Source organism: Aquarana catesbeiana, linkage group LG03 (assembly GCF_042186555.1).
Source record: "Aquarana catesbeiana isolate 2022-GZ linkage group LG03, ASM4218655v1, whole genome shotgun sequence".
In the NCBI taxonomy this organism is placed as follows: domain Eukaryota; kingdom Metazoa; phylum Chordata; class Amphibia; order Anura; family Ranidae; genus Aquarana; species Aquarana catesbeiana.
This window is the reverse complement of record NC_133326.1, coordinates 138969724-139113902: the sequence shown is the minus strand read 5'-3', so window position 1 is coordinate 139113902 and position 144179 is coordinate 138969724. Positions and strand designations below refer to the sequence as shown.

The window sequence follows — 144179 nt, the reverse complement described above, 5'->3', positions numbered from 1 at the left end:
CGTCAATTAACTACAGATCGCAACATTCCTACTTAGAATACCAGACTTCAGCTACCTGCCCCAGTCTGCCCTGGGGGGCTCTGGTTCATTAGTCTGTGCCGAGTACAGACGGACACCCGAGCTATCGGTGACCTAGCCAGTCACCTCCTGGCTCACCTCGGTTGTCACGCATTCTTTTGAGTTTTCTAAAGTCACACTCAACAGCGCTCACATGCAAACTAGCTGTCACTAGGGCCGTCATTCCTTGTCCTGTTCTTCTCGTTTTTCTTCTGCCTTTCCATCTTATCTACCCAAATGCATCTATCCCCTCCTACCTTTGCAACTTGCCTTAAACATATGCATTGCCCCTCCTTGCTTTTTGCTGATGCCACGTCGCAGGCTGACAGCGATGACTTCGCCTCCGCCCGGCCGTCACCCTTTGCGGGCGCAGCAAGCGGCGGCTCACAGTCTCACAGAGCTTGGACCATTTATTAAAAAAAAAGCCACTGGCAGCCCTACCAGGCACCGAGGCATCACTGCAGTCTATTTTCTTACTCAGCTGCACTCCTTGGTGACCACACTGTCAACGGGTGCTCGTTCTATGACTGTCACCGCTCATTTCAGCTAAAACAGCAGCCAGACTCGAGGTGATCCTTATCTCATGCCTCCTAGTGTTTCTCTCCCAGGTACAAGACCCTGACTAAATCCTTAAATTAGACGTGCCAGAAATAGCGGATCTGCCCATGTGGAATGAATTTCTCATCAACTGGAATGGTATGTCAATGTTCATTCCATTTAGCAACTCCCCCTTCATCTCAGGTAGTCACGGACGCCGCAGCCTCCACAGGTCCTCGCGTCAATTTTTGGCCATCTTTGATTTGCAGGGCCATGGCCGTCACAATCCTTTTGATTCCCGGCTTCAGTTAGTCCCTCTCTTTGTTCGAACTCTACCCCATTATTGCAGCAGCTCAAGTCTGGCGCAGTAGCTGGGCAGGACAAACACTGTCGTTTGCCACAGACAACCAAGCCACAGCTAGTATTATAAATAAAAGCAGGTTCAACTCGCTGGCCATCATGGCCTTCCCGAGCAGGCTGGTGCAACTATCCCCACAGCACCAAATAATGTTCGCTGCATCTACATCCCAGGCAAATGCAATACTCTGGCGGACGCACTACCCATTTTAACTTTGCGTCATTCTTTTCGCAGGGATCTGGAACCGACCCGACCATGTTTCTTATCCCACATTGGTCGTAGCTAACTTCGGATTAAAACAACACCTTCACAATGCTACCTGCCTTATTAATCTATCATTTTCTCACAACACCCTGAAGGCCTACCGTACTGCCTGGAAAATCTATGACAGGTTCCTAGCCTCAAACCCTGGGGCAGTATCAGGAGATCTCCATCACATCCTGGCCTTCATATCATCCTGCCACACACAGTTGGCATTTTCACACAATACCATTAGACTCTACTTAGCTGGCATCCAGCATTTCATCTCCTTACAAAATCCTACCAAACCATCTTTGGTTGCCGCCCATGCGGTGAAGACCATCCTGCGCGGTAGTCACAGGCAACTCCAAATCAATAGTAAATGCCTACCTGCGACCAGCGCCATATTCCGAGACATGTCTACCATCCTGTCACATTCCCCTTTGGGTTAATTTCAGCCCGGTCATTCACGCAGCCATCTACCTGGCTTTCTGCGGCTTCTTACGCCCCAGTGAATTCAGTCACCGGCCCCAGTAATATGTTACATAGATGCCACCTGACACGCCACCAAAGTGACTTCATCCGGCACCTCATGGTGTCCGAAACACAACAGTCTGATCCCAGTGTAGATATCATACTTCCCAGACTCACAACGCCTGGTGCCCCATGGCCATTCTAGACCAGTTATTAGCTCATCTGCCCGACCTTTCGGAGGGCATCCATTACTACCGTTCCCTACTAGCCCTCTAAGTAGCAACCAGTTCACTAGACACGTTAGAAATCTTTTGCCCAACTTAGGCCTTGACCCCTGCCAATTTTCTGGAAATTCTTTCGCATTGGAGTAGCATCAGCAGCCTCACGAAACGGGGTCCCGGACCACGTCCTCAAGAAGATGGGCAGGTGGAAATTCACTTGCTTCACTCGATACATTCCCAATCCACAAGCAGGAATGTCGCGAGCCTTTGGCAAGCTTGCCCTGTAGTATGCCAGTAAACTTAAATAAATCATTACCTCCCTAACCAAGTCTTTTGTGCCCTTCTCTGGCATACCACCCAGCAGATCTGGGTTTACCATACAGCAGGCCAGGGCACACTTCAGGTCTATTTTATGTTGTTAGTCTTGTGACGTGTTTATGTGCTTCATATCTCTCAGGACGGAGGGTTCCGACCATAAATATATATATATATATATATATATATATATATATATATATATATATATATATATATACGGTCTATTGTATATATATATATATATATATATATACTTTGCATTTAGTGTAGTGTATTTACAGTGCATTCATCGGTATAGAGTATATAATACACTTCAGGCAGTGTATCAATATATACAGTGGGGACGGAAAGTATTCAGACCCCCTTACATTTTTCACTCTTTGTTATATTGCAGCCATTTGCTAAAATCATTTAAGTTCATTTTTTTCCCTCATTAATGTACACACAGCACCCATATTGACAGAAAACACAGAATTGTTGACATTTTTGAAGATTTATTAAAAAAGAAAAACTGAAATATCACATGGTCTTAAGTATTCAGACCCTTTGCTGTGACACCTTCATTTGAGTCCAGCTGTGTTTGATTATACTGATTGGACTTGATTAGGAAAGCCACACACCTGTCTATATAAGACCTTACAGCTCAGAGCCCATTCACACAGGGGCAACACGACTTCCAGCATGACTTTGGGAGGCAACTTGGACACGACTTGAGTATGAATCACAGCACAACTTGGGGCAACTTACAACACAACTTGAAGTCGCCTCCAGGTCAGGGAACTTTACAAGTGGCCAATCAGAGCTTATCAGCTGTGTGTGAGAAGGAGGGGGCTGGCTGTTTAGTGGAGGAAATTACTTTCTGTTTCTTTTCTGCTTCCTGTAAAGTTGCCTCAGTATGAACAGTGATCAGACTTGGAGGCAACTTCCATTGAAATCAATGGGTACAAGTTGCCTTCAAGTCGGATTGAAGTAGTACAGGAACCTTTTCTGAAGTCGGAGCGACTGCAGTAGTGTGCATTAAGACAGATCCATTCACTTACATTGATTTTTTCGTGTAGCGCGACTTGAGGCGACTAGGGGCGACTTGGGGCGACTTGAAGTCGGATCCAAAGTTGCCCCTGTGTGAATGGGCTCTCACAGTTCATGTCAGAGCAAATGAGAATCATGAGGTCAAAGGAATTGCCTGAAGAGCTCAGAGACAGAATTGTGGTAAGGCACAGATCTGGCCAAGGTCACAAAAAAATTTCTGCTGCACTTAGGGTTCCTAAGAGCACAGTGGCCTCCATAATCTTTAAATGGAAGACGTTTGGGATGACCAGAACCCTTCCTAGAGCTGGCTGTCTGGCCAAACTGAGCTATCGGGGGAAAAGAGCCTTGGTGAGAGAGGTAAAGAAGAACCCAAAGATCACTGTGGCTGAGCTCCAGAGATGCAGTCGGGAGATGGAAGAAAGTTGTAGAAGGTCAACCATCACTGCAGCCCTCCACCAGTTGGGGCTTTATGGCAGAGTGGCCAAACGGAAGCCTCTCTTCAGTGCAAGACACATGAAAGCCTGCATGGCATTTGCTAAAAAACACCTGAAGGACTCCAAGATGGTGAGAAATAAGATTCTCTGGTCTGATGAGACCAAGATAGAACTTTTTGGCCTCAATTCTAAGCGGTATGTGTGGCGAAAACCAGGCACTGCTCATCACCTGTCCAATACAGTCCCAACAGTGAAGCATGGTGGTGGCAGCATCATGCTGTGGGGGTGTTTTTCAGCTGCAGGGACAGGACGACTGGTTGCAATGGAGGGAAAGATGAATGTGGCCAAGTACAGGGATATCCTAGACGAAAACCTTCTCCAGAGTGCTCACAACCTCAGACTGGGCCAAAGATTTACCTTCCAACAAGACAATGGCCCTAAGCACACAGCTAAAATAATGAAGGAGTGGATTCACAACAACTCCGTGACTGTTCTTGAATGGCCCAGCCAGAGCCCTGACTTAAACCCAATTGAGAATCTCTGGAGAGACCTAAAAATGGCTGTCCACCAATGTTTACCATCCAACCTGACAGAACTGGAGAGGATGTGCAAGGAGGAATGGCAGAGGATCCCCAAGTCCAGGTGTGAAAAACTTGTTTCATCTTTCCTAAAAAGACTCATGGCTGTATTAGATCAAAAGGGTGCTTTTACTAAATACTGAGCAAAGGGTCTGAATACTTAGGACCATGTGATAGTTCAGTTTTTCTTTTTTAATAAATCTGCAAAAATGTCAATAATTCTGTGTTTTTCTGTCAATATGGGGTGCTGTGTGTACATTAATGAGGGAAAAAATGAACTTAAATGATTTTAGCAAATGGCTGCAATTTAACAAAGAGTGAAAAATTTAATGGATCTGAATACTTTCCGTCCCCACTGTATATTTATACAGATATATATATATATATATATATATATATATATATATATATATATATATATATATATATATATATATATATATATATATGTGTATATATATACTCTGCAATCAGTGTAGCGTATATATACAGTGCATTCAGCGGTGTACAGCATATAATACACTTCAGGCAGTGTATCAATATTTCCTGGACCTCCCCATGTCAGCCTACTATGGGTCAGCCCTGCCCCCTCTGACCCCTCCAGGACCACCTCTTTCATAGCCCATAAAGGGCGGCTGTCTGCCCACACAAGTGTTCTTTTTTCGTCCTCGCTCCGGACGCCTTTTAAAGTTTATTTTTAATTTATTTTTTTCTCCATCCACCATCCATCCTGTTCGGGTTCAGCCTCTCCCAGTTCAGAAGACCCCCCCATGTAGGCTGTAAATCTCCTGAGGAGGTGGGTTCCTGTGGTGCTGGGATTGTATGGTACAGTATAAATGACTGTGTATTACTGGCAAAGGTCACTGGCAGTATAAATGACTGTATATACCTTCGTAAGGCAGGTGCTGGCACTCTCTCCTTCCATATTTTTGTGTGTTCAGGCAGTGGTTTGGCTCGCTGGGACTTGTAGTTCACCGCCTCCACATGTATTCCTTTCAGGAAGCTCAGAGTTGGGCAGGTGAGGTCAGAGGCAGCTTCCTCTTTGGGTTGCCTAGCAAACACCAGAATGCTCACTGCTGATTTGCAGCAGGCTCTGTCCTCTAGGCTGATCTCAGCCTCCAGCTGATCAATCTGCTGCTCTGCTCTGCTCTGGTAAGCCTCCTTCCAAGACTCTCATTACTTACTGCTGTGTTACTTGTCTGTCAGAGTGTTTTTATTATCCTGTGCCTTATAAGTCTGGGAAATGTTGTCTACCTGCCTAGCTGCCTTAGCACTGAAGATTCGGATGGAGAAGTTTATTTTAATTGTATTTATTTATTTATTTTTTTTTAAAAAGAGAGCACATCCTCTGTGTTTTACAAAGAGAAGGGCCCAGTGCGGGATAAACGCCCACAAAGAGGTTCCAAATCGGCATTCCAGCCTCAAAGGAGTAAAAAAGGGACTAGACATGACAAATCGCAGAGTTGCATGCAGCTGGATAGACGCCTGCTGTCACAGCATTCCAGATCTCCCTCGCCCTTACCTCACTTTAGTCGCTCGGACCCGAGCCAAGAGAGATCAAGACATCAGAAAGCCTCTAGAAAGAGCAAATCCGGGCGCAGACACAGAAGGAGATCCTCTCCTTCGGATAGGTCTTCATCGCCAGCCCAGGCAGAAGAAAGAGCCTATTGGACCTGCTCAACTGAGGACCTTAGAGGAAAGCGGGTATGTGCATCTTGCTTCAAGGAGGCGGCTCAGGACAATGCTGCGAGAGCACACCAGGTTAAATCCAACATAAAGCACACAGTCAAGGAAGGGTTAAAGAGTGTTTCAAGTAATCCTGCTCATCTTACTGTATCTTCAGCATCTGCAGATTCAGATCATGTGTTTTCAGTGCATTTTAACTCTGAAGTCGATAGCGATTTGGATCCATCTGAGGCTCAGATGGTCTCGGAATCGCATACGTTTGATTTTTGCACTGGTTCCCCCCTTGGTGGAGGCTGTTAAGGATGCGATGAAGTGGCAGGAAGAATCGTCGCCTTCAAAGAAACAGCAAAGATACTACCCGTATTTAAAGAAATCGTTACCTTCCTTCCCATTCATTTCTGAAATGAAAGAAGTAATTGATGATGAGTGGGCGGGGCTTGAGAAGAAGCTCAATGTGCATAATAGCGTATCAAAGCTGTACCCCTTGTGACACTACGCCTAAGGTGGATGCTTCATTACGTAGATTCGCCCACCACATTACGCTTCCGCTGGAGGATTCGGTCTCTTTTAGGGATCCTATGGATCGCAGAATAAACGCAGACCTAAAAAGGTTGTGTAGTTTGGCCAGAGCAGCCTGCAGACCGGTGGTAGCACTCACTTCTGTGGCAGCAGCACTTGGGCTGGATTCGCACCTGTGCGTTTTTGGTGCTTTTTGCAGATTTGCACTACTGTCCATTTACCATGGTCTCCTATGGAACACGTTCTGTGGTGCAGGTCTGCGGAATGCAGGGAGCACTGGGAGTGCATGGGTGTGAATCCAGCCTTAGAGTGTGGGTAGCGGAGCTGGTGGATGGATGTTCAGATGAAAGTCTGGAAAGTGGCAGTTCTTCTCCTTTGCAGTTTTCAAGACTGCTGTAGAGTTTGTGGCTGTCGACCAGGTCAAGATGATAGCAAAGGTCATGGCTCATTCCGTCACAGTCCGCAGAGGCTTATGGTTGCAGCATTGGTCGGCCGATAAGGCTTCTAAGCACAGTTTGTGTTCGGTTCCATTCGACTGGAAGCTACTCTTCGTGAAGACTCAGAATCAGCAATTCAGCGGGTTTCCGGTGGCAGATCTGGCCTAATCCCGCAGAAAAGAAAAAGACAACAGCAGCCCTTTCGGTTTAACAAGAGATCCAAAGAAGGATTCAGAGAGGCCAATGCTTACAGACAGTTTTTTAGACAGTGGAAGGGAGCCGGTTCGACCTTCCAGAAACCTTCCAAGCCCAGGGCCAACAAAGCTCCTAGGGCTTCAAATAAGTCCTTCTGAAGGTGTCTCCGCTTAACCCTCTCAAGTAGGAGCAAGACTAGTCCAATTCGGGGGGGTTTGGGCAAACAAATTACAGGATGCCTGGATTGTAGCTGTCATTCAATTACGTTATCATTTTAAGTTCAGAACAAGGCCCCTTTAGACCTTGTTCGTAGAAACTGGACTTCCTACGGATTTGGAAAGGAGGCAATGTTTGCAAGGATATATAGGGGAGCTGTTGGCAGCAAGGGCCATCCTTCCAGTTCCAAGGCACGAATTGGGTCAAAGAGTTTGTTCCCCTCTGTTTTTGGTCCCAGAGGCTTCAGGAGGTTTCAGACCAGTTTTTGACCTCAAAGTCCTGAATTCTTACATAAAGGTTCCACCATGAAGTTAATGACTTGGAAGTGAGAGGGGCCCTTTAACTGGGTTAGGTCTCTTGGGCGGTGTAGTGGAGACATTAATACAGGCTCGTAAGAGGTCCGTGAATGTAACCTATCACTGGATCTGGAATACTACAGAAAGGGGTTGGGACCTTGGATCTCCTTCAGTATCTAACATTTTGGAGTTTCTGCAGAGTGGTCTCTAAGGTTTAGCTTATAATTCTCTGAAGGGTCAAATCCCCGCCTTGTCGGTTATGTTGTGTACAAGAAATGCTCTACATCGGTTGGTGATCTGATTTTTAAGGGCAGCCATAGAAATCAGACCTCCACTGAAATTGTTTTTCCAAAAGAGGACTTAACACTAGTCTTGGGAACATTGCTGGTTCCTCCATTTGATCAAGCTTTCTGTTGTTCATTATTTCCTTTAACAGTTTTTATGCTTCTGTTTTTTATTAGCCGTTGCCTCGGCCAGAAGAGTCTCCGAGTTGTGCGCCTTCTCATCTAAAGAACCATATTGTTTGGTGCTCCCAGACAAGATAGTCCTTAGGCCGATACCGAGCTTTCTACCTATGGTGGCCACATAATTTTGAATGAACTGGGAGGTCATTCTCCCAGCCTTTCCGGCGGATACAGCTGATGATGAGTGGAGTAGGTTAGACCTGGTCTCTGTGGTTTCAACCTACCTGAAATGGACTAAAAGCTTTTGAAAACAAGATCAGCTGTAGGTTTTCCCAATAGGGCCTAAAAAGGGTATGCCAGCAACATCCAGAGTTGTGTCTTCCTGGTTTGTCAAGACCATACATATTGCATACAAAACGCTGGGCCTTCCTCCTCCTTCAAAGATCAAAGCACATTCGACAAGGGGTATGGCAGCATCCTGGGCAGCATACACGACGGTCGCCCCTGAGGTAGTTTGCAGAGCAGCAAGCTGGAGTGCGTCCAACACCTTTTATTAGGCATTACAGGCTTAATTTGACTTGTCTGCCTGAGGAAACATTTGGCTCTACGATTATTACGGCGGCTGTTTCCCATTAAAAATTTGAGTAGCATTGCACTGAGGATTTGGCTTATATTTTATTTATTTATCTTCCCCCCCTTCTTAATATTGCTTGGTACATCCCATAGTAGGCTGACATGGGGAGGTCCAGGAATAAGGAAAATTGTTATCCACACTTACCGTAATTTTCCTTTCCTGGATCCTCCCCATGTCAGCCGGGGATTCCCACCCAGTTTATCCATCGCGAGGCGGGTTTTTTGTTTGAACACTGGTGTGGGCAGACAGCCGCCCTTTATGGGCTAAGAAAGAGGTGGTCCTGGAGGGGTCAGAGGGGGCAGAGCTGACATGGGGAGGATCCAGGAAAGGAAAATTACGGTAAGTATGAATAACAATTTTCCTTAATATATGTACTCTGCAATCAGTGTAGCGTATATATACAGTGCATTGAGTGGTGTACAGTACATAATACACTTCAGGCGGTGTGTATGTATATATATATATATATATATATATATATATATATATATATATATATATATATATATATATATATATATATATACAGTCTAGTACATATATATCTACTCTGCATTCAGTGTAGCCTATATACTGTATACAGTGCATTCAGGTGGTGTACACAGCATACAATACAGGGTGTGCAGTTTCTAATACACTTCTGGTGGTGTACACAGTGTATATAATACAGTGCAGCCATTGTACACTTTCTAATACAGTGCAGGCGGTGTACACAGTATCTAATACAGTGTGTACAGTTTCTAATACCCTTCAGGCGGTGTATTAAAATATATATATATATATATATATATATATATATATATATATATATATATATCTATAGGTATATACTCTGCATTCAGTGTAGCCTATATATACAGTGCATTCGGTGGTGTACTGTTTCTAATACACTTCAGGCGTGTACACAGTATATAATACAGTGTAGTGCGGTGTTACAAAAAAAACATCATGTCTGGAAGGCCACCAAGGAGAGGCAGACGCTCACAGGCCACACTAAAAGAGGGCAAGCAGCCTCTGCGTCTACAGTCAACAGTGGTGGTCGTGGACATGGTGCATCCTCTGCAGGTGGCCACGGGGCACGTTTGTCCTTTTTTTCTGCTGCTGGCCGTGTTATTGAGCCACAACATGCAGAAGAGTTGGTAGAGTGGATAACGAAGCTCTCCTCATCCTCTGTCACCCAGGCTCAGAGTAGTTTGCCTTCCAGCGCAGCTGCTAAAGTGGCCTATTCCACCGGCTCCTTGTCCACAGTCACTCCTTCCGTAGCCCCACCATCATGCACGGAGGTGTCCCCAGAATTATTTGACCACAGTGTCGGTTACATGCTGCTAGAGGATGCACAGCAATTTGAAGGCTCCGATGTTGGTTTCCAGGTTGAGGAAGGGAGTAACGTGAGCCTAGAGAGAGGGGGTGCCACAGAAGGACAAGAAACTGGCAGTCATGTTCCCCCAGCTGCAGCATACTGCCAAGTTTACTCCAGTGACGAGGAGGGAGGGGATGATAAGGTCACTGACTCTACTTGGGTGCCTGAGAGAAGAGAGGAGGAAAGTGAGGAGGAAGCACAACTCACTGCAGAGCTCCGCAGGTGCAGGGTGCTGCTGACTCCCCGCTGACTTTTAAAAGTTCCTTGGTGTGGGCATTTTTCGATACGTGTGCAGCAGATTGCACCGTTGCTGTTTGCAACCTATGTCTGAAGCGGATCAAGCGTGGCCAGAACAGAAGCCGCTTGGGCATCACATGCTTGACTAGATATATGATGACCTGCCATGCAGTTGGTTGGCAACAGCACTTGAAAGACCCACATCATAGAAAAAGGCAGACTTCTCCTTGCTCCTCATCTGGGATCTCCAACGCTACTATACCTCCAGTCCTCTCAAAAACCTGCACTGAGAGGAATGAAGGTATAGCAATAGGTGTCACAAGTACTTGCAGCCAATATGCTAGCAGTACACCACCAAGTGATTTCAGCAGGCAAATTTCCCTACCCCAGTTGCTATATCGTAAAAAGAAATTTGCTCCCAGCCATCCACATGCTCAACGTCTAAATGCTAGTTTGGCCAAATTGCTAGCACTGCAACTGCTGCCTTTTCAGCTGGTAGACGCTGCCCCCTTTCGTGAATTTGTGGAATGTGCTGTACCACAGTGGCAGGTTCCAAAATGGCATTTCTTTTCACGTAAGGCCATTCCGACTCTCTACCGGCATGTGGAAGGCAATGTTTTGGCCTTGTTAGAGAGGGTGGTCAGCAGTAAGGTTCATATTACCGCTGACTCATGGTCCAGCAGGCATGGGCAGGGACGTTACCTTTCCTTCACGGTGCACTGGGTAACTCTGCTGGCAGCTGGGAGGATGCAGGACAGGGTTCAGTGTTGGAGCTTGATCCACCACCACGCCTTCAAAAAGCTGGTGGTGATTCTGCCACAACATCTGTATGCTCCCCTCCCTCTTCTTCTTCCTCTATGCCTGTTCTGCAGAATTGTCCACTGAACCAGCAGTGCTCCCCGGGCTAAAAGATGGAATGTGGTGCTTGAGTTGGTCTGCCTAGGGGACAGGAGCCACACTGGGGCAGAGATTCTGTCAGCTCCAGCCAGGAATGGTTGTATGCGACAGTGGCACCAACCTTCTCTCTGCCCTCCAACAGGGACACTTGACCCATGTTCCATGTTTAGCAGATGTCCTGAATTTGGTGGTGCAGCTCTTGACCAGGTACCCAGGCTTACAAGATCTCCTGAGGCAGGCCAGAAAAGTCTGTGATCATTTCCGCTGGTCATACAATACCAGTGCTACGCTGACTGACATTCAAAGGGAATGCAACCTGCCCACCAACCGCCTCATTTGTGACATGCCCACCAGGTGGAACTCAACGTTGGCAATGCTGCAGTGGCTGCACACACAGCAGAGGGCCATCAATGAGTACCTGTGAGAGTATGGCACCAGGACAGGGTCAGGGGAACTTGGCTTCTTTTCGTCACGCCACTGGCTACTGATCAAGGATGCATGCACTGTCCTGTCACCATTTGAGGAGGCCACAAGGATGGTGAGCAGCGACAATGCATGCATCAGTGACACTGTCCCTCTAGTCTTCTTGCCGGAGCACAAGCTTCGTGTAATCATGGACAAGGCACTTGAGGCAGAACACCGGGAGGAAGAGGAGGACTTCCATTCCTCTCAAAGCCCCCTTTATCCAGATAGCATTCCTGCGGGGCTGCCAAACACACAGCAAGAAGAGGAGGAGGATTGTGTCAGCATGGATGTAGAGGATAACTCACAGCAGTCTTCAAGGGATGGTTTTCACTCCCCAGAAACCCAAGGAGTTGTACGTGGCTGGGAGGAGGTAGTGTGATCCTTAGTGACCCAGAGGACTCAGAATCGAATGCCTCTGCAAACTTACACTGCATGGCCTCCCTGATTCTGCAAAGCCTGCAAAAGGACCCTAGGATTCGTGGTATCAAGGAGAGAGATTATTATTGGCTGGAAACCCTTCTTGATCCACGTTACAAGGGTAAAGTTGTAGAACTCATCCTGCCTTCACAGAGGGAGCAGAGGATGAAACATCTTCAGGAGGAATGGAAGAAAAGTTTGTGTAATGCATTTCCAGACCCTGGGAGGTTACCATTTCCTGGTGCTGGACAACATGTTTCTGAGGATTTGTTCGGTCAGAGGAAGAGCAGTGGAGAAGGTAGCCAGCTGACCGATGCCTTTAAACAATTTTTCAGTCCTCAGCGCCAAGGTTCAAGCAACCATCGCCAGTGTATGCATTATATGGTACAGGGATATCTAGGGGCAAGAGCAGACTTGGAGACCTTTTCAACAGAGCATCCACTGGGTTACTGGGTCTTGAGTAGGGATGAGCTTCGAGTTCGAGTCGAACTCATGTTCGACTCGAACATTGGCTGTTCGCAAGTTCGCCGAACAGCGAACAATTTGGGGTGTTCGCGGCAAATTCGAATGCTGCGGAACACCCTTTAAAAGTCTATGGGAGAAATCAAAAGTGCTAATTTTAAAGGCTAATATGCAAGTTATTGTCATAAAAAGTGTTTGGGGACATGGGTCCTGCCCCAGGGGACATGGATCAATGTAAAAAAAAGTTTTAAAAATGGCCGTTTTTTCAGGAGCAGTGATTTTAATAATGCTTAAAGTCAAACAATAAAAGTGTAATATGCCTTTAAATTTCGTAGATGGGGGGTGTCTATAGTATGCCTGTAAAGGGGCGCATGTTTCCTGTGTTTAGAACAGTCTGACAGCAAAATGACATTTTGAAGGAAAAAACTCATTTAAAACTACCCGCGGCTATTGCATTGCCGACAATACACATAGAAGTTCATTGATAAAAACGGCATGGGAATTCCCCAAAGGGGAACCCCGAACCAAAATTAAAAAAAAAAAATGACGTGGGAGTCCCCCTAAATTCCATACCAGGCCCTTCAAGTCTGATATGGATATTAAGGGGAACCCCGGCCAAAATTAAAAAAAAAAAATGACGTGGGGTTCCCCCTAAATTCCATACCAGACCCTTCAGGTCCGGTATGGATTTTAAGGGGAACCCCGCGCCAAAAAAAAAAAAAAACGCCGTGGGGTTCCCCCAAAAATCCATACCAGACCCTTATCCGAGCACGCAACCTGGCAGGCCGCAGGAAAAGAGGGGGGGACGAGAGTGCGGCCCCCCCCCTCCTGAACCGTACCAGGCCACATGCCCTCAACATTGGGAGGGTGCTTTGGGGTAGCCCCCCAAAACACCTTGTCCCCATGTTGATGAGGACAAGGGCCTCATCCCCACAACCCTGGCCGGTGGTTGTGGGGGTCTGCGGGCGGGGGGCTTATCGGAATCTGGAAGCCCCCTTTAACAAGGGGACCCCCAGATCCCGCCCCCCCTGTGTGAAATGGTAAGGGGGTACAAAAGTACCCCTACCATTTCACTAAAAAACTGTCAAAAATGTTAAAAATGACAAGAGACAGTTTTTGACAATTCCTTTATTTAAATACTTCTTCTATCTTCCTTCATCTTCTGGTTCTTCTGGTTCTTCTGGATCTTCTGGTTCTTCCTCTGGCGTTCTCGTCCAGCATCTCCTCCGCGGCGTCTTCTATCTTCTTCTCCTCGGGCCGCTCCGCACCCATGGCATGGGGGGAGGCTCCCGCTCTTCTCTTCTTCTTCATCTTCTTCTCTTCTTCTTTTCTTCTCTTCTTCATTTTCTTCTCCGGGCCGCTCCGCACCCATGCTGGCATGGAGGGAGGCTCCCGCTGTGTGACGGCGCTCCTCGTCTGACAGTTCTTAAATAACGGGGGGCGGGGCCACCCGGTGACCCCGCCCCCCTCTGACGCACGGTGACTTGACGGGACTTCCCTGTGACATCACGGGGAATGCCACAGGGAAGTCCCGTCATGTCCCGTGCGTCAGAGGGGGGCGGGGTCACCGGGTGGCCCCGCCCCCCGTTGTTTAAGAACTGTCAGACGAGGAGCGCCGTCACACAGCGGGAGCCTCCCTCCATGCCAGCATGGGTGCGGAGAGGCCCGGAGAAGAAGAGAAGAAGAGAAGAAGATGAAGAGAAGAGCGGGAGCCTCCCCCCATGCCATGGGTGCGGAGTGGCCCGAGGAGAAGAAGATAGAAGACGCCGCGGAGGAGATGCTGGACGAGAACGCCGGAGGAAGAACCAGAAGAGCCAGAAGAACCAGAAGAACCAGAAGATGAAGGAAGATAGAAGAAAGAAGAAGTATTTAAATAAAGGAATTGTCAAAAACTGTGTCTTGTCATTTTTAACATTTTTGACAGTTTTTTAGTGAAATGGTAGGGGTACTTTTGTACCCCCTTACCATTTCACACAGGGGGGGGCCGGGATCTGGGGGTCCCCTTGTTAAAGGGGGCTTCCAGATTCCAATAAGCCCCCCGCCCGCAGACCCCCACAACCACCGGCCAGGGTTGTGGGGATGAGGCCCTTGTCCTCATCAACATGGGGACAAGGTGTTTTGGGGGGCTACCCCAAAGCACCCTCCCAATGTTGAGGGCATGTGGCCTGGTACGGTTCAGGAGGGGGGGGGGCCGCACTCTCGTCCCCCCCTCTTTTCCTGCGGCCTGCCAGGTTGCGTGCTCGGATAAGGGTCTGGTATGGATTTTTGGGGGGACCCCACGCCGTTTTTTTTTTTTTTTTTTTTTGGCGCGGGGTTCCCCTTAAAATCCATACCAGACCTGAAGGGTCTGGTATGGAATTTAGGGGGAACCCCACGTCATTTTTTTTTTTAAATTTTGGCCGGGGTTCCCCTTAATATCCATACCAGACCTGAAGGGCCTGGTATGGAATTTAGGGGGACTCCCACGTCATTTTTTTTTTTTTTAATTTTGGTTCGGGGTTCCCCTTTGGGGAATTCCCATGCCGTTTTTATCAATGAACTTCTAAGTGTATTGTCGGCAATGCAATAGCCGCGGGTAGTTTTAAATGAGTTTTTTCCTTCAAAATGTCATTTTGCTGTCAGACTGTTCTAAACACAGGAAACATGCGCCCCTTTACAGGCATACTATAGACACCCCCCAGGTACGAAATTTAAAGGGATATTACACTTTTATTGTTTGACTTTAAGCATTATTAAAATCACTGCTCCTGAAAAAACGGCCGTTTTTAAAACTTTTTTTTGCATTGATCCATGTCCCCTGGGGCAGGACCCAGGTCCCCAAACACTTTTTATGACAATAACTTGCATATTAGCCTTTAAAATTAGCACTTTTGATTATTCATGTTCGTGTCCCATAGACTTTAACGGTGTTCGCATGTTCGAACGAACTTTTTTCCTGTTCGCATGTTCTGGTGCGAACCGAACAGGGGTGTGTTCGGCTCATCCCTAGTCTTGAGGATGGACCACTGGCCAGAACTTGCTCAATATGCAATCGAGCTACTGGCCTGTCCTGCATCCAGCGTGCTTTCTGAATGCACATTCAGTGCTGCTGGAGGGTTTGTAACGGATCAAAGAGTACGCCTCTCCAGAGACTCTGTTGATAGGCTCACATTTATAAAAATGAATCAGTCTTGGATCAGCAGCTATCAAGCACCTGATGCTGATGTAACTGATTGAATTTGCTATGGATCTGGGATCCCTTGAAGACTACCTATGCTGCCTATCCTATTCCTCCTCAATCATGATAATGCTATCTTCCAACAATATTTTTGGTTTAGGGAACCACCACCACCAAACAAGGCCCAAATTTTCGGCCCCTGTTTAACAGGGTCATGTAATTACAATTTTTGAAATAATATTTAACAGCAGGGCCCGTTCCTGCGCCCAACAAGAGTAACTTTGAGGGGTTACGGTGTTGTGGCACCACCACCACCACCCAAGGCAAAATTTTTCTGCCCCTGTTTAACAGGGGCATGTAATTACAATTTTTGATATAATATTTACCAGCAGGGCCCATTCCTGCGCCCAACAAGAGTAACTGTGAGGGTTTACAGTGTTCTGGCATCACCAACACCTAAGGCTCAATTTTTCTGCAGAGTATATAGTTCAGTCCATAAAGTATATATACTGCAGTTCAGAGTATATAGTGCCTTGGGGCCTGGGGGACCCCCACGCCATTTTTTAAAAACAATTGTCACGGGGTTCCCCTTAATATCCATATCAGACCTGAAGAACCTGGTATGGATTTTGGGGGGGACCCCCACACCATTAAAAAAAATAAATATTATGTATATTGCCGGGATCCAGCAATACATTACAGCAGCGAGCAATTTTATATGACATTTTTTCCTTTAGAAATGTCATTTTGCTGCGGGACTGTTATGAACATGGGAAAGATGGAGCTACTTTACAGGCAGACTAAGGGGACCCCACAGGCACGATATTTAAAGGAATATTTTATTTTTATTGTTTCACTTTAAGCATTATTAAAATCACTGCTCCTGAAAAAACTGACATTTTTCATAACTTTTTTTGCATTGACACATGTCCCCTGGGGCAGTACCCTGTCCCCATACACTTTTTATGGCAATAACTTGCATATAAGCCTTTAAAATTAGCACTTTTGATTTTTCATGTGTGTTCGGCTCATCCCCAGTGCCAGTCCCGTTTTCTTTTGAGTATTTTGGTGCATAAGTAACCAAAAGCTGTCACCTGAGTTTCAGAGGAGATCACAGCGGGTCCTGGCAGAGCAGTGACAGGTTTGCAGATAAACAGATGTCTTTCCACCTTCTGTTCTCAGCAAGTCATCTGCTGCCCATGCTGTATATGGCCTAGTAACAGTAAGTAATTTGAGCTTCATTTGAGACAGTATGGCCTTATAAATGTGGAGTAATTGATACTTCCAGTCATCATAAGCAATATTTAATGCATTGTTAGTCAACTGTACACTTTCCAGTATAGTAAAACGTACAGAGTTTCCATCCTTTGTGCATAGCATGTACCTGTTAAATTAGAAAAAAAAATCAAGGAGTCATGGAGGTATGTGAGTTATTTAAAGTGAAGTCCCCACCCAAAAATGGAGCTTTCGCTTATTCGGTTCCTCCCCCCCTCTGGTGTCACATTTGGCACCTTTCAGGGGGGAGGGGGGAGCAGATACCTGTCTAATACAGGTATTTGCTCCCACTTTCGGCGATAGATCGCCACAGAATCTGCGGCGATCTATGCCATGTCCAGCCCCTCCTCCGTCCCCCCCCCGCTGTCTTCTGGGAGACACACAGGTCCCAAAAGACAGCAGGGACCAGTCAGGATGCGCAGCGTGACTCGCGCATGCGCAGTCGGCAACCAGGCTGTGAAGCCAAAAGACTTCACTTCCTGATTCCCTTACTGAAGATGTTGACGCCTCCACCCACGAACCGAGGGATGAGTTGGCTTCGGGTGCGGACATCGCAGGCACCCTGGTAAGTTGCCTTATTTTAAAAGTCAGCAGCTGCAGTATTTGTAGTTGCTGACTTTTAATTTTTTTTTTCCACGGAACTCCGCTTTAAGGATAGGTAGAAGTTTCACTGCCCACTTTTTTTCGTAATACATAGTGATATGATGATTGGACCATGGCATTCACGGGATAGAGCCTTTTAAACGGTTTACACCAAGCTAACACATATACTATATTACCAAAAAGTATTGGGACGCCTGCCTTTACATGCACATGCACTTTAATAGCATCCCAGGCTTAGTCCATAGAGGTCAATATTGAGTTGGCCCACCCTTTGTAGCTTCAACTCTTCTGGGAAGGCTTTCCACGAGGTTTAGGAGTGTGTCTATGGGAATGTTTGACCATTCTTCCAAAAGTGCATTTATGAGGTCAGGCTTTGATGCGGACAAGAAAGCCTGGCTCACAGTCTCCGCTCTAATTCATTCCAAAGGTGTTCTATTGAGTTGAGGTCAGGACTCTGTGCAGGCCAGTCAAGTTCCTCCACCCCAAACTTGCTCAGCCATCTCCTTTATGGACCTTGCTTTATGCACTGGTCCAAGTCAAGGGGGGATTATGGTGTGGGGTTGTTTTCCAGGGGTTTGGCTTGGCCCAATAGATCCAGTGAAGGGAACTCTTAAGGCGTCAGAATACCAAGACATTTTTGACAATTTCATGCTCCCAACTTAGTAGGAACAGTTTGGGGATGGCCCCTTCCTGTTCCATCATGACTGCTCACCAGTGCACAAAGCAAGGTCCATAAAGACATAGATGAGCGAGTTTGGGGTGGAGGAATTTGACTGGCCTGCACCTCAACCCAATAGAACACCTTTGGGATGAATTAGAATGGAGACTGCAAGCTGGGCCTTCTCGTCCACATCAGTGCCTGACCTCACAAATGCGCATCTGGAAGAATGGTCAAACATTGCCAGACATGCTCCTAAACCTTGTGGACAGCCTTCCCAGAAGAGTTAAAGCTGCTTTAGCTGCAAAGGGTGGTCCAACGCAATATTGAACCCTATGGACTAAGGCTAGGATGCCATTGAAGTTCATCTGCGTGTAAAGGCAGGCGTCCCAATACTTTTGGTAATATAGTGCATATGCGACATCACAGAAGTGGACCTTCTTCTGAAGTGCCACATATATGCGCCCAGCGTTTGTGCTGGAAGTGAGCCTCCTAGCATCCTCCCAGCTTGGAGAGCAAGCTGTCAATGACAGCTCTAGGTCTCCTATTAAAAATTGGGAACAAGGCAGACTGGATCTCGGTCACAATTGCTGTGATACCCTGTCATTAGTACAGTGAGAACTCAATAAATCTTCCACATACAATTTTTTTCCCTCTGAATGGAGAAAAAGATACAATGTATTTTTTTTTCTCTTAGTAAGAGGAGAATAGTGTAAACAAAAAAATGTATGTATGTAAAAAATAAAATAAATAAATTTGCAAAGATTAACCGATTCCAGTCTAGCCTATAGTAGATTGACGGGCAGGTAGGCGGGAGAGATGTCTGTTAGTAGCATTCCCACCCCCACAATGTCCTGGGGAGGCGGAGTCTTTCTTGGTGGTCACTGCCTGATATGTGTACTGCAAAGAGAGGTTAGTCATTCACTACTTTGGCTCAGAGGAAGAGGGTTCTCCCTTGAAATGTGTCAGCCATCACAGACGCCGCCTGGTCTTCCCACACCACTGGTTGACTACAGCAGACCTGATATGCCTGTATACACCGTGGGTATGTGAGTATAACAAATGTTGCTTTTCATTTCAATAAAATTTATTTTGGTAATTGGCTAGGTTGGTGCGCCCTTCTCTTGCTATTGTTTAGCTACTATACAGGTTTGCCCCTTTTCCGCCACCTGTAACTTGAGAAAACCTTGGCCTGCAGTACCACCCAAACACACAGGAAGGGATTCCCACAAAGTCTGGTGACCACAAGGCTACAAAGGGGGCAATCAGCAAGTGTAAACAGAGAAAAAGATAAAGATAAACTCCTGCGCTCATGAGGGTGTAGTGGGTATGAGTATGTAGTACTGTTGTAATGGCCAAACTGGAGAAGATGATCTAGTGTGTCCCGCTGCCTGGACTGACCCGGGGTGGTCTGAAGAAGATAATGTGGGAAGAAAGGGTGGAAGGCGTGTGATCAAACACTAGCATCAAATTCTACAGTTTATTTATAAGTGATAAAATACATACATGTGAGGAATAAAAACATACTACATTTTGTAGGAAAGGGTTACACAATATTTTATATATATATATATATATATATATATATACATACATACACTTGTAGAACATGCCCGAATGGGGGCAAATACTATAATAATATCTGACGCGTTTCGAGGATAACCTCTTCATCAGACCTTTGAAAGGTGAAAACCAGTCTGTGTAGACACATGGACCAACACATATACACATGGGAAGGAGTGGCTAGTGGGGAGATTTAACACGTGTAGAAAGGTTAGTTCTCCTTAACTCCATGTAGATCCACATCTGAGCGCTCTCCTACCGGGGCAGCTGCTTAGTGCTGGTCCTCAGAGCTTCCAGTGGTGTCTTGGCCTTGAAGCTGTTTATGGTGACCGGTCTTCTCTGAGCCCTGGATTCTGCCTTTTGGACATTCCTCTTCTCCTTTTTCTTATTCTTGCACCTTCACTGGCTGTGCTTTTATTCTGGCCTTCCACAAACAACTGAGGGTGAAGAGGTGTCACGCTCTCTATCGGAGACACACAGAAGTCTTCAGTCAGCAGTGTTGGCAGTGAAGTTGAGGGATAAGAGAGATGTGTACGTCCTGTCCACCATTTACAATGACATCTTGATGGAAATTCACGGAAGACCCAGTCCCATCCAAAAGCATGAGTGTATCCACGATCATAATCGGTTCATTAGGGGGTGGTTGCAATTTACCTTTTCTATTTGGCCATTTATAATGCGTATGTCACAGTGGCGACTGGTGTTCAAAATTTTTATTTGGGGGGGGGGGGGGGGGGGCGCAAAAGAAATGAAAAATTCAGAAAAATACTGAAACAAAAACATCAATTGCAGCCTCACTGTGTCATCAATTGCAGCCACTGTGCCCATCATATGCAGCCAACTGTGCCCATCATATGCAGACTCTGTGCCCATCATATGCAGACTCTGTGCCCAGCAAATGCAGCCACCTGTGCCCATCATATGCAGTCAACTGTGCCCATCATATGCAGCCACCTGTGCCCATCATATGAAGCCAACTGTCCCCATCATCTGTAGCCACCTGTGCCCATAGTATACAGCCACCTGCGCCCATCATATGCAGCCAATTGTGCCCATTATATGCAGCCAACTGTGCCCATAATATGCAGCCAACTGTGCCCATAATATGCAGACTCCGTGTCCATCATATACAGCCAACTGTGCCCATAATATGCAGCCACTGTGCCCATCATATGCAGCCACTGTGCCCGCCCGCCGTCTGCTGGGCACTTACCCCATCGTGGTGGCATGTCAGGCAGCTGGTCAGGCGGGGAGCTGTGGGATGATAGCGTGACGATGGATGCAGGACTCCTCCGTGCGTGTCTACTTCCTGTATTCCTTGGCGCCAATGGGATTGCCTCTTCCTTCAGCCAATCAGGTGCCGGGTATTACATCTGGGCTTCCTGATTGGCTGAGAGGTGGTTCTGTGTTAGCAAAGCAAATATTCATTTGCTTTGCTAACACACCTGGGTGCACTGCGAGCGCAACAGTTTGCGCTTGCAGTGCACCTTTTTTGAAGCCTATTAAAGCCTATGGCTTTAATCAGGTGCTTCAAAAACACCCCCCGGCTGTAATTCAGGTGCCCGACGCCCAAAAAGCAGTTGGACGCCTGAATAAGGAGTGGCTACAGCGGCCGTGGATAGATTCATGCAATAAGGGGTGGCTGGAGAGAGGGGGTGGCGCCCGAGCGCCCCTAATGGATGCACCGCCACTGGTATGTCATTTATCATAAGTCAACGGAAAAATCCATCACCTTCCTCAAATTTATAGAAGAAATAGTCAATGCCCTGATCTACCTGCAAGGATCACCGCCAGAAAGCATTCACTTTGATTGTGTAAGCAAACTGCATGAGCAACATTTTCCAGAGAACATTAGTTACATAGTTACAAAGTAGGTGAGGTCGAAAAAAGACACAGGTCCATCAAGTCCAACCTATGTGTGTGATTATTTGTCAGTATTACATTGTATATCCCTGTATGTTGCAGTCGTTCAGGTGCTTATCTAATAGTTTTTTGAAACTATCGATGCCCATCGCTGAGATCACCGCCTGTGGAAGGGAATTCCACATCCTTGCCGCTCTTACAGTAAAGAACCCTCTAAGTAGTTTAAGGTTAAACCTCTTTTCTTATTCTAATTTTAATGAGTGGCCACGAGTCTTGTTAAACTCCCTTTCGCGAAAAAGTTTTATCCCTATTGTGGGGTCACCAGTATGGTATTTGTATATTGAAATCATATCCCCTCTCAAGCGTCTCTGCTCCAGAGAGAATAGTTCAGTGCTCGCAACCTTTCCTCATAACTAATATCCTCCAGACCCTTTATTAGCTTTGTTGCCCTTCTTTGTACTCGCTCCATTTCCAGTACATCCTTTCTGAGGACTTGTACCCAGAACTGGACAACATACTCTAGGTGCGGCGGGACCATAGTATTGTAGAGCGGGAGAAATATTGTTTTATCTCTGGAATTAATCCCCTTTTTAATGCATGCCAATATTCTGTTTTCTTTGTTAGCAGCAGCTTGGCATTACATGCCATTGCTGAACCTATCATCTACTAGGATCCCCAGCTCCTTTTCCATCCTAGATTCCCCCAGAGGTTCTCCCCCCAGTGTATAGATTGCATTCATATTTTTGCCACCCAAACGCATTATTTTACATTTTTCTACATTGAACCTCATTTGCCATGTAGTTGTCCACCCCATTAATTTGTTCAGATCTTTTTGCAAGGTTCCCACATCCTGTGGAGAAGTTATTGCCCTGCTTAGCTTAGTATCGTCCGCAAATACAGAGATTGAACTGTTTACCCCATCCTCCAGGTCATTTATGAACAAATTAAACAGGATTGGTCCCAGCACAGAACCCTGGGGGACCCCACTACCCACCCCTGACCATTCCGAGTACTCCCCATTTATCACCACCCTCTGAACTCGCCCTTGTAGCCAGTTTTCAATCCATGTACTCACCCTATGGTCCATGCCAACGGACCTTATTTTGTACAGTGAATGTTTATGGGGAACTGATACACCACGTCTTGGTTTGGCAAGAACGATTCTTCATGAATCCATACTGATGATACTGTTCTCATTACTAAAATCTTTTATATAGTCCCTTATCATCCCCTCCAAGAGTTTACATACTATTGATGTTAGGCTAACTGGTCTGTAATTCGAAGGGATGTATTTTGGGCCCTTTTTAAATATTGGTGCTACATTGGCTTTTCTCCAATCAGCTGGTACCATTCCAGTCAGTAGACTGTCAGTAAAAATTAGGAACAATGGTCTGGCAATTACTTGACTGAGTTCCCTAAGTACCCTCGGGTGCAAGCCATCTGGTCCCGGTGATTTATTAATGTTAAGTTTCCCAAGTCTAATTTTAATTCTGTCCCCTGTTAACCATGGAGGTGCTTCCTGTGATGTATCATGAGGATAAACACTGCAGTTTTGGTTACTGAAGCCCCCCGATTCCCTTGTGAAGACTGAGGAGAAGAATAAATTCAATACCTCCGTCATCTCCCCCTCCTTTGTAACCAGATGTCCTTCCTCATTCTTTATGGGGCCAATATGGTCTGTCCTCCCTTTATTACTGTTTACATACTTAAAGAATTTCTTGGGATTTTTTTTCCTCTCCTCCACTATGTGTCTTTCATGTTCTATCTTAGCCGTCCTCATTGTACCCTTACATTTCTTGTTGCATTCTTTATAAAGTCTGAATGCTGATGATGATCCCTCAACCTTGTATTTTTTTGAAGGCCTTCTCCTTTGCTTTTATATGCATTTTTACATTGGAGTTAAGCCATCAATTCCACCCACAGAAACAGGAAGAAGATGCCAAAAAAATGTAGGGTATGCAGCAGATAAGGAGTTAGATGAGACACAAGTGTTCATTGCACCCAATGTCCCTCCCAACCAGGCCTATGCATCAGAGACAGCTTCCGACATTATCACACGTCACTAAAATATTAATTCCCCTTATTTTTAACAGCCTGCCATTTCCCCGTTTCTTTTTTTTTGTTTCATAAAGTTTTTTCTCCGTTTTTAATATCTATGCTAATCATTTGCCTGCTACCTTAATTGACCATGCCTCTGCCTTCCACCTAAACTGACCCTGGCCTGTTTACCGACAATGCCTCTGCCTGCCATCTGTATTTTTTCTATACCACATTTCTACCTTCCACCTTAACTGACCCTGGCCTGTTTATTGACGATGCCTCTGCCTGCTGTTTGGATTGTTTTTAACCCACGTTTCTGCCTTCCACCTGGACTGACCCTGGCCTGTTCACCGATGATGGCTCTGCCCGTCATCTGAATTTTTTCTAAACCACTTTTCTGCCTTCCAGCTGCACTGACCTCAGCTTGGTAATTGACCGTTTTCTGCTCGCCGCTTGGACTGATCTTTTGCCCTGCTACTGTAGTAGTGAGATTCAAGATAGTACACAGGTCTCACATATGTGAGGGGCTTCAGAATAGACAAAACAAGTTTTTGATTGGTTTTGTAATTCACGGTTCAGAGTCTGGAGTCTGGAGGCTTTGAAGAGGTTGGGCGGGAAGAAGCCTCTACCCCTGTCCCCCAGGTCTTACCTCACCGAGGCCCTAAGTCTGATGTTTCTACCAGCTCCCTGGACCAATACTTTGACTGTGCTGACCTTATCTCTGCCTGCTGCCTGTAATGACCTAGGACTTTTTTTGGACTATGCTCTTGCCTGTTGCCTGGACCAATACTTTGGCTGTGCTAACCATATAGCTGCCTGTACTGACCCAGGACTTTTTATGGACCCTGGGTCATTTATCGACCATATTCTGGCCTGCTGCCTGGATGATTTTTTTGGCTGTTTGCTGACCACATTTCTGCCTGCTTCCTGGACCAATGCTCTCCTCTGCAGACAACTGCTCTACTAAAATAACAGGTAATCTTTTGTTTACCCTTTGTTCAGCTAGGCTGTGAAAAAGTCTCACACATGTGGCATTACCATGTTCAGGAGGAGTAGCAAAATGTATTTTGGGGTGTAATTATTGGTATGTACATGCTGTGTTTTAGAAATATCTTATAAATTGACAACTTTGTGTAAAAAAAAAAAAAAAAAAAAATACTTTTTCATATTCTTTCCACATTTTCTAAAAACTTGGGGAAAAAAACATATTCAAAACACCCATTATGCCTTATAGCAGTGATGGCGAACCTTGGCACCCCAGAAGTTTTGGAACTACATTTCCCATGATGCTCATGCACTCTGCAATGTAGTTGAGCATCATGGGAAATGTAGTTCAAAAACATCTGGGATGCCAAGGTTTGCCATTACTGCCTCATAGTAGATACACTGGGGTATTTACTTTCCAAAATGTGGTCATTTTGTGGGTTTTTCCATTGTCCTGGTGCTCCAGGGCTTTCAAAAGTGTGATAGGTAGTCAGGAAATTAAATGTGTAATTTATGTCCCTAAAACACCTGAAGGTGCTCCTTGTATGTTGCGCCTCTCTAGTAGCAGATAGTATGGCTATGCCATGTTAGAGAAATAACTTGTTAATATGACAATTTAGTGAAAAAAATAATGAATTTCATTTTCCAAAGAATTGTGGGAAAAAATTACCTTAGACTGTCTACTTTCCAAAAAGGGGGTATTTGAACTGTCCTGGCATTTTAGGTCCTCAAGAAGTTAGCAGTCAATACATCAGGGCTGATCAATTTTCAATGATTGGTACCATAGCTTGTGGAGTCTATAACTTCCACACAGACTAAATAATATACACTGATTTGGGTTATTTTTACCAAATAAATGTAGCAATTAAATTTTGGTATAAATTTATGAAGAAAAACGACTTATTATACATGTTTTTTCCCCCAAAATGTTTTGTATTTATCAGATCGCAAAAAACAAAAAAAAAAACCCAGTGGTGATTAAATACCCCCCAAAAAAAGCTCTATTTGTGTGAAAAAAACGACAAAAACTTCATATGGGTGCAGTGTTGCATGACTGCGCAATGGTCATTCAAAATGCGCCAGCGCTGAATGCTGAAAATTGGTCTGGGCAGGAAGGGGGTAAAGTGCCTTGTATTGAAGTGGTTAAGAGGTAGATCAGAGCTTGATCTAGGTTAGTGCCAGGGTCAAGGTCAAAAGTCAGAGTCAGAGGTTACGATTGGGGCAAAGATCACAATCATTGTGTTTCTTGGACTTACTACAGCCACTAGCAATAAATAATATACACATACAATATACGGTACCATGAACATAAGTAGGGTTTTTTTTTTTTTTTTTGTGGTAGGTCATGGAAATGGTAAGAAAATTACAGCTAAATATTACAGCTAAATAAAAAAAAATGTTTTTATTACAATATATACAGTATATTAATATAATTATATTTATTTATTTATTGTTTTACTATTTTGTAGTTGCAATGATGTGTACAGTTTTATTAACACATGCCAACATTGCAAAGCTGGGTTCAGGTGTTTAGATTTGTTTTACCTTCTGGCATATAGGGATAAAGAGAAGAATGTGGGATCAAACGTGTCACCTGTGCAATGTAGCCATTAATGGGTATCTTTTCATCTGTGTGTAAGGAGGAAATGTATATCTATAGTCAAGATAAGTACATAATTAAAGTGATTCTAAAGCTACCTTTTTAACCTAAAATAAAAAAAGAGCTTTATTCTTACATGCTTACATCTACTTGTATTGCACAGAGCGGCCCCGAATTTCCTCTTCTGAGGTCCCCCGCCAGCGCTCTCTGCTCCTCCTCTTCTGTGTCTGCCCCATAGCAAACCACATGTTATAGGGGAGATATGTAGGCTCTCTTCTCAGTGGAGCTGTGCATGTCCATTGACACACACAGCGTGGCTTGTCCCCGCTCCCTACTTTCCTCCTCCCTGGATTTAATTGACAGCAGCTGGAGCCATATCAATCTGCCCTGTGAGAGTGAGGAGAAAGAGCAGCACTGCTGCAGAAGGGCCCAGTGCTGGGTCGAAAAAGAACTCAGGTAAGTATTTAGGGAGATGATAGGAGCAAACAACTACTGAAAGTAGTAAGTTAAAAAACCTTGTAACAGGCTTCCCGGTAAACTGTTTTGTTATAAATCGTTGCACAGTTTTCGGTATTTGAGTCTGCTATAGGTCTCTCATGTCACAGCTATATATGCCATACATGTTATGTAAGCGGAATGGCTATTTTCAAACTCGTACTGTTTTATATGCCCATCCATGCTGTGCTGTGCTAGGTCTGTCTGCATTTGGACGTATTTGTGAGACCTTCAATGTTATTTGACTGTGCCTTTTTACTATTCTTCTTTTTTGACTGTAAACTGCAATTTCCTGGAAAATAAAATAATTACTAAAAAAAAAAAAAAAAAAAAAAAACTTTTAACTTTAGAACCACTTCCCCGCCCTCTCTCCCCAACCCAAAGCACCCCCCACCAAACCACATCAAATGGTTGGTGTGGCCAAACTACACAGCTCTTTATTTCTGCTTCCCACATCCATTTGTCTCTTCTACCCCTTCTCAGCTCTGACCGCTGCACACACCCCTTTCTGCTACCCTCACCCCCCTCTTAAAATCTCCACCATCTTCCACATGTCTCACCTTTGTTGCTGTAAGAGGCTGAAGGGTGTTGGCATCAGGTCACCAGGCAACATATGCTGAACAGAAAAGGTGCCGCCTATCATGCAACACCCCCCTCCAAACAATGGCCGCACTGTACCCAGGGCACCTGTATCTTCCTTGACCCTGCCCTGAGTTCAAGGCAGGGAGGAATTTTTGACAGCTGCTTCGGAGAGCTTAGCTGTCACTTGTAAACACAGAAGCCAGAGTGGTGAGCAGAGAGCAAAGGGCTAGAGCCAGAGGTAGGGGAACTGAGTTCCACCATGTTATGGCTGAAAAAAAAGCATGGATAATACCATGGGATTGTACACCCCATATGCACTCTCATTTATCCAAACACATAATGATATGATAAAATAAATAACAACACAAATCAGAATGTGGGGATAATTAGGCCACAGCCGCTTATTGGGTTTACATATTAATAATAACTTTATTTAGTTTAAAATGTAAAACTTACAAATAACCAATAGTTCAGCCAATAACACCCAACTGCTTAGTCTCTTAAGGCCCGTACACACGATCGGACTTTTTGACAACAAACATGCAAATTAGCTGTTTTGGTGCAGCATCCGACCGTGTGTACGCTCCATCGGACAAAGTTTTTGGTTTTCATCGGACTTTTGTTGGCTGTGCGAACGGACAAACTTTCCGGCATCAAAAGTTCGATGGAGCAAAGTCCGATCATATGTACACAAAGCCATCGGACTTTTGTACAAACTACAGTACCTGCCTGCGAAAATGTTTCCAGCGCAATCCCATTGCGCTGGTTCTCGGCGACAGCAGGGTACTGTACATCTCGCGCTGGCTGCAATAGGAAAAACACATTTTCCTATGGCAGCGAGCGCGAGAGGGAATTCCCCTCTGGGGGCATACCAGGCTCTTCAGTCTGGTATGGATTTTAAGGGGAACCCCCTACGCTGGAAAAATGGCGTGGGGGTCCCCCCAAAATCTATACTAGACCCTTATGCGAGCACCCCCGGCCGGTCAGGAAAGGGGGTGGGGACGCGCGAGCGCCCCCCCTCCTGAGCCATACCATGTCACATGCCTTCAACATGGGGGGTGGGCGCTTTGGGGCAGGGGGGCGCCCTGCGGCCCCCCACCCCAAAGCACCTTGCCCCCATGTTGATGAGGACAAGGGCCTCTTCCCGACAACCCTGGCCATTGGTTGTCGGGGTCTACGGGGGGAGGGCTTATCAGAATCAGGGAGCCCCCTTTAATAAGTTGGCCCCCAGATCCCGGCCCCCCACCCTATGTGAATGAGTATGGGGTACATCGTACCCCTATCCTTTCACCTAGGAAAAAAAGTGTCCATAAAAAAAAACACTACACAGGTTTTTAAAGTAATTTATTAGGCAGCTCCGGGCGTCTTCTTCCGACTTCGGGGGTCTTCTTCCGACTTCTCCACTCTCCGGCCTCTTCTCCCGGTGTCCGGTTCTTCTCTTGCTCTCTGGCCTCTTCTCCCGGTGTCTGGTTCTTCTCCCGCTCTCCGGTTCTTCTGCCGGGCTCCTCCGCTATCTTCTGCTCTTTTGCCGTTCTTTTGCTAGCGGTGGCCTGGTCTTCTCCGTGGTCTTGTTCCCTCTTCTCTTCTTCCGATGTTGACATGACGCTCTCTCCCGCAGTAATGCCATGTGCGAGGTGCACGATGACTTATATAGGCATGGGGCGTGGTCACTGGGTAATGTCACCCGGTGACCCTGCCCCCTTATGATGTCACAGTCCCGGGGCATGATGGGACTGTGACTTCATAAGGGGCGGGGTCACCGACGGAGAAGACTCGGCCACCACTAGCAAAAGAGCGGCAAAAGAGCAGAAGATAGTGGAGGAGCCCGGCAGAAGAACCGGAGAGCGGGAGAAGAACCAGACACCAGAGAGAGCGGAGAAGTTGGAAGAAGACCCCCGAAGTCGGAAGAAGACCCCCGGAGCTGCCTAATAAATTACTTTAAAAACCTGTGTAGTGTGTTTTTTTATTGACACTTTTTCCTCCAGGTGAGTGGGTAGGGGTACGATGTACCCCATACTCATTCACATAGGGTGGGGGTCGGGATCTGGGGGCCTCCTTATTAAAGGGGGCTCCCGGATTTCGATAAGCCCTCCACCCACAGACCCCAACAACCAAGGGCCAGGGTTGTCGGGGATAGGCCCTTGTCCTCCTCAACATGGGGACAAGGTGCTTTGAGGAGGGGGGGTAACTGCTGACAACTTGTTTAGAGTCAAGACATATAAAGAGTAAAAGTCTCGAGATTGTACAGATGTTTTTTTGCCAAGTCATCAATCCACTGGTCAGCTGAGTATTAGCTCTGCTTAATGATAGCCCGCAATCTGCGACAACACTTTTGTCTAGCAACTTGTGTGTAACTTGGATGTGGTTTGCATATTCTATGGTAGCCAAAATCATACTGGAATCAAACGAAATAGTACAGGGTTCCAAAATTGCACCAAGCTGAGTCGCATTCATGTGAACTGGCATCATTGGAAACAATGTGACTTCCATTGCCATGTGATTCTGTATGACTCAAGTTGCACCTGAAATCACACTTGTATGAACGGAGCCTAAGTGGATCATATATTACATTTAGCTACTGTACTTCTGGGTAATACCCTGTCAGAGAAATACACCAAAAGAGCACATAAATAAAATCAAGAAAGTGTGTCACATGATAATAATCTGATGTGTTCACTTGTATAACTTATCTCAAATCATGGAATAAACTCAAAAATAGTTGTCCGCTTCTTGGTCTTAAGTTCAAAAGAGTCAGTTAAAAGAAACATTAGGGAGACATGCATGGGACAGACACACTAGTTTATTTACAACAAATCGATTCAAATAAAAGGATTTAAAGGGAATTAGTCAGTACAAATAACAACAAACTATTTAAAAAGTTTTACCTTTTTTATTACAAACAATTTAAAAACATAAAACTATTATTACATATTATTATTATTATATATTATTTATATAGCGCCAACAGTTTACGCAGTGCTTTACAATGTATAGGGGAGACAACACAATTACAGTACAGTTCAATACAAAAGGTACAGGAGGGCCCTGCGTTTTATGTTATATTATTGTTGTAATTTAGTCAGTAATATTATAATATACCTGCTAGCCTACAGTCTTAAAGTGACACTAAATGATATCCTTAAAGCAGAGTTCCACCCACATTTTTCACTCCTCACCATGCAGCACTAATGTGCATCCTTAAAATGAATTGGCAATTTATTTTTATTTTTTTCTGTTCACTTACCTGATTTAAGCCTATATCTAATTTCACTTCCTCCTTTACCAGCTGCAGCCGCAGATGTCATTTCTGGTTTTGCATTGGGAGATCTTGGTCAGCTTGGCATGTCACTGCTCCCGTAACATTTAACATTGGCGTTTATCGAAATTCTTGGTCAGCTTGGCATGACATGGCTCCAGTAACATTTAACGTTGGCATCTATGGGAAATCTTGGTCAGCTGACCAAGATTGCACTGCACTGCACATGCGCGAGATCGGCAGGTGCATGCTGGGTAGCCAGCATGCACCGAATCCAGGAAGAAGGACACTATGGCTTCAGATGCCTACACTGGAGAGGGCCGCGCTGTGCAGGAACTTCACAAAGTAAGAAAACGATGCTGCACAAATAGAAAACTGGGCGTAGTTTACAGCATACCTTTGTTACATTGCACGTGGCATGAGTATTTTAGGGGTATTTTTATCTTAAAAGTGAAATTTCGGCCGGAACTTGACTTTAATGATATCCTTAAGCTGGCCATACACAGAGCAAATTTATTTTCTGCAACCACGGTCTGCAGGAAAGACACTTGCTCGATTCCCGCATCAACACTGTCCCTCCTCTTGAGCCATTGTCTTCTCATAGTTGAATGTTATTACAAATTACCTTTCCCTTTCAATTTGAAGAACTGTAATTTTCTGTAAAATGCAATGCAATATGGCTACCTGGAGGCGTTCTGTACAGAGATATGTCATTTCCTGCTTGTGCGATTGGCTTACTGATTTTCCCAGAAGTCTGCACTAAGATACAAATCATGGCCTTTTGTGATCAAACCCTTAATCTACTTGTGCTGTTTTATTTTCTGTTATACGTGTGTAAGTATCCTTTATAGCTATGGTTTTTTCACTTTTTCAGAAATGTATCCACACCTTTGATTGAACCTGTCTTTTAGGCCCAGTGTCAGGAGACACTTATTGGATCCAATGTAAGTGGAAGTGCCCTATTGATTGGATCAGGTAACCTAATTTTGCCCTACACGTACCTACCTTACTTTATAATTGTTACCGCCTCTAGATGTTCCCCCACATCCACTTGTTTGGGACCTGGGGTTTGGCTGTACCTCCGCCACTACTTTCTGCCTGCCTTAGTTCTTTATTTTTTGTATACACTGTAAGTATTTGATCACCTCCTTGGTGTTCAGATTGCTTATATATAGTGTATTTTATTTACATATGTGTTGGTACTACTGTTGACTACTCTACCTTTAATTGTACAGAGAAATTTTAACAAGCTCCTGAAGAAGCTCGTTTGTCGTGAAACATGTTGAGCAGCATATTGAACTTGACTTTATCATCCCTGAATACCGTTGACCCTAACCATATGTGTGTAGGGCACCTGCTACTCATTTCTATTCCAACTGGGTAGTCTTTCCTATATCAGGAGTGTTAGTTGTACCAGTTACCTATTGGTGTACAAATGCTAACAAGCATGTATTTTTAATCTTGTTGTGCATTTTTTGTATTATGGCTGATAAAATATGTGAATTTTAACTATTTTGTAATTGTGGTGCCATTAAAGTTCATGCTCTTTTTGCCAACCCAATACTAAGATACAAATCCGATTTAGAGCATCCCCTGCAGCAAAAAAAAAAAAAATTTGGTGAGATACTCCCAAAGGGAAAGCTCATCTAAAGGGATGCAGACCCTGCCATTTTCCTCATTAGAGCCCTGCATGTGCAGCAGCTGAATGATAATTATAAAACCACTCCCATTAGATTTATTGTGCACATGAACACAGACAAACAGCTATATCTTCAGAATAACAAAAGGTAGGAATCTGCAAAGAAGTTAGTTAAAATCCTTGCAATGTACATAGATCACCCATAGGGGAATGTTTTTTAAAAAAAACAAAAGTGGAGTTACTCTTTAAGAATACATACTTGAATAGATTATATTTTTTTCAAACCAGAGTTTAGTGTCACTTTAAATTCTTGTCTGTATAGATCATTCAAACATGTACAAGCATTAAAACAAATCCAATCCTCTATATTCTTATTACAAGCTGAAATACAGACACAACGATATATTGATTAGGCTAAAATGTGTATTATTATTATTATATTGTAATAGTTTATTTACAGTGGACAAAATACAGTGGACAAATGCAATCCCTAGCTATTTGTTCTAGCCTAGTGTATCTCAAAGTTACAACCAAATACAAAACAAATCTGAAGCCGTTACATTATTGGTGCAGAATACTTATCCCTTATTGACAGAGTAATAATAGATATCATAGCACTGCATTGCTTTAGCTTCCAGCTTCATTGTATTTGAAGATATTCCTCCCTCGCAAATTCTTTTTGGGATAAGGGCTTCCTGGCTACTATGATTAAGAACAGCAAGCCCAGACCGCAAAAAGCTTTGAGAGAGACAAAGAAGTGATGACGGTGTCCTCTGATGTCCTCTGTGTTTTAAATCTTGTATCTGTAAAGACAATATTAATTTTTTTATATATATATATATAACTTTCACTTTCCCAATGTCAATTTTCACTTCGCTTTCTCACAAGCTGGACATGTGAGGTATTGCTCGCTTGCTGGCAACTTACATTCTGCTGTGTTTTCATCATCTAGACAGTAAAGGAGCGAAACAAGAAAGAAGGTGAGTGTTTGCCTTGCACAGTATGATCCTGTTGCTTGCAAGCTCTCACGAGTCTGAATTTTTTACATCACTGAAATGGTGTACATTGCCCGCAGTTCTAGAATAGTTGCACCAGGTGAACAGTCATATTTATTTATTTAATACCGATACTTATATAGCTCCAACAATTTACACAGCACTTCACCTTCACATCAGTCCCTGCCCTCAAGGAACTTACAATCTAACAGGGCTGGAGTTAGCCCGTCTGATCTGGGTGTGCATTAAAAAAGTCAGTGGGCATAATGCCAACTGGTGCATGGGAGTTTCGGTGCATTCTCCGTCTGAGAACCAGTGAACTGGGAGTTTGTATTGCTATCTCGTTCTATCTCGTTCAGTGCCTGCTCTTCAACCCAAAAAATCGAACAAACTGCTAATGTAGTCTGACAAAGACAACGAACTAGGTCAGTGGGGTTACCTGGAAAATCATAGAGGGCCTCAAATGTGGTCCCCTACACTTCTAGAGGGCTGCAAAATAGCAACACATTTTTGAACCTTATTTTTTTACAGTGTGTCGCAATGCACACTGAAGTTGGAGTAATACAGTGGAACCTCGGATTACGAGCATAATCTGTTCAAGGAGTATGCTCGTAATCCAAAGTACTCGCTTATCAAAGCGAGTTTTCCCATTGAAGTCGATGGAAACTAAAATAATTTGTTCCGCATTGACTACAATGGGATGCAATACTGCATGCGGCCAGAGGCGGGGGGGGGGTGCCAGAGAGCCTCGGAAATGGCCGAAAAGGCCCGAGGACACTTTGGCTGACCTTGGCAAACTTCGGAAAAACTTCCTACCCGGGATTTGCCGAGGTCGGCCGTGCCTTTCCATGCATTTCTGAACGTGATGTTCGGCTCTGCTCCGCTCCAGCGCCCCCCCACCCCAGGCCAAAAGCGCCACTGCACAACGCTTTGGCCTGAATCATGCTCGTTTTGCGAGACAACACTCGCAAACCGAGTTACGATTTTTACAAATACAGTGCTCGTATTGTGAAACGCTCTTTAACCGTGTTACTCGCAATCCGAGGTTCCACTGTAATGCCCAACATTGGTGTCAATGGCCTCAATAATTAGTGGAAGTACTAATAACATTAACACAGACACATTAGTGGTCAGTGGCAGTAAAAGTTAACCCCACCCACCCAGCATTGAGAGTCAGTGACAGTGACAGGTAACACCCCCACATTGGTGGTTATTGGGGGTCATGTCAAGTTAACCCTCCCTTCTCCCCTGTATTGGTGGTCATGGCAGTAAAAGTTAATCCCCACTCCCTCTGCATTGGTGGTCATAGCAGTGAAAGTGTTATCCCTCCTGTATTGGTGGCAATGGCAGTGAAAGTGTTAACTTCCAACATTCTCCCCTGGTATTAGTGGTCATTAGGGATGAGCCCGATATTTGAGTCAAACGTAAGTTAGACTTAAACCTCGGGTGTTCGCCCATTTGCCAAATTTAGAACATTATGGAGCGTTCGTGGCAGATTCAAGCACTGCAGAAGGCCCCATAATGCACTGCGAGATCGCAGTGCATTGACGTCTTATGATTGGCCAAAGCATGCACCCTTCAGGTCTGGTATGGATTTTAAGGGGAACCCCGTGCCCCCCCAAAAAATGGTGTGGGGGTCCCCCAAAATCCATACCAGGCCCTTCAGCACCAGGTATGGCTTTTAAGGGGAACCCCGTGCCAATATTTTTAAAAGAATGGCGTGTGGATCCCCCCCAAAATTCATACCAGACCCTTATCTGAGCACACAACCTGGAAGGCCACAGGAAAAGGAGGGGGGACGAGAGAGTGCCCCCCGAACCATACCAGGCCACATCCCCCCAACCAGGGGAGGGTGCTTTGGGGCCCTTGTCCCCATGTTGATGGGGACTCATCCCCACAACCCTTGCCCGGTGGTTCTGGGGTCTGTGGGTGGGGGGCTTATCAGAATCTGGAAGCCCCCTTTAACAAAGGGGCCCCCAGATCCCAGGCCCCTCTATGTGAATGGGTAGGGGTACATTGAGGCTTATTGAAGGAGCAGTGGCTCCGAGCCCCTAGCCTTCTCTCAACCTCCCTGCAAGCCCTCCTCCCTGGATGATCCCTCCCCTGGATACCGAACCCGCAAGCGGACGGATGACCTGTGACGTCACACACGCTCCACAGGCGCTCCACGCCAGCCCCTAGTCTCTTCCTGATGGCCCCGGAAGGAGCTCCCGGCTGGTAATCCACCTTCTGCAGCCCAGCATCCCTGCAGCGTCACCACCACAGGATCAGAGGGAACACCGAGGACCACATACCTATACAGATGAGCCTTTTTATATGTTTTTATCCTGTAAGTGTGTTTTTACCTGGTGTCATTAAACATCATTTGTTAATACTACACTCAGGTGGCGCTTCCTTCTCTACCCCTCTCTCATCCATCACAGAGCCAGCTCTCAGAGGACAGCAGCCGCCTAGCCTACCAGCCTACTTTAACAATTACATTACTGGTTACCACTTAACCCTTGAACTTCCAGGCTGTCCTCTATGGACTAAGTTGCTCAGCCCTTTATAACTCCTGTTATATATGGACTTGTGTGTTTGCGCTTACAGTTACCAATACTCTGCTACTCTGCAGTGTGACTGGTGCCCAAGAGCCCATGGGCCGCACATAAAGAATCATCGGGCCACATGTAGGGCACCAGGGAACTAGGTAATAGCTGCACAAAGCAAACTAGCACATGTGTACAGACTTTTTTAGTCTCTCTCCCCCTCATTTTTTAATTGTCTTTCCAAAGTTCAGTCCCCCACTCCATTTTTGGTCTCTTTAAAACCCAACTTTTTTTGTCTCTCCAAGGTCCAGTCCCTTCCCCCCCGCCCCACCTTTTTTATGTCTCCAAATTTTACCCCCCCGCGCAATTTTTTGCCCTTTCGAAAATCCAACCCTCCGCCCCAATTTTTGTCTCTCCAAAGTCCAGATCTCCCTCTGTTTTTTTTGTCTCTTCGAAGTCCATGCCCCTGTTTTTTTTTTGTTTCTCCAAAGTCCAGGCCCCCCTCTCTGTTTTTTTGCCTCTACAGCCCCTCATTTTTTGTCTCTATTAAGTCCAGCCCCTTCCCCTCCTGTTTTATTTTTAGCTCTCCAAAGTCCAGCACCTCCTCCTCTAAAGTCCATTACCATTTCTTATTCTTGCATCCCTCTCATTGGAGTGCATTTTTGTGCATTTACATGCATTTGCAGCGCAAACAAATGCACCTTGCTGTACTTCTCTTCACTACACTATACTGCAATAGTTTGAACTATGCCCATAGGATAACCTGGATTTTGTGCACTTGAAGTACAGTCAAAAATGCATCCTACTGTATCTGGAGTGAATGGGCCCTAAACTACACATAGTTGATGAGTGGGGCAGCATCCCATAATTAGAGCAGAGTCTGACCTGTGAACAATCGCATAGGTGCAGCAGCCAGCTTTGTGCTTGGGCTCTGGAGAAGTGTGCAGAGCAGGCTGTATCTGGTGGGACTCAGGGGAGCCCTGTGTGGGAGTGCGGGGTGGAGGAGCCCAGTGCGCCAACCACAATATCAGTAGCAGCCTGGGAGGGGTCATGACTGAAATCTGGGGGGGAGGCACAGCCCACCCCAGCACCCCAGTAGATCTGGCCCTGCAATTTAAGGTACATATCACACATGCATACATACACATACTAGGGCCAATTTGGGCAGGAGCCATGTAACTTACCAGCATGCCTTTGGAGTGTAGGAGGAGACCAAAGCATCTGGAGGAAACCCACAGGGAATGCATGCAAAGTTCAATCAGACGGTGTCCTGATGTGCCAATTGCTAAGTTGCCGTGTTGTTCTATGTCACTTTCTGGTTAAAGACAATTCAAGGGCTTAATGCACAAAGCTAAATCACCAGGATACAGATCCTTGCTTTTAAAAAAGTGACAGTTATTTACAGGTAAGTCCAATGAGATTTGAAAATAACAGTCACATAGCTTAAATGAAGATCCTTATCCTTGTGTTAAATCTTTGTCAGACGATCCTATAAAAAGTTATGTTTGTTAGCAATCTAAAAACACTATTTTGGCTGTTCATTTTGGAAATCATTTTAGTATACTTGTCTAACATTAGATGCTGTTTGCACAATAGAAATACACGCTAATGCCTACAGATGCCATCTGACTGGCCATTGCTTCCAGGTGACTCACCTTGGGGGGATTTGGAATCAGCCCTATAAACATCTTAAAATATATTTAAAGAGATACAGATTTTTTGGGGTGAATGCTCATCGACCAATAGCTGCAATTTTGTCAAAAATATTGTAAAAAGTTACTGAAAATAGCGCTAGCTAGCTAGCAACAAGCATAGACTAACCTTAAACACCAAACCAACTATTGTTCTTCTTATAAATAAATACATTTGCAAGCAAAACAAAATGGTTAATGCATTTAGCAATTATCTTCTACTCTGATGCATCTTGCCATATGTAGGAAAAGACTTTGCTCATTACATGGTCAAATGAATGACAATCTCACTGTGTGTGTCATGTGAACAACCACATCTGTTTTTTGTGGTTGTAGGAGTGTTGGGAAATTGTATCCAGTTTGCTTTTAGTCTCTACCGGAGGTTGACAATAAAAAAGTGTCACCCAGTGCTGCCTAGTAAAACTGGACATTGTGCAAGGCTGGAAGCATTCATTTCAGAAAGGTTGGGTCCTCAAATATATGGCCAGCCTAAGCATAAGTATGTTGTATGTTGTATAGGTGTGAAGCTGCCTGTTTTTTTTAAACAAATTAATGAAATTGCTGCATGCATTGCTCACAAATTCAAATTGGTGGAGTGGGCCAAGTGAGCATGCTTGATGTGGCTACCAATAGTCTCTCAGCCAGGTCCTCAGTATCTGTCTCTCTGAATATTTACGTGAGCCTTAAAAGCAATATTCATTTGCACAACCATGCTGTAAATATGTGCAAATATATTGCAAGCCTGACAACCAAAATAATTGTATGAAGTATACAAATCACGACTGCTCTCTTGGGAGAGGAAGGATTGGAATTATGTGATTACAGTATACCATCTTCATTTTGCGCTGTCTATTGATTAAGGAGATTAGATGCTAGTTGCCAACCAACGGATGCCAAATCTTTTCTATTTTTGTACGACACAGCTCGCTCTGCAGTAGTGTGGACAGAAGAAGTGGATGTCATAAAAACATCATAGATTTTCTTTTTCTGCCTCTTAGGGCCAGTTAGCCCTGTTTGAATCCCAAACACATTTTTTACATAGTGAAGGTTGTTTTCTTCTTAAAACTGCAGTGGGATCCAGTGTTACAGAAATAGATCAGCAGTTAGATTCTGTACTACCCACCTCCATTTCCATAGTTGTTGTAGGTCTATATTCCTGTTACAATTATGCAAGGTATTTGAATATGACTGTGCAGTCCAATAAGTATTAAAAATAAGCCCCGTCACTTTGCCAGGTCCGGGCAATGGGGACACATATGCCCCATTGCCAGTGGCGCCCACATTTTAGGGTTATGTGGGATTCCTTCCATAGCTGTATATTGCCATAACGACCTCAGGTGCAAAGCAGTGCAGAGCTGAAAATTGCAAGTTAGACTTACCGGTAACTTGTTTTCCAATAGGCTTTCAGGACAGCACCCGAGAGATCATGGCTCCTCCTCCCACAGGAAACACCTCATCAATTAAGTCTTTAAATTGGAATCCTCCACGTTGCCTCATCAGTTGTTTGTAGAGAACTCCAGCCCCAGCTGCAACACATAAGCGACAGTTATATCATAGTATTACAGCATTAGCATAAACAAAGGGCGGGTTACTGCTGTCCTGAAAGCCTATTGGAAAACAAGTTACCGGTAAGTCTAACTTGCAATTTTCCAAAACGTCTTTCAGGACAGCACCCGAGAGGATAATCGAGACTTACTCCATTTAGGGTGGGACAACAGCCTGTAAGACTTTCCTTCCAAAAGCCTGGTCCCCAGCCGTCATGAGATCTAACCTATAATGACGGGCAAAGGTTGTCAGACTTGTCCAAGTAGCTGCCTTACAGATTTGTTCGGGGGTGGCGCCAGCTTTTTCTGCCCAACTCACCGCCGAAGCTCTTGTAGAATGAGCCCGGACATTTAATGGACTCTCTTGACCTGTAAGGGAATAGGCTTCTGAGATAGCCATTCTCAACCATCTGGCAATGGTTCCTCTAGAAGCTTGTCTTCCTTTTTTATTACCGGAAAATAAAACAAACAGAGCATCTGAACATCTAAAGTCTTTAGTGTTTTCCAAGTAACTCAAGACTGCTCTTTTAACATCCAGGGTATGGAATTCTTCTTCCTTCTTACCCGATGGATTAGAACAAAAGGTAGGAAGTATTATTTCCTGAGTTCGATTCTGGATCGAAGCGACCTTCGGCAAAAAATTAGGATCCGTCTTCAGAACAATTCGGTCTGAAAAAATGGAAAAGAAAGGCTCCCTGATTGATAAGGCTTGCAGCTCACTGACTCTTCGAGCTGTTGTAACAGCCACTAAAAACACTGTTTTCAAAGTAATCAATTTCAGGGAGGCTAAATTAATGGGTTCAAAAGGTTCCTTGGTCAGGGCCTGTAGAACAACCGATAAGTCCCATGCTGGACAGCTTTTGATTACCACTGGTCTAGACCGGGTAAGAGCTTTGAAGAATCTTATTACTAGGGGTTCTGATGAAATGGATTTTTCCAGGAATACCCCCAGCGCAGCAACTTGAACCTTGAGGGTGCTGACCGCTAAGCCCTTGTCCGCCCCTTCTTGCAGAAACTCAAGCACAGAAGAAATTTGTTTTGGAGATCTGTCAGATGCTGTGCACCAGGAGTTGAAGATTTTCCAGACTTTGGAATAGATTGCTCTTGTAACCTTCTTTCTACTGGATAGGAGGGTAGCTACCAACCTATCCGAGAAACCTTTCCTCTTCAGGAGCTGCTCCTCAGTAGCCAGGCCGTGAGCTTTAGTTTTGCTACTTCCTGGTGAAGCAGAGGACCTTGTAACAGAAGGTCTTTTCTTAATGGAAGGTGCCAGTAAGGTTCTTGTTGCATCTGAAGAAGGGATGAAAACCAAGGCCTTTTTGGCCAGAAAGGAGTGATGAGGATCACTGTTGTCTCCTCCTTCCTGATTTTTGCTATGACCCGAGGGATAAGCTGAAACGGGGGGAATGCGTAACAGAGGTGAAACTTCCAATCTTGTGCCAGAGCATCCACTCCCAGTGATGCCTCGTTCCTGTTCAGGGAGAAGAAGCGAAACATTTGCGAGTTTTCCTGGGTGGTGAAGAGATCCACTCTTGGGCGCCCCCATTTCTGCACTATTAACTGGAAGACTTCTGGATTCAATTGCCACTCTGCTTCTAAAATCTGGTTCCTGCTTAGGAAGTCCGCTACTCTGTTTAGGGTCCCTTTTAAATGGACCGCGGATAAGGATAGAGTATGGAGCTCTGCCCAACTCAGAATGCCTTTTGCCAAGCTCTGCAGAACTTTGCTTCTGGTTCCCCCCTGTCTGTTTATGTAAGCCACCGCCGTGGCGTTGTCTGACAGGATCTGAGTATGTTGCCCCTGGACTTCTTCCGCAAAGGTCAGTAAGGCCATTTCTATAGCTTTTAGTTCCCTCCAATTTGAGGACCTCAGCGCATCTCTTGTGTCCCACGAGCCCTGGGCCCACCGGCCGCTCATATGAGCCCCCCAACCCCAGGAACTGGCATCTGTTGTCAACCTCACCTGAGTTGGAAAGGACCATAACAGCCCCTCTGAGTACCTTGTCTGGTTCTTCCACCACCACAGACTTCTTTTTACTGAAGTAGGGATCTTCACTAATGAATCTAGTGAATCCTGCTGGTGACTCCAGGTTTTTAACAGGAAACTTTGCAGAGGTCTGAAATGGAGCTTTGCCCACTGGATGGCCGGAATGGAAGAGGTCAGGGTTCCCAATGCTGACATAACCTTCCTGATGGACAGAACTTGATTGGACTGTAGCAATGACACCACTTGTACCAACTTTTTCTGCTTTTCCTCTGGAAGAAAAACTTTTTGCTCTAAAGAGTTGATATGGAAACCCAGGAATAACACTTCCTGTGAGGGAATCAGATTTGATTTTTGAAGGTTTAAAATCCACCCTATGGATTCTAGATGAACACGGGCTCTGAGCAAGTTTTCTTGAAGACCTTCTCTGGTCTGTGCAAAAAACAGCAGGTCGTCCAGATAAGGAATAACTGAGATCCCCTCTAGACGCAGAGGCGCCAGAGCTTCGGCCATTACTTTCGTGAAGACCCTTGGGGATGATGACAGACCAAACGGGAGTGCTCTGAATTGCAGATGTACCACCTTCTTCCCTTCTTTCAGTGCTAACCTCAGATACTTCTGCGACCTGGCGGCAATAGGAATGTGGAGGTAGGCATCTTGTAAATCTATTGATGCCATATAGCACCCTTGATACAGGAGGTTTCTTACTGAAAATATTGAATCCATCCGAAACCTTCTGTATTCTACCGATTTGTTCAGCACTTTGAGATTCAGGATAAGACGGAACTTTCCTGAAGGTTTTTGAACCAGAAAGACATGTGAGTAGAACCCCTGGAAGAACTCCACCGCTGGGACCGGAACAATGACTCTCTGATTTTTCAGTTCCTGAATTAGGGACTTCATGGCGAGAGCCTTGACTGCATCCCTTGGGACGTTTGTCACCAGGAATCTTCTTGGAGGTTCTTCCGTAAATTCTATCACATACCCCTGGGAGAGCATATTTACAACGAATTGATTTGAGGAAATGGCTCTCCACTGAGGAAGAAACTCCTGGAGTCTTCCCCTGACCTTGACGGAGTCATTGTGATTTTGCGGAGGCCGCAGGAGGATTGAAGAGCACTCCACCCCTACCTTTGGGCTTCTGAGAAGACCATGACTTCCTCTTGCCCTGCGTTTTTCCTTCCTGCTGACCTTTTTGGGGCCGAAAGAAACGCTTATGGGTTTGCACCTGTTTCTTCTTAACCAGAAACGACCTTTTCTTATCTGCCGTGCGGTCAAGAATGGACTCTAGCTCTGAACCGAATAGCAGATCACCTGCAAACGGAATACCACACAGTCTATTTTTAGATGCAGCATCCCCTGGCCACGTCTTCAGCCATAAGGCCCTTCTGGCAGAATTTGTTAAAGCTGCTGACCTTGCTGACATGCGGATAGATTCCGCAGACGCATCCGCAATATATGAAATTGCTGCAGACAGGGTTGAAAAAGAGTCTAGAATCTCCTGTTTTGAGGAATCTGCTATTACATGGGCTTTCAACTGGTTAACCCAGTGATCTAAGTTCCTTGCAACACAGGTTGTTGCCATTGCTGGTTTCAGATTGTGCATTACTGATTGCCAGGTTCTTTTAAGAAGCAGGTCCATCCTTTTGTCCATGGGCTCCTTCAGAGTGCCCATATCCTCAAAGGCGAGGTCCGTAGACTTAGAGACTTGAGAAAAGGCAGAGTCCAATTTTGGAACTTTATTCCATATAGAATCTGGATTCTCTTCAAATGGAAATCTTTTCTTGTGAGCCCGGGAAAAGAAAGGCTTTTTCTCAGGTTCCAGCCACTCTTTTTTAATCATATCAGTGATAATTGAATGGACTGGAAAAGAACGGCCTTTTGAATCTCCTAAACCAGCATACATGCGGTCATGCAGGGAGAGTTCCTTCTTTTCCTCTTCTATCCCCAAAGTGGCATAGATTACCTTCAGGAGTCCCCCCACCTCTTCTAGTGACAATTTGTATTTAGAAGCGGTATCTGATTCATTTTCCTCCTCCTCAGAATCTGTATCATCTGGAGCGAGGGAAACGGACTCTTGAGAAGCGTCCTGGGATATCGGACCCCCAAAAATTATTTGAGAACCACTCTGGGGTTCTGAAGATGGCTGCGGAACCAGAGGATCCCTAGAGGGACCTGGCTCCTCTCTTAGGTTTGACCTAAAAGCTTGAAAGGTGGCCCGGAGCTCATCCTTTATTGTTGACACCAAGTCGCCACAAACGGATGGAGTCTCCTCTCTGACCAAACTTGTAATGCACTCTGCACAAAGTGTTTTGGTATAAGCATCGCTTAATTTTTCTTTGCAGACAGGGCACCTTTTCTTGACTGGTTGGGCAGAACCTTTGGCCTGGACAAACAGAAAAGAGACATGGAACCACGCTTAAAAGGCTGTAATACAGCGCAAATAATATACCCAGGTGCACTAAGGAAGAAACATCTCATTTTCCATGTGCCCAGCAAGCCACCACCACCTAATCCCCTGTAGTAGGGCAAATATACTAAATCTAGCCACTACAACATACCTTCTGCAGAGGGAGTGGGGAAGGGTGGGTGGTGGGGGAAGGGGGGGAAAAGGGTGAGTAACCCCCCCACAGGAGAAAATGGCCCAGGGTAATAGAGGACACAGTCCCTTACCTTAGCCTTGCTGGCGCCTTGGCTTGCCCCCTTATCCGCTGCATCGCTATCCATAGCTGTCTGCGGTGCGTGGTGAAAACGACCGGTTCCAGATTCAAAAACGCCGCTGCGCTGACCTGGAACCGGAAATAAAGGCGCCAGGTGACCCTGCCCTCTCCCACTGCGCTTTGCGCCGGAAATGACGCACGCGCCGACCCGGAAGTGCTGCCTCCTCCCTTACAGGACGTGGCTGAAGCGCTCTTCTGCCACCAGCAAGATGGCGGCCGCCACCGCTCATCCCTCATGTAGAAGGGAACATAGGGCGGCCGCCCATCAGGCTAAAAATTTTGGAGGCAGCACCCCCGGACGTACAGGCTCTCCCCGAGCACGGAAGAGGGAGAGGGAGCCCACGGGACCGTCCATGTAAGAGGCAAGTGGGAGGCTCACACTCCTAGCCTAAAAAAAAAAAACTTAACAGGTGAGAACCTGTGTCTCCCAGGATAAACCTGAGAGATCATGGCTCCCACCAGAGGTGTTCCTCCAGCTGGAGGAAACACAAAAAACTGATGAGGCAACGTGGAGGATTCCAATTTAAAGACTTAATTGATGAGGTGTTTCCTGTGGGAGGAGGAGCCATGATCTCTCGGGTGCTGTCCTGAAAGACGTTTTTGAAAAAGATTTTCCCGCTGTCCTCCTTGGCTCTGATGTGTCTCAGGACACCGCCAAGAGTAAGCATAGGAGGACTTCAGTTTACTAATGCCAGACATTGCTCTGCATCTAAAGTCTGGTGAATGTTTTGCACGGAAGGAGAAAAGGGATAGATTTATGCTGGGGGGAGATTTTTGCCTGGGAGTGGGAAGAGGGAGGGGGGAGATTTATGCTGAAGGAGGGGGTTTTTGTTTGGGTGGGGAGGAAAGAGGGAAAGAGGAAAATAAAGGAAGAAGAATAATAATTCATTCAATAATTAACACAAATTAGGAATGAAATTGAAAATTCTCCTAGAAGACCGATATCAGGGATTCAGAAGGAAGCTTCTGTAATGTGCCATCAAATTATCATTCACATGGACAGAAAAAATGCTGCATTGAGATTTGTTAGGAAAATGAACTTATAATGATTCTGCGAATGTATGAGGCATTTGCACAGCATTTTTTTTTTTTTATAAATAGGCCCCTAAGTATTTTTATAGTTTTTAGTAATACATGTCAAAGTGATCAGCTTAATGTAAACAGTGACCTCAATGTGTATTATTTTTTTTAAAACCTGACTTCATTCCTGTTTGCAATTATCTATATACAATGAAGGGCAGTCATATTTGATCATTACATGTAGAGGTTGCTTTTAGACATGTGCACACTGAAATATTTCGTTTCGGAATTTCGTTTTCGTCCAAAAAATACATTTATTTAGTTACTTCCGAAATTCGTTGTTATTTATTTTGTTTTTCGTTAAAAATTGCATTCGTCCGAAAATCCTAATTAAGGTCGAATCTGTCATTGAATGCTTATGGTGTCTGTCGAATGTTCAAAGAATATTCGACGGAGCAGCTAAACTGTGCGACGCCATATAGTTTACCTGCTCCGTCGAATCTTCTTAGAACTTTCAACAGACACCATAAGCCAAAGTACGTGTGTACTTGGTTCTAGCTATTTTACTGCTCCTCCTCTTTGGTTACAATCAGCCAATAACATTCATCATCATCATTATTTTTATCTATCTTTCCTCCCCTACGTCGAATCTTTCCTCTCCTACGTCGAATCTTTCCTCCCCTACGTCGAATCTTTTCTCTCTACGTCGAATCTTTCCTCCCCTACGTCGAATCTTTCCTCCCCTACGTCGAATCTTTCCTCCCCTACGTCGAATCTTTCCTCCCCTACGTCGAATCTTTCCTCTCTACGTCGAATCTTTTCTCTCTATGTAGAATAATCTTAGACTAATAGAGCTAAGGTTTGATGGACAGATTGTTATTGTCATCATCATGTCGAATCTCCTATCTATATCGAACTGTTGTAGCAACGAAAATGAAAATAAAGCATTTGTTTATATCGGATCTTTCGTTTTTCGGACTCTGCACTTTCGTTATCGTTTGTTAAAACGATAACGAAAATACCTGAAATTCGGACGAAAATGCATTCGGACAAAAACGAATGCACATGTCTAGTTGCTTTGTGCTTTTGCGGCTCCTCCTGCTAGTCTACCAGAGGTTGTCTGAAAACAACAGATCAGAGCAGTTTTTTTATGATTGTTAGCCAGAGCTTACATGGTATAAGCTACAAATGGTGGAAGCTTGGGGGCTGCAGTTTATTTTTTAATTATTTTACAAAATCATTACTTTTAACTCTAGATAATTGTTGTTTTTTTTCCTAATCCTGTGATCTGGTGGTGCTTCCCCTACATATTTATGTGATTTGTGAATCGTAATGATAAAACCACTTAAAACTAAAACTGTCCATAGATGGATCGTAATTCATCCGGTTCAGCAAGGACTGGCTAAATTATGATCCATGTGTAGTTGTTCTCTATATGAAGATGTCATCACTTTTCACCATTCACCATAATCAGTATATATCTTTTAGCACATTTTGTTCCAGTGAATTAAATAACTTAGTTCCTTTTGTTCACAACAAATTCTAGGATATTGCAGATACTTCACATTAAGAAGCACAAAAAGACACAAATGTCCATTGGCAAGACTTAAAGGGGTAGTAAACTCTGTTTTATCATTTTTACCTACGTGTACTGTTTAGGAGATATTCTAGCAAGCAGCAGCCAGGGACGTCACTGGCGCATGCGCTCTGAAGGAACTGAACTGAAGGCTGAATTTTGATCCATGTGTAGCTGTTCTTGTTTGACAGAAGTCAATTGTTAGATTGACTTCTGTTGAACAGGAATGATGGAAAACTCTTGTTGATCAGTGGCAGCCACTGATAAGTGTATTCTGACAGTAGAAAGTCCTGCTATCACAACACACTGGGGTTGATTTACTAAAAGCAAATAGACTGTGCACTTTTCAAAGTGCAGTTGCTCCAGAGCTTAGTAATTGAGGTAAAGCTTCACTTTGCACAGAATACCTAATCACATGCAAGGAAAATAAAAAAAAAATGGCGTTTTGCTTGCACATGATTGGATGATGGAAATCAGCAGAGGTTCTGTAAATTTATTTCCCACCCAAAAGGGGAAGCTCCCCTTATTTGCCTCCTCCTCCCTCCACTGCCACATTTGGTACCTTTTGGGTGGGGAGATCGGGTACCTGGTTTTGACAGGTACCCACTCCCACTTCCAGATGTCTTCACCATGGCAAGGTCATCTGGAAGTTCGCCCCTCCTCCTTCCCCCGCCGCCGAGCCATTCACAAAGAGCTGCGAGCTTCACGCATGCTTCACTGCCAGTTTTCCTTACCCGAGATGGCCACAGCGGCACCCGAAAGCTGATTAAAAAATCGGCTTGGGTGCAGACACCGCTAGATTCATGGACAGGCAAGTGTCCTAATATTAAAAGTCAGTAGCTACAGTATTTTTCGAAAGGAGCTCCGCTTTAAACTCTGGAGCAACTGCACTTTGCAAAGCGCACAGTCTATTTGCCTTTAGTAAATCAGCCACCTTGCTTTTGTGGATGGAGGAATCTGATCTTTTTCTTTCATTCAGCCAGTGAACAAATCATCTATGGCTAGCTTTAGAGCCTCACACTTCCAATTTGTTTCAATAAGTGCATGGATGGGTGAATCAAGACCACTGTCCTAATTCTATATCTTGTTTTCATATAAATACGTTTGTTGCATAATGTTAATTGCAGAAACCCATTTCGCTCTTTTATTTACTGTATAAGATGATCACTTAAAAGTATTGTTTTCAGACTGTGTTTCTTTCCGTCCTCAATGGTTATTCTGCTGGTACTCTTGTGTGTTTTTGAGACAGATTCTACAATAATATCCACCCATTATTTATCACATTGGCTTGCTGATACATGTTACCTTATCTCCTACCCTTCAGCGTAACCACAAAAATGATGGGGCCTAGCCGTGTCTGGGAGCTCTGGTCGGCAGCATGTAAGGGCCATCCAGAATACAAGAAGAGCCTTTTTCATTCTGTATTAGATAACTAAATCATTCTTCACACTTGTCTGCTGCTCTATACGAAGATGTCATCACCATTCACTATAATCAGTATATATCTTTTAGCACATTTTGTTCCAATCAATCAAATAACTGGGAGAGAAGATCACATTACCTGGATGTGAAATTTTACCTTTTGGCTTTTCAGCAATTGCACTCTGTACAGAAAGTGTCCATTCCTGCAGTTGGTATAGGGCAATAAAATAGCAGTTTTTTAAAGGTAAGTCAGTGAAGCAAAGAAACACAAATTATTAGTGCAGATTAAGCAGTAAAACATCACAAATTCTAGGATATTGCAGATACTTCACATGAAAAAGAACAAAAAGACACAACTGTCCTTTGGCAAGACTTAAATAGTAAACCTCGGAACATAAAATGCTTAACTAAAGCCGGTGTGCCATCTCTTGCTCAGAATTTATGGGAAAACCAGGGAATGGAAAAGCAAAACTAGAAAATGAGTGACAGCACATGAAAGTGTGAATATTCTGAAATATTATTTGTAGTTTTTTCAAGTCTGGGTTAAAACTGAAAAAAGGTACAAGGAGCTGTTAAAAAGAACTTTAAGAGAGCCATCTTGCATCCAGTAAAATCTAGTTGATTAAAGAAAGTATTTTTATGATTACTGCAACCAATGTAATGCTGACAGATTCAAAAGACACAAGTGAATGCAAACACAATGCAAGCTGTTGAAGTACCTGGATTGGTATCAGACACTTGTGTAGTGTGTTGCTGGCGTTGACCGAGAGAGCTGCAGTGTATTTAGTATATATATATATATATATATATATATATATATATATATATATATATATATATATATATACATCCCGGCTTGTGTATATATATATATATATATATATATATATATATATATATATATAGTGGGGACGGAAAGTATTCAGACCCCCTTAAATTTTTCACTCTTTGTTATATTGCAGCCATTTGCTAAAATCATTTAAGTTCATTTTTTTCCTCATTAGTGAACACACAGCACCCCATATTGACAGAAAAACACAGAATTGTTGAAATTTTTGCAGATTTATTAAAAAAGAAAAACTGAAATCTCACATGGTCCTAAGTATTCAGACCCTTTGCTCAGTATTTAGTAGAAGCACCCTTTTGATCTAATACAGCCATGAGTCTTTTTGGGAAACATGCAACAAGTTTTTCACACCTGGACTTGGGGATCCTCTGCCATTCCTCCTTGCATATCCTCTCCAGTTCTGTCAGGTTGGATGTTAAACATTGGTGGACAGCCATTTTTAGGTCTCTCCAGAGATTCTCAATTGGGTTTAAGTCAGGGCTTTGGCTGGGCCATTCAAGAACAGTCACGGAGTTGTTGTGAAGCCACTCCTTCATTATTTTAGCTGTGTGCTTAGGGTCATCATCTTGTTGGAAGGTAGACTTGATTAGGAAAGCCACACACCTGTTTATATAAGACCTTACAGCTCACACTGATGGAAAAGAGTGTCTCCACTGATGCTTTATCACCAATCCTTGTTTCCCTAATAACCCCAAATCTTCAAAATCCAATTTGTCATTGGGACAGAAAGTGAGGTGAAATCTTCTGAACAGGGGCACAGACAGCAAAATAAACGTTACAGGGGTGATAACCCTTCCTCATGTTATCCAAAAAGCTTAAAAATTGATTTTTTGGCTGGAGCTACACTTAGAAAATGTACCTGTTCCAAATTACAAACAGATTCAATGTAAGAACAAACCTACAGTCCCTGTCTTGTTTGGACTGCCTGTATACTGCTGTTCAGAGTATATAGGGCCTGGAGGCCCCACGCCTTTCCTTTTTTTTAATTTGGGTGCGGGGTTCCCCTTAATATCTATACAAGACCCAAAGGGCCTGGTAATGGGCTGGGGGGGGGGGGTACCCATTCCGTTTTTCTCAATAATTTTCATCCATATTTGCGCCACTTTACAGGCATACTATAGGCACCCACCCAGATACGAAAGTTAAAGGAATATTTCACCTTTATTTTTTCACTTTAAGCATTATTAAAATCACTGCTCCTGAAAAAACGTCCGTTTTTAAAACTTTTTTTTGCACCCTGGTCCCCAAACACTTTTTAGGACAATAACTTGCATATTAGCCTTTAAAATTCGCACTTTTGATTTTTCACGTTCGGGTCCCATAGACTTTAACTGTGTTCGAATGTTTGCGCAAACTTTTGGTCCATTCACATGTTCTGCTGCAAACCGAACCGGGGGTGTTCGGCTCATCCCTACTGATTGGTTTCTAGGCAGAGCTGCACCAGATTTTGCACTCTCCAGTTTTAGTAAATCCCCCCTCCTAGAGTTGAACTCATCAGTGTGCTGCTTTTTCTTTCACTGTTCAGTCACAGGCTGAGGGTCAGACAAGACTTGTTTTGCAGCCAAGAAAAAAAGGTCTTCTGGCCTGCCAGACAGGAATGTGCTGTGTGGCAGATCTCTTACAACTTCAGAACTGGATAGACAGGAATAAAAATCCTTTATCAGGTAAAAAAGCTTCCCATTATGCATTTTAATGAAGGTATTTAGCCAGTTTTATGGAGTTTAGCTATAAAGACATCAATTAATGTTTTCACATACTGTACTATGTTATAAGTTAATCAATATGCACAGCCTAAAAAAACAAAAAGCAAGTTTAAGATTAAAATTTTTGTACTCACCATAAAATCCTTTTCTTGGAGTTCATTCTGAGTATTCAGAAACAATTGGGTTATTTTGCAGCCTACAGGAGGATTTGCACAATAGCAAAAAAAAAAGTGATCAGTCTGATGTAATCCCTCCCAGCATGCCTTAGTTTTGTAACAAGCAGTGCTAAAAGCAAGTCCATAAACACAGGCCTGTGAAATCCTAGAAAAATGACTTTACAATGAGTACAAAAATCCAATTTTCTTGACTAAAGAATGTGTCAACCATGGTCAGTTAACCTTTCTAAATAAAGACAAAGCTGCGTGACATGGGTTTAAATGGCCACAGCAGGCCTTTTTAAAAAAAAAAACAAATAATTAACATCAATAATAACAATTGAACAATGCAACCAGGAAGGGGTATTTTGGTGTCCTTGTGGCACACTTTATAACTGTAATCGCCCATGTTCTCAGCCGCACCCCGTCCTGCTTGAAGATGTTACGACCTCACACCTTCTTACATTTTCTCCCAGGAGACCTAGCTCCTGCAATAACCACCAATAACCCACCAGGTGGGAGCGCCATACCCTAGATGGGCCCCCAATTTTGTAACAATATGAACTGCTATGACAATTATTCCCCCTTTTTTTTGATAAGTACTTGCCTATAAATTTATAACCCAAAATAGTAACCCCTAATACCCCAGTAACCCAAAATACAGGGCGGGGGGTGAGAAATGTTCTCTTTCCCTAAACTTTCTGGGATGAACACCCAGCATACCTTGCACGAACCACCCTTGCAGCTCCTCCCTGCCTATCTGACCTTCAGCCTCCAATAAGGTAAGAACTACGCCCCTTCACCACTAAATTGCCAGGATTTAACCCTTCCCAGACCTATTCCTCACTTTAGTCACGCCGACCCTCCTTTCATTCTCTTCTCTGGGTCATAATTTTCTTGTTAGTTTTCTTGTTAGTTCTTGCTAGTCAGAGACAATTAGGATGTCCAGAGGCAGCCCAACTGAGGGGTGGGCTAACAGACCTACTATAAAGAACAGAAATCTGAAATACCTTACACCCACAGCTGGCACAGCTGAACATCCACCTGGTAAAACTTAGAAAATGTATGAACAGAAAACAAAGTGGTAGACTTGCATATCTGGGAAACAGTTGCTTGTCATATGCCTGCTGAGCAGCAAGGCATTTCAACCAAATCTTTACTAATAGGATGCAGGGAGATATTCACAAACCTGTCTACACAGTAGTTCAAGGCTGCCTGCACAGGTTGTAAAACACTCCACAAATAAAGGATGGATGTGAAGGGAAGCTGGAACCCTTACCATGAGTTTAATCCATTACCCTAATGTTTGACAGACTGGCATTACAGCCATGGCAGGTGGCAATGCAGGGCCTGCCAGAAGAAACAAGGTCATGGAAAGTATGTCCAAACATCTATGGGATCCTTAAACACTGGTGCATCCTCTACAAGAATCATCATTACATTATTAGGATGGTATCAATGGAAAGAACAGCTTACTTCTTTAAAAAGTACTTCTCAAATTGATATCTGACTGTGAAACACTTGGGAGTTTAAAGCAGCCTATAGCAATTTCCCAATCTCCATACAGGATGTCTGGGAGTAGCGAGAGCATGGAGAAAGTTTTATTAGTCTTAGAGCCTCTAAGGCAGTGGTCATCAATCAAACCTGTCCTCAGGGCCCACTAACAGGCCAGGTTTGCAAGATAACTGAAATACATCACTGGTGATATAATTTGCTGCTCAGTGATTGCAGTGTTCTAGTCTGCATCTTCCCAAGGTAATACATAAAACCTGGCCTGTTAGTGGGCCCTGAGGACTAAGGGATCTGAGACAGGCATCAGTGGAAGTCACAGACAGGCTGATCCTCATCATTAGGTTAGTATATACCACATCAATAAGAGCCATCATCTGTCAAGGATTTGTGTGACTCTTCAACAGAGAGAGCCTACATAGCCATAAGCTCAGAGGTGGCTAAATCTGCAAACAGTTCAGATAATGGTTCTGCAGCAGAAGGTGTTATCTTACACTTTTGTGTACCAAAAATTCTCACTTAATGTCATCGGAGTGAGCAATCAAAATTGCTGTGAATTCCTCCGGGGGTTTACACTGAGTATGGTTCTACACACAATGGAGCTAAGGAAGACTCAGAGGAATGTAGGGACTGTGTTGGAAGGGTGTACTGTAGGCTGCTCTGGAATAGATAGTGGATCGTGGCCAAAGCGATTTAATACATTGAGTCTGCTCCCTATGTGTTTGAGATCTAACATGTTGCACTGCAAGCAAGGACATCCTTGGGTATTCACAAATCAGCTTCTGGAAGCAGAAGAGGTTCAAAGCCCGGAGGTAACCAGATGGGTGGCAGCAAGGGCTAACTGCGGTGAAACCACGTGTCTGTTGTAAAAGCAGTGGTGGTGGTGGTGCAGAAGGTATTACCTCATATTGAATGGAGGGAACAATGGAGGGAACAAGAGCATGGAGTATGTGTGCAAGACAATACACTTAGTGACCTCAGTGTTTAAACCTTTTTTGTGGAAAACCAACTGCAAATGAGTATAATAATGGTTCTTAATGGTTCTAATAAACAGAGTAGATCCCAATTGTCAGCCCGCATAACTGACTCACAGAGTGAGTCTTTAGAGACTGTGTTACACCAGAGGCTGTGCCACAGGCAGCTCTGGACCTTTAAAATGCTCCATGGCTAACTAACACAGTACAGAGGTTTGGAATGTTCCACAATGCAGAACCCAGTGCCTGGAGGTCATATTCCAGACAGGCACTGCAATCAACCAGTCCAGCTGGCTCTGGGTACAGTTTCTAAAGCTATTGTTGAGGATACGCCAATCCAGACAGCTGCATAAAGTGCACAGTTTAAGTAGCATTTAGAGAAGTCTTGACTTAAAGCGGTGTTCCTCACAAAAAAATTAAAAGCCAGCGGCTACACATACTGCAGCTGCTGACTTTTAACAATCGGACAGTTACCTGTCCTGGAGTCCCGCGATGTTGGCACCGCAGCTGATGTTTCCATCAGCTGTCGGATGCTGCCGCCACCATTGCGGGTAAGGGTACCCGGCAGTGTAGCCGTACGGCTTCATGCTGGGAACCCTACTGCACATGCGCGAGGCCCCGCACCTCTCTCCTACTGGCCTGGTGAGAGGCAGAGAAGGAGGGAGGAGGAGGGAGCCCCGCGGTGATGTCATGGGCCGCGGCCCGGACTCCCAGAAGTGGGAACAGGATACCTGTCAAAGTCTATTTTCTGCTATCAAATTATCTTTGCAACCCTAAAGTGATTTTCAAAGCCAAATGATTTCACTATTTAATATACTTAGATGCAAAATTAATTATTTTACATAACAAACAATTATTTCAGAAAGTTTACTTAAGTTGTAAATAGGAATGAAAGACAGGTATCCTGTCCCCCCCGAAAGGCACCGGAGGGGGAGAGGAGACAAATGAGTGGAAGTTCCACTTTTGGGTAGAACTCCGCAAAAATATTCTTGGCTAGGAAAAATGGTTAAACTGTTCTCAAATGAGAAGAGGTGTCATTCCTCCTAGACACTAGCAAAACACTGAGACATGCTGGGAGCAGGAGGGCTTATACCAGACTGGTCACTGTTTTTTTTTTCTATTTTGTTTTGCAGTGTGCAGATCCTCCTGTAATCTGCAGTATAACCCAATTGTCTCTGAATCCTGCACGGCTCAATGTACAAGAAATAAATTATATTTTAGAAATTACGTACAATTATTTTATTACATAATTTTACAGCATTATTGTGCTTGTGTAAAAGTATTTCAGTATTTAATTAGCTGATCAGCCAAGAAATAAATATTCCAGTCTATTTTCTGCTATCAAATTATCTTTGCAACCCTAAAGTGATTTTCAAAGCCAAATGATTTCACTATTTAATATACTTAGATGCAAAATTAATTATTTTACATAACAAACAATTATTTCAGAAAGTTTACTTAAGTTGTAAATAGGAATGAAGTTCAGGTTCACTATTACCAAGGATTCTTACAAATCCCGTGTGTTCAAAATTTATGATTCCAGCACATTAATTGCAGGAATTTGCCAGATCAAATTCTTTACAACTATACTTTCTAGCTTTAAACTTAGGTCAGCTGGCTTAGAAGGGCCAATATGAAGGCTGAGAAAGTCAGATGACAACACCCATACTTAATATGGGGGTTATTTACTAAAGGCAAAACCACTTTACACTACAAGTGCACTAAATTCAAGATTAATCACTGCGCTAGTAATAGTAATAAAGCAGCTGCATAAATTGTATGGTGACAATAAGGAGCATGAAAAATATAATGATATGCAGCGCTATAAATGTAGTATTACAAATAAAAAGTCCATAGTGTTTGAAATAAAATCCTTGTTCAGGAGAAAACTCTGGAATCACCCACAGTGTAGACAGAAACACAAATTAGCTGAATACGGACTTATCCTATACCGAACATCAACACATCAGGCCTCTTACCAAAAAGAATGGACCACTTAATCACAGGTGGTCAAACAGGCATGATAAATCCACAGAGCCAAGAAACAATTAATGGAGATCACAGATGGCTGGGTCTTGTAGTTCCACCAAATAATCAAAGGTGCGGGCATAAAATATAAAAGAAAGTATTCCTCATGGTGTAGTATTATAAACCAGGGTTATATTTATTCAAAGAAAAATCCAGGGTACTCACATTTCATCAGATAAAAACAAGCATGTAAAAAAACAGCAGTCTGTGTAAGCAGCATTTGTTTCCAACCACAAAGATGGCCGCAGTCGACGCGTTGCAGTATTGTGACGTCAGAACTCCTCCTCTCCTCCTCCTCTACAATTGCACTGTAGGTGAAGTCGCTTAAGATCTGAGGGGAAGATCTAAAATGAGGGGAAGCTCTGCTGATTTTATCATCCAATCTGTACAAGCAAACATGCGTTTTTTTATTTTCCTTGCATGTCCCCCTCAGATCTACAGTGACTGCACTTCCAAGTGCACTTGCAGTGCACTTGTAGTGCAAAGTGGATTTGCCTTTAGTAAATAAACCCCCCCATGCGTTTTAGATGTGATAAGGAAAACATAAGGAGGGCTGCGGATAATGTGCATAGGGAAGAATTAGTGGAGGGCTTGTAGGTCTGGCAGGTCTGTTAATGCAGATGTAAATCCCTTACTGAATGTCAGGTAGCAAAATGCTGGGTATTTGAAAGAATTTGGGGGTAGGTTAGGTAAAGGTTTTAACAAATTTTCATCCTTTACTACATCTCAATGCTGCTAATGTCATGTCGCCTCTCCCTATCCACATGCACCACAGTGATAGCAAGCTACATGTGTTTATTCACAGGGCAAATGTCCTAGTTGTTGCTGACACTACCTGCCTGCAAAGACAATTTAAAATAAACGCTATTGCTAAAGAAAAGAGAAAAAATACCTATGCCTGAGCTTCTGATGCTTCCAGGAGGCACTGGTGATTTCACCCTGCCTCACTGTTGCTTCTAGGATAGCTTGGCATTCAAAATCTCACAATAATATGACACTCCAAAGAGCTGGAGTGAATTTACATGGGGTTTCTTTTTTTGAGCTTTATTTTTAAATCCTCTGTGTGATTTGCCTTTCTTCGGAGAGCATTTTCCTTGAAGGTCTTTTTTACCTGTTTCACCATCACTACTGTATGTCATATATCAGCAACCGCAGGGGGGTTACGCACACTCCTGGCTATTGTAGCCAACTGTTGGCTAATAGACCCCTGATGTGTCAGTAAAGAGAACATATCATCACATAGGGATGTGCACCTCTTTCCCATCATTATTCATAAAAAGTTAACCTCTGTTTTTGATCTGTTAATGCTCGCTGTAGGGGCGTTTGATGGTAATGGCAGCGCATGTCAGTGTACCTACCCAAAGCAATGAAAAATTGCAGGAAGATGCAAACGCATATCTGTGAAGCCAGCCTTAACAAGATGAATACTGATAAAAATACAGAGGATGCCATCTCTGACTTTCATATACAGTGGAGACGGAAAGTATTCAGACCCCCTTACATTTTTTACTCTTTGTTATATTGCAGCCATTTGCTAAAATCATTTAAGTTCATTTTTTCCTCATTAATGTACACACAGCACCCCATATTGACAGAAAAACACAGAATTGTTGACATTTTTGCAGATTTATTAAAAAAGAAAAACTGAAATATCACATGGTCCTAAGTATTCTGACCCTTTGCTGTGACACTCATATATTTAACTCAGGTGCTGTCCATTTCTTCTGATCATCCTTGAGACGGTTCTACACCTTCATTTGAGTCCAGCTGTGTTTGATTATACTGATTGGACTTGATTAGGAAAGCCACACACCTGTCTATATAAGACCTTACAGCTCACAGTGCATGTCAGAGCAAATGAAAATCATGAGGTCAAAGGAACTGCCTGAATAGCTCAGAGACAGAATTGTGGCAAGGCACAGATCTGGCCAAGGTTACAAAAAAAATTTCTGCTGCACTTAAGGTTCCTAAGAGAACAGTGGCCTCCATAATCCTTAAATGGAAGACATTTGGGACGACCAGAACCCTTCCTAGAGCTGGCCGTCCAGCCAAACTGAGCTATAGGGGGAGAAGAGCCTTGGTGAGAGAGGTAAAGAAGAACCCAAAGATCACTGTGGCTGAGCTCCAGACATGCAGTTGGGAGATGGGAGAAAGTTGTAGAAAGTCAACCATCACTGCAGCCCTCCACCAGTCGGGGCTTTATGGCAGATTGGCCAGACGGAAGCCTCTCCTCAGTGCAAGACACATGAAAGCCTGCATGGAGTTTGCTAAAAAACACCTGAAGGACTCCAAGATGGTGAGAAATAAGATTCTCTGGTCTGATGAGACCAAGATAGAACTTTTTGGCCTTAATTCTAAGCGGTATGTGTGGAGAAAGCCAGGCACTGCTCATCACCTGTCCAATACAGTCCCAACAGTAAAGCATGGTGGTGGCAGCATCATGCTGTGGGGGTGTTTTTCAGCTCCAGGGACAGGACAACTGGTTGCAATTGAGGGAAAGATGAATGCGGCCAAGTACAGGGATATGCTGGACGAAAACCTTCTCTAGAGTGCTCAGGACCTCAGACTGGGCCGAAGGTTTGCCTTCCAACAAGACAATGACCCTAAGCACACAGCTAAAATAATGAAGGAGTGGCTTCACAACAACTCTGTGACTGTTCTTGAATGGCCCAGCCAGAGCCCTGACTTAAACCCAATTGAGCATCTCTGGAGAGACCTAAAAATGGCTGTCCACCAACAGTTACCATCCAACCTGACAGAACTGGAGAGGATCTGCAAGGAGGAATGGCAGAGGATCCTCAAATCCAGGTGTGAAAAACTTGTTGCATCTTTCCCAAAAAGACTCATGGCTGTATTAGATCAAAAAGGTGCTTCTACTAAATACTGAGCAAAGGGTCTGAATACTTAGGACCATGTGATATTTCAGTTTTTCTTTTTTAATAAATCTGCAAAAATGTCAACAATTCTGTGTTTTTCTGTCAATATGGGGTGCTGTGTGTACATTAATGAGGAAAAAAAAATAACTTAACTGATTTTAGCAAATGGCTGCAATATAACAAAGAGTGAAGAATTTAAGGGGGTCTGAATACTTTCCGTCCCCACTGTATAAATACCAATTCCATGGAGTCACTGTGACCTGGAACAAGCATATAGTTAGAGAAGTCAATGTAAGATCAGAAGGTCTTTTTTGTGCCCAGATAGCAAGGATAACTTGCCACAAATTTGTGGCAGTGTTGAATAGAAAGTCTTGTTAACTTGCTGCACATTTTTACTAGCAAGTTGTACACTTGCAGAGCACTTGAAGCACAAGTTCCAGTTGACACTTTTCCAAATTCAGATACAGTGAACCCTTTGATGACTATTGGACAATATAACTAAACCAGAACCTGCAGAAGACTTGCAGAATGTTTGCAAAGAAAGTTGATCTGGAGTTATGCAATGCGGACTTGCTGCAATTGTGCAACAAACTTGTGAAGCCTGGCAAGTGTAGCAATAGCATAGAAATCATTTTCAAACTTGCAGCTCAATTGCTTGCTATCTGGGAGTAAGAGACTATTGAGTTCAGGAACAATGGAATCCATATTCGTTTGGTACAGGCTTCCTTTAATATATTCTAATGTGCTTTATAACCAATCCCTGAAAAAGATATTCATTTTAATCTAGAGACAGGCTCTATAGAGGAAATCTATAACTGGGTGGTATATGAACTGTATAAATATAGCTGGGACATCTGGTTAAGGCAGGTTCTGGAGGATTTAAAGCCTTGTACTTACCATTCTGAGATCAGAAATGCTGCAGATGAACTGGCAGGTTGGTGGATTGATGAATGACTCCACCCAATCCATTCATCTATGACAACAAGAGAACATGATAAAACATAAGAAGCATTTGTAACCTGCATGTTAGAGCTTACAATCTAATATGAAAGCCAACAAATAACCAATTATTATGCAGTTAAAGTAGAACTATAGGCAACACTTTTTTTGTTTGTTTTGGATAGAGTAAGGTTACAACCCATGTCAGGTTTTTTTTTGCCATCTGAGTCCCACTTGGGGGATTTACCTTCACTTCCTGTTCCAGAGCCAAAACAGGAAGTGAGAGGACATTGGAAGATTCCCCCTCTATTTGGGATTTTCTTTTAGTTTCACTTTCAATGATAATGGTAAACAGGACACATAGAGAGGGTGAATCTCCCTAACGGGGGCACAGACAGCAATAAAAAACTGAAAGACTGTTCTAATCTATCTCCACTCTATCAAAAACTAAAATAAAAGTTTTGCCTTTAGTTATACTTTAACCACTTGCTGACTGCCCACAGTACATTTACTGTGGGCGACCGGCACGGGCAGGCTCAATCACATACAGGGACTTGATCCAGCCTGGGGCACGCAGGGAGCTGTACCCAAAACTGCTGTGTCCACTGTACACAGCGATTTGTGGCTCCCAGTACCCAGCTGTTTTGAGCGGCCCAGGGATCAAGTGATCACTATCGTTATTTGCGCAGCAGTTTTTCAAACACAATTTTTGGGGAAAAAATACACGTTGGTGAATTTTCACGGTTAAAAATTTCAGTTTATTATAGAAAAGTCAAGTATGGTACAACAGTTAAGACATTGGTGGTTGGTACAAATCTGCAGAGAAGTACATGCATTCAGCTACAGTAAGGCATTAGCGAATATAGAAGCATTGTACAATCTGTACCACTTACATCTAAATGTAACTATGAAATTGACATTTTGGTTCTCAACGACAATCACAGGTGGTCACTCAAATTAAAGACAGTGCAGCAAGGGAGAGGAAGGGAATAGGGACCAGGGAAGGGGAAAGGTAAGGGAGAGTAGGGGGGGAAAGGGGGGGAGGCGGACAGCCACCTCGCACACCTTAAGGCACCTAGCATCCTCCCGCTGTCCACGGCAACCATATCCCTTCAAACTTTTTGGGACATTTCCTATTAAGATAGGTCATTTTATAAAGTGGCAAGGCTTTATTGATAGATGTTTCCAAAGGGGGAGTTCCATTTCAGTAGTATGACTCTTTTTGCATAGTATAAAAAATAAGAAACTAGAAGCTTAGTACAGCGGGGCCTCTGGTCATCCTCCTGAATCCCAAGTAAGGCCAACTCAGGGGACATCACCAAGGACAGTTGGAGGCGCTCATTAATAACTTCAAAAACTGCCGCCCAAAAACATGCTACCTTGGGGCAGCTCCAAAACATGTGAAGGTATGTGCCAATCTGCGTTCAACATCTACCACATAAGGGATCCCTCTGGGGGAACAGTCTGTGCAGTCTCTGTGGAGTATAATATACCCTATGTAAGAATTAGGTTTGTATCAGTTTATCTCTGGAGGAAATAACCAGCCCCAAGCTATCCTCAAAATATTTGTTTCAATCCTCTCTCTCCAGGGTTGGAATGTCCTTGCTCCATGCCTCCCAGAGCTGCTCTATCTTAGGAGATTCCAAGCTGAGTAGCGATAAATAGAAGGAAGAGAGAGGTTTGGACAGGTACTCCTGGGCCATGAGTTCCTCTATGGGATCCATAGTCACGGCTATCTGTCCCACAATTTGGGCCCTGGCGGCATGGCTTAGTTGCCAGTAATGGAAGTACATCCATCTAGGCAACTGGAACCTGTCCGAGAGGTCTTTATAATCAAGTAATGTCCCTAACGGCATGATGTCCCTAAGAATCCTGATGCCATGTTTCGCCCACACCTGCAGATCTGGGATGGTTCAAAAGTGTGGGAGATTAGGGTTCCCCCAGAGTGGCTGAAATGGAGACCAGGAGTTCCACTTGTGAAATCGTTTCCTAGCCACCCCCCATACCCTAATACCCCGTACACATGGTCGGACTTTGTTCGAACATTCCGACAACAAAATCCTAGGATTTTTTCCGACAGATGTTGGCTCAAACTTGTCTTGCATACACACGGTCACACAAAGTTGTCGGAAAATCCGATTGTTCTAAACGCGGTGACGTAAAACACGTACGTCGGGACTATAAACGGGGCAGTGGCCAATAGCTTTCATCTCTTTATTTATTCTGAGCATGCGTGGCACTTTGTCCATTGGATTTGTGTACACACGATCGGAATTTCCGACAACGGATTTTGCTGTTGGAAAATTTTATATTCTGCTCTCAAACTTTGTGTGTCGGAAAATCCGATGGAAAATGTGTGATGGAGCCTACACACGGTCGGAATTTCCAACAACAAGGTCCTATCACACATTTTCTGACCATGTGTACGGGGCATAAGAGTCCCCCTAGTCGGGAGCAGCAGGCCGACGCAGGCCCTGGGACCCCGATACACCAGGTTTCCCAACACGCTGAGAGAACCAAGAGGGTCGCTTCCAGGCACACAGCTGCATTGGCCCTTGAGCGGGCAAACCACCAACAGATCGACACCAAAACGGCTGCCCAATAGTACCTGAAAGTTAGGCAACGCCAGCCCCCCACACCGCACAGGAAGACACAAGGTGGACCTAGCCAAATGTGGCATGGAGCCCCCCCAAATTAAAGTTCTAATACATTTGTCTAAGTCTCGGAAGAAGGAACTCTGCAACCAAACCGGTGAATTCCTGAAAAGATAATTAAACTTAGGGAGAAAAACCATCTTGATAAGGTTAATGCGTCCCCACAGGTTCAACGGAAGATTCCCCCAAGAAACACACCTAGCTCTCAACTGTTCCAGCACTGGTCTTATATTAATGCTGCAGCTGCAGTGATGACCGAGATATCACTCTTTCAATCCAGTGACGTACCAGTACGTCGCTGGTTGGCAAGTGGTTAAAAAACACAAAATACATGTAAACTCCAAATTTTCACCCCTGAAACAAAAGCTCACTTTTTTAAGGGAAACCTTGCTGCTGCTACTGCTGCTGCTGCTGCTGCAAAAAGCAGTTGAATCCATTTTTTAAGAAAAAACAAAATAAATGGAGACTCCAAAGTTCTTCACCTGAAACAAAGGCGCAGTTTTTTTTTTAAATGGGGAAGCCTTGCTGCTGCTGCAAAAAGAGGTCACAGCCAAGTCTTGGTTCTCATGTAAATGTGATCCAGAGAGCTGCCCATCCACTTTAACAGTTCACTAAATGTTCCAACCTCCCCCCCTGCCAGTGCCGCCTGCAATGGTTCTCAGGCTCTCCTGTCCCTCCATGGAGGCTGGGAACAGGGTAAATGGTTTCAGGATGCCAAGCAGGATGAGATCGGAAATTTTGTACCTCGATCCCCTCTGTACTAATGAACCCAGATACAAGGAGGGTTTTGTTACTTCTGTCATTTCAGACTACTGTAGCTGGGAAAAAGCGAATCAAGCATGATATGTGCTTAATCAGCTGCAGTGCAGTGCAATGCAGGGCAAAGGAGACATTGGGGTCTAATAGACCCCTATTAGACCCCTTGGGGTCTAATAGACCCTCCATAAAGGGGACCTGTCAACTTCCCAAGCTATCACATAGGGGGCTTGGTATCTTCCTTGAGATAGCAATAAAGTTAAGTTTAAAAAATAAAAACAAAAATTAAAAGCACCTCTGTCACCCCCATACTCATATGAATGCAAACATGCACATAGGGCACGCATGTCTACATAAATCGTGCCACACATATGTGAGGTACAGGCGGTCCCCAAGCTACGAACAAGATAGGGACTGTAGGTTTGTTCTTAAGTTGAATTTGTTTGTAAGTTGGAACAGTACATTTTTTAAGTGTAACTCCAGCCTGTGCAGTGATGTGGGATGTTCCAGGTGCTTCTGCGAGTGCGGTCATGTTATTTGGGGCTCTTGTAGCCATGCAGTATTGCAGTGTGGGATTTGTCCGGCGCTGCAAGATGGATGCTCGGCGGTATCTGGAACCAGTGTGGAGGGCAATTGGCCGGGAGTGACGTCACACCACCTCCGTTCGTAAGTAGGAGTCATTTGCAACTCGAATGTTCGTACCCAGGGACTGCCTGTATTACCACAAACATTTGAGTAAAAAAAATAATTCTAGGGCCATAGTTCATGGTTAACTTTAAACTGATAATTTGTAAAGGCTTTTTAAAATGTCACATATAGATCATTTTGGGTACCAAAGATTTTTTTGCCATTTTACAGATATGCAAAATGTTAAGGCTTGGCATGTTTGGTATATGTTACTTTGATGAAACCCCATATTTTACATTTAACCAAAAAAATTAAATATTGTGTTTGTGTGCAGTAAAATTCAATGAAGTATATATTTGAAATACACAGTATATATGATAAATAAATATTGCAAATATCATGTGACATAAAAACTTCAATCATTGTCTTCTACAGGGTCTCTGCTTTCAGAAAATATATAATTGTTTGGGGGTTTAAAGTGATTTTCTAGTAAAAAATTAGGAGTTTAACATGTGCGTTAAAAAAAACCCAACCCCCCCCCCCAAAAAAAAAAAAAAAAACAGCACTGGTAGAAAAGTGGTTAATCTAAAATAAAGCCCATATCAACATTAAAGTAGAAGTCCAGTCAAAAAAATCTAAACCTAAACCTGCTCCCACCCCCATTCTAAACCCTATACTAACTAACCTGTAGAGGAAAGATGCTTATACTTACCTATTCTCAGAGCAATCCAGTTCAGATTGGCTCCCAGTGCCGACTTCAGTGTAGAGGAGGGACACCTGACAATGGATGGCCCATAGTAAGCCTATGGGTGACGTCACCACACAGACATTGCAGCCATTGTCGGCATTCTCTCCTCTTTACTGAAGCCGGCCATTCAGGAGATCATGTGATTGGGACAGAGTGCCCTCAGAATAGGTAAGTATAAGCATCTTTCCTCTACTACTTAGTATAGGGCTTAGGATGGGGGTGGGAACAGGTTTAAGTTAAGATTTAGTTTAGTTCAGTGTTGAGTGAACTTCTACTTTAAGTAAAAAACAATAAAAACCTCAAATAAAAAAACAGATGATGAGATTGTCACTGGTGCATGCGTATAAAGAGGCTTGTATAGTTCTTGTATGTTATAAGGTTTCTAATTATACAGGCTTACGGCATTGCTTACATAAGTAAATTCAACTGGCATAACTGGCATAACCTTCTCTGTACACATTGGGGAGTGTTACCTACTCCATCCAGACTCACAATTTGAGACTAAATGAATCTTCAGGTCAGTGGCGGAATTATCAGGGTCGCAGCAGTTGCACTTGCGACTGGGCCCTGTAGTTCAGCCACTTCAGGGGGGCCTGCCGACCGCCCATTCATCAGTGTGAGGGGCCCATCCGCCGACCGCCCATGTGAGGGGCCCACCTGACTGTCCTGTGTTGTGTGTGTGTGTCCATTCTGGCTGCTGTGGTGAGGGCGTCATGTGTCAGTGGTTCGTTCCGCCATGGCCGCAGGGAGGGGGGCTTTCACCCGCTGAGGGGAGACAGAGAAGGCAGAGGCAGTGCTGAGAGACTGTGGACCGCCCCGCCCCCATCTATCCAGAGACAATGTAGGGAGGCGGGGCTGACACTGAAAAATAAAGTTAGCAGGTCTGCTGACATCAATTGAGTGAAGGCGGGGGAGGAGCTCTCCCCTCTGCGACTGCATGGAGTACCTGAGTGTGTCCCATCTACCCATTTCTGAGGGGTCCGGGAATCGATTGATTGGCGGTAAGTCAAGTGACATTTTGCATTGCAATCGATCCCAACCTCCACCACCTCTGCCTCTTACTGATCCCATCCCCCCACCTTCACCACAGATCTCATCCCTATCCCCCATCACCACTACAACAGAGGTGATGATGGGGGGGGATAGGGAGGAGATCAGTGGTGGGGGTGTGGGATCAGTAAGAGGCAGAGGTGGTGGTGGGAAGTGCAGGTTCTCTTTTTCTGTATCTGCCCCAGTACTGTAAGTATCATATAAAACATTGAAGAACGATTTGGTATTATACAGCATTCATTTTATTCTGTTTTTGAAAATCAGTGGGTTTACATTTTACGTATAAAATATATGACGTAGTGACCAGTAAAACTGGTGCTAACCAAATGTTTCTTGTAAATACACCATGAAGATGAAATAATATGCATGATTTTTTCTTTCTGTTTTTTTTCTTCATTTTAGCAGGTCATTGGCTTATTTGGTTATTTAATAGTCAGTAGCTTTCTTGTTCTGTGAATGTTAAGGTCTTTGAAGACCTGTTGGCTGTAAATTTGACATATAGGTTATCTAATATAATGCTTAGCATATGCTTTTGTTAGGACCATTTGCTCAGATAAATGTTGCAGAATGACTGCTACTATCATTCTAGGACCCCATATCAATGGGCTTTAGAACTGTTTACCTCCTGATACAAGTCTATAGAAATGCAAAAGCAACGTGAAGCAGGTCACAGGCGGTCAGAAGGAAGTCAGCTGCAGTACAAATGCACCTGTCAATGAATCCTGAAATCACAGAATTTTAAATTGATATCTAAAGCAAGCGGTATATGTCAATTTGCCCATCAACAGAATTCTAGTGATCCTGTTGATGGGCAACAGGAGGGAAAGCATTTGTAATGAAACCTGCAATATACTGTAGATGTAGAGCCTTTTTTGCAATTAAAATTGAAACAAACTTTAATTGCTGTTGCCAAAGATTTGGAAAACATTTTTCTAGTTCAAGAAAATTCTAACTCATAAGAAATAGTGCACTTACACGCATTCTATGATATTTGTTAATGGCTATTATTTTTATTATAGGCATTTATATAGCACAAACATTTTACGCATATATATTGTACATTCACATCAGTCACTGCCCTCAAAGAGCATACAATCTAAGATTCTTAACTCACATTTATACACATACTAGGGACAATTTAGCCAAGAGCTAATTAACCTACCAGCATGTCTTTGGAGTGTGGGTAGAAACTGGAGTAACCGGAGGAAACCCACACACACACAAGCACGGGGTGAACAAACTAACTACAGTACATGCAGATAGTGTCGTGGTTGGGATTCAATCTGACCACCCTAGTGCTGCTAGCCACTGGGTTCCTTGGCTAAATTTTATCCCTGCCATTTAAGCAGGTCCTCTTCTATGTGGCATGTTAGGGGCAAAATACAATGTGTGCATGCTGTTTTGCTGCATAAGAACCCACTGGGACTACGGAGGGCCTTTTTTACTGATTGTGGGTCAGGTTGTTTTTGCATCCACTCTCTCTGTTGCATAGATCTGAATACTGCTCACTTTTAAACTTGGTGAGAAACTGGAGACATTCTTTTTCATGCCTTAAAAGTGTTTTTGGTTTGTAAAGTCCAAGTCTTGTTGTGGGCGGAGAGCACCTACATCAATTCTTTCACTAACACATGCAAAATGTGTCTACCCTATCCTAATGATTTGATTTGGATTGGAAGTAAATAGGGTGTCTGCTGTCTAATCTCAGTTGGAGAGTTCATGTTCTAATAAAGATTACTCTTTATCTGCATCTACCTATCTATCTAAGTATTTGTACTTTGGCCAGTAGTTTAATAAGGAGCCAGAAATTTGTTCTAACACAGGGGCCCTTTTGTTACTATGTTTACCATTGTGGTATACTGTTATTTTAACTGAACTGAAACAGCCAATTAATTCATGTTGTACATTAGTGCAGCATTTTAGCTCCAGCATAAGAGATTTGTTAAAAAGCTTATCTACTCTGGCACATGCACCCATGAATTGTCTTTTGCCCTCCCCATGCAATGCACAGGCAGACCAGACCACAGTATAATAATTTGTTTAACAAGTACAGAGCCTGTATGAATGTGGGGGACTTGTTTGCCAGTAAAGTTACCAATCAAGGCTTGCCATCATGCCTTTGCTCTGTTTAAAGCGGGGGTCCACCTATCTATCCTTTTTTTTTAGTTCATTCACAAACTTTTCTTCTCAGCATTACATACTCACGTATTGTGTGTAATATGTCCACCTGTGTCAGATTTCGTCGGAAAGAATAACTTATATTATTCACTGCAGGCGGTTTCCATCTTCATTGTGGGCATTTGAAGCCCACAAGCATTTATTTCCTGGATGTGGTGAATGCTGTGCTCCCAGCATTCACTGCTCGTTCCCGCACATGCTCAGTGGCATCCTGGGAAGCCTGAGACTAGCTCCCAGGAGTCTGGGAGAGGCTAGAAACACGCCTACTCCCACGGGAGGAGAACCAGGAAGTGCAAAGAAGAATAGAAAAATAAAAGGTAATTACGACGATTTAAATTTTTTTAAACGGCATATCAGCATCTAGGCAAGGAAGAGAATACATACAGATATTGTTCAAAATTTGGGTGGAACTCCGCTTTAACTGCCCTGTGCTTATAATGTCAAAGGTTAGGCTATCTCGATATATTCTACTGTGCTCTAGGCTCCATGTAGACCACAGCAGATCCCACACTGGGAACACAGAGGCACAGGGAAACACAAAGGGATTTCTTTAGAATAACAAAAAGTATTACGCTATGGATGGTTTCTCTTCCTCTATATGTGGCTGGGTCTTGAGGTCTGGTTAAGGTCTTGTGCTGCCGGGAGGAGTCTGATTATCCTATCTATATCATCCTGCATCCAACCTGTCCGTCAGTTCGTCAGGAACTATGAGGAAAGGCCCTGGCTGGGTTTAAGCCAATTGCCCGATTTACCTGCTAGCGGGTAAGCAGGTTTTTCTTCAGGTGGTGGCACGTGTGTTATTCCGATTCACCTGGGTGTTTGTCACTTGATTGAACTATTATCGTCCATCCAAGAACCACTGTATGGACTTCCCATTTATAGCGCAGCCTTTTTTCCCTTTATACAGTATGCTTGTGTTGTCACATTGTGAGCTGCCGCTTTTGGACTTTATTTTATTTTTGGTTTACAGTTGCTGTGAAATTCAAATATTTCTACATATGTTTCAATGTTTATTATTTTTGACCTAGCGCGTTTTTTTTCTTAATAACATCTAAAAGTATCTTATTTACAATCCAAAACTCCCTTTCATGTAGTTTGCTCAAAGATCTTTTCTTGGGGTCAATGCAGAACAAGGTTTTAGGCATTCTCAACACTGTCCTTAGCTTTATTGCAATAAGCCTTTCCTCTTTCGCAATAAACCGTGTAAGGAAAATGCAAATCTACAGGAGTATCAGCATACAGTTTTCTGCTGAATACAACGATGGTTTTAGAGGGCAGATTCTTCCACCTAGCACACTGTTTAAGGGGCATATTGCATTGGCCTGTACATACAGGAAAAAAACAGGTAAAAATCTGCAGTAAAGCAGATGATCTTGCCTTTTTTCTGTTATGCCACGTACACACGACCAGTCTTTCCATCGGAATAAACTCTGAAGGTTTTTCCGACGGAGTTCCGCTGAAACTGTCTTGCCTACACACGATTACACCAAAGTCCGACCGTCTAGAACGCGGTGACGTACAACACGTACGACGGGACTAGGAAAAGGAAGTTCAATAGCGAGTAGCCAATAGCTGCAGTCTCGTACTTGCTTCAGAGCATGCGTTGTTTTTGGTCCGTCGGAACAGCATACAGACGAGCGGTTTTCCCGATAGGAATTGATTCCGTCGGAAAGATTTAAAACATGTTCTATTTCTAGGTCTGTCAGAATTTTCAAAAAGAAAAGTCAAATTAGGCCCACACATGATCGGAATGTCCGATGAAAAGATTCCGTCGGACCTTTCATGACGGAAAGTCCGACTGTGTGTATGTGGCATTACACTAACATCCCCATAAAAGTATACAAGCAGTCCACCCTTCATCACCTTCAGAATGAAGCTAAATCCTGCACTCCCCTGAAATGAACCCCTCTATCTCCTCAATATCACCATGGTTATGAAAAGTAGAGGATATTAGACAAAAAGAAAATCTCATCCTATCCTCCCAAAACAAACATGAAACATACAAAACATCATAGTTATAATAAATTGATTTTATGTCCTCTGAGGAAGGGAAGGCCTTTGTGTTTGTTTAATGCACAACTTGACACTCTACCAGAGGGCCCCCTACCCCTGCTTTCCATTACTTGTTTTCCACCCCAACTTTCTCCTCATACTTTCAATCTGGTCCCTTTCCCTTTCCTCACTTCTAGCCTTTCATTTTAACCCCCCCTACAGCAATCCTTGCTCAGAACTTCCTATACCCTCTCTCAAAACCCATTACATCCCCATACTCCTCGATTATGTACCCCTTTGCTTGTTCAGTTTTTCTTCTTTCTTTCCCTACTTGGAAAATGGAGTGAATATTAAATAATGACATTAGTAAGCACTTGTATTTCTGTTTCCACCTGTACATGATCATATTACTGTATTATATGCACTCTGCCTTCCTGATTATACCTTAATAAAAATTCAGAATTGTTTATTCCACTTTGGTTTAAAAGTGGTTAAACTTTCTTCGTTGTGTCTGGTTATTATAAATAAAAAAATGACAAAAAATATCTGCAATAAAGTTTGCATAAATTCTATCAATGTATAAAACTGGCCTGAGGAATATTGCTTTAACACACTGAATCTTTATTGAGTGTTTTTCCAGGTTTAAAAAGTTAGAAAGTTTTGAAACAGGTACAGTTGTAGCCAGGAAAAGGGGGTAATTGTTATATACAAAAAACACCTTTCACATACTGAGTAGGAGTGTGGTATTAACACAGCAAACATTATTTTATAAAATAAGATGGCACAAGGGAGTGGGCTGGGCAAAAAAGGGGGAGAGATAAGAAAAGGGTATAAAATGCTGGCTGATCCAATGTGCTGAAATAAACTAAGCATACTAAGAGGAGTATCTCAAGAGATGTTGCTTCTTGGACAGGAAATCTCTGTCTTATCCTTTAAACAAAATAATTCCAATGTTGAAAAAGCATACAAAACCTTATATCGTTGGTATTACAACCCAGCCTATCTGGTCCTCTTTATACCAAATTATCCCTTTACATGTCATTGTCAAAGCTGTCCCCAGAATGGTGCTATGACACATATTTGGGCGAATTGTGGATCTGGGTTTACAATCTCCTCTGTATACTACTTCATATGTGGAAGAATCCCTGTGAGGTTTTACTCTATAAACCTATTGCAGCACTCTTTCCTTCCGAATGTAGGCTAGTTACCCATATCTTTAAAACTACTAAGCTTACTACTGGAAATCTCTCATGCTCAGTGTTGAGGCAGTGAAGAATCGAGTAATGATATTATGGTTAACAAAAATGTATGGCTATAATGATGGATTTTCATGACATATTCCTTTGAGTCTGCTACATGACTGGATCTAAGGGGGTGCTGGGGTGGGTTGCGCCCCCCACATCTCAGTTGCACCCCCCAAAGCCCCCTGAACACCCCCCTTCACCCTGGATACTCTGCCTGTCTGCTGAGCTCCTTACCCATCCTAGCATTGTACACAGCTCCTCTTCCCCACACTACACAGAACTGAAATCACATTCTTTTACTTACAGCCACAATCTTCACAGGGTATATCTGGCTACTGCAGCTACACTGGAGTTCAGACCAGGGAATTTCACAGGTCAAAACTGCAACATAGCAGCCAGCTACACCATGTGAAGATAGTGGCTGTAAGTAAATTCAAGCGATTTAAGCTCTGTGTAGTGTGGGGAGGAGGAGCTGTGTACAGTGCTGAGATGGAAAAGGAGCTCTGCCAAGTGCTGCCCGTGCCAGAGGTGATCCCTGTCCTCTGATGCTCCAGCCATGATCCCTGTTCTCTGACTCTCCAGTGGTGATCCCTGTCCTCTGCCCTGCAAGTGATGATCCCTGTCCCCTGACTCTCCAGCCATGATCCCTGTCCTCTGCCTCTTCAGCTATGATCCCTGTCCTCTGCCTTTCCAGCCGTCATCCCTGTCCTTTGCCTCTCCAGCCATGGTCCATGCCCTCTGCCTCTCCAGTCATGATCCCCGTCCTCTGACTCTCCAGCTGTGATCCCTGTCCTCTGACTTTCCAGCTGTGAACCCTGTCCTCTGACTCTCCAGCAGTGATCCCTGTCATCTCCCTCTCCAGTCGTGATCCCTGTTCTCTTCCTCTCCAGCCGTGATCCCTGTCCTCTAACTCTCCAGAGGTAATCCCCGTCCTCTAACTCTCCAGCATTGATTCCTGACCTCTCCCTCTCTAGTGTTCATGCCTGTCCTCTGCCTCTCCAGCTGTGATCCCTGTCCTCTGCCTCTCCAGGTGTGATCCCTGTCCTCTGCCTCTCCAGCAGTGATTCCTGTCCTCTGCCTCTCCTGCAGTGATCCCCGTTTTCTCCCTCTCTAGTGCTGATCCCTGTCCTCTCTCTCTCTTTAGTGGTTATTCCTGTTGTTTGCCTCCTAAGAGGTGATCCCTGTACTCTGCCCTGCCAGCAATGATCCCCATCCTCTGCCTCTTCAGTGGTGATCCATGTCCTCTGCCACTCCTGCAGTGATCCCTGTCCTCTTCTCTGCCTGCGGTGTTCCCTGTCCTCCTCCTCTCCTGTGGTGACCCCTGTCCTCTGTCTTGCCAGTGGTGGTCCCTGTCCTCTATCCTGCCCATGGTGATCCCTGTCCTCTGCTTCTCCAGCAGTGATCCCTGTCATCTGCCTCTCCAACGGTGACCCCTGTCCTCTGCCCTGCCAGCCGTGACCCCTGTCTTCTGCCCTGCCAACACTGATCCCTGTCCTCCATCCTGCTTACCCCTGTCCTCAGCTCGTCCCCTGCTGACCTTTCATCCTTTGCCCTGCTGACTCACTGTACAGTTCCCATCTCCCTCCTGTCCTCTGCCCCGCTAACCCATGTACACTGCTCTAGAAAACAATAGCCTCTGTACACTGCCCTACAAACTGCTGATCCTATTCTCTGCCCTTCTGTCACCCTGTACACTACCCTACTGACCTCCCATCCTGACTTTTTTTATACCACCCCCACATCAAACAGGCTAGATCTGGCCCCGGTCTGCCATCTTTAGATATGGTATGCTAGCCCGCCCAGATTTGACAATCTTATACTTACCATTTATTGTAATTGGTGCTATGATCCCCTGAAGCGCCTCCTGTTGTTTTCTCCTTCTTCGCTCCCTTTTTTTTTTTTCTTTCTATTTTTTTTCGGCTTCTCCCTTTTCCATTCTCTTCTTCCTCTCCTCTTCAGCTCTTCATTCCTCTTTTGAACGCTTCCTTTTTTACGGCAGTTTTCAGTCCACCCCATGATTAACACTCAGGTACTCTCTCTTCGTTATGCCATATTGATCACTGGGCTGTATTTTGAGACCTCATCTTTATTGCTGCCTATGCATTAGCGATTCTCTTTGTCCTCATTATTGTATATCTCCTAACAGACATGACGTATTCTTATTCATGTGTACTTCATTGATGTAACTGATGATTTCTCCATCCAGAATCTGCTTCACTTATGTTACAGCCCTTTGTGCCTTTTTTGTACAAATTTACTGTATATTGACTGTTTCCCTTCTGTACAATACTGCAAATAAACTCTTTGTGAAATGAAATTTCCAGTGATCCCATTTTGTATGCTGAAACTCTTTAAAAATTGCCTTGTGAATTGATGCTGTAGATTAGTTCAGGTACATGTTTTTTTTTTTGTTTCAAAAATGTTTTATTGGAGAATATATGCATGTTAAGACAACATGGTACATTAGCAACGACAGATTGAGCAGGACACAGATATAGGCAGGTAAACATGTGTAGCGCGCTGCTCCTGATGAGCAGACGCTATGTTTTTTTTAAAATTTAAACTAGTTGAAGCTACAGTTTAGGCTCAACGTATTATTGCCTAAATGTTATGGTTTCTGTGTCAGATTGGTTGGACTGTGCAGATTTGCATCTAACCATGGGTGGTGCTGTCATCATTGGTGGATTGGAAAATACAGTCTGGTCAAACACATTGACTACTCGCTGCTCAGAGGCTTTTCGGTGGGAGTGGTTTTTACACCGGATATTTCTGGGTAGGGGTATATAAGGGACATATGCCATTTTAGGTGGTTCCTGGGTGACTGTTGGGTGGGCTCGGGGGGTGGGTTGACACTCCCCACATCGTGGCCCTCCCGGCCTGGGAGACTACGAATCCTTAAAGTTCTGCCTTAAGCTTGGCGGACCTATGGCCTAGCAACTAAAGGAAGGATCGGAGCCTTGGTGGCCTATGGGTCAGAATGATGGTCTCTTTGCTGTCAGGCCTGCGGGAAGAAGCAAGGGACTGCAGTGACCAGGGGAGGACTCTTCGGGTGAGGACTGAGCATAAGGCTGGCATCTTAAGAAGAGCCTGGGAACTCAGTCGGAAACGCATCTTGGATTAGTACCACAGTCAGTTCTTTAAAGACTGTGTGGTCTGTGGCAGAGACCGTTTAGATCATTCACAATTTGTTCACCCAGAGTCGTAAGGTCTGTGACAGAGACCGTGTTCGAGCATTGCATCGGCTGCTAGGTCGGTGAGAGGGGCCTATCCGGTGATTGCTGAATCCAGCTGTGGAAGTGTTATTTCGCTGGATGTAGAAATTATCTCCAATCGCAACGTCCAAGGTACCTGAATCCCTTTTCACCCTCTGTCTTTCTATTGCGTATGATGTTACCGAATAAAATCTTGGAAAGAAAAAGAAAAGTCTAAGTGTTGGAGCTAGGGATGAGCCGAACACCCCCCTGTTCGGTTCGCACCAGAACATGCGAACAGGAAAAAAGTTCATTTGAACACGCGAACACCGTTAAAGTCTATGGGACACGAACATGAATAATCAAAAGTGCTAATTTTAAAGGCTAATATGCAAGTTATTGTCATAAAAAGTGTTTGGGGACCTGGGTCCTGCCCCAGGGGACATGGATCAATGCAAAAAAAAGTTTTAAAAACGGCCGTTTTTTCAGGAGCAGGGATTTTAATAATGCTTAAAGTCAAACAATAAAAGTGTAATATCCCTTTAAATTTCATACCTGGGGGGTGTCTATAGTATGCCTGTAAAGGGGCGCATGTTTCCTGTGTTTAGAACAGTCTGACAGCAAAATGACATTTTGAAGGAAAAAACTCATTTAAAACTACCCGCGGCTATTGCATTGCTGACAATACACATAGAAGTTCATTGATAAAAACGGCATGGGAATTCCCCAAAGGGGAACCCCGAACCAAAATTTAAAAAAAAAATGACGTGGGAGTCCCCCTAAATTCCATACCAGGCCCTTCAGGTCTGATATGGATATTAAGGGGAACCCCGGCCAAAATGAAAAAAAAAAAAATGACGTGGGGTTCCCCCTAAATTCCATACCAGACCCTTCAGGTCTGGTATGGATTTTAAGGGGAACCCCGCGCCAAAAAAAAAAAAAAAAAAACGGCGTGGGGTCCCCCCAAAAATCCATACCAGACCCTTATCCGAGCACGCAACCTGGCAGGCCGCAGGAAAAGAGGGGGGGACGAGAGTGCGGCCCCCCCCCTCTCCTGAACCGTACCAGGCCACATGCCCTCAACATTGGGAGGGTGCTTTGGGGTAGCCCCCCAAAACACCTTGTCCCCATGTTGATGAGGACAAGGGCCTCATCCCCACAACCCTGGCCGGTGGTTGTGGGGGTCTGCGGGCGGGGGGCTTATCGGAATCTGGAAGCCCCCTTTAACAAGGGGACCCCCAGATCCCGGCCCCCTCCCTGTGTGAAATGGTAAGGGGGTACTACCATTTCACTAAAAAACTGTCAAAAATGTTAAAAATGACAAGAGACAGTTTTTGACAATTCCTTTATTTAAATACTTCTTCTTTCTTCTATCTTCCTTCATCTTCTGGTTCTTCTGGTTCTCCTGGCTCTTCTGGTTCTTCCTCCGGCGTTCTCGTCCAGCATCTCCTCCGCGGCGTCTTCTATCTTCTTCTCCTCGGGCCGCTCCGCACCCATGGCATGGGGGGGAGGCTCCCGCTCTTCTCTTCATCTTCTTCATCTTCTTCTCTTCTTCTTTTCTTCTCTTCTTCTCTTCTTCTCTTCTTCTCTTCTTCATTTTCTTCTCCGGGCCGCTCCGCACCCATGCTGGCATGGAGGGAGGCTCCCGCTGTGTGACGGCGCTCCTCGTCTGACAGTTCTTAAATAATGGGGGCGGGGCCACCCGGTGACCCCGCCCCCCTCTGACGCACGGGACATGACGGGACTTCCCTGTGGCATTCCCCGTGACGTCACAGGGAAGTCCGGTCAAGTCATCGTGCGTCAGAGGGGGGCGGGGTCACCGGGTGGCCCTGCCCCCCGTTATTTAAGAACTGTCAGACGAGGAGCGCCGTCACACAGCGGGAGCCTCCCTCCATGCCAGCATGGGTGCGGAGCGGCCCGGAGAAGAAAATGAAGAAGAGAAGAAAAGAAGAAGAGAAGAAGAGAAGAAGATGAAGAAGAAGAGAAGAGCGGGAGCCTCCCCCCATGCCATGGGTGCGGAGCGGCCCGAGGAGAAGAAGATAGAAGACGCCGCGGAGGAGATGCTGGACGAGAACGCCGGAGGAAGAACCAGAAGAGCCAGAAGAACCAGAAGAACCAGAAGATGAAGGAAGATAGAAGAAAGAAGAAGTATTTAAATAAAGGAATTGTCAAAAACTGTCTCTTGTCATTTTTAACATTTTTGACAGTTTTTTAGTGAAATGGTAGGGGTACTTTTGTACCCCCTTACCATTTCACACAGGGGGGGGCCGGGATCTGGGGGTCCCCTTGTTAAAGGGGGCTTCCAGATTCCGATAAGCCCCCCGCCCGCAGACCCCCACAACCACCGGCCAGGGTTGTGGGGATGAGGCCCTTGTCCTCATCAACATGGGGACAAGGTGTTTTGGGGAGCTACCCCAAAGCACCCTCCCAATGTTGAGGGCATGTGGCCTGGTATGGTTCAGGAGAGGGGGGGCGCACTCTCGTCCCCCCCTCTTTTCCTGCGGCCTGCCAGGTTGCGTGCTCGGATAAGGGTCTGGTATGGATTTTTGGGGGGACCCCACGCCGTTTTTTTTTTTTTTTTTTTTTGGCGCGGGGTTCCCCTTAAAATCCATACCAGACCTGAAGGGTCTGGTATGGAATTTAGGGGGAACCCCACGTCATTTTTTTTTAAAATTTTGGCCGGGGTTCCCCTTAATATCCATATCAGACCTGAAGGGCCTGGTATGGAATTTAGGGGGACTCCCACGTCATTTTTTTTTAAATTTTGGTTCGGGGTTCCCCTTTGGGGAATTCCCATGCCGTTTTTATCAATGAACTTCTATGTGTATTGTCGGCAATGCAATAGCCGCGGGTAGTTTTAAATGAGTTTTTTCCTTCAAAATGTCATTTTGCTGTCAGACTGTTCTAAACACAGGAAACATGCGCCCCTTTACAGGCATACTATAGACACCCCCCAGGTACGAAATTTAAAGGGATATTACACTTTTATTGTTTGACTTTAAGCATTATTAAAATCACTGCTCCTGAAAAAACGGCCATTTTTAAAACTTTTTTTTGCATTGATCCATGTCCCCTGGGGCAGGACCTGGGTCCCCAAACACTTTTTATGACAATAACTTGCATATTAGCCTTTAAAATTAGCACTTTTGATTTCTCCCATAGACTTTTAAAGGGTGTTCTGCGGCACTCGAATTTGCCGCGAACACCCCAAATTGTTCGCTGTTCGGCAAACTTGCGAACAGCCAATGTTCGAGTCGAACATGAGTTCGACTCGAACTTGAAGCTCATCCCTAGTTGGAGCCAGTGTTTCAATTGAACGAGTGATGAGTAACCCTAGGATGGACACTGGAAGTAAGGTAACTGTAGGCCCGAAAAAAAATAACTAGCAGTTGCTTTGAGGTGAAGAGATTAAAGTAATAATCTGAAGCAATTGCTAGCGAAAAAGTGACAAAAGCTACACATGTATCCAAAACAGTATGAACATTCATATTTTGGTCGTCTTTCAAGAACAAAACCAACAGAAAACATACAGAAACAAAAAGAACAAAACAATATGAAATGGTGCCTATTCAGAAGCCGATTGTCACACTCAATAAAATATCATACAATTATATGGATTCAGGATCAGCTGAAGGTTCAGAAAATGAAAGGGGGGGAGCAGAGGGGAAGGGGAGAAAGAGGAGGGAGTTGGAGGAAAGGAAGCAAAGGAGGCAGGGAGGGTGGCAGTAGGAATAGGGGATCCAGTTTCTCAATACTGCACCTTTACCCCCCCTCCACTATTATGTTCCAGAGCTCACCTTCACGTAGTCATAATATTGCCCCTATCTTGTCTACTAATTCTACCTCTATCAGTAAAAATTCAAAGGTCTACTGGTAGGAAAGATATGTCGCTGATGTTTTAAAGTGAGTCCAATAGCACCATATGGTTGTGAACTTAGTTAGCCTGTCCTGAAAGATATGAGTAAATTCCTCCATCTCTTACATTTTGTTTATACTATGAAACCATTCCTTCATCGTTGGAACGTGGCTTGAACGCCAATGGCAGGGGATACATTGTCTGGCTGTTGTAGTTCAGTTATACTTAAGGCAACATTATTTTTTCCTAGTGCTAAAATGTCTAGTTGCAAAAAAGATATGGGTAACTAATATCCTGAAGATGGGGGAGATATTGTCAGTCCCAAGACTTGGCAAAACCAGGTCAGGGGTAAGTTTAAATAAGCCAGTGTTCGCAATTACGGAAGCACAGAGGGGAAGCGCTTTTTTAGTGGAACTAAATACCACCTCATTAAGACTTTTAAGTTAGTCTCGACTAGTGCTATGTTCAGTATGCCCTTGGAGGCTGAGGCCGAAGCCCTATGCTACTCCATTGGGCTCCAGTGTTGTCCCAAGTCTTTCTCCCATTCCCTCATGAAGAGGGATTTTGACTCTGCCACAGCAAGTGATCGGTATATCACTGTTATCCCTCCCTTCTGCTCCATGGCTTGACCACACCACATTTCATACGCCGTGATTGAAAGTGGGTTGGGTTTAGAAGTCCATAAAGAGTGAATGAAATGAGAGATTTGGTGGAGTCTTAACCTTCCTGAGCTGGGCATGTCAAGCTTGCTTAGACAGTGGGCCATAGTGAGTGGTACCATAGCATTGGGATATGAGAGAGTGGGGGCCAGTTAGAGATCAAGTGTGGGTTATTTTTAAGAGAATCTCATAGGGCTAAGAAGTGGGATAGTGTAGGAGCCATGATAGCGGGTCTAGATTTAGAAGGGCAAAAGAGAAGATAGTCCAATATGTAGTAGGGTATTGCTTGCCTTTCCATATGTATCTAGTCTGGGTGTGCTGTTTTGAAATATATAATGGAGAGTTGGGATAACTGGGCTGCTTGATGGTACCAGATAAGGTTTGGTAGACTCACTCCTCCTTGATCTCTAGTTCAAAAAAGGGTTCCCTTGGCAACTTTATCTCCTTTTGCTCCCCATATAAATTTGATAATTTTGGATTGGAACCTTCTAAGTTGATCCCTAGGATTCGGGATAGGTAATGACCTAAATAGGTAGCGGATGCGCTGCAATGGGGTCATCTTTTACGGAATTGATCCTGCCTAGCCAGGAGAGTCCCAGTTTATCCCATTGTGAGAGATCTTGTTCCAATTTACGAAACATTGGGGGAAAATTGGCGGCATATAAGTGGTCTACCGAGGCTGTCAGATTGATCCCTAGATAGGGAATCGCCGTCTCGTTCCATCCAAACTGCAAGTTGTCTTTAAGCTGTGTGACCAGATGGTCTGGTAAGTTGACGTTTCATGCCAGGGATTTAGTATAGTTGACCCTGAGTCCGGAGATTTTGCCAAAGTCATAAAGTACCTCGCAGTTATTTGGTAGTGAGGTTAGTGGGTGTGATATGATGAAAAGCAAAATATCATCAGCGAAAAGTGCGCATTTGTGGGTTTGTGGCCCGCATCTCACCCCATGTATATCAGGGTGGTCTCTAATGGCAATGACTAAGGTTTCAATGACAATGGCAAATATCAGTGGGGACAAGGGACACCCCTGCCTTGTACCGTTAAGGATTGGGAAGGGTTCCGAGTAATATCCCTGCAGTTAAATTTTTGCTTCTGGAATGGAGTAGAGGGCCCCTGTCATGTTCATAAAGGATTGACCAAAGCCCCATCATTGTAAAATTGGAACCAGATAAGACCAGGAGACGGAATCGAACACCTTCATGAGATCTAAAAAGAGTTGAAATACAGTTTAAGGCGGGCCTTTGTCCCATCTTGACCTCAGAAGGGAAACAATGTCAATCGCCCTCCTAATCTGATCTGGGCCTTATCTCCCAGGTATAAAGCCGACCTGGTCCTTGTGGATATAAAGACTAATGAAATTGGATATTCGGTCTGCCATAATTTTTGTAAAAAATTTAAGATCATTATCTATTAAGGAGATGAGGTGATAATTAGCAGTACAACTAGGGTTCTTGCCAGGTTTGGGGATCACTGTGATAAAAGCCGGATTTAATGCCTTATTAAGTTGTGCTCCTGTACGGAGTTGGTTGAAAAATCAAGCCAAAGGGAGATGGGCGGAGCCTAGCGGAGCAGACATGCATTGTTAGAGCTCCGCACCGCTGAGGAGAGAAGAGAAGGACAAAGCGGAGCCTGCAGGCTCAAAAGGTATCCATTTGAACCTTTTTGCCCCAGGGAACAAACTGTGAAAGTTTGGGCAGGAAATATGGTACTGGGAGGAAACCGTGGCAGAAATAAAAATCACCTCACAAAGAGCTCACAGGCACTCACTGCAACTAAAGCAGCTCCAGTCACCTCACAATATACAGCATCAGGGCGCTCTCACAGACAGATAATGTCACAGCAAGACTCTCCATTTGAGTCAGGTACAGAACAAATCCTCTCACAAACTTCTCCACAAGCCTCCTCAGCATCCCCAGTAATATTATTACAAATTGAAAAGATGCTTCATAAGGCTTTAAAACAAACCTCAGACCAAATAAAAAAAAGCCTAACCAAAGAAATAAGAGAGCTGGGAAACCACACCGCAGCCTTAGAAATAAAAATGGATGAAATTGAAATTAAAACCCAAGTAAATATAACAGAATTGGAACAATTAAAAGAAGAGAATTTAATACTTCAAACTAAGCTTGAAGATTACGAAAATAGAGCCAGACGTTCAAACTTGCGCATAAGGGGAATACCTGAAACTGTGACAGACCTGCAATCTACTATTACTGCTCTATTACAAGAACTAAAGCCAGATATCCCTATTGAACGTTTAGAACTGGACAGAGTACACAGAGCCCTCACAGCCAAAAAGAAAGATGGACCCCCACGTGATATAATCACAAAATTTCATTATTACAGAACGAAAGAACAAATACTAATTGCTGCAAGAGAAAAAAAGGAACTTAATTTTCAAGGACACAATTATCAAATTTTTGCTGACCTATCCCAACTTACTATTACTAAAAGACGATCCATGAAACCCCAACTAATGGAACTGCAACGCCACAACATTATGTATCAATGGGGCTTCCTCTTTTCAGTCAGATTTAACTACCAAGGTACAATTTACAGAAGCAGATCAGCAGATGAACTACAACAAACCCTTTTAAAATTAAATCTGACAGAACCCACAAGCAGCAACTCTCCCACACGCAGAAGAATGGCATCATCTTCACCTTCAGGCAGCACTCACAAAATGGGAATCATCATTCTCACAAAAGAGGCCATTATGCCACATCATCCATGGACCAAGAAGATTCAATGGACTGACATCCTAATTCCTGATATCTCTTCATTTATTATACTAAGAGATGGTTCTCTATAAAAAACCTGTATTTATAACTGAATGTAACTGCATTCTGATAGTCACACACTGTGTGGGATCATGTTACATTCCAGTTATATTTCTTATTACTTCTGATTCATATAGCCTTAGAATATATAAGTGAAATAAGGAAATTCATGTTCAGTTATATATTATCAGGTAATAACAATAGATTTATTACTTTTTAGGACAAATATGTTCAATAATCCAGAAGTAATGGAAGCTTTTTCTTTCTTTCTTTTCTTAAAACAAATATATTATTACCTAACTAGTTCCTAGAATTATGTTTTTGTTTATTCTAATCTGAAGCAATACAACCTCAATTTTATGAGTTAACATATCTAAACAGTTACATATGAATAAAATATGTAATTGTTTACTCTAAAAGGGTTAAAATCCCAAAATAATTCAAACTATCTTCATCAATACCAAAGTTATTAACAGTACCTTTCTAACTGAATTATTTAGCCTAGGGCAAGACTAACCATATACAACCACCCTGGAATAAATAATTTCAACAAAAACTATATTCTGCACTCCAATTAATGAAACATCATTTTGATGTCTTTTGACTTAGCACTTCTCTCCTGTAAGCGGAAGATCCGTGTACCCCCATTAGCCCTCCTCATTCTCCCAACCATATTATGTGGGAGTGTGACGAAGGCACTTATTCCCCTGAGAGAGATATTTACTCTCTTTCACGGGTAAATTGTGATTACTTGCAAAAATAATTTATACAATGTATCATCTAATCTCATATGTTTTTTGTTTACTCTTTACTCCAGAATTCACTGGTTTCTTTTCTATCTATTCATCTCTTCAGTCTACACAGGTTGATCTGCGCAGTCAGCTCTGCATAACAAAAAGTAAGTCAAAACTATTTGATCTGTTGCCATGGCACCACTGAATATACTTTCCCTGAATGTTCAGGGAATAAATGTCCCTCAAAAAAGGACCAAAGCCTTCCGTACTTTTCATAACAAGAAGGCTCACATAGTATGCCTCCAAGAAACACACTTCACCAAAGATTCTACTCCAAAATATATTTCTCCTTTTTATCAACAAATTTACACGGCTTCTGCCTGTACCAAGCAAAGGGGAACTCTAATTGCATTTCACCGATCCACACCATTCACCTTATCATCAGAAATTAAAGACCCAGAAGGTAGATACCTTATACTCATGGGTTATATAATGGATACATCACGGTGATTTCCTACTACGCTCCTAACAAACAACCTACACCATTCCTCTCACATATATTACAAGTGATTAATACACACAAAATAGGAACAGTGATAATGTGTGGGGATTCGAACCAGGTCCTCCTCCCATTTCTAGAGAAATCACCTTTTACACCATCCAAAATAACCTCTAGATTACCTTTTTCTCAACTTCTTTCCAAATACAATCTGGTAGATTCGTGGAGAGAAAGTAACCCAATGAAAAAGAAATTCACTTATTTCTCGCACCCTCATCAAACCTTCACCAGAATAGATCATATTTTTCTAACAATAGGAATGATACCAGAAATTATTGCATCAGATATAATTCCGATTCCGTGGTCTGACCATAATGCAGTATACACTACTATAGCCTCAGTCATACCAAAAGCGCATGACCCAACGTGGTACTTACCGGACATAATGCTCAAACACCCACTACATCAGATGGCCATTGAACAAGCTTTAAAGGAATACATATCAATTAATAATACAACAGACATCTCCCCAATAACACTGTGGGAAGCTCATAAGCCTGTCTTGCGTGGTACAATACAAAGACAAATGGCACTATTTAAACGGGAACGCCAAAATCTAGCAAAAAAACTAGAACTCAATTTTAATGCAGCCTACATATCATTTCAAGATAATCCATCTCAGAGTACAAAATCTCATCTGGAAAAATCTAGATTGGAATACGATCTATTTCTCACTGAGTCAGTTGATAAATCCCTCAAACGCTCCAAACACAATTTCTACATGAATACAAACAAACCAGGTACATATTTGGCTCGGGCATTAAATTCAACTAACAAATCTTTCAAACCAGTACGTTTGAAATTATCAAAAAATGTTTACACTTGTAATCCAGTTAAAATAATCTATAAATTTCACTCACATCTCGCAACTTTATACAAGACAAACAATGAATTTAATCCTACAGAGGCTGAATCCTTCTTCTCAAAAATAACCTTACCTGAGTTATCTCAGAATCAAAAAAGCAGTTTGGATGAGCCTATAACTATAGATGAAGTTGCTAACGCCATAAAAGACCTAAAACTTAACAAAAGACCAGGCCCAGACGGCTACTCGGCTTTATACTATAAAACATTCTCAGAAATACTCTCTCCCATTCTCACTGAAACTTTTAACAAACTTCTAGATGGACATTCTTTTCGGCAAGAAACACTAATGGCAATTGTTTGTATGATCCCAAAACCCCTTTCTGATGATACTTCCTGTGTGAATTATCGGCCTATCTCTCTGTTAAACCTCGATATTAAATTATTAGCAAAAATAATAGCAAAACGCCTCAATAGCATTATAGGAAAATTAATACATAGAGATCAAGTAGGCTTCATGCCAAATAGACAGGCAGGCGATAATATACGCAGGGCAGTGTTATTGGCACATATTGCTAAAAAACGGAAAATCCCTTTATGTTTTCTATCTCTCGATATTAAGAGGGCATTTGACACAGTATCCTGGCAATATATGCAATATTCATTACAAAAATGGGGTTTTGGACCCCACTTTTTAACATGGATCAAAGCATTATATAATAAACCCAAAGCCTATATAAAATATGCTGGATACAAATCTGAAGCCTTTAATATCGAAAGAGGTACCCGACAGGGTTGCCCATTATCTCCCTTATTATTTGCCCTTATACTCGAACCCATGGCCCAATACATCAGAACAAACCAAACTATAACTGGCATTGAAGTAGGAGGTATTACACACAAATTATGTATATTTGCAGACGATATATTACTTTTTCTATCATCACCACAGGTCTCTGGTCCTAACTTAATACCAGCTCTTGATGGATTTGCAGCCCTATCCGGCCTTATGATTAATCCTAAGAAATGCCTAGTGCTTAATATTTCACTCACAAACATGGAATTGATCCCGGCTAGGGCTGCACTCCCATTCACATGGGCAGAAAAATCAATCCCCTATCTTGGAATTCATTTAACAGCATCTCATTCTGACTTATTCTCAACCAATTATCCTCCTGTATTAAGACAGATCACAAATCTAATAAAACAATGGTCGCAACTTCCTTTATCCTGGATAGGGAAGATTAATGCAATCAAAATGACTATTCTACCCAAATTGCTTTATCTATTCAGAGTCCTCCCTATTCCAATTCCTTCCTATTTTTTGAGAATAGTACAAAAAAGAGCAACTTCGTTTATATGGGGCTCTTCTAAACCACGTATACCTATACACACACTACATCTTCCCAAAAATAAAGGAGGCCTGGGATACCCTAATTTTACTAACTACTACAGAGCAGCACATTTGGCCAGTCTGTCCAAATACCATGCAAAACAGGAAATCCCATTATGGGTATTTATAGAGGCTTCAGAAAATGACCCTCTATTAATATCAAATTTATTATGGCTTGATCCTAAAGACCGCTTTAAAATTCATAATCCCATAACTAAACACTTCTTATCTATCTGGGATAAACTAAAAACCAAATATCAGTTACAATCTCCACACAATCCTCTCCTTTCTTTTATCAGAAATCCGGCCTTTTATCCGGCATGGATCTACCCAAATTCTTTTAAAGCTTGGACAACATCAGGCATTCAGACACTAAATGACTTCATAGCATCTAAATCATTCCTTTCATTCCCATCGCTTAGAGAAAAATATGATCTACCAAACTCTGAGATATTTAGATATCTCCAAATCAAAAATTTCTATACACCATTCCTAAAGGGGGATACACCATTATCCCAATTATCCATTTTTGAATCAATCTGTACAAAAGATCCATTTGCTAAAGGTACAATTTCATCACTTTATAATCAATTATATGGAGTAGCAAATCTTAATAGACCCTCTTACATTCAGAGGTGGGAGGAGGACCTGGGACGAACTTTAGAAGACACGGACTGGTCTAACATATGGCTCACATCTAAGTCATCTTCACCCAACATCTTAGCACTGGAGACAAATTATAAAGTCCTAACTCGCTGGTACCTTGTACCCGCTAGAGTGGCAAAATATTCACCTAATACCTCAGCTCTTTGTTTTCGAGGATGCCAAGAAATAGGCACATATTTACACATATGGTGGACGTGCCCAGTAATCCAAACCTTCTGGAAGGAAGTCTTCGTGATTGCATCTAAAATATTTAAAAAAATAATACAACCAGATCCATATTTAACTTTACTTAATCTAAAACCGGAATGGTTAACACTCTCTCAATTCAAACTTATGATCCAACTAATAACGGCTGCAAAACAAACAGTGGCCAAGGCATGGAAATCTCCTACATTGGTACTAGCAGAAACAATTCACAGAATGAATAATACAATGTCCCATGCTAAGATGGTAGCCATCGATCAAAATCAAATTCCAAAATTTGAAAAACTTTGGCATCCTTGGATAAAACAACAGTTCCTGTCAAACTTCAATGACTCTGTCCTGTTGCCATGGTAACAGATTAAATGACTTACAGAGACACCCATTCTAAGGCTTCAAAGAGAACTAAAAAGAATAATAAACTGACGAGCGGGACAACCTTGTGGACCATACCTCTACCTTTCAACCCTTTTTCTTCTTTCTCTTTCCTTTTCTCCACCTAACGATTAAAGCTCATTATCAGAATTTATTTGACCTATATACACTCTACTTGTAAACAATATGTATAGTAGGTATAAATCATTTAAATACCTACAAAAGTAACTAAGGAAATGATATATATCTTTAATTTAGGTTTACGTGAACCCAATGTTTAATATTTGAAATTTCATGATATTTACCTATATAAACCCTACTGTAAAACAATGAGCTTACTTTATAGATCCTTGTAAACTTACTTTATGTATCTTTATAACATTGTATACTCAATAAACTTCTTTTGACAAGGAAAAATCAAGCCAAATAGGGAGCTAATATTGAGGAGAAGTGTTTGTAATATGGTACTGAGAAGCCATCAGGTCCGGGGGCCGAGTTGCTTTTGAGATCTTTAATGACCTGTGAAACTTCTTCTGCTGAGATCGGTGTCTCAAACCGTTCCCTGTGGTGGTCCTTGATCTTGGGGATATTCAGTGAACTAAGAAAGGAGTCAATTGAGCTAGTTGGGGAATCTTTCCCTTCCCTACTATACAGGATTCGGTCGAAGTCATGAAAAGCTTCCATGATTTTCTGAGGGTTTTGGGAACCATTGCGTAGATTTATTTTTAGGTAAGGTTTGTGTCCTTATTTTAGGGGTCAGCCTAGTCGCCAGCAAGGAGCCTGTCTTATCTTTTTGGTAATAAAACCAGCCACCTTCCCAATGCAAACTTTTTTCGGCTATGGCAGTGAGAGCTAGATTTGAGGCTGTGCATGCCGCTTCTAGTTTTTCCACTGAACCTGATGAAGAGTTACGTTTGTGTTGTTTGCTTAGAAGTAAGAATTCCTTCTCTAACCATTCAATATCTACTTTGCAGGCTTTAGGTAGCCTTGAGGCCATTTGGGTGAGTTTTCCCCTAATGGAGGCTTTGTATGCCTCCCATAAAGTGATTGGGGAAATGTTATTTATATCATTCAATAGAAAATATTCCTGTACGTCTTTTTCAATTTCACAAACATGGGTAGGGTTACTAAGTGTTAAGTCTCCAGTTGTCCCTTTTTCGTTCTGTTGGTCTGCTTATTATTAGGAGGAGAAAGGAGTAGTCTTTTATGAGGGATTTAGTCACCAACAGGATATGACTTGTCAAAATAAAGAAGTGGTCTATTCTAGCAAAGGTATTGTGGGGACTAGAGAAGTGTGTATAGTCCCGTGTAGTTGGGTTCATTTCCCTCCAATAATCAACCAACCCCTGTTAGTAAATTTGTTTAGCCACATTAAGGCTCTGCCTGGTGGGATGGATACGATCCCTTCCCTGAGGGCGGGTTTTATCTAATCCTGTATCAAAAGCTATATTAGAGTCCCCTCCATAGATGACCAAGTCTTCAGTAAGTGGGTTTGAAAAAAAGGGCATTAAAAAATTTTGATTGACCCCCTATTTGGCGCATAGTATGATTTGAAGGAGTAGAGCTGGTTGTCAATGAGACCTTTAAAGAGTAGAAATCTACCTTCTGGATCCTTAAATTCAGAAAGGAATGAGAACTGAGAAATGCGGGAAAAAAATATGCCTACCCCTTTAGTTTTGTTGTCAGCATTTGCCAGGTAAACCTGTGAAATTTTATTTTTATTTTTATTTTATTTTATTTTATTTTATTTTAATTTAATTTTAATTTATTTTATTTTTATTTATTTTATTTTTATTTATATTTATTTTTATATTTATTTTTGAGCATTTGCCAGGTAGAACTTGGGAAATTTAGAGTGAATGAAAGAGGGGGAATAGGATTTTGGAAAATTTGTTTCTTGAAGAAACAATATGTCTATTTTTTGGTCATGGTAGTACTGTAAGATCTTCTGGCGTTTAATAGATGAGTTAATTGCTTGAACATTGTGTGATGCAATGCACAAGGAGAGTCTAGGTGTGTTAAGGTCAGCCATGGAGCAGTCTAGGAGGGAGTGCCAATGATCCCCAATCACCTACCTTCAGCCTGGTGGATAATCCAGAGTCCGGGAGTGTAAGTCCATTGTAACACCGTCCAGGATCCTGCAGAGTCGCGAGAGCACAAACATCACTAAGAAAATAGAAAAGTTAGTACAAAACAGTAGAAACAGATAGAAGACAAGTGAGAGAAAGAATAAGAGAGATCCCCAAGGGTAGGAGTAGAGTATGTCCACTATACCCTGAGAGACAAAAATGGTTCCCCCCCACCAGTGGGGGGATACTGACCAGGAGAGAGAAAAATCTGCGTCTCTGAGTACAGGAGGAGGTGCACTAGTACTGCTCTGTCCACAGCACTCCCTAATGTAGAACAATAAAACTTGTATAAACCTTGAGGCATCACCCTCAACAACTGTAACTTTCAATGAAAATTCAATGGAGGTTAAGCTAAGGCAGGTGTGATAAATGCTGGGGATTCTGGAAAGAAGGGAAAAAATTCTATTAGAGAGGGGTTGATCCCTCTAAAGGGGTATAGGGGACTCAGAATTCCAGGGAGTGATGTGGGGTGGGAACAAATTGAGCACCAGCGTGCGAAGGTTATGAGGCCCTAATAGCTAATCTACCACATAGTTACTGTTGGGGGGGGGGGCTAGGATTGTGAGTGTCCCCTGGAAAACTGTGATAACAGCATACATGACTAGGGGGATAATCGGACCCAATAAAGTCAAATAGTCCACGGTTTCGTGGTAGGCCAGAATTATATAAAGGGGAGGGGAAGTTGCTCTTTAGTGAATGGGCCAAGGCTTGATTCAGTAGATCCAGGTGGGCCCTGAGGTAATCCGTGTCCGATGAAGAAGAATATAAGTAGAGGGGTTAGTTATAACCAGTTATTATAAAAGTAGTGTGAAAAGTTGAAGGGAATGGGCTTGTTATAAAGGTGGAACAGGATCTCCGTGAGATCAATGGGTTCATAGATCCAGGAGGGCATTAATGCCGGAAGGTCTGTAGGAACCTAGCCCTAAGAATGGGGGTTAAAAGAGTTAAGTGCGAAATTACTCCAATTCAGGGGGGTAGTCCTTATTTGGCTTTTTTGGTTTTAGGCTTCTGCCACAAAAGGGTGAGTGGGCTAGACGGGGTGGTCGTTTGGTCAGACTTGAGGTTGAAGACTGCGGGTGGATCTCTGGAGATTCTGTAGAAGATTCTCTCCTTCCATAAACGTAGAAAATCTGAAGGGCTTATTGTTACACTTGAACTTCAGCCTGAAGGAAAAAAGCCACCAGTATTTGATGTTCTTCTGTGTCAGCGCTGTCAGAAGGGTTTGAGTGCTCGCCTTCTCTGAATCGTGTAGGTGGAGTTTGGAAGACCCATAATCTCGATTTGTGGAGTGGAGCATGCCCTTTTCATGACTTCCTCTTTAACACTATAATAGTGTGGCTTGACCACAATGTCACGAGGCATCAGGTCGGGGGGGGGGGGTCCCAGGGCCCTGTGGGCCCAATCAAGCACCAGTTTGTGGTGTCATGGTTATGCAATCGTTTTCTCTGTCAGCTTACCTGTCTCCATGTGTTCATCTCTAAAGACCAGCTGCCTCTCACCTGACTGGTTTTATAATCTCTCCTCTAAGCATGGCCCCACCCCAGGCCCTATCAGGGAACCCTATATTAACCTGTGCACTGCAAGCCAGCAGTGCTGATCAACCATTGTGTGTTAGCCTCCGTGTGTACTTGCTGTGTTTCCTACGTCTGATTCCTGTTACTGACTTTGGCCTGTTCTCGACTCTCCCTGTCTGCTTGTTACCCTGACCTTTGGCGTGTTATGTTTATCCTTGTCTGCTAGTCGCCCTGACCTTTAGCTTACTTCTTACTTCCCTGTCGTTCCAGCCTGCTGCCTCCTTCCTCTTATCCTGTAGTCTACAGTGAGCGTGAGCTGTGAGACCCTGGGGGCCACGACCTGGAGCCAGACTGCAGCACAGTCCATCCTCACCACTAGAGGCTCTGGTGAACACCCGCTGGCTCTTAGACTCCGCACCCTAGGGAATCTTCCAACTCCTACAGAGTGCATCTGTCACCTGGTCCCAGGTGATCTGACAGTTTGATCAGCCATGGACCCGGCTGATGTGCCGCTACCCGCAGATGATCCGTTGCAGGGCTTAGTTCGCAGATTTGAGACCCAGGAATCGCATCAGACCCAAGTGATGCGATTCCTTCAGGATTTGGCATCCCGTTTTGAACAGGTTCAGGCCTCATTAGGACCCCCGGTTCAACAGCCTCAACCGCTATCTGCTGCTGCACCAGTCGCAGCCACACATTCATTACAACTGCCAGCTCCGGCCCATTTCTCTGGGGACTCCAAGGCTTGCAGGGGTTTCCTTAGCCAGTGCACGATTCATTTTGAACTTCAGCCCCAAAACTTCCTGTCCGATCAGGCGAAAGTAGCCTATATTATATCCCTCCTTTCCGGCGAGGCACTAGCTTGGGCTGCCCCTTTGTGGGAACTGAATGATCCAGTGGTTTCTAGCCTGTCTGATTTCTTGAAACTTTTTTGGAATATCTTCGAGGAACCGGGTCGTGTCTCCTCAGCGGCTAGCGCTCTTTTACGTCTCCGTCAAGAGTCCGCTTCTGTGGGACAGTATGCTCTACAGTTCCGTATCCTCACAGCTGAATTAAGCTGGAATAATGAGGCCCTAGTTGCAACCTTTTTACATGGCCTCTCTGATAGAGTGAAGGATGAATTAGCAGGAGGATCCCTGCCTGCTGATCTGGACGGTGTCATCACCTTGTGTAACCAGATCGATATTCGCTTTTAGGAGAGGGCCCTGAAAAAAAGACGCCAGCACTCCCCGTTCCTTAGGCAGCTTGAGCTCCCAGTCCCTTCTCTTCGATCCGAGGAGCACCCCCTGCCCGCTGAGGAACCTATGCAGCTGGGCTGGACCAAGTTGTCTCGTGAAGAACGCACTAGGTGCAGAACTCTGGGCCTGTGCCTCTATTGTGGGGCCAAAGGTCATTTTCGTGACACTTATTCTCTTCCCCTGGAAAAACGATCTGGGCTAATACATCTGGAAGGTGGAGTATTAGACCCTGAAATATCACCTTCACCTTCTCGGCTTCTTCTTTCTGTGTTCCTTCATGTCGGCGCTTCCTCTCGTTCGGTCTTGGCACATCTGGATTCTGGAGCCGCTGGCAATTTCATGGATTGGGAAACTGCATCTTCCATGAGACTTACCCTTTTGCCCCTTTCAATGCCATTGGTGGTCTTGGCGATTGATAGCACTGTTCTCCCAGGGGGTCCTATCCGCTTCCAGACCCTCCCTGTTAAGATGTCGGTAGGGACACTCCACCAGGAGTGGATATCCTTCCTTGTCTTACCTAAAGCTTCATCTCCTATCATATTAGGTCTTCCTTGGTTACGGTTCCATTCTCCACACATTGACTGGACTGCTGGACAGATCCTGGCTTGGGGTTCCTCCTGTTCCTCTTCCTGCCTACTCAAGGTTACCCCAAAAGAGAAACTTCCTGTTGCCACCATCCCAGTATCTTCTGCTCTTCCCGCTGCATATAGCGATTTCTGGAATGTCTCCTGCAATAGCCGGGCTAAGGCACTCTCTGGGTCATGTGGCATTCTGGATGAGAAGCCCACCTGTGAACTTGAGCCGATCATTCACTCCAGTTTGCATGGTTATTTACCTTTGCTTGTTCCTGGACCCCCTTGGACGCACACCCAGGATGACTCGTCTACCAGTTCCACAGTCACTACGCCCTGTGATGCGATTTTGGTGGTCGCTGCACCTGGCAATGCTGTTCAGTCGGCCTCTGCACCAGTTCAGCCTATGCCCAGTGAAGCTATCCAGCTTGACTTCTGTGACACATCACTTTCTAACCAACCTGGTCTCATGATCCTGTGTTGGATGTCCAGCTAATCTTTAAGGGTCTGGGGGACCCTGCTCAGACTCCTGATGGTCTTCTTATGCCTTTACCCATTCCTAAGAAGCCTTTAGCCCTCAATTAGTCCTCTTGTCCTCTCCCTACCTCGGTTTCGGTCTCTGAGGATAATCTAAATTACAAGGTTAGTCAAGTTCTCAATTCCCGGCGCCGTAGAGGCATTCTTCAGTACCTCGTACATTGGGAAGGGTTTGGTCCTGAGGAGAGGTCTTGGATCACTGCATCTGAGATCTTTGCGCCTCGTCTGTTGAGGAGGTTTCATCTGGAGTCTCCCTTTAAGCCAGGGCCCAGGCGGGGGAGGCCTCATAAGAGGGGGGGTACTGTCATGGTTATGCAATAGTTTTCTCTGTCAGCTTACCTGTCTCCATGTGTTCATCTCTAAAGACCAGCTGCCTCCCACCTGACTGGTTTTATAACAATCTCCTCTAAGCATGGCCCCACCCCAGGCCCTATCAGGGAACCCTATATTAACCTGTGCACTGCAAGCCAGCAGTGCTGATCAACCATTGTGTGTTAGCCTCCGTGTGTACTTGCTGTGTTTCCTACGTCTGATTCCTGTTACCGACTTTGGCCTGTTCTCGACTCTCCCTGTCTGCTTGTTACCCTGACCTTTGGCGTGTTATGTTTATCCTTGTCTGCTAGTCGCCCTGACCTTTAGCTTACCCCTTACTTCCCTGTCGTTCCAGCCTGCTGCCTCCTTCCTCTTCTCCTGTAGTCTACAGTGAGCGTGAGCTGTGAGACCCTGGGGGCCACGACCTGGAGCCAGACTGCAGCGCAGTCCATCCTCACCACTAGAGGCTCTGGTGAACACCCGCTGGCTCTTAGACTCTGCGCCCTGGGGAATCTATGCTTTAGTTCTCACTGAGATCCATGTTAGTTATCCTGTAGACCTGCTTCCTGAACCTTCCAGGGTTCAATCCGCAGCAGTCAGTCCTAGGGTCCACTACCTTAGCGGTGCACTTCCGACTCTTACAGAGTGCATGTGTCGCCTGGTCCCAGGTGATCTGACATGTGGGCTCGGATGTCTCAAATAAGGCTCTTAATGAGGGAGTTCACTGCTTCCGGTATATCCATAATGGTCTCGGGCAGGCCCCTGATTCTAAAGTTGAGCCGTATCGACCTGTTTTCAAGGTCATCAATTTTGGCCATGGCCCCTTCTAATTGTAAACCTTGGATATGGTCTGGGTTCTGGTTAACACGGTCTATTGTGACATCTACTCTGTTTTCAATGGTTTCAATGCGAGAGCCCAAAAGTTGGAGATCCATTTTAATGTGAGAAGTAATTCTGGCTGTGGTCTGAGCTAGGCCCCTGTCCAGCATCTCTGCAAATTTAGTGAACATGAGGGAGATATCATGTGGCTGTGGGGTGTTTAGCCCCATACCCTGATAAGTCACATTAGGCCTCGGTGAGGCCGCAGCTGAGGGGGACATGAGCATGTCATCAAGTGTCTGGTTGATTAGGGACACCATGCAAGCTGGTGATGTCGGGCCCCCGAGTGATGTGATAATGGGGGCCCCTCCACATACCTCTTCTTGCAGTGAGTCCCGCTAGGGAGATGAGACATCGAACCCTGTGTGAGCTGCCTCATGGAGCGGCTGTTCCACCACCATCTTGAATTCTTTTTTCGCCCCTAGAAGTGCTTCAAATCGTGTCCGTAAGTCACGTCTAGCTGACCCCACTGGCATGAAACAGTTCCCATGGGTGTCTAAATTGTCCCAGTCCCATGCTGGCTTCTCTGGGGTGATACTGCACGCTGCTGAGAATGCCGAATGGACGAAGCGGGACGGAGTTCTGTGATTAAGCGTCCATCTCATAGCACCTTAGAGGTTCATTTTTAGTGTGTACAGTACAGGGGTTTATAGAGGTAGTTACTATAGGATAATACTTATATTTTCCCCTTTATTTTTCTTGCAGCATACTAAGGACTCATTGATATAGTTGCTATAAGTCAACACATGTATTTTGTATTTCAAATCTCATTTTTTCATATTTGTATTTTATAATTTCTTGCATATGCATATGGCTGTGGCATTTACATAATGTCTTTTATATAATTTAATGATAAATGTATTATAAATACATTTATCTCATGATAAATAATATATCCCATAATAAATAATTTACAAATAAATTATGCTGATCTGTTTTACAATTATTTGTTATATACAGTATGTTTATGTGTGTGGTTAGATCAAAATCTTTCCTCAGGAAGGTGGTCTGTTTTAGAACACCTGAGAGGTTCCATTTTTTTATGATTATTATTTAGTATATAAAATATTTGGTGTCTGTTGTGCTCATTACTTCACAATTGTATGTAATTGTTAATTTATTAATATGTTTCCCTATATAGGAGGAATTTTTATGAATGAGCCGTTTTTAGATATTTTTATAGTTTAGGGTTGAGTCTTTTTATACTGTACATGTAATCTTGACTTTCAGGCTAGGATTTACATTATATTTAGTCATGTTGTGTTCTTGTGCATTTAATAAAATGGATACGTTTGAGTGATGCAGCTTTGTATTTATGCAGGATCTTTGGTGGTGGCATGGACATTTAAACTTCAGTTTAATATGATGTCAGTGAACATACATCATAGGGCATATTTATGAAGCAGAAAATGTGACATTCACAAAACAGGTAACTCTTTGCATATAGGGGCAGAAAAATAAGAGCTCAAATGCCTGTAAAAGCAGCTTTTTTTTAGCTGCAGTGTGCATAAGCTCTAAACAACAGGAAATGATAAATCACCTGTGAATGTTTGGTGAATATCACGTCCAATATTCATAAATATGCCGAAATGAATTGCTGTGAACATAAAAACTTTTGGGGGTTCTCCTGCTCTCAATACATATCTATCAATCAACATCTTATATGCATAGCGAATTTAACAAAAGCAGGAAAAAAGGTTAGCAGGTTGGGCCCTGTTTAGCCCTTTAGCAGCTACAGCCACTGAAACCCTCAAAAATGTCTGCACTGGTCCTAAAGAGTTAAAGCTGTAGGAATACACTATATCTTTTATTTCAAAATGTTTATTAAACTGTTACAACCATGACAAAAGAAGTGGTCATTCTTTAGGTAAAGAATATTTATAGTAGTCCCGTTGGTGAAAGATATTACCAAAGTTGATCTACAGATAAGGCACGAATAGTACATATCACAGATTTTCATCACCCAGATCAGGAAATAGGTCCATAGTAAACATCACAATAGTATGGATGCTCTCCGAGCCTACAAGTAGGACACTCAAAAGCTGGATCAGGGTACCTCCCATTCCAAAGCAAGTATTTTATGTCGGCGAGATGATTACCATGAATCACAATCTTTAGCCTCATACACACGATCGTACTTTGTACAAACTTTCCCGTGGATTTTTGTACAAAGGGCGTTGGCTGTAAACTAATTAAGCATACACACGGCAGGACTTTTTCTGCAACAAACATGAACGTAGTGACGTTTCAATGTACTGATGACACTTCAAAAAGAGAACGTTCAATTCTCCGGCGCCACCCTTTGGTCAACTTCTGTATTGTTGTCTGATCTTTTGCATTGGTTCTGAGCATGCATGTTTGTAGTTTGTACAAAAGTCCGATGGTTTTGTGTACACGCGATCGTTCTTTGCTCCATCGGACTTTTGTTGCCGGAAAGTTTGTCCGTTCGTACAGCCAACAAAAGTCCCATGAAAACCGAAAAAGTTTGTCTGATGGAGCGTACACACGGTCGGATGTTGCCTTAAAACAGCTAATTTGCATGTTTGTTGTCATAAAAGTCTGATCTTGTGTACGGGCTTTTAGTCATATGAAGGGGGTACTGATTTGTCCCAAAGAAAAGGAGAAAAAAGGCCCATACACACGATAGGACTTTTTGACAACAAACATGCAAATTAGCTGTTTTAAGGCAACATCCGACCGTGTGTACGCTCCATCGGACAAACTTTTTCGTTTTCCATCGGACAAATGTTGGCTGTGCAAACAGGCAAACTTTCCGGCAACAAAAGTCCTATGGTGCAAAAGTCCATAGGACTTGTAAAGTGTAAAGTGCCTGTAAAGTGCCTCAGTGTGAAAGTGGCCTTACTGTTTTAATTTTTCCCTTAATACTGTCCTAAAATTAATGTAATTAATAACTACATTAGATTTTTTTAATAAGGCAGTATAAGCAGTGTTAGTTGATCACAAAATGCAGAAGCATGTAACAACCAACCAGGTTTAAAGCGATAGTAAACTCTGTAATAAGGTAAGAAAAAAACTATTTCCACCTGCAAGGCAGTAACATAATGTGCTAGTATGCACTGCATGTTATCACATTAGGAAGGACTTACCTTAAAATGATTCCCTCCAGCAGCGCGCTGTCACCACTGCAGAGGCTTCCATCTTCACACAGTGTTCATTCCGGGTTAGGGGACACCGGGCATCTGATTGGCCGTTCCGCAATGACATCACTCCCGCGCATGCGGGAGTCTTGGCTGTGGCACACAGCTCTGAAGCAACAGCCCAGGTATGCGGTTCCTTTAGAGTACATGCACCGGTGATGTCACTAGCTGCTGCTCGCAAGGATATCTCCTAAACAGTACACATTTAGGAGACATTCATTTTACCTACAGGTATTCTTTATTATAAACTTACCTGTAGGTTAAAAATACAAATCCAGGATTTACTACCACTTTAAATTACACTGACAATAAATTAGTGAAAGATGAATTCTGATTAAAAGTGGTGAACTGCCAGATGGTGTTGATCCACCATACATGGAATTATGTCATCTAGGATCCCCAGCTGTATGCTGACATTCTAGCAGTGTTGTGGATTCTGTCATCTGTTATGGAAGTAGAGGCAGGGCAACATTGCCCCCTCCCCCATTTTTTAAGGCGATACTAAAGTCTTGTTTTTTTTTTTGTTTAGAAATAACAAATATGTTATACTTACCTTCTATGTGTAATGGTTTTGCACAGAGCAGCCCAGATCCTTCTCTTTTGGGTCCCTCTCCGGCACTCCTGGCCATTCCCTCCTGCCGAGTTCCCCCACAGCAAGCAGCTTGCTATGGGGGCACCCGAGCCAAGACGCTGCTCTGTGAGTCCATTCAGACATGGAGATGTGCTTTGGCCCCGCCCCTCTCTCTCCTCAGTGGCTCACTGACTTTGATTGACAGCAACGGGAGCCAATGACACCTGCTGTGTGTCTCAGACAATCAGTAGGGAGTGTCCCAGACAGCCGAATCTCTCGTGCAACTTGGGGCTCAGGTAAGGATCAGGGGTGCTGAGTAAGGGGGCTGCTGCACACAGAAGGCTTTTTATCTTAAGCCCTTGCCGACCGGCTCACGCCGATATACGTTGGCAGAAGGGCACGTACAGGCATATTAACGTACCTGTACATTGCCCTTTAAGAAGCGGCTTGCGAGCATGCCGCGAGCTCCATGAGTGTGATCTCACGGAGAGGAAGAACGGGGAAATGCTGATGTAAACAAGCATTTCCCCATTCTTCCTAGCAACAGGACACTGATCGCAGCTCCCTGTAATCGGGAGCGGTGATCAGTGTCATGTCACACATAGCCCATCCCCCCTCAGTTAGAATCACTCCCTAGGACACACTTAACCCCTATAGCGCCCCCTAGTGGTTAACCCCTTCACTGCCAGTCACATTTACACAGTAATCAATGCATTTTTAATCGCACTGATCGCTGTATAAATGTGAATGGTCCCAAAATAGCACCAAAAGTGTCTGATCTGTCCGACATAATGTCGCAGTCACGATAAAAATTTCTGATAGCCGCCATTACTAGTAAAAAAAAAATTATTAATAAAAATGCCATAAAACTATCCCCTATTTTGTAGACACTATAACTTTTGCGCAAACCAATCAATAAAGGCTTATTGTGATTTTTTTTACCAAAAATATGTAGAAGAATACATATCGGCCTGAAATGAGGAAAAAAAAAAATGTTTTTTATATATTTTTTGGGGATATTTATTATAGCAAAAAGTAAAAAAAAATGCGTTTTTCAAAATTGTCGCTATTTTTTTGTTTATATCGCAAAAAATAAAAAACGCAGAGGTGATCAAATACCACCAAAAGAAAGCTCTATTTGTTAGGAAAAAAGGACGTCAATTTTGTTTAGGAGCCACGTTGCATGACCGTGCAATTGTCAGTTAAAGCGGCGCAGTGCCCAATCGCAAAAAGTGCTCTGGTCTTTTGCCAGCCAAATGGTCCGAGGTGGTTAATGCATAGAATGCATTAAGATAAATAAACCTTCTGCCTTTAGAACCACTTTAATAGACAGCAGTCAAGCCTTCCCCATTACAAGACACCTTTTCTATATATTGAGGGACAAGGACCTCTTCTTCTCATCCAGTCTCCCAAGAAGATATGGGGGGGGGTGAAAAATAAAAGGGCTTCAAGATATCCACCCCCAAGTAAATTAGTATGGGTACATTAGTATCCTGTTTTACTAATTTCCAAAAAAAAGTCAAAAGAGAAAACTTAAGTAGTGTCCCCTGATGCAAATCTATTGTCAATCATGACCGTCAGCAATGTAGATCCATCGACAATCATGACAACTAGGGATGAGCTGAACCCCCCCCCCCATGGTTCGGTCCGCAGCAGAACATGCAAACAGGCAAAAAATTTGTTTGAACACACGAACACCATTAAAGTCTATGGGACACGAACGTGAAAAATCAAAAGTACTCATTTTAAAGGCTTGTATGCAAGTTATTGCCATAGAAAGTGTTTGGGGACCTGGGTCCTGCCCCAGGGGACATGTATCAATGCAAAAAAACGTTTTGAAAACTTACGTTTTTTCTGGGGAGCAGGGATTTTAATAATGCTTAAAGTGAAACAATAAAAAAGAAATATTCCTTTAAATATCGCGCCTGGGGGTGTCTATAGTATTTAAAACTGCTCGCGGCTGTAATGTATTGCCGGGTCTCGGTAATATAGATAAAAATCTTTGAAAAAAACAGCATGGGTCCCCCCCAGTCCATTACCAGGCCCTTTGGGTCTGGTATGGATATTAAGGGGAACCCCGCACCAACATTAAAAAAAAATGGTGTGGGGGTCCCCCAGGCCTCCAGGCACTATATGCTATGAACAGCAGTATATATACTATACGGCCTGCCCTATATACTCTGCAGAAAATTGGGCCTTAGGTGTTGGTGGTACCAGAACACTGTAAGTGCAGGAATGGGCCCTGCTGTGAAATGCTATATCAAAAATTGTAATTACATGCCCCTGTTAAACAGGGGCAGAAAAATTTGGCCTTTGGTGGTGGTGGTACCAGAACATTGTAAGCCCTCACAGTTAATCTTGCTGGGTGCAGGAACGGGCCCTGCGTTGAAATATTATATCAATAATTTTAATTACATGCCCCTGTTAAACAGGGGCAGAAAAAATGGGCCTTGGGTGGTGGTGGTGGTGCCACAACACTGTAATCCCTCACAGATACTCTTGTTGGGTGCAGGAACAGGCCCTGCTGTGAAATATTAGATCAAATATTTTAATTATATGCCCCTGTTAAACAGGGACAGAAAAAATGGGCCTTGGGTGGTGGTGCTCTGAACCAAAAATATTGTTGGAAGCTAGCATCATCAAGATTGAGGAGGAATAGGATAGTCACTTAGCATAGGCAGTCTTCAAGGGATCCCACATCCATAGAAAATTAAATCAGTTACATCAGCATTAGGTGCTTGATAGCTGCTGATCCAAGACAGATTCATTTTTATGAATGTGAGCCTATCAACGGAGTTTGTGGACAGGCGCACTCTATGATCCATTACAAACCCTCCAGCAGCACTGAATGTGCGTTCAGAAAGCACGCTGGATGCAGGACAGGCCAGTAGCCCAATTGCATATTGAGCAAGTTCTGGCCAGTGGTCCATCCTTAAGACCCAGTAACCCAGTGGATGCTCTGTTGGAAAGGTCTCCAAGTCTGCTCTTGCCCCTAGATATTCCTGCACCATGCTGGCGATGGTTGCTTGAAATGATCAGACCTTGGGTCTGCGGACTGAAAAATTGTTTAAAGGCATTGGTCAGCTGGCCACCGCTCTTCCTCTGACTGAATGAAGCCTCAGCAACACATTATCCAGCACCAGGAAATTGTCACCTCCCATGGTCTGGAAATGCACAAACCTTTCTTCAAGGCCTCCTGAAGATGTTTCATCCTCTGCTCCCTCAGGATGGGTTCTGCAACTTTACTCTTGTAACATGGATCAAGAAGGGTGGCCAGCCAGTTATGACCCCTCTCCTTGATACCACGAATCCTAGGGTCCTTTCACAGGCTTTGCAGAATCAGGGAGGCCATGCAGCATAAGTTTGCAGAGGCATTTGATTCTGAGTCCTCTGGGTCACTAAGGATCACATGATCCGTAACAACCTCCTCACAGCCACGTACAACTCCTTGGGTTTCTAGGGACTGAAAACCATCCCTTGAAGACTGCTGTTGAGTGTTATCCTCCATGTCCATGCTGACACAATCCTCCTCCTCCTCTTCTTCCTGTGTGTTTGGCGGGCCCGCAGCAATACTATCTGGATAAAGGGGACCTTGAGAGGTAAGGAAGTCCTTCTCTTCCTCCCGCTGTTCTGTCTTAAGGGCCCTGTTCATTATTCCACGAAGCGCGTGCTCCAACAGGAAGACAAGAGGGACAGTGTCACTGATGCATGCATTGTCGCTGCTCACCATCCTCGTGGCTTCCTCAAATGTTTTTTACAGAACAGTGCATGCATCCTTGATCAGTAGCCGCTGACCTGGTGAAAAGAAGCCAAGCTCCCCTGACCCTGTCCTGTTGCCATACTCACACAAGTACTCATTGGTGGCCCTTTACTGCGTGTGCAGCCGTGCAGCATTGCCAAAGTTGAGTTCCACCTTGTGGGCATGTCACAAATGAGGCGGTTGGTGGGCAGGTTGCATTCCCTTTGAATGTCAGCCAGCCGAGCACTGGCATTATATGACCGGCAGAAATAACCACAGACATTTTTGGCCTGCCTCAGGAGATCCTGTAAGCCTGGGTACCTGCTCAAGAACAGCTGCACCACCAAATTCAGGACGTGTGCCAAACATGGAACATGGGTCAAGTGTCCCTGTAGGAGGGCGGAGTGAAGGTTGGTGCCATTGTTGCATACCACCATTCCTGGCTGAAGCTGGCATGGCATCAACCACCTCTGAGCCTGCCCCTGCAGAGCTGACAGAATCTCTGCCTCAGTGTGGTCCTGTCCCCTAAGCAGACCACCTCAAGCACTGCATGGCATCTTTTTGCCTGACTGCTTGCATAGCCCTTTGAACACTTACGGAGCACTGCTGGTTCAGAGGACAAATCTGCAGAAGAGGCCATAGAGGAAGAAGAAGAGGAGGGAGTGGAGGAGAAATCTGTAGCAGAACTACCGCTAGCATTTTGGAGGCATGGTGGCGGAACAAGAGGCAACAATACTGAACCCTGTCCTGCATCATTCCCAGCTGCCAGCAAATTTACCCAGTACGCTGTGAAGGAAAGGTAACGTCCCTGCCCATGCCTGCTGGACCATGAGTCAGCAGTAATATGCACCTTACTGCTGACCGCCCTGTCCAACGAGGCCAAAACATTGCCTTCCACATGCCGGTAGAGAGCTGGAATGGCCTTACGTGAAAAGAAATGGCGTTTTGAAACCTGCCACTGAGGTACAGTGCATTCCACAAATTCATGAAAGGGGGCAGAGTCTACCAGCTGAAAAGGCAGCAGTTGCAGTTCTAGCAATTTGGCCAAGCTAGCATTCAGACACTGAGCATGTGGATGGCTGGGATCGAATTTCTTTTTACGGTTCAGCAACTGGGGTAGGGAAATTTGCCTGCTAAATTCAGATGGTGATGTACTGCTAGCAGATTGACTGCAAGTACTTGGGATACCTATTGCTATACCTTCATTCCTCTCAGTGCAGGTTTTTGAGAGGACTGGAGGTATAGTGGGGTTGGAGATCCCAGATGAGGAGCAAGGAGAAGTTCCCTTTTTTCTTTGATGTGGGTCTTTCATGTGCTGTTGTCAACGGACTGCATGGCAGGTCGTCATATGTCTGGTCAAGTGGTGCCCAAGCGGCCGTTGTTCTGGCCACGCTTGATCTGCTTCAGACATAGGTTGCAAACAGCAATGGTGCGATCTGCTGCACACGTGTCGAAAAAGGCCCACACCAAGGAACTTTTAAAAGTCAGCAGGGAGTCAGCAGCGCCCTGCACCTGCGGAGCTCAGCGGTGTGATGCAATAGGGTGGCTGCCCTTAAGCTGCCCCCTAAAGGACATCCTGCCTTGTTGGAGTTGTGCCTCCTCCTCTCTTCTCTCAGGCACTCAAGTAGAGTCAGTAACCTCATCATCCCCTCCCTCCTCGTCACTGGAGCAAACTTGGCAGTATGCTGCAGCTGGGGGAACATGACTGCCAGTTTCTTGTCCTTCTTGGGCACCCCCTCTCTCTAGGCTCACATTACTCCCTTCCTCAACCTGGTAACCAACATCGGAGCCTTCAAATCCACATCCTTCAGCAGCATGTACCCAACACTGATACAGAAGGAGTCACTGTGGACAAGGAGCTGGTGGAATAGGCCGCTTTGACAGTTACATTGGAAGGCAAACTACTCTGAGCCTGGGTGACAGAGGATGAGGAAGATGAGGACGGCTTTGTTATCCACTCCACCAACTCTTCTGCATGTTCTGGCTCAATAACATGACCAGCAGCAGAAAAAAGGACAAGCGTGCCCCACGGCCACCTGCAGGGGACGCACCATGTCCATGACCAGCACTGTTGACTATAGACACAGAGGCTGCTTGCCCTCTTTTAGTGCCCTGTGAGCGTCTGCCTCTCCTTGGTGGCCTTCTGGACATGATGTATATTTTGTTTTGCAACACCACACTACACTGTATTAGATACTGTGTACACCACTAGAAGTGTAGTAGAAACTCTACACATTGTATTAGATACTGTGTACACCGCCTGCACTGTATTAGCAACTGTACTACGGCTGCACTGTATTTTTGTCAGGGCTGGGCTCAGCCCTTCCTTCTCAAAGCTGGCCGCTCAGCTGTTGGCTAATTGCCAGCTCTCATCTCTCCACAGTGACTCGCCTGTTGATGATATCCTGCTCATTAGTCCTGCTTACTTAAGCCGTCCAGTCCAGATGATCTCTGCCTTCGCCTTGGTCACATCTCTAGAGATGCTCTCCTGTCCTCCTGTGTTCCTGTTAAAGACTTGCTTGGCTGACATTCCTTCTGGCTCCAGATCCTGCTTGCTGTTCTAAGTGTCCAGTGTCTGTGCAGGCACCCACCTCGAATATTACCTCTATAAGACATATGTCTGGTTCCGCTCCGCTTCCCCAGTGATTTGGGGGTGATCCAGTCCAATGCAGAGGGTTTCTTAACTAAGTAGAGATATACTTTGAGATGCTGCCCCAGGCGTTTCCCACAAACAGAAGCAAAGTAGGTTTCATGATATCTTTGCTTTCTGAGAGAGCCTTGGCCTGGGCAAACCCTCTATGGGAGACACAAAAACCTGTTGTCTTGAATTACCCTGCATTTGTGACTTCTTTTAAAAGTGTATTTGATGTTCCCGCGCGCTCTGCTTCTGCTGCCAAGTGCCTCGTGTCCATCAGAGTACAAGAACTGTTGCCGATTACGCCATTGAATTCCATAGTCTGGCAGCAGAGGTTGCTTGGAACAATGAGGCCCTCATGGCTGCTTTTTCTCATGGACTCTCGGATACCATCAAGCGTGAGATAGCAGCCTGAGATATACCCACTGAGCTGGAGAGGTTGATCACATTTGCCATCCTCATTGACTCCAGACTCAGAGAAAGACTTCCTTTTAAGGAGCGCTTGCGGAAGCCTCCTGTACATTTGTCCCCGAACTTTGCAGTCCCACCCTTGCCTCTCTCACCTCCGATGCCTCCTTGTACTGAGTCAGTTTGTAAAGATGAACCCATACACTTAGGCTTCACGCGCCTCTGCGCACGAGAGAACCCTTAGGAGGAGGGAGAGATGTGTACACCACCAGAAAAGTAGTAGAACCTGTACTACGGCTGCACTGTTTTGTGTACTGTGTACACCACCAGAAGTGTATTACAAACTGTACACACTGGGTTAGATACTGTGTACACTGCCTGCACTGTATTAGCAACTGTACTACAGATGCACTGTATTTTATACTGTGTACACCACCAGAAGTGTAGTAGACACTGTGCACACTGTATTAGATACTGTGTACACCACCTGCACTGTAGTAACAACTGTACTATGGCTGCAATGTATTGTGTACTGTGTACACCACCAGAAGTGTAGTAGAAAATGTACACACTGTATTAGATACTGTGTACACCACCAGAAAAGTAGGAGAAACTATACTATGGCTGCACTGTATTGTGTACCTTGTACACCACCAGAAGTGTAGTAGAAACTGTACACACTGTATTAGATACTGTGTACACCACCAGAAAAGTAGGAGAAACTATACTATGGCTGCACTGTATTGTGTACTGTGTACACCACCAGAAGTATAGTAGAAACTGTACACACTGTATTAGATACTGTGTAAACCGCCTGCACTGTATTAACAACGGTACTACGACTGCACTGTATTGTGTACTGTGTACACCACCAGAAGTGTAGTAGAAACTGTACACACTGTATTAGATACTGTGTACACCACCAGAAAAGTAGGAGAAACTATACTATGGCTGCACTGTATTGTGTACTGTGTACACCACCAGAAGTGTAGTAGAAACTGTACACACTGTATTAGATACTGTGTAAACCGCCTGCACTTATTAACAACTGTACTATGACTGCACTGTATTGTGTACTGTGTACACCACCAGAAGTGTAGTAGAAACTGTGCACACTGTATTAAATACTGTGTATACCACGAGAAAAGTAGTAGAAACTGTACTATGGCTGCACTGTATTGTGTACTATGTACACCACCAGATGTGTAGTAGAAACTGTACACACTGTATTAGATACTGTATACACCGCATGTCAGGGACAGATCAAGATTCTAGTCTTGGGAGGGGCACTGCCAGAAAATAAGTTTTTTTGCAGGCAATTTATCGGGGAAATGGCCGGTGTTGGCACTTCAATCATCCTGGCACCATGGTTGTTATGGTGTCAGGATGATTAAAGCGCATTATTTCTATTATTACATTGTTATATAAAGTTCAATAGTTCAACTCACCATAATGCAAAATCACTGGAGGCCTGAGCGTGTCAATTGCCACCGTCGCCTGCCACCAGATGCTGATTGTCACTTGCCACGCCACCTGCCACACATTGCGGACTGACGCTTGCCACCGTCGCCTGCCACCAGATGCAGATTGTCACTTGCCATGTCACCTGCCACAAGTTGCCGATTGTCACTTGCCACGTCACCTGCCACCAGATGCGGATTGTCACTTGCCACGTCACCTGCCACAAGTTGTGGATTGTTAATTGCCATGTCACCTGTCACAAGTTGCGGATTGTCACTTGCCACTTCTCCTGCCACAGGTTGTGGACTGTCACTTGCCACGTCACCTGTCACTCGTTGCCGATTGTCACTTGCTGCTAAGGTGGGGATTGTCTCTTGCTGTGTCCCAAAGTCAGGCAGCAGAGAGATGAACCTAATCACCCCGGATTGTCACAATTGGTGGAGAAATTGGCGTTGGGCATGGATGGCACTGGTCCAGATCCCCGCATGCCGAAAACCGTGAGTGTCAGAGACTGTGTGTATTGCTGTTGCTGTGTGAAGCAAAGTGATGGGTGCTGTGTCTCAGCTGTAAGGAGACAGTACGCAAAAAAAATAATAATTCTGAAGGAACTGTTCATATGTTGCTGCAAAGATGCATGTTGTGAGACCTATGGTGGATGGTGGAACGATCCTGATGAGAGTCCTGGCTGGTGGGCTCAAGAGGAACTGTTACAGCAAGCTGGAGAGGGCTGGAGAAGCTCTGCAGGGAGAATGCGGTCTCCCATGGTAACCAGAGACAAAGTATCGTCTGGATGGTGGGGCTGCTATGAGGAGGTTGCTCACTGTTCCCACAAAGAGGGCTGGGATGCCCAAGAAAAGTGGTCTGGGTGGTGGGGCTCCTATGAAGAGGTGGCTCACTGTTCCCACAAAGAGGGCTGGGAAGCCCGAGAGTCTTTCACTTTACCCGGTAACCGCATGGGGAAATACAGCAGGAGAAAGCAACAGGCTGACTGGAAGTTCAAGAGGAGAGCGGTTGCCCGTAGCAATGCCTGTGATTTCAAGTCTGCAGACTGAGTGAGAAAGACTAATTATGTGACTGTGCACACAGGAGTGGAAGTGACCTCAAATGGGAGATCCCCTGTTTGTGCTAAAAAAGGTCTTGCCTCGCTGCAGTGCTCTGTTCAGTGGGGAGGCAACTGTTAAAGTGAAAAAGCTTGAGGTCTGCAGTGAAACTCCATCTGCTCATGCTGGTGAGGGTGGGGTACAGCAACATGGTGTGGTTGAAAATGTGTTGCCACAATGCAGGATAAAACAAAGTGATGTGTTTAATGTTGAGCAGTGTAAAACTGACAAGAGCAGTGTTTCAGATGCTGTTGAGCCTCTTAGTCTGTCTAGGTCTCATTGGGATGATGTAGTCCAACAGAGCAATGCCTACTGGGATGATTTGGCCAAGAGACTGATAGCAATGCTGGAAGAAGCTTTTGCGGCTAAAAGAGAAGAGGACGCAATGGCTGCTGTGCCAAGAGAGGTCTTTGCAGAACAGCCTATAGGCCAAGGTGCACAGTTGTTGCAGAGACTAATCCTCTCATGACTGAATGTCCGAGCGAGTGTAAACGCACAGCGGAAATTGTGTCCACAATGAAAAAAAGAGAAAATGTGTATTTTGTGACAGACATGCTTAATGAAATGTTAGCGTCATGAAGTGTACAGTCAGTATATGTCCTGCCATCCTATCCTGTGTTTGGAGAACTGGTACCACGGGGTTCGGCTGATTGGAGCTGGATATTGCAGGCTGTACTGTGCAGAAATTGCAAATGCTTGAATCATTTAATGCAATGTTTTGTATTGATGTGGAAAGTTGTCTCACAGTGCGCTGGATTCCTTCATACAAAGATTGTGTAGACAAGCACTCTGGAGCCCTGTTAGACAAGGCAGAGGTATCGGAAATACCAGCGGTACAGAAATGGTGAAAACTGGTGTGGAAAAAAGTGTTGTGCAAGAACAGTTGCTGAGTCACGGGTAACCTAGCAGGTATCAGCGAACCTGAAACCCAAAAAGTGCTGGGTAAAGTTGAGACAGATGTCAAACAAGGACCCCTACAGTCTTGGGGGAGTAGATCTGGGGGAGGTGAGAAGAAATGTAAGCTCCCAAAAATTAGGAAGAAGTCCGCATGGAAGCATACCCAGAAAAAGAGGTGGGTGGAGTGCCCCTTTAGGAAGAAGGGTTTTGTATTTCTCCCTCTGGTGCGAAACAGGGGGGGAGGATATGTGGAGATGCGACCCGATGTCACAGGTGCATATGAGCAGTGTATGCCTGATTTTGGCAGGAATACTAATTGCACACCTGTGAGCTGGGTTCATAAACATCCCAGGAATAGAGGTCAGTGCTCATACTTGGAGACAGCTCCACCCGGCAGACAGGAAGTCTGGCCTAGGAAGTTGGGAGGGTCCCAGTAGGAGACGGCTCCAGGAGAAAGAGTCAGGAGGTCTCGGAGTCTAATGCCCCGTATACATGATCGGATTTTCCGACAGAAAATGTGTGATAGGACCTTGTTATCGGAAATTCCGACCGTGTGTAGGCTCCAACACACATTTTCCATCCGATTTTCCGACACACAAAGTTTGAGAGCAGGATATAAAATTTTCCGACAACAAAATCCGTTGTCGGAAATTCCGAACGTGTGTACACAAATCCGACGGACAAAGTGCCACGCATGCTCAGAATAAATAAAGAGATGAAAGCTATTGGCCACTGCCCCGTTTATAGTCCCGACGTACGTGTTTTACGTCACCGCGTTTAGAACGATCAGATTTTCCGACAACTTTGTGTGACTGTGTGTATGCAAGACAAGTTTGAGCCAACATCCGTCGGAAAAAATCCTAGGATTTTGTTGTCGGAATGTCTGAACAAAGTCCGACCGTGTGTACGGGGCATAAGACTGCAGGTGGCAGCCTGTGTGTGCACGTCTGTAGCAGGCACACGTGGCCCGCAACCAAAACAGCACAAAGCTGACAGTGAGTAAGCCAGGAGGCTATAGTTTGTGTTTTTTACAGTGATGGTGGATCCCCCTGTGAGGGAAGATTACTGTTTGTTTGAACTTTTTTGTTAGCTTTTAAATAAAAGTGGGCTGCCATGCCCTAAAAACGCAGTCTGGAGTGGCACGTTTCTGGAAAACTGCATGCACCACTTGAACCTAATCACCCCGGATTGTCACACTATATATATATATATATATATATATATATATATATTGATGGCACAACTATCAGCCCATCCCCACATGCCAAGGTACTAGGAGTAGTCCTGGACTCTGAACTCTCCTTTAAGCCCCATATCCAATCACTGTCCAAATCTTGCGGTCTCAACCTCCGGAACATCTCCAAAATACGCCCCTTTCTAACCAATGACACAACAAAGCTCTTAATTCACTCCCTGGTCATCTCTCGCCTCGATTACTGCAACTCCCTCCTCATTGGCCTACCTCTGTATACTCTACCCCCCTTTCAGTTCATCATGAATGCTGCTGCCAGCCTCATCCACCTTACCAACTGCTCTGTCTCTGCTACTCCTCTCTGTGAATCCCTCCACTGGCTTCCGCTCACCCAGTGAATTAAATTCAAAATACTAACAACTACCTGCAAAGCAATCCACAACTCTGCCCCCAGCTACATCACTGACCTAGTCTCAAAATACCAACCTAATCGTTCTCTTCGTTTTTCTCAAGACCTCCTGCTCTCTAGCTCTCTCATCACCTCCTCCCATGCTTGTCTCCAAGACTATTCCAAAGCCTCTCCAAGCCTATGGAACTCCTTACCCCAATCTATCCATCTATCTCCTACTCTATTAGCTTTTAGACGATCCCTGAAAACCCTCCTCTTCAGAGAAGCCTATACTACCCACACCTAACAACTGTATTTTCATTTTGTCCATCTGATCATCCCCCACAGCTACTACCCTTTGTTCCACTTGACCCTCCCTTCCAGATTGTAAACTCTAACGAGCAGGGCCCTCTGATCCCTCCTGTATTGAATTGTATTGTAATTGTACTGTTTTCCCCGTTGTTGTAAAGCACTGCGCAAACTGTTGTCGCTATATAAATCCTGTATAATAATCCTGTATAATTATATATATCTATATATATATCTATATATATCTATATATATATAGATATATATATAGATATATCTATATATATCTATATCTATCTATCTATCTATCTATCTATCTATCTATCTATCTATCTATCTATCTATCTATCTATCTATCTATCTATCTATATATATATATATATAGTATCTCACAAAAGTGAGTACAATGCTACAATGTAAAGTAGTGAGTGTACAGCTTGTATAACAGTGTAAATTCGCTGTCCCTTTAAAATAACTCAACACACATCCATTAATGCCTAAACTGCTGGCAACAAAAGTGAGTACACATCTAAGTAAAAAAGGCCAATTCGGGCCCAATTAGCCATTTTGCCTCCCCGGGTGTCATGTGACTTGTTAGGGAGCAGGTGTGTTAAATTTGGTGTTATCGCTCTGCACCTCATGGCAAAAAATTCTGAGGATCTGAAAAAAATCATTGTTGCTCTACATAAAGATGGCCTAGGCTATAAGAAGATTGCCAAGACCTTGAAATTAAGCTGCAGCATGGTGGCCAAGACCATACAGCGGTTTAACAGGACAAGTTCCACTCAGAACAGGCCCCACCATGGTCGACCAAAGAAGTTGAGTGCACGTGCTCGGCGTCATATCCAGAAGTTGTCTTTGGGAAATTGACATATTAGTGCTGCCAGCTTTGCTGCAGAGGTTGAAGGGGTGGGGGGTCAGCCTGTCAGTGCTCAGACCATACTCCACACACTGCATCAAATTGGTCTGCATGGCTGTCATCCTAGAAGGAAGCCTCTTGTGACATACTGAAGTAGAGCATGGTCCCCTCCCTTCGGAGACTGGGAAGCAGGGCAGTATTCCAACATAAAAACGACCCCAAACAGACCTCCAAGATGACCACTGCCTTGCTAAAGAAGCTGAGGGTAAAGGTAATGGACTGCCCAAGCATGTCTCCAGACCTAAACCCTATTGAGCATCTGTGGGGCATCCTCAAAACGGAAGGTGGAGGAGCGCAAGGTCTCTAACATCCACCAGCTCCGTGATGTCGTCATGGAGGAGTGGAAGAGGACTCCAGTGACAACCTGAGAAGCTCTGATGAACTCCATGCCCTAGAGGGTTAAGGCAGTGCTGGAAAATAATGGTGGCCACACAAAATATTGACACTTTGGTCCCAATTTGGACATTTTCACTTAGGGGCGTACTCACTTTTGTTGCCAAATACACTGCCACTAACTGAATAACCTGCCTGCTTAATCTAAATCAAGCTATCTCTCCGTCCACACCAACAACACTACACAGGGCCACCGTGTAGCCAGCCTTATATAGTGTGTGGCATGGACTTAGTCCCCCTGAGCCATGATTGGCCAAAGGCACCCTGCCTTTGGCCAATTATGGCTCTCCTAGCAGAGGGTCCTGGGACTGGCCAAAGCATGCAGGTCAGGTGCATGCTTTGGCCAATCTTCATACAGCAATGCACTGTGATCTCGCAGTGAATTATGGGGCATTCCGCGGTGCTCGAATTTGCTGCAAACGCCCATTAATGTTCGCTCTTCGCCGAACGGATGAACACCCGACGTTCGAGTTGAACGTATGTTCGACCCGAACATCAAGCTCATCCCTAATGATGACACATCACCACGATGTTTCTCTTCTGCCACAATGACTCGCCGCCCAATGATGTTGCCCTGCCACACTACTGTCGCCTAATGACAGATCCCTGGGGCTGCTGGAAAGTAAACACAGCGGCTGGGATCTCTGGCTTGTTTGTTTACAAGGCATCTGTCATTTAGTGGCAATAGTATGGTTGGGCAACATTGTCAGGCAGTGGGTTGTCACAGTGGAGGGGTAACACTTTTGGATAGCAGGTCATCATGGCAGTGGGGAAACTTCCTTAAATGGCAGTCGTCATGGTGGCAGGATAACATTGTTGGGTCATTGTGATTGACAAAGGATCTACATTGCTGGATTACATGAAGAACAATTGGGGATTTGCATCGAAGGGCATTGTTTACATTTTTTTTTTAATTTAAATGTTATTAGCCACTTGAATTTCAGCCTGTAAGGCCATTTTTCAATTTTCAGTGCTGTGATAGTTGAACTGACAATTACTCCATCATACAACATTCTACCCAAAATAATTTTATATTGTAATTTCTTTTGGTGATATGTAATAACTACTGTTTTTTTCTAGTTTTTTAATATATAAAGGAAAAAAAGGCCAAACTAGTTGAAAAATAATCTGTTTACCTTAATTTCTGTTATAAAATATATCAGAATAAAAATGCACACCTCCAAAATGTCCCCTTTTTGGAAAGTAGACACTCCAAGGTGATCTGTTTTTTTGCCACTTTTTTGGAAATTAATAAACATGCTGGTACTGAGGTGGATAAAACATGGGGGGGGGGGGGGATTTACTAAAACTGGTACACACATAATCTGGGGCAGCTGTGCATAGTAACCAATCAGCTTCCAGATTTACTTGTCAAAGCTTATGCTGATGTGCAGATGTGCAGGATAAGGGAGGTGAAGGGGTTAATATACAGTCACCGCAGAGACAGGATGGAGCTGAGATATACAGATGCAGAGGGTGATAAAACTGATAAAAGCGATCCCATATTGGTTCTGTACATTGAGCCTTTGATCTGAGCCACCAATGACTGCTCACATCACAGCCGTTAAAGAGGAAGTAAACCCTGGTGGGTAAAGTAAACCCTGCAAAGGTAAAGAATAATGGGCTACTATGCATCGCATAGTAGCCCATTATGTGTCACTTACCTGAAACCGAAGCCTGCGATGTCACTGCTGTCCCCACTAGCAGCGAGCATCCATCTTCACCCCTCTTCCTTTCGGGGCCGCAAACTCCGGCTCTGTGACTGTCCGGAGTCGCGTGACGTCACTCCCGCGCATGCGCGCGGGAGCAGCCAGTCATAGCGTGACCCCTATTAGAAACGGCACGATGTGCCCTTTCTAAAGTGCACATGCACCGTAGACATCGGCGCATGCGCTGTAGTCTTTGGCGCTTGGCTTTTTTCTAAATATCTCCTAAACCATGGAGGTTTAGGAGATATTTCAAGCACCTACAGGTAAGCCTTAATATAGGCTTACCTGTAGGTAAAAGTGGTTTTACAGGGTGTACAACCACTTTAAGGGGAATGATGACTGTCCTAGGTTGTTTTATGTTTATAAATAGCAGCACAGAAATAAATGTTCACTATTTTGTAATTTTTCAATGTACAGCTGTAGTAAAGTTGTTAAAGGACTCTCACAATGTCAGTGGGGTTGATTTACTAAAGGCAAATAAACTGTGCACTTTGCAAGTGCAGTTGCACTAATTTTACCCAGAGCCTAGTAAATGCTGATTTCCATCATCCAATCGTGTGAAAGCAAAATTGTGTTTTTTTTTCCTTGCATCTGATTGGGTATTCTTTATAAAGTGAAACTTCACCACATTTACATTTACTAAGGAAAAGAATTGCAACTGCACTTGCAAAGTTCACAGTCTATTTGCCTTTAGTAAACCACCCCATTGTGTTTGCTTACATTTTCTTTTGTTGGGAATAAGTAATAAGCCGTAATAATGTACCCTGTACTCATTCCCATGGTTTAAGATATCTGGGGACCCCTTTGTTTTAAAGGGGAATTCTAGAAGTCCCCCCACAAACTCACTTTTTGGGTACTGGCTGTGGGGAAGAAGCCCTTTTCCCTTAACCCCTTTCCTGGCCACCCAGGCTGCATTCCTGGATAAGGGCCTGGTAGAAATTTTAAGGCATACCATTTTTTCTTTGTTTTTTGTTTGTAAATGTCAATTTAAAAGGACTACTGTGTATTGTTTTATAACTTCAGGTGCAGCTTTAAAGCATCACCCAAGCAAGTTATTTAAATGAATTGTGTTTTAGAATTAGAACTTGAATTAGAATTTTGAATTAGAAACCTAGCCAAACACAATTATATTTTTTGGTAGGTAAGGGACTTTAAATTTAATGTTGCTTATTGCAATCATATTTTCTTTTTTGTTATTTCAAACCACAAAAAATCATACCAGCTGCTATGGGCAGAGGGAATAATCCTCAGGGTGCCTGCACATACTGTGGTAAGTACTTACCTTGAGCATCAGAGCCTAGTTTTTTCTCATCCTCTGCTCTGCCTGCAGGGGAGGGTGGCACCTTCTTCTCATTAGTCAGTAGTTGGAGGGCCAAGTCTTTAAGGGTAGAAGTCTTTAAGTACAGTCCTGCTCTTCCTTGTGGGCTATTAGCAGCAAGCACCTGAAGGTTGGATCATCTACCCCTATCACTGCTGCAAATGTACATCTGGAGCAAAGGCTCAAAGCAATGAATGATTTTCTTCTAGGACTCATAGGCATTCAGGAGGAAATGAAGCCAGACAAGATCTGTGCAAATAAAACATGCCTTTGACAGGGTGGGTGGTGGAATCTGCCATGCTGTGTGACAAGTAATTGTGTATTGTGAATGATAGTCTGATACCCATAAGAAATGTTGTTTTATTTCACTAGTACATGGTTTTTCTTTGCATTTCTTTTGGTGTGCTCTGCAGTCTTCAAGTTTGACATCTAAATTCATCCCATCCTGGAAAGGTCACTTGATTTATTTGTAAGCTCTGGTACTGTCACTTACTTCCCCCATATTACGAATCCATTCTTTCACAACAAAAGACCTGACACATCCACATGCATCTCACAGTTCAAAAGTGTGACTCTTCAAGTGTTCCACCGATAGTCAGAGCAGAAAAGACTTAAACTGTAGGGAGTGAAGAATCCTCAAAATTTTCTGAATGATGTAATTTGTTTATAGGGTGCCCAGGTATGGGGCATCCCAGAACTCTTATATCACTGGACCAGTATCTCTAGGCACCTTGAGGTACCTACTCTCAGTAAAACAGGACTGAATAAACAGTAAGGAAAGGGATGGTAGGTACGCAGGGCGACATCCAAAAAATAGTATTCCTTTATTGAAAAGATATGTACAATGCTGTAAAAACAGCCTATGCGTTTCGGATGTTAAGCCTTAGTCATGGCTAAGGACTGTCATCTGAAACGCGTAGGCTGCTTTTACAGGATTGTACATGTTTTTTCAATAAAGGAATACTATTTTTTGGATGTCAGGTGCCGACCATCCCTTTCCTTATTCTGGTACGTTGGAGGTGTCGGCAGCCTCGGGGTCTGAGCACCAGGTAGAGCGATTATGTGGGAAGGTTGTGGCGCATACACACCTGTTTTCCCTTGATTAAACAGTAACTTGGAAATGTAAGGTTTATTAAAAGATCTATCTCCAAATAAGCTGGGCCTTCCCACAGAAGGTATATATTAAGGTTTTTGGGGCAATGGGCACTTTTGTATATATACTTTTACTTGGGAATTTGCATGTAAAGAAAAATGTGGTGATCACCAACCCCACTAATTTGTATGGCAAAGCAGAGTTGCCATACGAATTGGTCTACCTCTGCCCTTTTCTGTTATGAAACCAATACATCAATCAATCAATTAATCGATCAATTGATCAATCAATCAGTCCTTCTGATACACTGTATAATACTGTATATCTGTGGTTATAAACAACTTACTACAAGGGAAACATCTGAAAATAAATGCATACATGGTGTAGACTTTAGATGTGATTTACTAAAGGAGTTCTATGTTCTATTAACTCTTGGTGTCGAAGACCAATGTTTGTTTCAAACATCCAATCATGTGCATAAAAAGTTATTATTTTTTTTTATTGCCACCTTACATGATTAAGTGCATAACGTATTCGTCGCTAAAGTGACAATTACTTTCTCAGTATATCAACAGTATATCAACTGCAAGTTTCAGATGTAAAATAGTTTAACATTGTCATTAGACAGAGGTTGGAGACTAATTGCCTTAAAAATATAAAGATATGACTTAGGCAAGTAAATGTCCTTATAATAATCTAAATGACAGACAACAGGCTATAAAACACATTATCTTTTATGCAAGAGATTACAAACCAGCATATTTCCAGAGTGTAGAATGAATAATTTTTCATCAGGGTGATGGCTGTGTCATAATCTATCATGAGCAGAAGATAATTAGCTAAAAGAACTACCCAGGGTTTGTGGATGCAGGCGTATAGCGGAAAAACCCAGCTGTTCATTCAGCGCAGTGTTGCCTGGGAAAACCAACAGACCTTCTATTGCGTCTGTGAATACGAGACATACGATGTGGCATTTTGCTGTACATATGGGATTACCCAATACGGTAGTTTAAAGAGCAATGATGATGTGCAAAGTGTATAAGCCAATAGCCACCAATTCAGTCTTACCTTTCATCAGTTTAGAGCAATCGTGACAACAAAAGAGGAGCAATGATTGGTTGCTATGCGCTCCAGCACTTTGAACATTGCTTTCACTCATTGCTCTGTATCTGGTGCAGCAATGTCACTTTGAAACAGTATGACACACATCTATATGCTTGCTCTCATTTTTTTTTCCTTTGCAGATGATGTGCTGTACAAGGAGTATGTATGATGACTTTAAAAGAAAATTACATTCTTTATCCCTTTTATTTTTTTTATTTTTTATTTTTAGTCTCTCTCTCTCTCTCTCTCTCTCTATATATATATATATATATATATATATATATATATATATATATATATATATATTACCAAAACACCCAAACTAGAGATTTTTGATGTTCTCATCAGCCTTTCTTAGTCGGTATACTGTTCATGGTCTATGTTTACTGTATGTTTTTTCCATTATGGCCGGTAGCAGATATCTAGTATGTGATGGGAGCTTCTGTGAATGTTTCATACAAACAGCCTCCGATTTATCAAAGAGAACTATCCCTTTGGAAGCAATGTGAATTCTGTATTGTACAGAATCAGAGCAGATGGGTTAAAAGCTCCGGTGATGTTTGCTCCTATTTAATCATGCTGTTAGGATCATTCTTGAACCAGGATGGCAACTGGTGGGAAACTGGAGTACCAAAGCCAACAGGTCCACATTAAAAACAGAAAATCAAGATTTTCATTTGAATCATATTTAATCTAGTAATCTATTTACAAGTGGCTTGTAAATAGAATGAATTGCAGCACTATAAATTAAAGCAGCATCTTCATGGACGATGATGTACACATATGTGTCAAGTTTAGAAATCACTGTGAAGAATCATAGTATCCTCATATGTGGAAGGACCAGCAGTTGCTAGGCATGGGATGCAAAGATCCTACATGTATGTTCTATTGATAGATGAAATGTTTTAAAGAAAGTAAAAGACACATACCTCATAACAAATTCCAGTTCAGAAGGCAAAGTCTAGATGTGCGATTTCTCTTTTTCTTCCCCATTTTCAGGCTCTTGTATCCAAGTATAGGAGCTATATGACTAATCTGGGGATAGTAGAAGAGAGTCTGTAAATAAGCTGCATGTGACTGCAAAGCATTGCATAGCAAAACTGCCTTTTTCTTGGTGTAGAGACTGTGATTCCCTGCTTGTACCTTCCAATCCTGCTAATATTCTGCAGCCAGATGCATGCAACTGACTTCCACCAGTCTGGAGCTGACCTGCAGTGACGTCATTGCATCATTAAGTTTCCCCCTAGGAACACTAGGCTTCTATATATAGCAGCACATTAATTCTGCCAGTGAAGGATCTATCTGAAGCTCAGCATTAAACTCTGATTTTAACGCCCCCCTCTTCCACTTCCCTGCCAGGAACTGCTTTATCTTCTCTGTGCAGGCTATTCTCAGAACAAAGCAACATCAAAATCAAGCATTATATATATATATATATATATATATATATATATATATATATATATATATATATATATATATATATACACACACACATTAGATTATCTGGATATTTTATGTAAAATATACGTATACACTTACACAGTGCTCTACCTCCCTCCTCTACTCCAGACTGTTGTCTTACGCTGTATAGGAACAGCACTATAGAGCTATAAATAGAAAATGCTTAACGGTTAGCTGTCAGGGAAAAAGCAAATAAAATAAAGAGATGCTTTGAGCTTCATGGAGCTTTTAAGATGGGAATTTCCCCAACATCATAATGTTTTCAAAATCATATCGTATTAATAGATTTTCAAACCTCATGAATACTGGGAAAGGAGAAGCAATTTAACATCATTTAAAAATAGGATAATTATGTAAGTTTTTTTTTTTTTTTTTTTTTTTTTTACTGGATTGCTTAATATAATGAAGCAGTGAAAGGCTATACGCCTCGTGCTGAATTAGGAGACTATATGGTTTGTATTTTAGAAGGTCATTGGGTACAAAAATTTTACTTAACCCAATGTGAGTAATTCTTGTAGGATGTAACCCTTTGCAATCTTCCTAAAAAGGCTTGGGGGGGATCCATACACAGTGTAAAAAAAAAAAAACTGTAGTGAGATAAATATGTAGGCTGCCATTGCCAACCTCTTTCTGAGTCACCAAGCCAGAAAAAGCAGGCGGCCAGTGAAATCAGAATACCTGATTTTTCCATAAGCTCCAGGTCAGTGAGTTAGCTGTATTGATAAGATAATCTATAGCTAAAATACAAATTTCATAACAGGAAGTCTGTATTGGCAGCGTAGCTAATAGTTTTCCTTTAAGACTGAAAATACCTTACCACGATGATGGACAGTCAAACAACTGCCTCTTCTTGAACCGTCCAGGACCTGCTTTGATATTTTGCTATTACTTTGATATTTTGCAGAACTCCACTGTAGAGTAGCAGTGCTCGTGTGCTATAAGGGGAAGGATCAGACCACTCACATGTAGATTCTGCAGCAAGTTGGTAAAACACCATGAACAACAACAAAGGTTTCCATTGATTATAAATTATTATTATCACCCCCATAAGGGAAGTTCTAAATAGTCATATCCTTGTCTGATCATGGCTGATAATGCTCAGACTGGGCTAGGATTGAGCTACATATGAACTACTTGTGGAAAAATTTTGCATGGACCAATTAAAATATAGCTAAAGATTTAACTTTTTTTTTTTTGGATAGAGTGGAGAGGGATTAGAACACTTGCCAGGTTTCTTTGCTGTCTGTGTTCCCATTAGAGAAATTCACTCTCTCTATTTGTCCTGTTTACAATTATCACCAAGTGTTAAAGTGGAAGGAATCCCAAATTTTGTATTGTCACCACAGTAGAAATACAGGTGAAATCTTTTAATAGAGATGCTACTCCTGGTAATCCTGGTGACAACTAGAGATTCCCACACGTTGCAGGGATTTCCTCTTGTTTCCCATTTTGGCTATGGGGCAGTGAAGGGAAATCTGAAAATATCCCCAATGGGACACAGATGGCAAAAAAAGAAATTGACCCTCCCTTACTGTATCTAAAAAACAAAAAGTTTTGCCTTTTGTTCTACTTTAACAATTTGAAAATATGGCTGGGTTCACACCATCACCGCATGCGGCTTCCAGGAGGGGTCTGGTGCATCCTGGTTCACTGTTTCAGGTCCAATTTCAGCCCAAATTTTGGGCTGAATTCGGACCTGAAATGGACCAAAAGATGCACAGGGCTCCTGTGCAAATTCGTAGAGGAGCCACAGCGGAGATATGTGAACCGGCTCCATAGTGAGCCAGTCAAAATCTTCTGCTATTAGGAATTGGGTGCGGAGAACCCACATCCAATTTGCAATGGTGATAAACCCAACCATAGGCAGGTGTGAAAACATTTTTGTAAATTAAGAATGCTTTCAGAAATAGAATTATTAATAGTTTATTTTTATCAATTAAGAAAATGTAAAGTAAGAAGAGAAATCCAAATTAAATCAATATTTGGTGTGGTCACCCTTTGCCTTCAAAAAAGCATCAAATCTCCTAGGTACACTCTTCAGCCTTTTGGCGAACAAACTGCATCCTACTACAGTCAAATATTTCATATTTTGACTCATCAGTCCTGAGCACCTGCTGCCCCAGTTCCTATGTTTTCGTGCAATGTGGAGTCATTTAACCTTGTTTCCACATCAGAGGTATATCTTTTGGTTGCAATTCTTCCATAAAGACCATTTCTGGCCAGAGTTCTCCGGACAGTAAATGGGTGTAGCTGGGTCCCACTGGTTTCTGCCAGATCTAGGTGGATGGCTTTGCTGGACATCTTCGAATGTTGAAGGGAAGTGAGCATGATGTGTCTTTCATCTCCTGCCTTAAGTTTCCTTGGCCGACCGCTGAATCTACGGTCCTCAACGTTACCCCGATTAATAACTGTAATTGGATGCTATGAGCAAAAAGATATTTTTTATTTTGTACACTTTTTCTACATCAGCCCCATAAATGACAGAGGCCAATCAGATCTATTTAAATCTCCCAAGAAGCATACTTCTCAGTATGCGAAAAGGAGCAACAAAGGCAAGCACAAGAAGAAATTACACTGCTACAATGTAAAGTAGTGAGTGTACAGCTTGCATAGCAGTGCACATTTGCTGTCTCCTCAAAATAACTCAACACACAGCCATTATGTCTAAACCGCTGGCAACAAAAGTAAGCACACCCCTAAGCGAAAATGTCCAAATTGGGCCCAATTAACCATTTTCCCTCCCCGATGTCATGTGACTCCTTAGTGTTACAAAGTCTCAGGTGTGAATGGGGAGCAGGTGTGTTAAAATTGGTGTTATCACTCTCACTCTCTTATACTGGTCACTGGAAGTTCAACACGGCACCTCATAGCAAAGAACTCTCTGAGGATCTGAATAAAGTATTGTTGCTCTACATAAAGATGGCATAGACTATAAGAAGATTGCCAAGACCCTGGAGCTGAGCTGCAGCAAGGTGACCAAGACCATACAGTGGTTTAACAGGACAGGTTTCACTCAGAACAGGCCTCGCCATGGTCGATCAAAGAAGTGGAGTGCACGTGCTCAGCATCATATCCACAGGTTGTCTTTGGTAAATAGATGTATGAGTGCTGTCAGCATTGCTGCAGAGGTTGAAGGGGTCGGGGGTCAGCCTGTCAGTGCTCAGACCATACGCCGCACACTGCATTAAATTGGTCTCCATGGATGTCGTCCCAGAAGGAAGCCTCTTCTAAAGACGATGCACAAGAAAGCCTGCAAACAGTTTGCTGAAGATAAGCAGACTAAGGATATGGATTACTGGAACCATGTCCTGTGGTCTGATGAGACCAAAATAAACTTATTTGGTTCAGATGGTGTCAAGCGTGAATGGTGGCAACCAGGTGAGGAGTACATAGACAAGTGTGTCTTGCCTACAGTCAAGCATGGTGGTGGGAGTGTCATGGTCTGGGGCTGCATGAGTGCTGTCGGCACTGAGAAGCCAAAGTTCACTGAGGGAACCATGAATCCCAACATGTACTGTGACTAACTGAAGCAGAGCATGATCCCCTCCCTGAGCTGCAAGGTAGTATTCCAACATGATAATGACCCCAAACACACCTCCAAGACAACCACTGCTTCGCTAAAGAAACTGAGGGTAAAGGTGATAGACTGGCCAAGCATGTCTCCAGACTTAAACCCTATTGAGCATCTGTGGGGCATCCTCAAACGGAAGGTGGAGGAGCGCAAGTTCTCTAATATCCACCAGCTCCTTGATGTCATCATGGAGGAGGGGAAGAGGACTCCAGTGGCAACCTGTGAAGCTCTGGTGAACGCCATGCCTAAGAGGGTTAAAGCAGTGCTGGAAAATAATTGTGGCCACACAAAATATTGACATATAATGATATTGGACATTTTCACTTAGGGGGTGTACTCACTTTTGTTGTCAGCAGTTTAGACATTAATGGCTGTGTGTTGAGTTATTTTGAGTGGACAGAAAATGTACACTGTTATACAAGCTGTACACTCATTACTTTACATTGTAGCAAAGTGTCATTTCTTGAGTGTTGTCACATGAAAAGATATAATAAAATATTTACAAAAATGTGAGGGGTGTACTCACTTTTATGGGATACTTTATGCCATAGTTCCTGGCTCTATTCCTATCCATCCTGGGATGCTGGGTGTTTGCACCCACAGTTAGGTAATCACAAGTCTCCATTTACTTTCTCTACAATATAAAATAAATTATAAATTCAACAGGAACACCTTTGTACTGGCCATGGCAGATCGTAAAATTTAGTCTCAGCATGAGAATCCCTGAAAAATATAAAAACATTAGATTATAACATTTCCACCATTTGCCAAAACCAATATATGAGATTTAGGTGAACTGACCCTGATCTCTTCAAATCGCACTCAATAGGGACTATTAATGATTTTGTGCACCTCTTCCTCTAATGCATCCCTTGGTAGCCTATACTCCTGCTACATTTTAAAGTAATAAAGGATAAGTTCACCTTTGGGAAAATGTAACATGTTCCACTCATTTTTAGGGTGGAACGTGTAAGGTGTTCCCACTCCTTCAGCGGCTTGGCGATCCGAGCCCTCTGTGTGACAGCACTACGGGGAGAAGTTCCCCATACCAGCTGTCACTTTTTGAAAAGAGTACAGCCATGTGGTTCTGTGAATTAACTACAAGTACCAACATCCTTTGTAGTTCTCAATGAACTATCACATCGCTGTTGATCGCTCTGGTAGTTCATTGATTCTTCCTGTTAGTGTGAAACTGCCTGCCCATACAATGTATGGGCAGACAGCTTACACTGACAGTCTGCAGGAGTCCTGCATGGTACCAGCAATCTGCTAACCGCTGGTGCAGTGCTTTTCAGGCTCCTAATAAAAAAAACAGTAATTGCACATTTTTTTACCTGAAAAAAAAAAACGCATTTATTTATTTTATTTTTTTTAAAAGGTGAACATATATTGTATTTACAGTAAAAATAGCATATTTTGGTAGATGAGGATACACATGCCAAAAGAGTGCACCTGCTGAAAGAGTGCAAACCCACTGAAGAGGAAGAGTCTGTGATTTGCAAGGGACTCAATGGGTAGACAGCAAGGCAGCTTTTATAAAAGAAGTTCAAGAATGGCAGTCCACATATTTCTTGCTGTACACTTTTACAATAATAAATTACTATAGAAAAGTAAACCCTACAGGTAGTTTGTCTGTTGGCAGTTAGCATGGCCACTTTAAAGCCCCACTCTGGGCAAAAAGAAATTTTTCATTATACCCCCCGCCCCCTCCAATCCAGGGGCGTAACTACCACCATAGCGACCCATGCGGGCGCTATGGGGCCCGCAGCCGAGTGGGGCCCAGTGAGGATAAGAGCACCGCCGGCACAGTCTCCCAGCCAGGGGAAGAGAGAGAAAAGGAAGAGGCGAGCTGTCCGTATCAGCAGAGAGCTGAATTGCCCGATGTAAGAGCTTTCATTAGAACTTCCAGTGTTCCCAGGGCTCACGTCACATAGCTCCAACTTTTGGCCCGGTGCCTTTGATAGACAGAACGCCAATCCAATGCGGGACATGTGACATCATCAAAGGCGTCGGGTCAAGAGGTGGTGCTATGTGACGATGAGCCCCGGGAAGACAGGAAATTCAAATGAAAGCTATTACAGCGGGCAATCCCGCTCTCTGCTGATCCGGGTGGCTTGCCTCTTCCTCTGCATAAGTGGGGCTGTATGGGGCACAGGCAGACCAGGCTGTATTGGGCACAGGTCACACTGTATGGGGCACAGGTCACGCTGCATTGGGCAGAGGTCACGCTGCATTGGGCACAGGTCACGCTGTATGTTGCACAGGTCACACTGCATTGACACTAGGGCAGCTGTGGGGGGGGGGGCTGTTTGCAGTGGGGCCCCATACAACATTTTTCTATTTGTAAAGCCCTGCTATTTCTAGTTACGCCCCTGCTCCAATCCCTCTCTTACCCATCCTGATAGTGTTTTTTCCCCTTGCCTTGTAAAGCCAGCAGTACTCACACCCCTCCTGGTCCATCACTGTCACCAATTCCTCGCCAGGGCACCTCTAATCAAATGTTGTGATGGCATCCCAAGATAACTTTTATCCTGCCATCTCCCTGTTATAATGTCATTCTCTTCTCTCTCCTGAGATGACCCCGCCAATGTATGTATTTATACCACATAAAGGTACCGTGTTATTGTGAATCTGCAACATGGAGGACATGATAAGGGCTTTGGTCCAAAGTAATGGACAGCAAGAAACTAATAGAATGTTAGCTGATCAGCAGTGGCAAGTACAAGAAACCTGCCAGCAAGTTGTTGTTGCCCAACAAGAAACAAATAAATAGTTGTCCGCCCAGCTGGTGGGAACGGAAGCTCAACATGGAGGACTTGATAAGGGCTTTGGTCTAAAGTAACTGACAGCAAGAAACAAATAGAATGTTAGCTGATCAGCAGTGGCAAGCACAAGAAACCTGCCAGCAAGTTGTTGCCCAACAAGAAACAAATAAATTGTTGTCTGCCCAGCTGGTGGGAACAGAAGCTGACTGTCTTGGCTCGGGCAGCTGGCTGAGAGAGACCGACAGGCCTTAGCAGAAGTGCTGCAGCAGCTGTCAGCCTAGACCAAAAGTATTTCCACTGTGTTCCCCAGTGACACCCTTTCAGGCACAAAGAGCCACCTTCTACAAAAGATGACATCCCAGAATGATGTGGAGGCCTTCTTATGTACTTTTGAGAGAACTGCAGAGGGGTAGGCTTGGCCTAAGGACTGCTGAGCTGCTCAACTGCAGGGGACTCTCAAAAAGCATAATTTGACTTGACTGCTAAGGATGCCTGAGATCACGACAAACTAAAAGCTGAGGTCTTGCGGCATCTGGGGGTCACAACCTCAGTGAGAGTGCACTGACTACACAGCTAGAGTTTCAAGGCAGATGGATCCCACTGCTCCCAAATGTGGGGTGGAGGAACTTGACTGGCCTGCACAGAGTCCTGAGCTCAACCCGATAGAACACCTTTGGGATGAAGTAGTGCAGAGACTGTGAGCTGGACCTTCTCGTCCAGTTCAGTGCCTGATCTCACAAATGCGCTTCTGGAAGAACGGTCAAACACTCCCATGGGCACACTCCTAAACCTTGTGGACAGCCTTCCCACAAGAGTTGAAGCTGTTATAGCTGCAAAGGGTGGGCCAACACAATATTGAACCCTTTGGACTAAGACTGGGATGCCATTAAAGTTCATGTGCATGTAAAGGCAGGCGTCCCAATACTTTTGATGTTATAGTGTATGTAAGGGCACAGTCAGTGTAAGGGGCTCAATATGCATCAAATGCAAAAAAAACAACAACATGGGGGCTGAGTTTGCTCTTTAAAGTTCATAGCCCCTTCCAGAACAAAAAATTATTTTTTTACACAGGACAATAAACAGGTTTGTAGAAGTTGCAATACTCACAGTGTTACGAATGCCACTAAGCCTACATTTTTAGATGTTTATTTTGAATTATATTGTACATCCTTAGAAAAATAATTCTTTGTTCTGGAAGGGGCTATGAACTTTAAAGAGCAAACTCAGCCCCCATGTTGTTTTTTTATATATATCCATATATTTTTATATATATATCCATCATTTCTGTGAACCATCATCACAGGGGATGAGACCTATTGCTACCAGTTCGATCCAGAAACCGAGCAGCAATCAATCAAATGGTGTTCCCTAGGGATGGGCCAAACACCCCTCGATTCGGTTCGCAGCAGAACATGCGAACAGGCAAAAAATATGTTCGAAAACACACAAACATCATTAAAGTCTATGGGACACGAACGTGAAAAATCAAAAATTTTAAAGGCTTTATATATGCAAGTTATTGACATAAAAAGTGTTTGGGGATCCGGGTCCAGCCCCAGGGGACATCAATGCAAAAAAAGTTTTTAAAACCAATGTTTTTTTCGGGAGCAGTGATTTTAATAATGCTTAAAGTGAAACAATAAAAATGAAATATACCTTTAAATATTGTGCCGTTGGGTGTCCTTAGTATGCCTGTAAAGTAGTGCATCTTTCCCATGTTTATAACAGTGCCACAGCAAAATGACATTTCTAAAGGAAAACATGTCATTTAAAACTGCTCGCGGCTGTAATGTATTGTCGGATCCTTGCAATATAGATATGGATGTCACCCCCAAAATCCATACCAGGTTGCACCCAGATTTAGAAAAAAATGGTGTGGGGGTCCCCCAGGCACTATATACTCTGAACATAAGTATATATGCTATATGGCCTGCAGAAAATTGGGCCAGAACACTGTAAGCCCTCACAGTTACTCTTGTTAGGCTCAGGAACGGGCCCTGCTGTGAAATATTTTATTAAGGATTGTAATTACATGCCCCTGTTAAACAGGGGCAGAAAAATTGGGCCTTGGGCGGTGGTGGTTCCACAACACTGTAAACCCTCACAGATACTCTTGTTGGGCTCAGGAATGGGCCCTGCTGTAAAATATTATATCAAAAATTGTAATTACATGCCCCTGTTAAACAGGGGCAGAAAAATTGGGCCTTGGGCGGTGGTGGTGGTGCCACCACACTGTATCCCTTCACAGATACTCTTGTTGGGTGCAGGAAAGGGCCCTGCTGTGAAATATTATATCAACAATTTTAATTACACTCTCCTGTTAAACAGGGGCAGAAAAATTGGGCCTTTGGTGGTGGTAGTGGTGCCCCCTCTGAACAGCAGTATATATATTATACTATAAGGCCTGCCCTATATACTCTGCAGAAAATTGGGCCTTAGGTGTTGGTGGTAACAGAACACTGTAAGCCCTCACAGATACTCTTGTTGGGCGCAGGAATGGGTCCTGCATTGAAATATTATATCAAAAATTTTAATTACACTCCCCTGTTAAACAGGGGCAGAAAAATTGGGCCTTTGGTGGTGGTGGTGGTGCCCCCAAACACCATATACTCTGAACATATATACTATACAGCCTGCCCTATACTCTGCAGAAAATTGGGCCTTAGGTGTTGGTGCTACCAGAACACTGTAAGCCCTCACAGTTAATCTTGCTGGGTGCAGGAATGGGCCCTGCGTTGAAATATTATATCAATAATTTTAATTACATGCCCCTGTTAAACAGGGGCAGAAAAATTGGGCCTTGGGTGGTGGTGGTGCCACATACTGTAATCCCTCACAGATACTCTTGTTGGGCGCAGGAACGGGCCCTGCTGTGAAATATTAGATCAAATATTTTAATTATATGCCCCTGTTGAACAGGGACAGAAAAATTGGGCCCTCACAGTTACTCTTGTTGGGCTCAGGAATAGGCCAGACTGTGAAATATTATATTAAGAATTGTAATTAAATGCCCTTGTTAAACATATCAAAAATTGTAATTACATGCCCCTGTTAAACAGGGGCAGAAAAATTGGGCCTTGGGCGGTGGGGGTGGTGCCACCACACTGTAACCCCTCACAGATACTCTTGTTGGGTGCAGGAAAGGGTCCTGCTGTAAAATATTATATCAAAAATTTTAATTACACTCTCCTGTTAAACAGGGGCAGAAAAATTGGGCCTTTGGTGATGGTAGTGGTGGTGGTGCCCCCAGGCACCATATACTCTGAACAGCAGTATATATTATACTATAAGGCCTGCCCTATATACTCTGCAGAAAATTGGGCCTTAGGTGTTGGTGGTACCAGAACACTGTAAGCCCTCACAGTTACTCTTGTTGGGCTCAGGAACAGGCCCTACTGTGAAATATTATATCAAGATTTGGAATTACATGCCCCTGTTAAACAGGGGCAGAAAAATTGGGCCTTGGGCGGTGGTGGTGGTGCCACAACACTGTAACCCCTCACAGATACTTTTGGGCGCAGGAACGGGCCCTGCTGTGAAATATTATATCAATAATTTTAAATACACTCCCCTGTTAAACAGTGGCAGAAAAATTGGGCCTTAGGTGGTGGTGCCCCCAGGCACTATATACTCTGAACAGCAGTATATATACTATGCGGCCTAGCCTATATACTCTGCAGAAAATTGGGCCTTGGGTGTTGGTGGTGCCAGAACACTGTAAGCCCTCACAGTTACTCGTGTTGGGCGCAGGAACGGGCCCTGCTGTGAAATATTATATCAAAAATTGTAATTACATGCTCCTGTTAAACAGGGGCAGAAAAATTGGGCCTTGGGTGGTGGTGGCGGTGCCCTAAACAAAAAATATTGTTGGAAGCTAGCATCATCAAGATTGAGGAGGAACAGGATAGTCAGCATAGGCAGTCTTCAAGGCATCCCACATTCATAGCAAATTCAATCAGTTACAGCAACATCAGGTACTTGATAGCTGCTGATCCAAGACAGATTCTTTTTTATGTATATGAGCCTATAAACAGAGTCTGTGGACAGGCGCACTCTTTGATCCATTACAAACCCTCCAGCAGCACTGAATGTGCGTTCAGAAAGCACACTGGAAGCAGGACAGGCCAGTAGCTCAATTGCATATTGAGCAAGTTCTGGCCAGTGGTCCATCCTCAAGACCCAGTAACCCAGTGGATGCTCTGTTGGAAAGGTCTTCAAGTCTGCTCTTGCCCTTAGATATTCCTGCACCATGTAATGCAGACACTGGCGATGGTTGCTTGAACCGATCAGACCTTGGCAATGAGGACTGAAAAATTGTTTAAAGGCATCGGTCAGCAGGCAACCTTCTCCACCACTCTTCCTTTGAATGAAGCCTCAGCAACACATTGTCCAGCACCAGGAAATTGTAACCTCCCAGGGTCTAGAAATGCGTTGCACAAACCTTTCTTCAAGGCCTCCTGAAGATGTTTCATCCTCTGTGTCAGGGCTGGGCTCAGCCCTTCCTTCTAAAAGCTGCCCGCTCAGCTGTCAGCTAATTGCCAGCTCCTATCTCTCCATAGTGACTCACCTGTTGATGATATCCTGCTCGTCAGTTCTGCCTGCTTAAGCCGTCCAGTCCAGATGTTCTCTGCCTTCGCCTTGGTCACATCTCTAGAGACGCTCTCCTGTGTTCCTGTTAAAGACTTACTTGGCTGACATTCCTTCTGGCTCCAGATCCTGCTTGCTGTTCTACTACGCTCATCTCTGGCCCCCTGATGTTTTGGCTTGTCTAACTATCCGTTATGGTTCCTGAACTCTGGCTATGTTTTGACTACGTTTACTCTGTTTACCTTTTTTATTATTATTAAACAAGTGTCATTTAACTGTACTTCTAAAATTAAAAACAAGAAAAATACCGCGCTAGAAGCACAAAGTAATTAGTAAAAAATGCAGCTGCAACAAAAACCACAAATATCAGTGTAGTAAACATGAAAAAGAAAAATAAGTGCGCTTGCAATATAATGGCTGTCCTGTATTAGTGAATCATATGTGAAAAAAAATATTTAAATTAAAGAGTGATGGTGAAAGTTCATAAGATACTTGAAACATGAAAAAAGTCCATTCATAAATAAGAGTTCAGTGAAAGAAAACAGGTGAGTCCAATAGAAGGGAATTCCACATCTGAAATTCAACCACCTCAGCCCGCATGAGAGGGAAGGGGAAGAGCGAGATGTGAAGGGGACGTCCAAACTCCAGGTGCATCCAGGTAATAATAAGGTTGTGCACTTACCAGAACCGATGGACCTCCTCTGTGGCAAGGTCAGACACACAGGCAGATACAGCCCTCTGCAGGGACACACGAACTCCCACGTCAGGATCTCAGGATGTCTTTAGTGTTCCCAGGGCAGGCAAATCACTCTGAAAAAACTCAGTGGTCCAAAGGGCCGTGAGTGCAGAAAAACTCCAATGGTGTAGTATGGATAAATAAGCCTTTTATTGCTCAAACATGCAGGGAACACTCCTCCGCCATGAAAACATGTTAAAAAAGCCGGAAAATAAAAACAGTAACGAACACCTGTATACAATACAAACATGGGGCGTACGATGTGATTTTTTAACTGTACTTCTGACTCGGTCTGATTCATGGTTTCTGACAGTAGGTGAAGGCCATGAATTCAGAAGATGCAGTGAATCCACTTGTTGGTCATATTTTTTCCAGATTGGATGAGCAGGATCACTGCATGAATCAGTTTGCCATGGCATTACAAACGCTCCTGAGTCACACAGCTAGAATCTCCCACTGTAGCTGCTCAAGTACAAACTGTGTTGCAGGCCATCCCTGCTGCTTCTCCAGTCTCTGTGCAGGCACCTGCCTCGAGTATAACCTCTTTAGGAGGTATGTCTGGTTCTGCTCTGTTTCCCCAGCGATTTGGGGGTGATCCAGTCCAATGCACAGGGTTTCTCAACCAGTATGAGATATACTTTGAGATGCTGCCCCAGGCTTTTCCCATGGACAGAAGCAAAGTAGGTTTCATGATATCTTTGCTTTCTGAGAGAACCTTGGCCTGGGCAAACCCTCTATGGGAGACGTAAAAACCTGTTGTCTTGAGTTACCCTGAGTTTGTGATTTCTTTTAAAAGGGTATTTGACGTTCCCGCACGCTGCTCTTCTGCTGCCAAGCGCCTCATGTCCATCAAACAGAGTACGAGAACTGTTGCCAATTACCCCATTGAATTCTGTACTCTGGCAGCAGAGGTTGCTTGGATCAATGAGGCCCTCGTGGCTGCTTTTTCTCATGGTCTCTTGGATACCATCAAGGATGAGATAGCAGCCTGAGATATACCCACTGAGCTGGAGAGGTTGATCACGTTTGCCATCCTCATTGACTCCAGATTCAGAGAAAGACTCCCTTTTAAGGAGCTCTTGTGGAAGCCTTCTGTACATTTGTCTCCGAACTTTGCAGTCCCACCCTTGCCTCCCTCACCTCCCATGCCTCCATGACCTCCCATGCCTCCTGGTACCGAGTCGGTCTGTGAAGATGAACCCATGCACTTGAGCTTCACGCGTCTCCCTGTGGAGAGAAACCTTAGGAGGAGGGAGAGACTGTGCCTTTATTGTGGCCAGGCAGGTCACTTTTTGAAGTCTTGTCCTACCCATCCAGGGAACGCCCGAACCTTGAGGTCCTGTCAACAGGTGGTGTTGTTTCATCCCTAGTTATCCAGAAGGATAAGCCTCTGGTTTCGGTTACCCTTTCTTGGGCTGAGATGTCCGTCGAGGTACAGGCTCTAATCGGCTCTGTTGCTGCAGGCATGTTCATTGATGCTGCCTTTGCATTGAAGCACTCGATTCCGACGCAGCTGCATGACACTCCACTTGCCATTGAGGCTCTTGACGGAAGACCTCTACAGCCTGTCCATGTGACTCATGAGACTGTTCCGTTGTCCATGGCCATAGGGGCTCTTCACCATGAGATGATCCAATTCCAAGTTATTTCCTCACCTAAGTTTCCGCTGGTTATTGGTTATCCTTGGTTACAGAGGCACAACCCCTCTTTTGATTGGCTCCGTGCTGAGGTTCTCTCCTGGTCGCCACAATGCAGTAAGACATGTTTCCAGAAGGTGGCCAAGATCCTGTGCACCTCTTCCCTCTCCTCCCTGCCGGAGGAGTACCGCGATTTTAGCAATATCTTTGACAAAGGTCAAGCCGGTAGTTTGCCTCCACACCAGTCGCATGATTGCCCAATTGACTTTCAACCTGGTGCCATACCCCCTTATGGCTGGGTTTACCCTTTGTCGGTCTTGGAGGATAAGGCCATGGAGTAGTATGTTGCAGATGCACTTTCTTGAGGTTTCATCTGCAAATCCTCATCTCCTGCTGGTGCTGGTTTCTTCCTTGTGAAGAGAGTGGTGAACTGAGACCTTGTATTGATTATAGGGGTCTCAATCGTTTCACAATTAAGAATGCCTATCCAATTCCGTTGATTACTGAGTTATTTGACTGCCTCAAGGGAGCAATGGTTTTCACGAAGCTTAATTTGAGAGGGACATACAATCTTGTGAGGATTAAGGAAGGCGACGAGTTGAAAACTGCGTTTAATTCCAGAACAGGCCATTATGAGTACCTCATAATGCCTTTGGCATTTGTAACACCCCAGCAGTTTTCCAGGAATTTATTAACAATGTCCTCTGAGATTTGCAGTTATGTGTGGTGGTTTATCTCGACGATATCCTTATATTTTCCAAGTCCCTGGAGAGCCACCACACAGATGTCTGTCGTGTGCTTCAGAAACTAAGAGAGAACAATCTCTATTGTAAATTGGAGAAGTGTGAATTCCACCGTGAACAGGTTAAATTCCTGGGTTATGTCATTTCCTCTGCTGGTTTTTCGATGGACCCAGAGAAACTTTCAGCAGTCCTATAGTGGCCCGACCTGTGGGTTTACATCCTCTGCAGCGTTTTCTTGGCTTTGCCTACTATTATCGGAAGGTTATTCATAACTTCTCGTCTCTGGTCAAGCCCCTGACTGATATGACCAGAAAGGACGGTAACCCACAGAGTTGGTCTCCGAAGTCCATTAAGGCCTTTGAGAGTCTCAAGGCTGCCTTTGTTTCTGCTCCTGTGTTGTTTCTGCTCCTTTTATCCTTGAGGTTGATGCTTCTGAGACTGGAGTTGGCGCCCTTCTGTCTCAACGTCCTACCTCTGAGAGCGCTATGCAACCTTGTGGCTACTTTTACAAGATCGGTGACAGAGAGCTGTTAGCGATCATTTTAGCCCTGAAAGAATGAAGACATCTCCTCGAAGGTACCACTGTGCCGGTTCTCAGTCTAACTGACCATAAGAATCTCATGTTCTTGTCTGAGGCTAAACGATTCTGATGGATAGGCGAGAGCAGGTGGACTGAAGGGGAGCCACTCCCTCTTAAAGGTACAGGGGCACACTGAACACCCAGCATATAGCACAATGGCTGCAAAGGTGTCAGTGCGTTGCCTGACCAAAAAAACCTATCCATCAGAATGCATGTGCCTCCACTGTGGGGACACTTATAAGTTAGTGTTAGGTACCACAGATACCAGGGTGCCGTGACGAGGCTCTGTGGCTTACGCATGCATCTGCCATTGTGTGCAGACTGAACCCCTGCTTTTAATGCATACTGTTAGACAGGTTTAATTGATTGTCTGCGAGCTGGTCGGTAAGTTAAGCTTGTTTTTTTCCCTTGAATTTATCCTTGGTCTTGTTTATACCTGTTGTTAGCCTTCCAATGCTTCTTACTGCGATAGCCAGCTATAGATGGGGGCAAGTGGCGCCTTTTTTGTAAGACTCCACGACACCTTCCAGTGGGCCTCCTACAACCCATACCCAATGGAGAGAGGCCCTGGACCTACCCGTTTATGGATTTCATTGTGGAGTTACCCAACTATCAGGGCAACACAGTTATCCTTATGGTGGTTGACCGCTTCTCGAAAATGTCCCACTTAAAAAGTTGCCAACTTTTTAATTTCAAAATATTTTATTGAGTTTTCAAGAGAAAAAAAAAAAAACATACAGATCATTAGCGTTGAATGCGGGAGTATAAAGGCGCATATTGCGAACCCCTTAGGGGTTACAAGTTAACCTTACGACAGTAGATACGAATATAGCAACGGTCTAAGACTTTGCAATAATACCTTTAAGAGTCAAAATTCGTTCACTTAAATCTTGGAACCCAGAGACAAGGAATGGTTGGGATAGGGGCAAGGAGGAGAGACCGTCTGCACCCCGACTGGGAACACACTGTGCCTGAGCGGAACACTCCATCTTGCCCCTAGCACCCCCTTAGTTAGTGCTAAAGGTCTCTGTGCAACAAAACAGGAGAAAAGAACCTACTTTGTATGCTTCCCTTGGGAGCTAGTCTCCCAGGGATCCCTACCATGGTTTAAACTAAAGCAGGTAAAACGTCGTCTTGGTAGATCAACCTGCTAAAAAGCAAAAGATAGGAAAAGAAGAGAAGAAGGAGAGGTGAGAGTGGGGGGAGAGAGGGAGAGGAGAAAGTAGTCGAAAGCCAATCCACGGGAGGAGTCCCCCCAGACCCAGAAACAGCCTGACGTTTTAAGGTTGAACCCCTGGGATCAAGGAGATGCCCAAGAAATTAGCCCATGGTTCCCAGATAGCTTTGAATTTCTCTTTGGTATTGTTCAGGGTACTAGCAAGCTTCTCTTGGGCCATGATCCATGAAATTTTGCGGATAGCCGCTTTGAAGGATACCTTGGGTTGTTTCCATGCCTTGGCTATAGATAGTTTAGCCCCCAGCAAAATGAAGTGAATCAATTTACGGGCCAGTTTGGGAGTCTTAGGTAAATGATCGTTTAAAAGCGCTAAGGCGGGGGTTCTTGGGATCTGAACTCCAGTGACTTTCTTGATCATATGGAAAATCCTATGCCAGAAAGGCCTCAGACGTGGACATTCCCAAAATATATGGGCCAATGAGCCCCTAAGAAGACAACCCCTAAAGCACCTGGGGTCCGTGGAGGGGTACATTTTGGCCAGTCTCTCCGGTGGAAGGTACCATCTTGTGATAACCTTTACGCTGGACTCCACCAGTGAGATGTTCAGAATGCTCTTGTATGCCCTATTAAAAGTGACCCTCCACTTCTCCAGGTCCCATTCCAAGGATAAGTCTGACTCCCAAGCTAACATGTATGGAGTTTTGGTTGTTTGATTAGAGAGTGACTGGTAAATGATAGAGATTCCACCCCTCTGCTCCGTAGACCGACCGCACCATATTTCGTAAGGGGTGAATGAGTGGTTTGAAGGATTGTCTTTTCCCCTATGTGTGAGGAAGTATCTGATCTGCTGAAATCGAAAGTTCTCAGAGCTAGGCATCTCCAGCTGACTCACACAGAAGGCCCTGGTTATAGGCCCCATTGATGTGAAGTAGTGTCCAATCCGGTACATCCCCTTGTCCAGCCACCATCGGAAAGCTTTAATGTCATTTCCCGGGGGAAAGTCAGGGTTATTGAAGATATGAGCCAGTGGTTGTCTGGAGGAAGTTATGGTTGGAAGGTTTCTTAGAGAATCCCATAATTGAAAGGATTGCGAGAGGACTGGGGATAAGATGGGGGGACGTTTTTTAGGGGGGACCCACAAAAGAAAGTCGATAGTAAAAGAAGGAACTGCCTGTCTCTCAATCTGTATCCAATCAGGTCTCTCTGCCTTTGCATATACCGTCGAAATCTGGGCTAACCTGGCTGATTGGTAGTACCTTAATAGCTGCGGAAGGCCTAATCCCCCTTGTGGTCTATTTAAGTATAATGTGCTCTGTTGAAGTCTGTACCCCTTCCCTCCCCAAATGAATTTTACTATTTTCCTTTGGAACGATTTCAAGTGCTCTTTATTAATGTTGATTGGAATGGCTCTAAATAGGTAGAGGATTCTGGGGAGCAAATTCATCTTGACTGCATGAATCCTCCCTAACCAGGATAAACCCCCTCTAGCCCATTTAGATAAGTCTGCCTCTAGTTTGCGGTAAGTGTGAGGGAAGTTGGTTGCATAAAGAAGTTCTGTTTTTGCTGTGAGCCTAATCCCCAAGTAATCAATGTATGAGTCACTCCATTTGAATTCAAAGGCACTCTGCAGGGATGCCAGTAAAGTTGGGTTAAGGGAGATGTTCAAGGCTGACGATTTGGCATAATTGACCTTCAGCCCCGAAACCTTCGAGAACTCTTTCAGGAGCTTGCAGAGGTTTGGAAGGGAGGTGGTTGGGGATGTGATGAAAAGGAGCATATCGTCCGCAAACAACCCACATTTGTGGACCTGGTCACCACAGGCAACCCCTTGGATGTTGGGATCTGCTCTTAATGCTATTGCTAACGTTTCGTTCGCAATAGCAAAAATTAGGGGGGAGAGTGGGCATCCCTGCCTAGTGCCTCTTGCAATGGTTAGGGTTTTAGAGTATTGACCTTGTAAGCGAATCACCGCATTAGGAGAGGAGTAAAGTGATTTTAGGGTCCCTAAAAAGTTGGGTCCAAAACCCCACTTCTCCAGTATGGAGAAGAGATAAGGCCATTCGATCGAGTCGAAAGCTTTGTGAAGATCCAGCGAGAGGATCATACCTTCTTGTTTCGGCCCCCCTTCCCAGTTAGATTGTAGGATGGATACTATATCTATTGCTCTCCTTATTTGGTCGGGTCCTTGCCTACCGGGTATAAAACCGACCTGATCCTTGTGTACATAGAGATTGATGAAAGAGGATAGTCGGTTGGCAAGAATTTTAGTAAGAATTTTGAGGTCATTATTAATTAAAGATATGGGCCTGTAGTTCTCAACTTCCTCATGGTTTTTGTTGGGTTTGGGGATTACTGAGATGAATGCTGTGTTTAGTTGGGTTTCCAGGGGGGATCCTGTCTTTTTAGAATTAAAGAACTTTGCTAGATACGGGGCTAGGATAGCGCTATATTCCTTATACTAGGGGACTGAGAGGCCGTCTGGCCCCGGGGCAGAGCCGGATTTAAGACCTTTTATTACCTCCCTGATTTCAGCCTCCGTGATGGGGGCTTCCATTAGGTCTCTACAGTCTCTGGAGAGTGAGGGAAGTTGCAGATGCGAAAGGAATTCATTTACTAAGGAGCCTTTCTCTGGTTGGGGTGAGTTGTAGAGAGAAGCATAAAAATCGTGGAAAGCAGACATAATACTGATTGGGTTTGCTGTTGGAGGTTGACCTGATATCCTCAATTTGGGGAAGGAGAGAGAACGAAATTTAGGTGAGAGTTTAGAAGCCAAAATTGAGCCGAATCTATCCTTATGGCAATAAAATTTGGCTCCACACCATCTAAGATTTTTCTCTGCTTTAGCCGTTAAAGCCAGATTCAGCTCAAGTCTGGTGGCGTCAAGTTTACTTAAGAGGGTCCTGGACGGATGTTTTTTATGATCTGCTTTTAGTTGGAGGAAGGATTTTTCAAGTCTTTGAATGTCTATCAGTCGTTCCTTCTTAAATTTGGACGCTAGTTTAAATTATAACTCCTCGAATAGTTGCCTTGTGGGCTGCCCACAGGGTTTCGGGGGAGATGTTCTCCACATCATTTAAGAGGAAATATTCTTTGATGGATTTAGCAATTTCCTGAACCAGGCTAGGGTCAGCTAAAAGGGATTCGTTTAGTCGCCAGAAGAAACCTCCTCGCCCAGACAGAACATTGCTCAGGGTAAGGGTAACCAAGGAATGATCAGACCATGCAGTGTCCAGTATTGTTGCCTTAGTTGACAAAGGAATGAGGGCCGTCTGGGTGAGGATGTGATCAATTCTAGCGTACGACTGGTGGGGAGCTGAAAAGTGCGTATAGTCCCTTTTGTTGGGGTTCAATTCCTTCCATACGTCTACCAGACCCTGTGAGTGGACCATTTTGACGATCCTCGTGCTAAGTTTTGTGGGGCGTGTGAGTTGGTCTTTAGGGGGCTTGGTTTTGTCTAGACCCTGATCAAATGCAACATTTGAGTCCCCTCCCAGGATAACTTTGCCTTCCAGGAGCGGATCCAAAGTTGAGAACAGATCCTGGAAAAACGACGCTTGGCCCTTGTTTGGGGCGTAGTATGAGACGAAAGAATATAAAACGCCTTCCAGGGTACCTTTCACCAAAATGAATCTGCCCTCTGGATCCCTGAAGTCAGAGAGGTGTGAAAATTTGCAGTTTTTAGAGAAGAGGATAGCTACCCCCTTCGTCTTATTAGGGGCGTTCGCTAAGTAAAATGTTGGAAAGTGTGCATGTAGGAACTTGGGGGTGTACCGGGTGTGGAAATGTGTCTCCTGCATGAGCATCACATCAATTCTCAGTGATTTATAATGATCCATGGCTAGTCTCCGTTTCCTAGGAGAGTTTAGGCCCTGGACATTATGTGAACCGATCTTGAGGTCAATACCCTTCGCGGTCAGGTCAGCCATAGGAGCAGAGGGGATAGAAGCCAGTAATCACGCAGTCACTTACCCTTGGGAGTCTTCTGATACTGAATTTAGGCAAAGTTGTGCGGAATAGTCCCAGGATCGACTCTGGGACGTGGAGGGGTACCCCCCCCGGGTTGGCTAGAAGAAAGAAAAGGGATGAGATGAGGGAGAAAAAGATAAGAGACTTACTAAACACTAAAGACAAAAACAAAGACATGGGTACCATGAAAATACCCTTGGGGTTATGCGGATCAGAATCCGCTATAACCCGAATGAACTACTTCTGACCGCCCTGTGGGGCGTCTGAAGTTCCGACACCAAAGGACACCAACGGTTCTTTGGAATCGAGTGGAGGCACAAGGGGTCCACCCCGGACCCTAGGTGTGTCAAATTTGAACCATAAAATAAACACACACCAATAGTTAACAGAGTAACTGTGGTAACAGCCCTACTTGCCGGGCTCTCTATGCCTGAAACAATATTCAACCCAGGTAGGAACAAGTAATCAAGAACCTTAGTATCCCGCCCCCATCTCATCCCCAGAAGTCCCCCCGCCCCCTAACTGACTATGTGAGGGAGTTTTCCTGGGGGTCCCCTGAAAATGAGAGAGGCCTTAATGGCCTAGCTACCTTGACCTCCATCTGAAAATGGGGAGGAGATATGGGTATTACAGAAAAACCGAGGTTTCTAACTGAACTAAGATTTGGCCCGGCATAATCAATACTGGTATTCTAGTCCTGTATTCTGATCTTTATGTTAGAGGGACCTTGGTCTTCATGTAGTATCGTATTCTCTGTAGAAGTCCTCTTCTTCTGGGAAGGTTGCCAGCTAAATTAGCTGGTTCTTGCAGGCGGCAGATTGAGGAAAAGAGAGGTGAGTGAATGTTTCAGACCTTCTTCATCGGGAAAATTTCCAAATGTAGAAAATGGTGTGAAATACAGTGAGACTCGATGAGATTTTAGATGTTGGGTATGCCATGTCCATGAGACGTGGGAAGGTATTGGAGCACTTGCTCCATCAACTTGGGGGGAGAACAGGCCCAAAAATGTCTCTACAGAGACTGGAGAAAAGAGATGAGTAAATCAGCCTTAGGGTGGTTTCCCCTCTTTGCTCTTCTTGGAAGGGCCCTTCATCCAGAGTGGGGATACCGGGCTGCCTGGAGGAGGGCGTTTAGTGGAGCCCGAGGAAGCAGACGAGACGTCCATTGGAGCCTCATGGGAAATCAGCCTGAGGCCGAGTAATAGCCTTTCCCCTTCCTGGAGGCTAGCGAATGAGTGGGTCTTGCCTTGGATGGAGAACTTTACAGCGAAGGGGAAGGTCCAACGGTATTTGATGTCCCGTTGAGAGAGGACCGTGAGAAGGGGTTTTAGTGTCCTGCGTCTTTGAATAGTTGTAGGGGCGAGGTCAGCGAAAATCTGGATCTGGTGACCCTGGTGCTGCATCATAGGCTTTTGACGGGATTGGCGCATGACCTCTTTTTTTACCGCATAAAAGTGCGGCTTGACGATTATGTCCCTTGGGGAGCCATCTTGTCTGGGGGGGCCAAGAGACCTGTGTGCTCTGTCCAGTTCAAGACGTTGTGGGGGTATGTTGGGGATCAGGGCTGTGATAATGTCCTGAACCGTGGAGGGTATGTCCGAAAAAGTTTCCGGGAGGCCTCTAATCCGAAAGTTGTACCTCCTAGACCGGTTTTCGAGTTCGTCGATCCTGGAGAGGGAAACATCTAATTGTTCTTGAATGGTCATGAGGTGTGCTGCGTTTTGGTTGGTTCTAGCGGTTGTGCATTCCACTTTATCCTCAATGGCTTCAATTCTGGCGCCTAAATTGGACAAGTCCGCTTTAATAGTGTTGGTGATCTGTTTTGCTGTATTAGCCAGTCCTTTCTCTAAAAGGGATGAGAATTTTGCAAACATGTCTTCCTGCATTGCTGTGAGGTCTGATACTGAGAAGCCAGAATGCTGCATAGCTGGAGGTGGTAGTTGGGCCTGTGCAGGGAGGGCCTGTGAGAGTATCTCTTGTTGTGAGAGGGACAGCGTCTCAGAGGGGGCCTTTGCTGTGGCCTGGGGCTTCATATGGCCTTGCGGGGGTAAATGGGGAGTTTGGGAGGGTCCCTGTGCTGCCTGTGCGTAGGTCAGGGTCGGAGGAGAGAGTATTGGCCTGTTCTCTTGCATCCTGGAGTGGATGCCTGCCTGATGCAGCGGCCCGTCCGTGCTGGCGGCCATCTTGGGACTCCCGTCCGCGCCTGCCGAGGTAAATTGTGGGCCGAGATCACGTCTTGCCGGGGGCCCCGACATCTCCTTCTGGTCCCCGGCTGTTCCCCCACCTGGGAGGGTTGCTGTGTCGCCTGTTAGTGGGCTGAGGCGGCTGGTGTGCGGCTCGTCGGTCCGGGGTGGAGCGGAGCTCCTGGCTCAGGCAGCCATGTCGGAGCTCTCGCGCATGCGCCTTCAAAGTTGCCAACTTTTAAGGAACAGACTTCCATTTTTGCTCAGATCTTTTGCTTACAAGGGCTACCCTAGGTGATTGTCTCAGACAGGGGTAATCAGTTTGTGTCCCGGTTATGGTGAGCCTTTTGTACACATTTGGGAACTCAACTTGCTTTCTCCTCTGTGTATCACCCACAGTCTAAAGGGGCCGCAGAACGAGCCAATCAGTCCTGGGAGCAATTCCTACGTTGCTATATTTCTGACCATCATAACAATTGGTCAGACCTCTTACCGTGGGTGGATTTTGCTCACAATAGTGCCTTGAATTCTGCTTCCCGATTGTCCCCGTTTATGGCAGTGGCGGCTGGTGCTCAAAATTTTTTTCTGGGGGGGAGGGGCGCAAACAAACTGAAGAAAAAAACATCAATTACAGCCACTGTGCCCATCAAACGCAGCTACTGTGCCCATCAAATGCAGCCACTGTGCCCATCAAACGCAGCCACTGTGCCCCTACAGTGCAGCAACTGTGCCCATCAAGCACAGCCACTGTGCCATCAAACGCAGCCACTGCGCCATCAAACGCAGCCACTGCTCTAATCAGGCACTTCCAAAAAAAAACGACCGATGCAATGCATGAATCTATCTATGGTGAGAGAGAGGTGACAGGAGAGAGGGGGCGGCACTCCTGCGCCCTTTATGGATGCACCGGCACTGGTTTATGGTGAACTATGGTTTCCAACCTTCCATGTTGCCTGGCTCATTTGTTCTGCAGAGTATTCCTGCGTTAGAGGAGCATCTCCGTGGTCTTCGTTCCACTTGGGCACAAGTCCAGGAGGCTTTGTGACATTCTTTTTTTTTTTTTTTTTTTTTTGAGTTTTAAAGAATTTTTATTGAAGAGCAGTACATTACACTTCAAAGCATAGGAATGCTGGTAGGGCGCAGCCTACCTCTGTGACAAAAGTCAAATATTAAACAGTAACAGAGAGGTTGATCCAAGAAAGAAAAAGTGCCCTTAATCAGTTAAACAAAGAAAAAAGCCCTCAGGTGTAAAAAGGAGACACCTAGTGCTTCAGGTGGGCTCAACACCCCTATCGGGAACATACTGTGTCGAACGCCGTAGAGCAGCTGATGTTCATCATTTGGTGTGTAACTAAACTGTTGAGGCCCATCACGCCCTCTGGGAAAAAGAGGGTCCCAGACTGCGTGAGGGAGCCTTCCCCAGGTCTCTAAGGCCAAGGCCAAAGGAACCAGGGGTGCCATAAATGTGTCCTGAAGGTTCCGGCTGGGAAATCGATCCACTAGAGATAAATCGAGGAACCAGCTAAACGCTGTTAAGTGCCTAGAAATCTGGAGCAAACCTTTAGGAACCTATAACTTTCTGTATAAGTATATTAACAACTTCCTAAGAGTAAAAAGAAAGAGAGAAATAAGTAAAGGTGGAAAAGAAGACGGAGGGAGAGGTCAAAGGGGGGGTGGGTTGGGTTGACAGACTGCAATGAGACAATATATACAAATCAAGCTTCAATACCCGGTATGGGAGAGATGCCTACATGCCTTGCCCAGGGCTCCCAGACAGCTAAAAAGGCTTTGTTTGAGTCTGCTAGAATACTGACTAATTTTTCCTGGGACATGATCCACGAGATCTTTCTCTTGGCAGCCGCCAGAGAAACTCCTGGTTGTTTCCAGGCCTTTGCTATGGAGAGCTTGGCACCAATCAGGATGAAAGAAATAAGTTTGGCAGTTGTTTTGGGGATCTTGGGGATATGACCATTCAGTAGCGCTATCTGGGGGGATTTAGAAATGGGAGTGTCCGTAATTTTTCTGATCAGATAGAATATCCTGTTCCAGAAGCCCCTGATTTTCGGGCATTCCCACCAAATGTGTATCATGGAGCCCTGGGCTTGGCAGTTTCTGAAACATAAAGGAGATGAGGAAGGAAACATCTGTGCAAGTTTGGAAGGGACTAGATATCATCTCGTTAGGACTTTCATGTTAGCTTCTATTAATGCAATATTAACTATACTTTTGTAGGCTCTTGTGCTCATTCTATTCCAGGTCTCCAGGTCCCAAGTCTCGCCCACGTCTCTCTCCCACTCTATCATGTATGGGAGTTTGGAAGGGGGAATTGAAAGGGCTTCATAGATCAGGGATATACCTCCTTTTTGCTCTGTAGCTTGTCCACACCATTGTTCATAAGATGTGCATTCAGGGGGAGTCGATTTGTCTTTCCAAATAGTGTGAAGAAAATGGGAGATTTGAAGGAATCTGAATTTTTCGGAGTCGGGGAGCTCTAGTTTTTCAATGCAGTGTTTCATGGAGATTGGTCCGGAGTTGACAAGGAAATGTCCAATGCGGTACATTCCCCTATCAAGCCACCATTGAAAGGATTTGATGTCTAACCCCGGCTTGAAGAGAGGGTTGTGGAATATGTGTGAGAGGGGGCGAAGCTGTGAGGTCAATGCTGGGAGATGGACCATGTTATCCCATAATTTAAAGGAGTGTGACAGTGTAGGGGCCATGATGGGAGGTCTGGATTTACTGGGAGTCCAAAGTAGAAAGTCTAGAGTGTGGGAAGGAACCGCTTGGCGTTCTATTTGTATCCAGTCGGGTTTTTCGCCCCTGAAATATATGGTGGAGAGTTGGGCCAATCTGGCTGCTTGGTGATACTTGGCAAGTTCGGGGAGGCCTAGCCCTCCCTTGGATTTCAGTGCATATAGGATGTTTCGCATGAATCTATATCCTTTCCCTCCCCATATGAATTTTATAATCTTTCCCTGAAAATTTTTGAGGTGTTTTTGTCAATCGCGATCGGAAGGGCTCTAAATAAGTACAGGATCCTAGGAAACAGGGTCATTTTGATGGCATGGATTCTCCCCAGCCATGATAGTTTGTGGGATGACCAAATTCGTATGTCCTCCTCCAATCTACGGTACAAAGGGGGGAAGTTGGCTTGATAGAGGGAGTCTATTCTGGGTATGAGATTTATACCAAGGTATCGAATTGAGGAATCACTCCAATTGAAATTAAAGGCTAGTTTTAATCTCTCAGTTAGGGCTGGATTGAGGGAGATGTTTAATGCCTGTGATTTGGTCATGTTGACTCGTAGGCCTGAGACCTCGCCAAATGTCTGAATCAGTTTGTTAATGTTGGGCAGTGAAGTAATTGGAGAGGTAATGAATAGTAGCAGGTCGTCTGCGAAGAGGGTGCATTTATGGGTGTTCATGCCACAGTTGACACCTTTAATGTTCGGGTCCGACCTGATTGCTATGGTTAGTGTTTCTATTGTTAGGGCGAATATAAGAGGGGATAGGGGGCAGCCCTGTCTTGTGCCCCTGGCAATTTTAATTGGTGCTGAAAGGAAGCCCTGTAATTTAACTCTTGCTTCCGGTTCAGAGTATAGTGATTTGAGGATTCCGATGAAGTGTTCACCGAATCCCCAACATTTCAGGGAGGCAAATATGAAGGGCCATGTCACGGAGTGACATGGCCTTTTGTAAATCTAGGGAAAGGAAGAGACCCTCCTGCTTAGGACCTCCATCCCAACCTGAGTATAAAATTGAAGCTATGTCAATGGCTCTTCTGACCTGGTCTGGACCCTGTCTGCCGGGGATAAAACCTACCTGATCTTTGTGGATATAGGTGTTGATGAAAGAGTTTAGTCTGTTGGCGTAAATTTTTGTCAGGATTTTTAAATCGTTATTTATAAGTGATATTGGTGTATAATTTTCTACCTGATCCGGATTTTTGTCGGGTTTAGGGATGACAGTAATGTAAGCTGCATTCATCTGGGGGTCTAAGGGGTCTCCCTTTCGTTTGGAGTTAAACATTTTAGTTAAGTGTGGCGCTAGGGTCTCGGCAAAAGTCTTATAATAAAGATTAGATAGACCATCTGGACCTGGGGCAGAGCCCCCTTTCAGATTTTTAATGACCTCCAGAGTTTCCTCTACTGTGATATGTGCTTCCATAATGTCTTTATGGGACTTATGTAAAGAGGGGATAGGCAGATGCTCTAGGAATGCCTCTATATCTCGTGTATCGTGGGAGTCATTTGCTCTATATAGTTGTGAGTAAAAGGATTGGAAAGATTCTAGGATCCTATATGGATTTTGGGAAGACGAACCATCCTGAAGTTTTATTTTGGGGAGAGTGAAGAGGCGGGTCCTAGGGGATAACTTGGAAGCAAGCATCGTGCTCATTTTGTCCTGGTTCAGGTAGAATTTCGCACCGTTCCAATGCAGAGAACTCTCAGCTTTAACTGTGAGCGCCAGGTTTAATTTAATCCGAGCAGCGTCAAGCTGGTCGACTTGAACCATGGACGGGTTGGCTTTGTGATTTTTGCGCAGGAGGAGAAAATCTCTCTCCAGTTTTGCGATGTCCATGGTTCTCTCTTTTTTAAGTTGGGAGGAGATTTGGATAAGTTTGCCTCGTATCACGGCTTTGTGGGCTGCCCAGAGGGTCTCGGCTGAGATGTCGTCTACGTTGTTCAGGGCGAAATACTCTTTTAGTGACTTGGTGAGAACCGTGATTTGGATAGGATCTTTGATGATGTGTTCTTTAATGCGCCATGTGGGGGACGAGGGTCTGAGGAGCCGGCCTTGAAAGGATAGGGAGATCATGGAGTGGTCAGAGAGGGGGGTATCCTTGATTTTGGCTGAGATAGCAGCTGGGATGTGTATGGAGGAGATTAGAATGTGGTCGATTCTGGAGTATACTTGATGGGGTATTGAGAAGTGGGAGTAATCCCTTGAAGTGGGGTTGAGTTCTCTCCATATATCTGTGAGGCTCTGCTGGTGAATTAGTTTAGCAATTTTAGAGCTGATTTTTGTTGGCCTGGAGAGTTGTTTAGCCGGGGGTTTAGATTTATCAAGACACTGGTCAAAGGCGACATTCGAATCTCCTCCAAATATAACCGTTCCATCCAAGAGGGGTCCTAGGGTTTGGAAAAGCGATGTGAAGAAAGCGTTCTGTCCCTTATTCGGGGCATAGTAGGATATAAGGGAAAAGGTTTGATCTGCGATCTGACCTTTTACTAGTAAATACCTGCCTTCAGGGTCACTAAGGGTCTGGCTTACTTTAAATTGGCAGTCTTTAGCAAATAGAATCGCGACCCCCTTGGTCTTGTCCTCTGCGTTCGCTAGATAAAACGTGGGGAAGTGCGCATGTAGAAATGAGGGGGAGAATCGGGAGGGAAAATGCGTTTCCTGGAGCATCACTATTGAAGCCCTTTGTTTGTGGTATGATTGGAAGATTTTCTTCCTTTTGATTGGGGAATTGAGGCCCTGAACGTTATGAGAAATAATTTTTATCTGGGAGGTGGAGAGATTGGTGTTAGGCATTGTTTTTGAGTGGAGAGTGTGCTACTAATAGTGTATGACTTACCCTGATCAAAATGATGAGGGGTGGGTAGAAGGCGAATAAGGAGCGGAGCTCGGGACCCGGAGATGCTGGACGAGAAGGAGCTGGAGACAGTCCGTCAACCCTGACAGGAGGGGGAAAGGGAGAGAAAAACACAGATGGGTTAAAACATAGAGACATAAGAAGAAAAAGAATATGAACATGATGACCTAGAATAGGCCGGAGACGGAGGGGGGGGAAGTACACCCCCTTTCGGACTCCAAGAACAGGTTCAGGTGGTCCTGTGAACGGACCACCAGTCCATCGGACGAGAATGGGAATTCCATTTTCGTGGGATGGGAGGAGTTGCAGGGCCGCTACCGCAGCCCAAGCCACCCTTGAAACCTTGCAAACAATATTCAGCTGTGTAAAAATAGAAAGATGCATAAGGAGTACAAAACAGTATCAAAATCTGAAAAATCTAAGGTAGTTTAAATTTA

At 44.2% G+C, this 144179-nt stretch overlaps 1 long non-coding RNA gene across 3 annotated transcripts; it reads right to left on the bottom strand.

Annotated features, from left to right (window-relative positions):
* Positions 1 to 30161: 30161 nt before the first annotated feature.
* Positions 30162 to 116060, bottom strand: LOC141131714 (uncharacterized). 3 transcript variants are annotated; one of them, XR_012242807.1, is made up of 8 exons: positions 115880 to 116060; positions 115666 to 115771; positions 87237 to 87327; positions 58655 to 58730; positions 50350 to 50411; positions 47823 to 47868; positions 36894 to 37024; positions 30162 to 32989 (listed from the first exon to the last, which is right to left on the bottom strand). It is a non-coding gene; the product is annotated as an uncharacterized lncRNA (long non-coding RNA). The 3 variants fall into 3 exon arrangements; XR_012242806.1 differs by lacking the exon at positions 87237 to 87327 and having other exon boundaries at positions 47805 to 47868; XR_012242805.1 differs by lacking the exon at positions 87237 to 87327.
* Between the last annotated feature and the right edge of the window lie 28119 nt (positions 116061 to 144179).